General features: G+C 36.1%; 1 protein-coding gene across 2 annotated transcripts; it reads left to right on the top strand.

Annotated features, from left to right (window-relative positions):
* Nucleotides 1–2,342: 2,342 nt before the first annotated feature.
* On the top strand, nucleotides 2,343–114,459 carry STT3B (STT3 oligosaccharyltransferase complex catalytic subunit B). 2 transcript variants are annotated; one of them, XM_070575903.1, is made up of 17 exons: nucleotides 2,343–3,524; nucleotides 52,383–52,491; nucleotides 56,919–57,206; nucleotides 78,037–78,102; nucleotides 79,211–79,310; nucleotides 93,146–93,244; nucleotides 95,029–95,175; nucleotides 96,132–96,180; nucleotides 97,588–97,742; nucleotides 99,945–100,156; nucleotides 101,418–101,605; nucleotides 102,327–102,498; nucleotides 103,397–103,570; nucleotides 106,410–106,523; nucleotides 109,650–109,862; nucleotides 110,559–110,623; nucleotides 112,834–114,459. In XM_070575903.1, the coding sequence occupies exons 1-16, from the start codon at nucleotides 3,211–3,213 to the stop codon at nucleotides 110,577–110,579; spliced, it is 2,421 nt and encodes an 806-aa protein (XP_070432004.1). In that variant the 5' UTR covers nucleotides 2,343–3,210; the 3' UTR covers nucleotides 110,580–110,623; nucleotides 112,834–114,459. The 2 variants fall into 2 exon arrangements, with proteins under 2 accessions (XP_070432004.1, XP_070432002.1); XM_070575901.1 differs by lacking the exon at nucleotides 110,559–110,623 and having other exon boundaries at nucleotides 2,348–3,524.
* The last annotated feature ends 282 nt before the right edge of the window (nucleotides 114,460–114,741 follow it).

Raw genomic sequence — 114,741 nt, 5'->3', positions numbered from 1 at the left:
GTCTGGATAATTCTTTCCATTCTTCTTTCCCTGGTCCATCTTATCCTCACCCTAAGTCATCAGCCCTAGTGCTGCTGCCTCAGGGTAATGTTCCCATCTTGTGCAGATCAAATTCCGTGTCTCTCTCTGCCATAGTTTGTGTCACATTGCATTTTGGTACTTAGCAATGTGGTGGTTTAATCAATGCCCAGCACTCTAGGGCTGGCTGGTGAGTTCCGTGAGGGCAGGAACCACGTCTCCCATGTTCCCTACGGCATCTCAGTGCCTGCATAGAGCTTGGAGGCCAAGGACAAAGGAGCAGCTCAACAAATAATTGATGAATCAGTGAATGAGTAAGTGACTGAATGAATGAAGAACAAGACTAACAGGCGTTTTTCCCACTGCTTTCACCCTCACTGCTGCCCTGTGGTTGCATACGTTCCTTAACAATTTTTCAAAGTGTTTTGAGATAAGCTATCTCATTTGATATTAACAACTGACTTTTAGAAAGGGCAACCAATGCAGGTGACTTGTCCAATGATACATGGCTAGTAAGCAACAACGGGACTAAAATCAAGCCTTGTCACTTTTCAGACCAGGACTCTGGTCATTAAACAACCAAAAAGGAAGCAAAAGAAGGGAATGTAGAACTTCATAAGGAGCATCTACACAAAAGACATCAAATAGAAACAGCCAAATAAACTAAAATAAAAACACAAAATAGGGCCGGCCTGCTGGCACAGCAGTTAAGCGTGCACGTTCTGCTTCGTCGGCCCAGGTTTGCAGGTTTGGATCCTGGGTGCGGTCGTGGCACTGCTTGGCAAGCCATGCTGTGGTAGGCGTCCCATGTATAAAGTAGAAGAAGATGGGCATGGATGTTAGCTCAGGGCCCATCTTCCTCAGCAAAAAGAACTTTGGTGCATGGAACATGGGCACAAATACTCTATGGGCTGGCATTTTAGCATACACAGTTTGGGCTCTCAGAAAGAGCACATCACCATTCTCGTACAACAGGGCTCAGTTAATATTCTATCATCATTCTCATTAAAATTTAGATGTTCAATAAATATTGACCACTAAATTATTAGTGGGAAAGTCTATTTCTGGAAACCTTTCCCTTCTTTCCTTAATGAGACTATTTATTTATTCTTGTAAGGAAATGAGAGAAAAGTTATCACTTGGCAGGTTAAAAGAGTAGCTGGATGCCTTAGTTTCAAAGAGCGACCTCAAACTAAGTATACTTGCTCATTTACCTAACTTTTTGAAAAGATCTACTATTTTTTTTCTTTTAAAGATTTTATTTTATTTTTTCCTTTTTCTCCCCAAAGCCCCCCAGTACATAGTTGTATATTCTTCATTGTGGGTCCTTCTAGTTGTGGCATGTGGGACGCTGCCTCAGCGTGGTTTGACGAGCAGTGCCATGTCCGCGCCCAGGATTCGAACCAAGGAAACACTGGGCCGCCTGCAGCGAAGCGCCCGAACTTAACCACTCGGCCACTGGGCCAGCCCCTGAAAAGATCTACTATTGAAACACAATTTCTAAGTGTGTTTAAATTTTCCAAATGTGTTTAATTTTTTGATGACTTAAGAAAATGATTGAGTACCTTTATAATACTACGCGAAGACGTGCTTTTAAGTTCAGATGTTATTTGCCTAACAAAATGGACAATTAACTGTTAATGTACACGAAAAGTTAACCATTTACTGAGTGTTGACTATACTGAAAGCTCTGTGCCCTTCATGGGGCTTATATCAAAGCAATTCTAGTCTTCCAACTGCTCCACTTATGTTTAAACTCATTTTGCCTTGAGTTTAGTCTACTCAGCAGCACTTTCTTTTTGGGGGGGGGGGGACGTGAGGAAGGGGAGGAAGGTATAAACATACGACCTAGACGTGCAAAAATTCTTGTACAGTATCTTCAGTCCGTTATCATTTCCTAGAGAGAATTGGGTAACAGCTGAAAGTCCATACAAAGTTAAATAGTTTCACTCGTTTGATGGAATGTATGCAGCCGTTAACAATGAATTCCTGCATTTGCCCATATTCCCAGTGAACAAACATTATTTTTCCAACTAGGAAAATGCAAGAATTGAAAAAAGCGAGAGAAAGTCGCCCTTCGCCTGACCCACTAAGTCTTCCTCGAGCTAGGGGATTGTCGGCTGGCTCCGATGAGTTTCCAGCGCCGGCAAACTCGTCTTCTCTCGCAGCCTGCGGGGCCGACCGCGGCGCCAACAAGCGCGGCTCGTGCGCTGCGCTGGCCGCGGGGCGTCCCGCGGCGGAGCCCTGCCGGCCAGACCCACGCGCGGAGGGCTGGCGCAGCGCGCCTGCGCGCTCAGTCACGTGGCGGGCGCTCCGCGCAAAGAGGGTTAAAAGTCACGACCGCGGAGAGCCCGCGAGTGCCCGGCCACTCGGCGCTACGCTCCCTGCCTCCCTGAAACTGATTCTGACGGAGGCCGCTCCACTTTTCTCGACCACCTCCCGACCCCTCGGCCCGGCTCAGCTCCATGGAGCGAGCGGAGCCGCCTAGCACCCTTCCTCGCCGACAACACAGGCGCGCGAAACCGCGTCTTTCAACTGACAATGAAGCCATAGCCGCGCAGCACGGCCGCTCCGGGCGAAGGGGCGCGAGGCCGGGAGGGGGAGGGGGAGAACGGGTGGGCCAAGCCCCGCCCCAGCTCTTCCCCCTATTGGCGGGCACCGCGGGCCTAGGCCCGCCCCCTAACGGACCTGTCGCATTGTGACAGGTGGAAGAGCCAGTTCCTGTTGGGTCGGGGGCGGAGCCAGAGGTAGCCTGAGCTCCGCCCGGACTCCAGGGGGCTCCTCCTCCCGCTCCTCACGGCGGGGCGGGCGGCGGGTGTGAGGGGGAATGTCATTGCTGCTCCGAGCTGTGGTGCCGCCTCCGTCGGCTGCTTCTCCTTCTCTGGCGCCCTCGTCCCGTCGGCTTTCGCCGCTGCCGCAGCTGCGCTGGGGACACGGATGGCTAGTGGGGCGCAAGGGCCATCCGAGTTGAGAGAGCGGCGGTCGCGGCCGCTGCTGAGGCGGAGACTCCCCGCCGCCGCCTCCACCCGCTGTCCCCCGGCCTCGCGGCGCTGAGGGCGGGAGCGCGCGGCGCTCTTCCCTCCTCCTCCTTTTTCTTCCTCCTCCTCCTCCTCTCCTCCGGGTCCCCGCCCAGCACCCCTCGCACCAGGCGGCGGCGGCGGCGAGGAGCGAGACCCGCCGCCGGGGCACAACATGGCGGAGCCCTCGGCCCCGGAGAGCAAGCACAAGTCGTCCCTCAACTCGTCCCCGTGGAGCGGCCTCATGGCCCTGGGGAACAGCCGGCACGGCCACCACGGGCCCGGGGCCCAGTGCGCGCACAAGGCGGCGGGCGGCGTGGCGCCGCCAAAGCCGGCCCCCGCGGGGCTGTCCGGGGGCTTGTCGCAGCCGGCCGGCTGGCAGTCGCTGCTCTCCTTCACCATCCTCTTCCTGGCCTGGCTGGCCGGCTTCAGCTCGCGCCTCTTCGCCGTCATTCGCTTCGAAAGCATCATTCACGAGTTCGACCCTTGGTGAGTGTCCGCCGCCCCTCCCCCGCCGCGGGCACGGGGACGGGGACCGGGACCGGCGCCTCTGCCGCCGCCGCTCTCCCCGGACTTGGCCCCGAGCCCCGCTCGCGCCCCGGCGGAGCGCGCGGCTCCCGGAGCTCCGGGCGCGCCCCCTGCCTGGGGGCGAAGTTTCCCCCGAGCAGCCGGAGGCGGGGCGTCGGGGTCCCCGAGTGGGACCGCGACGCCCGGCCGGGCGAGGGTGACGACCCCCACGAGGGCGAACGGAGCCTCTCGCCGTGGGCTCGGGTCGCAGGGTCCGGAGTGGCCACGCCGGGAGCCGCAGGTCGCTCCTCGCCGACTCGCTGCGGACTCCCGCCCACCCAGCCGGCCGCCCGCGGCGTTCGCGTTCCTGCGTTTTGCGGGCGCGTTTCTGTGGTTGGGCTGGATCGGCCCGGGGCGCGCTGTTGCCGTCGGAGGGGAGCCCAGAGGTGCGGGAGCCCTGCGTGCCAGCCTCGCAGTCGTACGCCTTTCCCGTGTCTCCTTTTGCTCTCATTATACGAGAAGGGAAAAAGAGAGGGAGCGAGGTGTTGTGGCAAAGGAAATGGTATCCCTGAAAGTGATCTGAAAGCTGGGGACTCTTATTTATTTAACATTAGATATTTTCAAGAGTGGCTTTTTCCAAGGCCCTTAAGTGCACTCAGCGCCTCACTGTTCCACAGTTATCTCGGGTCGCTTTCTAGAGCAAGATCGTTAGTCTGTTAGCCCAACTGTCACCCTCGGTAGGTTATGCACGAGATCCGAAAGCATTGCATTAGTTCCTTTATTGGTCTCTGCAGGAAGGTTTGTGGATGAGAACAAACGGCCCTACGGTGACGAGGAGCCAAGCCCTGGATTATACTACCGAAGTTGCACATGTGTCAGGAACTGACCTGGATGTTTTTGGGAATTACTCCATTAAGAGCACTAGCTACTTTAGACGGCAGACTGGGCTATGAGTTATCCAGATAGGAAGATTGCTTTTATTTTTTTTTCCAACTTGTCCAATCTGAGTTTGGTTTTTTTTTTTCATTTTTTTCTGCTTGATCGTATGCCTTTTAAACTAACTCAATTCATCTTGCTGGCCTATCAGCCTTGAGTTAATCTTGCTTATAATTAGACTTAAGTAGACTTGAGGATATTTATCATTTGAAATATAGAAAGAGAATCTTCTTGAGAGTTACTAAATATATAGGTATTAAATATTTTGGGGAGTGAGTTACCATATATTCAAATGTTGGATTAAAGTTATGTTATGAATAGAAAAACTGGTAGTGCCTCGTCTATGGAACACCAGGGGGGCCCACTCATGGAGAATTCAGTTTAGGTAGTCAGTTAGCTACTGTGACATTCTTCCGTGAAACGTTTTAATTCCACTTTAGAGGTTTTCATTTTTTCCTAACACTTTTTAAAAAATAACTTTTATGTTACTTGGAATCACAGAAGAGAATAAATTACCGTGAAGCTTTGTTAGCTAGTTACAGTATTCTTATTCTTAGCTTAGAAACACTTATGCAAATTAGGTAAAAATGAAATTGGAACCAGAAAATGAAAACTGCTAATATTTTACTGAACAACATGAAAAGAGAAAGTTCTGTCTTTTCACATTACAACAGCAGAAGTGTATGGCTGGGCAAACATTACGGGTAACAAAAATTGTGAATAATGTTCCCAGAGAGTATCATCTTTACAAACGGAAGGCCGAATACTGTTTAGTAGTGATGTTGAGGCTGAAATTAAGGATTGTAGAAAAATTCAAAACTGAATGATGAGACAGTTTTGTCATTTTTCCTTATTTTGAAGGAAGATTAGAAATCTACCTCAAGTCAGCCAAAGAGTACTACTAAAATTGAGTATCGTAATCATGAAAAGTCTTACTGGGTTGCTTCACAAATAATATTCCTTTTTTTTTTTTTTCAAGTGTTCCAAAGAATGAAAAGTTGATTTCTTTCTCTAGTTTCGAGAATACACTTAGAGAGCATAAACCTTTTTTATCCGCATGAAAATGTCTATAAAAACACATTTCAGAAACATTTTCCTTTAGCTAAATGCATAACATTTGAATTATAATTTGTATACACTAATCTAAATGTATATGCACCTCTTCGTTCTTAAAGACCTGCTTAATTTAGGTGTTCTGCTTACTGATAGTTTTAATATTTACATTTTAATATATTTGTGATTAAATGTTTCTGTTCATAATGTTAGATAATTCTGATTAGTACTAAACAGCCTTTTATCATAAAGGAATTGTCCCTATCTCTTATTGTGAACAGAGATTTGCCAATATAAATCTAATGTCTAGTTCAGGTGACTTAATGAGAGAAGTAGGTTTCAGACAAGAAAAAATCCCTTATTTGCTCATTTTTTATTTCTTTTCATATTTGTTGAAGATCTTCAGTAGTTAGGCATTGCATTCTTAATCCATTCTTGTTGAAAAATTTTAAAAAGGAGCTTAGGTGTAGATTTGCCTGTCATTATTACTTTGGATTTTTGAAGTAGTTTTCCTTCAAAGCTACTAATAGTACCAGCACTTTGACTGATCTACCATCTAACACCCTAGTGTTGGACTAGTTTGGGAGTCTCTCAGATTACTGTTTTAACATGTAGCAATGACATGAGCCTTTAATAATACTTAAATGTTCCTCTCAGGTTCTGTGTCCACAAACCAATTTATTCTGACCTTCCCCCATCTCTTTTTTTCATGTTTCTGTTACTAGCTTCATTTCTGAAGTCTTTTTAGTGAAAAGTTTACTTTCTTTGTTTGATTGTGAGTTATATCTATAAATTTTACGTTAGTTCTTAGGTTGTATAAGACTTTAGTTAGCTGCCAAAGGTGACTCATTGTCACAAAGTTATACTTGTTTTTTAAATTTGTCACTCAAGTTATTTTATAAAACTTACCAGTTATAAGGGGTGGTATATGATGTTGAATATGTTTATTCAATTTTAAAGTATGCTGCACTTTTTTAGAATTTAGAACCATTTTTGGTGATGATCTCCTTACCACTTCACTGTAGTAATTTCCTCTCTTATCAGTTGAGTTGATCACACATGAGGAAGCAGTTTGAGAACATGTTGTCTGTAATTGAGATACATTTGGTTGACCAACTAATTTAATAGCACCTAATTTTGTCTTTTTATCTGGAGCAAAATGTAGTTTGTTTATTTTTGTTGTAACTATTAATACTTTTACATTATATTAACCAAGTACCTTTTCTGTAATCATTCTCTTATTAAATTGTAGCTTTTCCTACAGAGGCAATGTAAAAGCTCTCTGTGTGAGGAGAGCTGCCCTTTTCTCTGCCTGCACGGGTGGTAGTGGGTTCTCCTTAGGGCCCTAGAGAGAGAATTCTCTGAGCCTTGAGTTTTGGCTGCATTTAGCTGATGCCTTTTTGCAGGTTAGAAAGCTGCAGTTTGGAGTTGAAACTTGAAATGCACCTTTTCATAGAAACTGTGGTATAAATAGGTTAATTAGTACAAACATGTTTTCAAAGGACTGATAAACCTTTGGAACATAAGCTGTTTGTAAGTTGGGGACTACTTCCTGTACTTTGAGGTGTCCATGTTTTTCTTCACTTTGCAGATGACTAAAAGAGGCTATTGACCTCAGTTCTGAAGAAGACAAAATGGGTAACAAAACCAGTTTTAGAGCACAAACATCCCCAAATCTTAAAAAGTCACTTTGTGGAATCGTTAGCAACAGCAGTCCAGCTGCACTTCAGAACAGGTATACTGTCACTGATTTCATTGTAATTTAAAATTTTTCTGGCCTTGAGCTTTTGAGATCATTCTAAATTATAAGAACACTTAGGGAGGAGGTGCAGGGAGTGCCTTGAGTTGCTGGATTGGATCTGCTCCCATTTGGGGTAAGTGCGGTGGCTCCTATAGGTAGTAATCATGGGTTTCATGAAGCATATGATAGGTCCTGGAGTAGGATCTGTCAGCAAAGATTCTGGAACTTTTTCTTTCTCTTTAGGGTTTTCATGTTTTGAGGGCTAACTTGGGTAAGACTGCACCACCCCGTACAGTATAGGCTCTGACCCAGTATTATTAATGTGGGGAAACTTACTGGCCTGTGTATACTTAATCTTTCTCTTATTTTTACGTTCTCAATAAGTTTTGAGTGCTTCAGGATATGAGAAAGTGTTAAAAGTTCTCTTCATGGTAATGTCTTAGTGTTCATCAATGCATACATGCTCTCAGAAATAATGGAAAGATTAATATTCTCAAGTGACTGAATCATATTTTTTCTGTTTGTTTACTTTGAAAACTTAAAGACAAAACTGCAGTTAACCTGAATTATAAAGCACTCCACAATTCAACAGATCTGTATATTACTAAATTGTTATATTATGAAAAATTTCAAACATACAGAAAAGTTGAAAGAATTTTATAGTGAACACTCATACTCAACACCTAGGTTCTACAGGTAGTATTTTATTTTACTTTATCACATCTTTCTATTTGTCCATTTCTGCTTTTTTTTTTTTTTTAAAGATTGGCCCTGAGCTAACAACATCTGTTGTCAGTCTTTTTTTTTTTCCTTCTTCTTCTCCCCAAAGCCCCTCAGTGTAGTTGTATATTCTAGTTGTAGGTCCTTCTAGTTCTGCTATACAGAACGCTGACTCAGCATGGCTTGATGAGTGGTGCTAGGTCCACGCCCAGGATCTGAACCAGTGAAACCCTGGGCTGCCAAAGCTGAGCATTCGAACTTTCGTGGGGCTAGCCCCACGTTACTGCTTTTAAGTCCTGCTTGTACACACTGATAGGGCATTGTTCACTGTCATATGAAGAACGTTATCTTTGTTCCCCAACTTCATGATAAAGAGGATCTCTTATTTCTGGATAGCGTTTGTTACTATAATACTTGAACATAATGAGTATAAATACTGTTTCTGTATCATCCTCAATTGGACTGCAGGTTAAAACTAGATTCAATCATTCTAGGTTTTGGATAGAAACTTAGCTGAGTACATCATAAGTCAGTGCATTAGCCTATGCCTGTTAAATGGCTTCACTTGGCTGAATCTGATGTCTCAGAAGAAACTCGGAAGATATTAGAAGGGTATTGATTTTTTTTTTAAGTCTTAATTTATGTGAAACTCCTAAGTTCTTTTGAATTATTAGAAGCCTTTTATTGGTCAGCCTGTTGCTTACTCTGAGTCTTATTCGTGCTCTTTCTTTGCCATGTTTTATCCAGATGTAATGCTTAATTTATGTATGATTGCAAAATGGCTTCTGTCAATCCCTGCAATAAATAGGAAAAAAGGAGAGCATTTTCAAATAATATAGGACCCACGAATATGATGTATGGGCCAAATTAATACTATTAACAGGGAAAAAAATATAAATGGTTAACCTAATACTCCTCTTCACTCCTTTATTTGCTTTACCTGATTCTGGTGGATATTTTTTGTTTTTAAGCTGTTTATCTTTTCTGAGAAGGTTTCTTTGTCCTCACTTCACCTACGTCAGACCATGACTAATTTCCAGGGATTTGGAAGTTGATAGAAAGTGGCAATATCATAGGATTAAAAAAAAAAAAGTGTGTGTTAGGTGAGGGTAAGGGTTGGAAGAGAGAAAGGCAACTGGCAGAGGCTCTCATATTTGCAGTAAATGTAGGTTAACTGGCATTTGTAGACTTCCCAGGAAACCTAACCACTGTTTGGAATTTTAATTCTTTGGAAAAATACTTTTTTTTTTGGTGAGGAAGATTCACCCTGAGCTAACATCTGTGCCAGTCTTCCTCCATTTTGTATGTGGGTTGCCACCTCAGCATGGCTGACAATGGTGTAGGTCCTCACCCAGGATCCGAACCTGTGAACCTGGGCCACTGACGTGGAGCACTCAGATCTTAACCACTATGCCACTGGGTCGGCCCTGGAAAAATGCTTTTATAGTTTCAAATGAAACCCATCTAAACATATTTTGGAATATACCCTGTACATAAGTTGGTGAATGCCTTTACATTTGTCAAGTGTGTACTATTTTTAAATAAATAAATTTCTGTAGAATTATGACTGGTACACGAATTAAATTGACCATATCATCTGTGACCATTTTTTTTTTCTTTCTGTGGAACTTAGTGTTGCAGAGTAACTGTAATATATGTTTTAAATGGCAGTAGACACTTAGTTTTAATAGTGTCTTATAACTATTTTAGATTTTAGAATTGAGATAAGGTAATATCTTTTATTTCTGTAGATAAAATATATTTCAATTCAGTATTCCCCACAAGGTTTGAATAATACAAGTCTGCCTGTCGCCAAAATCTGTCCTTCTTACTGCATCGTCTGCCTCCAAGGCAGGCTTAAATGAAAGTGTCCTCCATTTAATTTATGTTTTTTAATCAGCTGCTCCGATTTAAGTCTTAACATATTGGCCTCTCAAAATTCCTGGGCACAATCTGTGCTCTAGCTAACTTAAACTCACTATTTGGATGATGGCTAATTACTTTGTTTGTTTTGATGTAGGGAAGAGAGAAGAGTTGATGATGGCTTGAAGTTTTTAAACCTAAATGACTAGGGAATTCTCAGAGATGGGGCTTTTAAGGGAATAGCTGAATGAGAGGAAAAGATGATGGAATCCAAGTGAATGTTGTTTTCATTTAGATTTATTTTGTCTGTAAAAAGTTCATAGTAATGAGGTTGGAAGTATTAAACCATTCCAGTTAAGGGAATTGCGAGGTGGAAGCTAAACTTTCAGAGTAGGCCCAGAGTTCTGTAGCCTGAAGGACTTTTTAGAGTATATGTTGGCTTGTCTTTTTTTTAACATATTTTTTTGTTGAGGGGGGCTGGTGAGGAAGACTGGCCCTGAGCCAACATCTGTTGCCAATCTTCCTCTTTTTACTTGAGGAAAATTGTCTCTGAGCTAACATCTGTGCCAGTTGTCCTCCGGGATGCTGCCACAGCATGGCTTGACGAGCGGTGTGTAGGTCCACGCCCAGCATCCGAACCTTGTGAACCTGGGCCGCTAAAGCAGAATGCGGAATCTTAACCACTACGCCACTGGGCCAGCCCCTGATGAGAACTTTTTTTTTTTTTTAAAGACATTTTTTTTTTATTTTTATTTTTTCCTTTTTCTCCCCAAAGCCCCCCGGTACATAGTTGTGTATTCTTCGTTGTGGGTTCCTCTAGTTGTGGCATGTGGGATGCTGCCTCAGCGTGGTCTGACGAGCAGTGCCATGTCCGCGCCCAGGATTCGAACCGCGAAACACTGGGCCGCCTGCAGCAGAGCGCGCGAACTTAACCACTCGGCCATGGGGCCAGCCCCCCCTGATGAGAACTTTTAAGATTTACTCTCTTACCGGTTCATGCCTAGTCTTAAGACACCAATAAATCCTGTAAAGTAAAATATACTATATTTAAGAAGGTTTTATTATTAAATTATTATACCATCTTACTTGTGTAATCCACAGGGAAAGTAATGGTGTACAGAATTATTGGAAGGCAGCACTCTTGTAGTTTTTGAGATATTTTTTGAAAATGTCTGAAATATTTACATAGCAAGAGAAAAGAGATGTGTTCTACAAAGTCTTATTATTGGTGAGAAGGTTTTCAGTTTCACTCTAAAGAAATTTTCTTTTATGGTGAAATACAACACATTCTGAAAAGTATATAAACCTAATGTACAGTGTAATGACTAATTATAAAATAAACACCCATGTGACTGTCACCCAGATCAAGAAATAGAACATTGCTGCCACCTCAGAAGCCTTGGTGTGTGCTTTCTCAGTACCCCCTCCTCCCACTTTTATAGTAATTACATCCTTGCATTTCCTCATAGGTGGTATAGTTCTGTGGGCATTCCTGAATAATAGAATTTAGTTTTGCCTATTTTAAAACTTTAGATAAATGCACTTGTGGCTTTTGTGTCTTGCTTTTTTTGCTCAGCATTGTTTTTAAGAGTCATCTTTATTGATCAAAGGGTTGTATGTGGGTAATAAGGTTTAGCAATAATTTGTTTAGGAAGGCTTCTTCCCACCGGAGGAGGTTGCCTGCTCTTTTGCAGTAGGAAGGGGAAGGCATCCTTTTCTTCACTTGAGATCAAAAATTATATCAAGATTTAACTTTTGATCTGGAGTCAACCTTGTCTCCAGATAACCTTAACAACTTTTTTAAAGGTGCTAAGTGGCAAGATGGATTCAGTGATTCAATAAGCACTGAAACCATGAGGAAGAGGGGGCAGGGGAGGAGACATCTCTGTCTTTCAAGAGACAAATGATAATCAAATAATCAGATAAATGCAAAATTACTGGTTTTTGAACTATGGCTTTTGCCAACTTGTTCATTTTAAAGTATATGTATTAAAATATACATAAGGAAGGGAGCAGTTGTAGTTAGTTCTTGAAAGAAAGAAGGAAAAAGAATGTTGGAAGGCAATCTGAACTGAAGGAATTTAGGAAAACCATAAGAATGGACTGTTTAATGTGTTGGTATTTTTGTAGAGGATTGTTGACCCTGGGTTGTGTGTGATTTTGTTTGTGTAGATATCATGGGATCTTGAATAGCTTGCATTTCTTCTACGTATGTTTTCCATGTTGCTTTCTTCTTCCGGTCTTCCATGGCTACCACTTTTATTCTTTCCCACGTCTTTATTTCCCTTATTGATTTAGTAGCTGTCTTGTTCTTCAGGAAGAATGGCAGAAGTATGATAATAGTAGGATCCTTTCAGAAATTGTCTTCAGGGGATAAAAGTTTTATTCAAAGGATGGTAGAGAAATGGTCATGAATCTATATGTAGGACCTTGAAATCTATTGGGGTATGAGAATTTGGTGGTGGTAGCAAAAGACTGAGGATGTTGGAAATGTGATTCCAGCTTATAAACTTTTCTTTTAATTAGAAAGCAGTTCTTGAGTGAAACAATAAACATGAATGCTCTTCAGTGCATTTCTGTTTATTGGTCAGAATAATTTTGAACTAATTTGGTATTTTCCTGCTGTGCATTAGTATGGAACCCATGCTACTTGAATGGATAACAGTTGATTTCTTTTGTAAACAAATAAAAGACTCTTATCATAGTTAGTTGATTGCTAGTTGAAGAGTTTCAATCTAGGACTGCCTTTCTTTTTCTTTTTTTTTTTTTGAAGATTAGCCCTGAGCTAACATCCACTGCCAATCCTCCTCTTTTTGCTGAGGAAGACTGGCCCTGAGCTAACATCCATGCCCATCTTCCTCTACTTTATACATGGGACGCCTACCACAGCATGACTTGCCAAAGCGTGCCATGTCTGCACACGGAACCCGAACCGGCAAACCCCAGGCCGCCAAAGCGGAATGTGCAAACTTAACCACTGCGCCACCAGGCCGGCCCCTAGGACTGCCTTTCTCCAGACTCCCAATTTAGTCACCCAGTATTTCTACAGAATTCAAACTTAAAATTTAAACTAAGTCTCGTAAGGAAGGTATACATACTTATTGTCCCTTCTCCCCCAAATCCCGTGTAATACATGCCAGAGAGAAATATAAATGACTTTGAATTAGGCTCTATTTGGATATGATCCAGCTTAATGATTTAAGTTAACACCTTTAGTAGTCTTGTGTGAATTCTCCAGGGAAGTAGAGATACTTTTCTGAAATGTATTAACTGTTAGGAAACATTCGTGCATACTTCTAATATAGCTTATCTACCTTATGGGAGAGGTTTGGGTGCAGGTTTTATTAAACCTGTTTAAAGCAAACCAGTTAAATTTTGTTTAGGACTGTTCATTTAATTAAATAGGCCAGAGCCATTTTGAAGAAGATTTTAACACCTGTTGTGAAAAACACTCAAGGAGACTTAAGTTGTTATTTGCCTAAATTGGTAAGATATATTATGGTGATATGGTGCTCATTTCTCCCACTAAGGAATAATAATATTAATAATAACTTATTGTTACTATGGAGAGACAGAAAAGAAGATCCTTTAGGGTAAGAATATCTTTTCCAGTCTTCTTAGAATATCCTACGCTGTACTGGGAATATAATATTCAATTTATTATTAACATGGATCTTTTATCCTTAATGATAACCATGTTTTATGTTTTGTTGATGATAGTACAGGAAGTCTCTGTTGTGTAATACCTTGATAAACCTTGGATTTGACTGTGATGTCAGTAAAATCATATGTGTAGTTGTGATAATGTGATTTATAATAAATATACATTTGGTTTTCATCTGTTTCTGGCACAGAACTTCTAAAACCCTTATGATTTCCTAAGTGAAGAGAGTGATGCAGGGGTCATTTGTTATGTTAATGAGGTGACTTGGAAAGCCCCTAGGTAACTAAGGATAGGGGTTGGTTGCCGGTGGACCCAACCTTGTGATTAGATGGCTGGAACTTTCAGTCCTACCATCTGACCTCTGATCTAGTAAGTAAAATGTTTGTGAGTTCTGTGAGTTGCTCTAGCAAATTAGTCAAACCCAAGGAGGGGTCATTTACACCTCTTATCTATAACCAGTTGATTTGAAGCATAGGTGACAACCTGGACTTGAAATTGGCATCTGAAGTTGAGAAGGGGGTCAGTCTCTCTAAGAGCTTTTAACCAGTGGGAGCTGACCCGTCAGATCCCAGGTTGATGGTGTCAGATTTGAGTTGAATTGTAGGACACCCAGCTGGTGTTAGAGAATTGCTTGGTGGTGTGGAGACCTGCCCTCACAATAGAGTTATTGGTGAACCTCTTGCTCCCAAAAAAGGTGTCATTTGAATCTTATAGAAGAAGGAAAGTCGATAATGAAGAAAGGATGATGCTTACAGATGTAGTAATTTATATGATTGCCATTAGCACTTGGGAGATGGCTGGGTGAACGGATATCTTCGGAAGAACTTTGAGGGAGATTTTAGTTCCATGAGTATTTCTTCCAAGTACAAATAACTCTGAGAGAGTTTTGTCTGAAGTTTTTTGGTTTTTTCTAAATTTTTTTTTTAAAGATTTTATTTTTCTCCTTTTTCTCCCCAAAGCCCCCGGTACATAGTTGTATATTTTGTTGTGGGTCCTGCTAGTTGTGGCATGTGGGACGCTGCCTCAGCGTGGTCTGATGAGCAGTGCCATGTCCGCGCCCAGGATTCGAACCAACGAAATACTGGGCCGCCTGCAGCGGAGCGTGCGAACTTAACCACTCGGCCACGGGGCCAGCCCCTTGTCTGAAGTTTTAACTCACTTTTTAAGGAACATTGAATAAGAAAAGACAGACTAGTTAATATCCAAAAACCATATGAATGATAAAACTTTCAATGCTGTTAACTTTTGAGATGGTAAATGAAAAAAGACCAATGTCAGCAATAGAAGTAAAATTTACAGGATGGCATTTTGTTTGAACATGAGAAATATATCTTGATATGGAGGAATAGTAAGAATAGAAATGATCATTGTACACATAGGCATTAATTAGAATATGCTAAATTCACGAAAATGATGAGTTTGGGTGGGGTTAGATTAATGATCCATTTGGTTTCTTGGCTCTAAATTTAACTTTATGATTATAGCTAATTAATATGGAGATTAGGCAACACTTTAGGAAGCCATCACAGCTCTCACTGATCTCATTTAAACTTTACCATAAGAGGTTAAGGGATACTAAATAAAAATACTCATTAGGGATGAAGTTGCTTGTCTCCATTAAAGTGTCTCTGCAGTGGAAATAGCTTTGTCTGTCTAATTACTGGGAGGGTCATTGAATATCTTGAGAGTTAAATAAGCCAAGACATGAAGTCTTTATCTTCTTTTATTATGGATTGAACTCTAACAAAATGACTGGTCAGCTCTTTAATTATACTATTATTTTATGTAATAGTAGCAGTATTCTTGTGAGTCCTAAAACCGATATGTGGTAATGATCTCACAAGGTGTTTTTGCTTAAAAACTTGCTTAAAAATGCTATGTGCTTTTTTTTTTAAATAACAAGTCTTTATCCATCAGTGTCCCTTTAAAAAAAGTCTCTTATTGTCAGCAGGGTTTGTTGAATATATTGACAATTAAAAACATTGCATGTGTACCTTTTTTTAAGATTGGCACCTGCACTAACATCTATTGCCAATCTTTTTTTTTTCTTCTTCTCCCCAAAGCCCCCCAGTACATAGTTGTGTATTCTAGTTGTAGATCCCTCTGGTTGTGCTATGTGGGATGCCGCCTCAACGTGGCTTGATGAGCAGTGCCATGTCCGCACCCAGGATCCAAACCAGCAAAACCCTGGGCCGCTGAAGCGGAGCCCATGAACTTAACCACTTGGCTGTGGGGCTGGCCCCGCATATGTTCTTAATTTTAAAAATTCAATAAACTTGCTCTATAGAAGTTTAATTTCAATCCTAAAATCATTTTTACTTTAGACCATAGCTAAAGAAAAGTTTTATTTTAATATGCTAAGCAGCTTCCTGGCATTTGAAGGAACAGGATTATGAACCAATGTGCAGTAGATTAAATAAATCTAATCTTAAAATTGTGTAAAGGCCACTGATTTGTTCAAAGTAGAAAAATGAGCTTGAGGAGCAACCAAAATCTTTTAGATAAAGATATGTTTTGAAGGTTGTTAAAATAAGTCAGTTCATTAGAAAGAGAAATCTTTTCTCCTACGATACTTTATTTTGGTTGTTAAGATAATTTACCACATTTAAATAAAATGTCTAATATAAACAGCATTTAAAACAAAACAAAAGGTTTTCCTTTTGAAATAAAAATCATTCTGGAGGGGCCAGCCCTGTAGCCAAGTGGTTAAGTTCGCACGCTCTGTGTCGGCGGCCCAGGGTCTCGCCAGTTCAAATCCTGGGTGCAGACATGGCACCGCTCATCAAGCCATGCTGAGGAGGCATCCCATATGCCACAGCTAGAAGGCTCACAACTGAAAATACACAACTATGTACCGGGGGGCTTTGGTGAGAAAAAGGAAAATTAAAATCTTAAAAAAAAAAAATCAATCTGGACTTTTAAAGAGTTTGTGTAATAAGTATTTGTTATACCTGGATATGAATTGCAACACAATATAGTTATATTAAGCAATTTTACAAATCAAACTATATTTAAAATGCAACTTACATATAAAAGAATGTATATATCCGTATATGTAATTATCAACATAGTGATAAACACCTGTGAAACCCCTACGCAACTATAGAACTAGAACATTACCAATTTCACATCTATCCACATTCCTTCTCCAGTCCATCCTGGTTTTTCCTCTTAGCACTAGGAAACCATTATCCTGAGTTTTGTTCAACATTCACTTTGCCACATGAAAAAAACCCAAATCTCTTATGTATGTACCTCTAGACAATATGTTGCTTTGTTCAGAGTTTTGAAAAAATAGTATTATCCTATATAAAATCTTTGACTTGCATTTATATCTTTGCTAGTTGACAGGCATTTGGGTTGCCAGCTTTTTGCTTTTATAAACATTAAATACTATATTTTCTGATGCATATTTATACATTTGCTAGGATATATACCTGGGAATTTTGTCATAATATTTCAGTTATTTATAAAAATACGATACGCCACCCCAAATTTAGTGATAAAACAGCATTTCCTTATTTCACAATTCTGTGGGTTGAGTAGGGGGGTCGTCTGCTTCATCGTGTCACCTGTGGAGCTGGGCTGATTATAGTCAGCTGGGGCTAGAATGGCTTGGATGCTGGGCTCTAAGGTCATCTGGAGTCTTGATTGGGTTCTCTGCCGGGGTTTTTGGCCCTTTATGTGGCTGCTTGGGCTGCCTCACTGCATGGTAGCTGGGTTCTGAGAAAGAGCATTCCAAGAGAGAGGAAGCTGCCAGGCCGATTAAGGGCTAGGCTTGGAATGGTCAGGGTCACTTCCAGTATATCTTATTGTTCAAAAGAGACACAGGCTTATCTCAGAGTCAAGGGAAAAGATGGATATACAGGCAGGGACAGAATTGTTTAGGGCCATGTTTGAAGACTAGCTACTACAGTGTATTTATCATTTTTATCTCCTGTTCTATGAAATACCTGTTCATGTGTTTGGTCAATTTTGGGGATTTCTTTTGGTGAGGAAGATTGAGCTAACATCTGTTGCCAATCTTCCTCTTTTTGCTTGAGGAAGATTGTTGCTGAGCTAATATCTCTGCCAATCTTCATCTGTTTTGTATGTGGGACACCACTGCAGCATGGCTTAATGAGTGATGTGTAGATCTGTGCCCAGGATCTGAACCCACGACCCCAGGCCACTGAAGTGGAGCGTGCGAGCTGAACCAGTCCGTCACTGGGCCAGTCCCATTTTGGTCAATTTTTTTATTGGATGATTTTGTTTTTGTGGGAGGTAGAGATACTAAGTCTGGGTTAAATTTCTTGCACATACTATTGCAGTTTGTAGCCTATTGGTCCTTAAGCAATTCTGTGAGGTAGATATTTTATTACCCCCATTTTAGAGATGAGAAGAGGAAGTACTGCTTAGTATGTTAAGAGAGTAGGCCTTGAAGTGAGACGGCTTAAGGTGATGTTTTTGATGTAAGGAATAGCGTGTGCAAACATATACAATTATGAAATGGCATGATGCTTCCATCAATCTACTTGTTACACCCCTCTCCCTCGAAAAGATTGAGGCTTGGAAAATTTGCATGTTTTTTATTCATTTATGGTCAATTATGTTTTAGATAAAATGTGTGTGTGTGTATATATATGTGTATATATATAAAATATTCATTGGAGATCTCGTTTCTGTAATATATGACTGTGTGCCTCACTCAAATATATATTGCACACACGTGTGTGTATGCTATGTAGAGAGGGAGAATATATGGAAGCATATGCACCTGTCCCTTTTGCTTAGGTTTTTTAGATTTCATTCTGTATTGGACTTATTTGAGCAAAGAGTATCATTGGATAGTTTTAATTTATAAATACACTATTTTATATGTGATCCTAGAATTTTTTTCACATTTTTTGAGCTACATTAAAACACTTACATCAACCTCCTATTTTGATATAATATTTTGTTGCCAGCTTCTCACTGTTCTTTCCTTTTTTCCATTAGTTCATTAAATGTCCTTTGTAAAGCAGAACAAACCCTCCTTTTTCAAATGAGTACTTAGGAAAATTGATAGCTGTCACTGACAATTAAGGCAGAATTTAAGAGATAGGACTGAAATATGTATCTGGTTTTCAATTAATATATGTTTGGAAGGAGTTTTTCTCTGTGTGTTCTTATGAGTTCTAGTATCTTTTTGATTTGTAATGCATCTCACTTTAAGTGGAAACATAGAGAAGCTGTAAGAAGTCTGTAAGACATTTTCAGCTTTTGAACACTCCTTGGTTTTTTTCTGTGTGTTGGTCAAAAATAGAGAAATAGGTGGTTTGTCCATCTGATACATACAGTGTGCTCTCTGCTTATGGAAGATCTTGAATAAAAATGGCCCACTCATCAGTTGTAAGAGCAGGAAGGTTAGTGAGAGTTGTCTTAAGACCCAGTTGCAGCTGCTTGTGCATAATGAGTAGTGATGAGTTGGTGATGTGGTAGTGTCAATCTTTGTACTTGTGGGTCTTTTCAAACTTCAGAATTGACCTAGTCAAAGTAAAATAGTGAAAAATCACTTGTTTATTCTGTATCATTAGTAATCCTTTGAAATTTTATTGTTTTGCTCTTGTTGCTTGCTTAAACACTGATAAGAATCTCTGTAGTAATACTAGGCTTGAACATATCCTCATATGAGTTTCCATAGTTATAAAATTGGCTGTGGATTTAATATGATTATCTAGACAGTGTCCATATGTATCACGTGGTAGGATTGGATTTAGATTGTTAGTTTTAGTGGTCCAACTTTTTTTTTCCTGCCATGTGTACTTATTTTGTATGTCAGTCTAGCATGCTTTTTTTGGTTTTTGATCCTGCCACTAGATGGCGGGAATAATAAAAGGTAGATTGAGAAACCAATTTTAGCTGGTTGCCCTAGCTGCTTTGTACTTTTCCTTTGCCTTGGTTGTTCTCTGTTCCCATTAGTGCTGAATTTTGGATATGTATGAAGTCTCCCAACTAGTGGGGCTTATGTAGATCTGGTACCTTGTGTAGCCTGAGAGTGACAGGGTAAAGGAAAAGAGAAAGAATAGAAAATCTTTAATCCTGGCTGTAATCGTTGGTGTTCTCACACTTTGCTTTTCATTTCTATTTTCCCTTTGTGGAATTCTGTTCCTTTCTTTTATTTCTTGATTCTCTTACGCTTACATTGGCATCTATAATTGGTCATTTCTGTTGGTGGCGCTAGTTGCCTTCTCATTTACTAGGTGAATACGTGTTAATCTGACCAATTTTATAAAATCTTACACAACACTTTGCACACAAACTCTTAGAGTTGTAATTGACTCTGTAAATCTTTTCATGTAATGAATTATTTTTGAAAGAACCTGGACCTGTGTGTTGATAGCCGATAGCCTTCGAAGAATAGAGTGGTGGACAGAGTCTATGATGGTGGGATGTAGCTTCCATGATTATGATACATTATATAAGACTTTATCTTACTAGCAGACTCACGCCAGAGACTCTCTTTGCTGGCGTTAATGAAGTAAGCAACCATGTTGGAGAAGCCCATGTGGCAAGGAACTTGCAGGCAGCCTCTTATGAGGCTCCTTCCTACAGCCAACAAGAAACCAGGGCTCTCAGACATAGCCTCAAAGAAATGAATTCTGCCAGCAACCAAAGTGAGCTTGGAAGTGAATTCTTTCCCTAATTGAATCTCCAAATGAGAACCCAACCCAGGTAATGCCTTGATTGCAGCCTTTTGAGACCCTAAGCAGAGGATCCAGTTAAGCTGTGCCTGGACTCCTGACCCCTGAAACCGTGAGATAATGAATGTTGTTTTAAGCCATTGAGTTTGTTATAATTTGTTATGCAGCAGTAGAAAACTAATACAAATACCCTTGATAGATCTTTCCCATCTCTGAATATTATCTATTTGCCAGGTGCTGTGGGTATCGTGGTGTGAGCCCAAATAGATATGGATTCTAGTCTGATGGGGAAGATAGACTTGAAACAATTGAGAATGACAGGAGCTATGAAGGCAAATGATACCATGAGAGCAGCTAATAGACTTAAACACAAATATCTCTTTAGGACTTATTCAACTTTTTAAAACTTACTCTTCCTAGGTTGCCTTCTCATTTTTTGCTTTTGAGCATATTCTTGCCATCACAAAACTTAATCTAGCTTTATTTTCTATTAGAGTTATGAAAATGATCCATGTGCATTTTTTAGCTCTTGCACATGCTCTTTCTTCTTTCTAGAACACTTCTATTCCTTCCTGCCTTTTTGCTCAATAATTCATCTAGGTTTAAGTTAGATGTCAATTGTGGAAGCTTTCCATGACAGCTTTGTGAGAACAGGTCTGTCCTGTTTACTAGTGTCTCCAGTAACTAGCATAGTGCTGGTAGGGCTTTAAAAAAAAAAGGAGAAAGAAAAACAAAAAAACCTTGATATGGAGGAAGTAGAACTCTTATACATTGCTGGTGGGAGTGTAAATGTTACATCTACTTCCGAGAACTGTTTAATATTTTTAAATACATGTGTACTGGATAACCTAGGAGTGCAACTGCTAAGTATTTACCCAAAGAAATGAAAACACAAGTCCTCAAAAAAAGACTTCTACAAGAATGCTTGTTTATATTTTATAAGAACAAGAATGGTATAGGCTTGTTAATTGTTGCCTCAATTGGAAACAACCCATATGTGCTTCAATAGGAGAATGAATTGTAGTAATCGTAAAATGGAATACTGCTCCGCAGTAAAAAAGGAACAGACTGCTGCTACATGAATAAATCTCAAATATTATGTTGAGTGAAAGAAGCCAGACACCTATAGAAAGTAGAATTTATGATCCATTTATGTGAAATCTGATAATAAACAAAAGGAATCTATTGTCAAAGAATTCTGAAAGTGTTTGGGAGGGAGAAGTGCCTGGAAAGGTACATGTGGGAACTTGCTGGGATGATGGTTTTGGGTGATAGTTATGGTTGATAGTATGTATACAATTGTCGAAATTCAACAAATCAAGCATGTAAAATTGGTGTATTTTAATGCATGTAAATTATACTTAATATTTTAAAAATTAAGAAAAATATGTCTTTTAGTATCCCATGTGTTCCCTTCTCTGCTTGATTATATTGGCTTTTTGCTGGTCCCTCCTGCAAGATTGTCAGAGATCATTAGCTTCATGAGGTCAGGGACCAAGTTTGTCTTTGGTTCTTAGTTCGAATTTGTACTTATATGCATAATGCCCAGGCTTATTGGCTCTGGGTCGAAAGTTATTTGTGAACTACAGTTTATTCATAAGTTGGTATCCATATTTTATGGTTGGATTTTCAAGAAAAATATTTGCGTTATTACAACATCTTATATTCAGTGTTTTTCTTTATGTAGCTTCTAGCTTTTTGAGTTCTAGGATGCACAAAAGACATCTGTTTAAGTGTTGGTAATCTCACTCCAACTACAGCTTTGCCAGCCACAATTTGAGATAGCACAGTGCTATATTTGTATACCAAAATTTAAAAATCAGATCTTTTTTATAATTATGAAGTTTATTTTATTCCTCTTAAACAAGTGAAAATTAAATATTAATCCTCTTTTCTTCCAACTCTCTTCTTGCATCTTGCCTTAACTTTTTGAGATAGGGCAAAGAAAAGAGAACATATTTTTTTACTTTTTTGATGCAAAAAGCCTTAAGCACCACATTAATTTGAAAAAGAACCAGGTGGTTACATAGCACTTTGCCTAACCAGTTCTATGCCTTGCGGTAGTGGTATTTTTTTTCCTTGATGAAAATAATATTAAATTTTAAATGATTTAACAATTGGGTCAGAAACTTGAAAAATAAGTATAGTCTCGATTTCCCAAAACTTCCTTGGTAGATCACAGATGTAGTTTTTTCTGAACTATCGAGGAAGGTAACATAGTAGATTTTTCAGAGCTAGAAATCTAGAAATGCCTTTCTATTGTAACTTATATGTTGGAGGTCTTCTAAACATAAATTCAAAATTCTGCAAATTTTTATGCACATTCTTCTGGTGAGAGAATCTGTATTTTCAACAGATTCTCAGAAATCCTCACCCCAAAAGATTAAAAACCTTGCCTCTCCCTCTGCTTTTTATGAGATTTTTTTTATTGTCAGTTGATGAGTTTGCCAGCTTTTCAGAAATGTAACCAACTTGAAGGTTGGCAAGAAATTGCTTTGTATTGAGTGTTTACCTATTCTGAACACTGTGAAAGTGTATTTAATGTGTCTGGTTCCCTTCGTTCCTTTGTTGTTGTTTTTATTGTTTTTCTGACCTTTTTGGTTGCAGAACTGAATCATAATTACTGGGTTTCACTGGCTGACCTCTTTGCTTCTGTGTTCTAAACCATCCCAGACATGGGTGTAAGAATGGTGAAGAAAAAAATACCTCTTCAGTAAACCTGAGTTTTGTTATGGAGTCTCTGGTCAGAAATACTCTTCTCAATTATAATACAGTTTTGTGGGGGAAAATAAATACTACTTAGCAAGACATTTAGGAATGTCAAAATCTGAAACTATGTGGCTTCATGCATATCGTGTCACCTGTTAACTTATTCTGCCCTCACTCTCCTGTTTGTAATCTTGTTGCTCTTAGCCTTGAGGTGGTACCTAGCTATAAAAACCTATAAAAAGATAAAATAGCTTGATTCTTCTAAACAAATCAGTTATTTGGATAAGCTTCATATTTTAAAAAATTCATGTTAGAGTCACTGTGTTTTTATATTTGTACTCTATTTTAGTTTAAAGACGCTGTCATATTGATATACTTTCAATCAAAATTTAATTTGAGGAAATATTTTTTATCCTTTCTGTTGAGAGTTATGTCTCTCCTATTTGGCTTTGATTGCTGGGAAATGAAGTCAGATTTAAAGTTTAAACTCACAGGCCCTTATGACCTACATTTTCCTATGTTTTTATCTATTCTTGAATTTTTGTGTCTGTACTTCTCTTGTTCTTTATCCTTCTATGCTACCTTTACCTTTATTTTATTATGTGTTTTTGTGGAAGAAGAAAGTGATAAATTAAGACATCTTATAGATCTTAGAATTTTTTAAAGCATTGATTTTTGGGGAGGGGATAGGCTTTGATTCTGTATTTGAACTATGATAGAGCAAATGCTTTTAATACTAATGGTACCTTCAACATTCAAGTCATTTAACAAATATTTATTGTGATAACTATGTGCCAGACACAGTACCAACTATTTGGAATATATACAGGGACTCTGTTGTAATGGAGCTTATTTTCTGGCAGGCAAGCACATAAACAAAAAGATCAAGATAATTTTAGTTAGTGAATAAAGCCTATGAAAAAAATAAAGTAATACGGTAGTTAGGATCTGGGCTATTGCTGTGGGGCTACCACTATAGATAGGGAAGTGAAAGAGGCCTTTTCAGGGTATTTGAGCTAAGACAAGAACGACAAGGAGTTAACTACCCCTAGCCTTGTGAAGATCTGAATTAAGAGCATTCCTCTAAGCAGGAACAAGCTTGGAATGTTGAAGGGACAAAAATAAGGCCCCTATAGCCAGGATTTGGTGAGAAAAGTGGTATGGATAGTGTTAGGGTAGGGCCAGATCAAGTGCTGAGATTGGTAATTGTGGGAGTTAAACCCTTATTCAGATTAATTTTTAAAAAAAGAATAAATAGAACAGAAATTCATTTGGCTGCAGCAGATGTTTTTCATTTCTGTATACAATACTGAGTGGTTTTGTGAGTGATAAAGATTGATGAAAGACTCATTGATGATGAGGCCAGAATGTAAAGAGGGACCCAAATAACATTGTCTAAAGTATATGGCATGTTTGCACCATGAAAAGTCAATTAAACCAATACAGTATTTTTGTTACCTTCTACCTGAATAGTATATTTCTATAGAAAGAATAATTTACCTTAGAGTGGGAGTTAAAACATTTTACACAACTCATAACCGCACACTACCATTGAATCACTTTATTCAGGGGACATTCATGGAAAAATGTGTAAATTGGATCGTATAGAAAGTGTTCAGAGGCACTTTAACAAACATTTATTGAACTTACTATATGCCAGGCACAGTGCTTGGTGCTAGGGATGGGAAGATCGATTCATTCATCTTTGCCTAGAGACCAAATCATGTGAGGCAGACTCCTGGCTTTGCTATTCATTAATTGAGTGACCTTGAGCAAGTTACTTAACCTCTGTGTGTGTTGTCTGCAAATTGAAAATGACAGTAATACCCATCTCAATAGGTTGTCATGAAGATTAAATGAACTAATACACATAAAGGTACTTAGAACAGTATATGATTCATAATAAGCCCCATTAAATGTTCACCTTTTTTTTGTTGTTGTTATTCACTTACAACAAAGTCTAATAGGTAAATTAATGCTCTTTAGTATATTGGGTTTGAAAGAGGTAAAATGTAAAGTGCAAGATCCAGTAGAGGTATTAAGGAGAGAGTGTCCACTCTTACTGAAAAAGATAAGATAGTTAAGGCTTAGGAGGAGGTGTCTTTTGAGTTAGGTCTTGGAAGGTAGGTGTGGAAGGATGTGGAAGGATTTGCTCTTCAGGCAGCAAGAACAGCTTGTACAAAGGTATAGAAGTATGAAAAAACGTAAACAGTACATGTTTAGGGAAGAACCAGAAGTTTAGGAATATCCAGTGACAAAGAAGTAGAGAGGAGCCATTTCAGGGTGAGGATGGGGAAGAGAGTCTTAAAAATATTAGGACTTTATCCTCTAGATTTTGGGAAACAGTTGCAGGATTAGTGTAGTTAACAGTTCATTTCAGAGAGAAAATTGTTTGTTGTGTGGGGGATGGATTGGGAGATAATTAGGGAATACTGGAATCTAGGAAGTCAGTAAGGAGGCAAGTGAAATAGTCTGGATAAAATATGAAGAGAGCTTTAATTAGGGGAATTTCACAGCTGGGTTTAGGGAATGAGGAATCTAAGAGGATTCCCAGATACCAGTGATAATGGTAACGTTTTAACTAAGATAGAGAGCAACTTTAATAGTGGAAGGCACAGTAAATAATGAGTTCCATTTTGGGTATGTTGAGTGTAATGTGCCTGTGGAGACATCTAAGTAGATATTCAAGTAGGCTGTTCAATATATGGATTTAGAATTTAGGAAAAGGAATGTGTACTTGGGAATCACACGTAGTCAAAGTTCAGAGAATGGACAAAGGAAAAGAGGAGAGTAAAAAGAACAATGAAGACCAAGCCTTGACACCAGTATTTGGAGCATTAGTGGCTATGTACATGTATATGGTACTTGAAGATTTTTTTCATCCAAGAGATTTAGGGGCATGGGCACTTGTAAGAGAATCAGTTTTCAGATTCTCAGCTTCTTTGTGTGTTTTTTCTTAAAACTGGGGTCGAAACATCATACTGATTCTTTTTTCCCATCTATCACTGCACAGTCATCCATATTCCATTTTACAAAAGGAAGGCTTACCACTCGCCTGTCCCTATATGTTGCCCTCAGGTATAAAAACCTCTGGGTTCTAAGTGAAGGTACGGTTTGCAGTGCTGGTGTGCAGATACTGTTCTGTTCTTGATAGAGAACAAGTAAGATGTTATTGGGAGAACTCCACGATTCTTTCTGAAAATTTGACTTGTCAGAAATTTATTTCCTGGATCATAATCTGTTGAGATCAAACATAGTAAAGTTATCTTGAAAGTACTGACTAATATATGTCCTGAGATACTTAGGAGAGTAAGTCCAAAAAATTATGTTAAGACTATCCTAATTTTAAGGCATGCAGAAGAGCAGAAAAGTCAGCATCAAATGAAAAGAGGAAAAAATGAACAGAGGTCACTTTCAGGGACAGAAATTACAGTACAAACCTTGAGATGCTTGGCTTTCGTGAGATGTATCTCATTTGAAATTTTGATGTTCAGATGGTCTCTCTTAGGACAGAGCCAAGCTTTTATGTAACTTAGCATAGATTTTCTTATTCTGATGAAACTGATCATGGTTAAACAGGGTTCTTTAGGAAGCAGTGTAGAACTCTGAAATTAGAAAAATAGATCTTTTCCCTAAAGCTGATATCTTTTTTAAAAGACAGTGCTTTTTCTTATGTTTTCATACTACAGTTTTTGCTACTATATTTGACAAAATAGAATCATTTTCTCTTAGGGAAGTCCTAGAGTAATGCTAGAGAAAAAAGAGACTAATTGAAATAGATTTTTTTTTTTCTTTTTTGAGGCAGATTAGCCCTGAGCTGACATCTGCCAATCCTCCTCTTTTTGCTGAGGAAGACTGGCCCTGAGCTAACATCCATGCCTATCTTCCTCTACTTTATATGTAGGATGCCTACCACAGCATGGCCTGCCAAGTGGTGCCATGTCCGCACCCGAGATCCGAACCGCAAACCCCGGGCCGCCGGAGCGGAACGTGCGCACTTAATCTCTGCGCCACCAGGCTGCCCCCTGAAATAGGTTTTAGAAGTATGTAATGGAGAAGGTGAGCTCCCATTGCTTCACTTAGGGTGGAGACTCTACTTTTAGATAGTGTAATAATATATTGTTTGAATAATCTAAGAGTGAAAACCAGCCAAAAGGAGCCACAAATTATCCACCCCTACAAATTTTTGGCATTTTTTTCCTCAAAAAGAGAGGGAGAATGACTTCTTAAGACAGACAAAATAAGTCTTATGTAGACTTTTTCTCATTTCTGAAATGGGTACATGAATAATTTTCTCTCTTAGATAACAAGACTGCTTAAAGATTTAAGGAAAAACGGGATGAAGAATAAAATGTGATTTTTAAATTCAGTAAAGGAAGAAAAACAACCATACTTGAAATTCAGAAATTGTGGAATTAGAAAATACTTGGTAACAGGGGTAAGAGGAAGAGATTCAGATCTAATTGTTAAACTTTAGATCTCGTAAGTAATTTGTTCAAATCAAAATGCTAATAGATGATTATGGTGATAATTAGTAATGAAAGTTGTATATCTCTTGGAAGATGTTTCAATAATGGACAATAGAATTAACCTTTTAACATGTCTGTCTGTGTGTCTTGCATTCTTTCTTTTCATGAGAACTGAGACTTCGCTTTCTACTACATAAGTTTTTGATCCATGTTTAACATGTATGTTGCTAAAATGAACTGGCTTTCTTAATAGAAATTCCTAGTTCCCTGTTTTATATCTTGTAAACAGAATTTTGAAAGCATGAAGGAAAAGTTCCGTGTGAAAAAAAGCATACTTTCCCATCCTTTTTCCTTTCTTTTTGATACATTGAATATGCAAATGATAGCAGACATTATTTCTATATTATCATTAGACATTCTCCCACAATATTTCATTTGTGTGGTAAGTTTGTCTATGATGGGGTAAAACAAGCCTGTATTGGGTGGAAGAGAAAGGAGGGCTTGCAAGTCTTTTGGAAAATAAATTGTACTCATGCTTACATGTAAAATGACTTTGAGGGAGTAAAGATTAGAAATTATAGCTTACGGGAAGAGTTTGGTTATCTGGAAACTGATAGTAGTTGGATTGGTTAATATATGAAGTATAAGAGCTGCTAAGAAGAGGAGAAATTTGAGGCAAAGATGGGGACCACTTGTTTTCCATCTCCTATTGAGAGTAACAACTTGTTGGAGGATTTGCTAAAAAAGATTTTTACAGGTTGTGTGTAATGCTTATAAGGTGGTGATGATGGTTGTTTTTGGTCAAGCAGTATTTAGTAATGTTTTCTGGCCATGATTTTTTCCTTTTCTTTGCCTAGGCTTTTTGGTTTCATCTTTTTAATTGTGTGTGTGTGTTTTTTTTAAACAATCACTCTGTGATTAAAAAAAAAAAAAGAATGAGGCATAATCTATTAACAGCTTGTTGTGTACCTTGCTAGAATTTCTTCCCAGGATATACACAATCTTTGAAATATTATGTAAATATCCATGCATACATAACCTTTAAGTTTTTGGCATAAATAAGATCACATTATACAGACTAATAAATTTTGTTTCGTCTACAAAATAGCACGACATATATGGTAGCCCGTGGTACTGTTAACCAGTACCTGGTTTCCCTCTCTTCTGTGCATATGAGTAGGGCCATGTGACTAGTACTGGCCAAATGAATTGAGAGTTTAAATAAAATATGTATCTCTTCCCAGCTGAGAATTTGTTCTGCTCAATCCTCCAAAGTTCTCTTGTCTCTCTGGCAAGAATGACCGGCAACACTCAAGGTAGTGGCTATTCTGGCCAAGATTGTTTAAAAAGTACAGTAGTCCCCCCTTATCCTCAGGGGGATACATTCTGAGAGCCCCAGCGGATGGCTGAAACCACAGATTGTACTACATATACCATGTTTTTGCACTATATATACACACCTATGATAAAGTTTAATTAATAAATTAGGCACAGTGAGAGATTATATAAACTAACGTTTATGTTGTTTAATAACATTTATATTGTACTATGTATACGATGTTTCTTCCTATACATACATACCTATGGTAGTTTAATTTATAAATTAGGCACGGTAACAGATTAACAACAATAACTAATAATAAAATAGAATTACAACAACATACTGTAATAAAAGTTACCATACATCTTACCAACCTCAGCGTATGATTTTTTTCTTTCCTTATTAAGTTAAAAACGTTTACCCTTTGACTTAAAGGAAGCACTTTACAGCTTCTCTTTGGCATATCTAATTGCCAGCATCACTACTCTTGTGGTTTGGGGCCATTATTAAGTAAAATAAGGGTTACTTGAACACAAGCACTGCAATGCAGTGACAGTCGATCTGATAACCAAGATGGCTACTAAGAGACTAATGGGCAGGTAGCATACGGCGTGGATATGCTGGACAAAAGGATGATTCAGTCCCACGTGGGACAGAGCAGGACAGCTCCACATTTCATCACACTATTCAGAACAGCATGCAATTTAAAACTTATGAATTATTTCTGGAATTTTCCATTTAATATTTTCAGACCACAGTTGACTGCAGATAACAGAAACGACGGAAAGCAAAATGGCATATGGGGGGGAACTACTGTAATATCTGTACCAAAAAGTTGAAATCTGAAATGGTATAATCAGAGATATATTGGACTTCTTTATCCTTTTGTTTCCAGAATAACTTAAGAAAGGGCATTAGCTTCAAGGTTCAAAGTTGCATCTTAAAACATCTTAGGAGAACTATGCTAATAGTTTTTGCTTGTATGATTTTAAACATATGCCAGTGTTTTTCAAACACTTGTTTTAGCTTTTGAACTGTTTCTTTAAATAAGAGTTTACACAAGAGCCTAATATATAAACAGATAAATGTGGATTAAATAGGATGGTACCCTTTTCTCTTCAAAAGTATATGCCCCACTCCTGTCAGAAAGGTAGTCTTAGAGGGGCTTTTTGGAATCCTTGAGGTAGAGGGAACTGTTTGAAATCTACTTTTAAGGTTTACAATGCCCAGAAGGTGATGCAAATGATTACTGGAATTTATTGTTCTATTGCTGTTGGGAATCATCTTGTGATCATGCTCAAGAATGCGGGCACCAGAGTCAAAGCTGCCTAGTTCAAATCCCATCTTGACCACTTAATGGCTATATGACTTTGGATAAGTTATTTAACATCTTTGTGCCTTAATTAGTCTAATCATCTGTAGATTGGGCATAATATCTTACCTCAGAGGTTTGTGTGTGATGATTAAATGAAAACTATTCTTATCACAGTACCTAACAATTGTTAACAATTTTTTTAAAATAGTAATTGTAAATAAATGGTGTTCAGAATGTATCTCTTTACCACTCTGCCTCTTGGACATCTTTCTCTTCCTTAAACGTGCTGAACTCTCCCATCTCAAGTTCTTTGCACTTGTTAGTTTCTGTACCTAGGAAGAGCTCTTTCTCCTCTTTGAATGCTGGCTACTCCCATCCCTAAAGGTCTCACAGATGTGATAAGACTTTATTTGTACCTTTACTTAAAGCAGTCTTTACCCCTTCTTCCTTTATTTTTTTCCCATTTCATTCTTTATTTCATCCCTTTAATGTCTTCCAGAGCTCTTGTTTCAATCTTTAATTACCTGGTTTGTGTTTATTGTACTTAAACTCTGGGAAAACAGAGACTTTGCCTGTCTTTTTCACTGCTCTGTTCCTAGTGCCTAACAGAAACCTGATAGATATTAGTTGTTCAAGAATTCTTTTTAAATAAATGGTTATTGCTCTTTTTTTTATTTTTTAAAGATTGGCACCTGAGCTAACAACTGTTGCCAATTTTCCTTTTTTTTTAAACATTGGCACCTGGGCTAACAACTGTTGCCAATCTTTTTTTTTTTTTTTCCTGCTTTATCTCCCCAACCCCTGCCCCGTACACAGTTGTATATCTTAGTTGCAGGTCCTTCTAGTCGTGGGATGTAGGATGCCACCTCAACGTGGCCTGAGAGCGGTGCCATGTCCGCATCCAGGATCCGAACCCTGGGCTGCCGCATTGGAGCGCACGAAGTTAGCCACTCGGCCATGGAACCAGCCCCGGTTATTACTTTTTAAAAATGAAAACCATATTAATACCCGATGTAGAAAGGCCACCCTTAGTAACGCATGTTATTGTAATGTCTTGATAGGCAAGAGTTTTGGGGAGGCTTTGAAAGACATACTGTCCAATTGACATGTTTATCCATAGGAGACAACCCTAAGCTCTCACTTGGAGTCTGTGTATCCTTATTTTTGATAGAAACTTAAGTTCAGTTAACCTGGTATCTCAACTCAAAGCAAAGTAAAACACTAGGGTGATCCAAGGCTTCAGCCTTAAGGAGACTGTTGAGATGTGGTATAGTGGGTGCAGTATTCCACCACCTCTCTTCCCTTCTGCCCTACCTCTTCTTTGCTACTTATATTTGCTGTTCTTCATCACCATCATTGGTCCAAGCTACTTGCCTCTCCTTTGTTCCCTCCTTCCTGTTTCTGATTGATCTTCTGTTTGTTAGATTTTATTTGCAAAGGCTAGCCTTGTGTTGTCTTTGAAAATTAGACTTGTGAACTGAACGTTTGTGGGATGTGGGACATGTTATTGTTACACTCCTCTTTAACTGCCGAAAGTTTTTTCTGTTGTTTCCTGCTTAGTTCCTAGTTTGAATCCATTCTGTAAAGCCTGGCCTCTAAATTTCTGAGGTTTTTACTGTGTTGATCTAAGTGTGTTGATCTTGGATCTGATAAGAATGTAACATAGAAGTGAAAAGTGTAGGAATTATTATAGCAAGCACCTATTTTGAGGCAATCATTGTAATGCCAGTGTTATGAAAATGCAAGATATACCCCTCCCCCAGGAAGATGTCAAATAGCAAACTTCAGTTAAAGGTTTAACAATGTTTGTATGCATTTGGTAGATAGTTTTAGAGAAGTAACATGGTTTAGGGAAAAGAAGGGCAGAACTGGCCCTTGGGAAACTCGTGTTTAACTTTCTGCACTGCCATTAGTCCATGTCTTTGGTCTAGAACTTTCTCTTTTACTTCTGTAGCTATGAATGAAGTGAAACCTTTATTTCTCAGCTTTTCTAGCTCAGATTCTACACATATCATATATTAAGTTTCAAAAGCTAGCTACAGGGGTCTTAGGTGCCTTCAGGTTCGTCGTAGCATTAAGGCTAACAGTATACTGTTCTTCCACTTAATTTATTCTTAGGCATTTTCCAATTATATTAATATTTTTTTCTAATACAGTGCGATATTTTTATAGAGAACTGGAAATGTTAAACATACAAAACCCTTTCCCACCTCAAAGGTTTCTTCTTGAAGATAAAAAAGCCTTAGGTTAATTTCAGGGCTGAGGCATAGTTTTTTTTTAACCTTTACAATTAAGGGTGTATTGTGGTATTTTACTTCAGCATATAATCATAAGATTTCATTGTTGTTGTTTTGAGTGTACACTTAGGTATTTCAGTATAATATAAGATGAAATAACAAATCTAAGAGCAAATATATCAAGTGGTTAGTTCTTCAACAAGATCCATAGAAGGAAAATGCAGAGGCAGCTCTTAGTGGCTTTCCCTCCTTGTTCATAAAGGCAATCTTAGTTTATAAATGGGTTGGTACTTAGTGTTTGTTTTCCTAAGGAAACAGTATATTATATGTTGGATAAGCCTTAAACCAGCTCGTAAAGTTCTATTTAGGCTGTAATTTTTGAATAAGGTGTTGCACTAATATCTCTACTAGAACTCGAAGTATAACCTTTTTTTTTTTTTTTTTGAGGAAGATTAGCCCGGAGCTAACTACTGCCAATCCTCCTCTTTTTGCTGAGGAAGCCTGGCCCTGAGCTAACATCCATGCCCATCTTCCTCTACTTTATATGTGGGATGCCTACCACAGCATGGCGTGCCAAGTGGTGCCATGTCAGCACCTGGGATCCGAACTGGCGAACCCTGGGCCACCAAGAAGTGGAACGTGCGTGCTTAACCGCTGCGCCACCGGGCCGGCCCCACCATTTTTCCATAAATGGAATTCCATCATTTAATCTCATCTTGCTACTTTAGGAAGTAGTCTCTTCTCCCTAAATCAAGCACATAGACCCTTCTTAACTTTTGAAGGGTTTGTTGGGATGAAGAAGAAATAAACTATGGGATTTATAAGGATTAAAAAAAAAAAAAACAGGTGTGTGGCTTCCAGAAGCAAGTTCTTTATTCCTGTCTTTTCATTTGTTTCCTGTAGATATAGGGAAAGGCAGTTATAAAATGTAGTGTCTTTAAATTGCCAAAGGATACTTTAGGTCTTACTAATATACATTGCAGAAGAAAACAAAACTTATAAATATATTGTAGCTTCTTTGTAAAGATGAGTCTCTAAGACCTCTTTTAATTTGTAATATGGCTATTTCATTTCCTTTATCAAATTTAAAATGCACATTTTACTCTTTCTTTCCCAGTTTCTCCTTACATCTTTAAACAGTAAGTTTGCTTGTTACTGGGAAGTAGTAAAATTATTTATATGTCCCTTTCAGGAATGAAGAACGTTCATAGAATAATTTTATCTGTCTTAATAAGTCGTTCTCCTACACATTATTGGAATTGCAGGGTGGCTGTAGAGATTAGATTGAGAGCATTTGGGAGGGACATTCACTTATTTTTTTAAAAACTTCTATGAAAGTGTCAACCAAAAGTAGAGAAGACCATAATGAACTTCATATATCTACCATCTGTATTTAATAAGTATCATTTTTTTGTCACACTTGTTTCAAAACAAACCATTTTATTGAAGTTAAAATACTGAAAGTTGCTTTGGCAAGGTTAATACCAGGAAGGATATATATATATATAACCTGATAGTGTTCTCAGATGGTTTTAAGATAGATGTTATTTTACTACTTGTGTTTCTTTTTTATTTCAGTTTATTTCAGTGACTGTTAACCTTTAATACATCATTTCTCAGTTCACCTAGTTTTACTTGGGGAAAATTGTAATTTGTATGTATGAGCGCGAGTATTGTGTGAAATTTTCCATAATTTAAGTTTACATATATATGTATTATGTTACTTATATATAATTGTATGTCATATCTATGTACATAAATTTTATTACAATTACATATGTACATTGTGTGCATGTAACTATACATATATATACACGTATGTGCACACATATGGTATCATGGAAAATTCAGACATACGAAAGTGGAGCTAATACTATAATGAACCTCCATGTATATATATCACCTAGCTTCAACAGTTATCAATTTATGGTCCATCTTGACCCATCTATAACACCCTCCCCCAGCTATTTAAATGTTTTTAAAAAATATGTTGGACATGTTAAGATTGAAAGACTGCTTTTATGCACAGTTGCTTGAGTTTAATGAAGAAAGAAATAGAAGAGAAAAATTTAAGTGTTACTACTCGTTGCTGGTGCACCAAAAAGGAGAATTAACTAAACAGTAATTGAGCCTTGTGAATGAAATGCCAGAAACTATATGATACCTCCAAGGATGCAAAAATGACTAAGGAAATATGTTCCATTTTTGAGGTGAACTAGAGTAGAGATTGCAACGTGATATTTTCAAAGCAAATTAAAGTGGACTGGGGAGAGGAGGATGGACTATTAGAGAAGGCTTCTTCAAGAATGAATTTCAGGTTTGAGAGGATTGCATGAAGAAGGGAGAATAAAATGCATGGCTGTGGTGGGTTTCTCTGTAGATGGAAAAAGAGTTGAGAAAGACCATGCTAAAATTGCTCAGTAAAGAGGTGAAACTAAAGATTGATAGGTATATTTGTTTCTCCGTTAGTTTCTGTAATGGAAAAGAGTAGTCAGTCCAAATGCCTTTTATATTTGTTTTGGATTTGATTTTTTTTTCTATTTATTAACTTTTTTGCCTGTTTGGTTTTTTTTTATATATATATAATTAACATAGAATAATGTATTAGTTTTAGGTGTACAACATAATGATTTGATATATCTAGATATTGCAAAATGATTACCACTGTTTGTTTAGTTAACTTCCATCACCACACCTAATTACAAATTTTTTTTTCTTGCATGAGGACTTTTAAGATCTACTCTCTTAGCAACTTTCAAATACACAATACAGTACTGTGATGCTGTACATTACATCCCCAGGGCTTATTTATCTTATAACTGGAAGTTTGTACCTTTTGACCACCTTACCCATTTTGCCCACCCTCTCACTCCCCACCTTTGGCAACCACCAATCTGTTTTCTGTATCTGAGTTTGGTTTTTTTCTATCCCACATATAAGTGAGATCATAGCAGTGTTTGTCTTTCTCTGTCTGACATATTTCACTTAGGATAATGCCTTCAAGGTCCATCCTTGTTGTCTCAGATGGTAGGATGTTCTTCTTCCCTGTTGCTGAATAGTATTCGTGTGTGTGTGTGTGTGTGTGTGTGTGTGTGTGTTACCATATTTGTTTCACTAGTCATTCGTCGATGGACGCTTAGGCTGTTTTCATGTCTTGGCCATGCTGCAATGAACATGGGAATGGAGATATCTTTTCAAGATGGTGATTTTGTTTCTTATGATAAATACCCAGAAGTGGAATTGCTGGATCATAATGGTATTTCATTTTTAACTTTTTGAGGAACCTCCATACTGTTTTCCAAAGTGGCTGCTCCAGTTAACATTCCCACCAACAAGGGTTCCACTTTCTCCACATCCTTACCAACATTTGTTATTTCTTTTTTTTGATAATAGCCATTCTAACAGGTGTGAAGTGATATCTCATGTGGTTTTGATTTGCGTTTTCCTGATGATTAGTGTTGTTGAGCATCTTTTCATGTATCTGTTGCCATTTGTATGTCTTCTTTGGAAAAATGTCTATTCAGTTTGGATTGGGTTTCTGATACTCAAACTGATGTATTCTGGGAATTCACATAAATGGAAATAATAAGATTATATCTGTTGTAGTAACAGCTGAATCTGTAACAGTGTAATATATTATAAATTTAGATTTGAGTGCTTCTGGTTTAATTTTCATATGTATATAATAATTTATATAATTTGTTCATGAGAATTTAATAATTTGTGTAGTGAGAAATACAAGCAATTATTATGTGTAGTTAATCTTGAATCACAATTTTCTCTTAGGCTCCAAACAAATTTCTGCATCATATAATCGAACAATGTCTTTAAAAGTTAGGAAAACTTTTAAAAAAATTATTAGTTTGACACTTATGTTTCTGAGTCAAAAATTTTTACAGTTTATGAACAGATGACATGGTTAGCATCATTGCAACTATGATATATAACCTCAAACTCAAAATTCTATGTTTACTGAAAGAATCTAATTGTTCTTATCGATTGACTTTATGAGTAAATGTTACAGATTTGTACTTAAATTTCTATTTTAAAAAGTACTTTTGTCTGTTATTTTTCATGAAGATTTTATTTGAATAAAGGTTCCATGCCTTTAAGTTTGAAATTCAGTGGTTTTACTCCATATTGGATTTTGTATTCTGTATCTTAAATAGATATTTCAGTTAAGTTTTACTTTGAATGAAATTAATATTTCTCTGTGTTTTCTGCTAATCAAAAAGATTGGCAGTTAATAAGAGATGATAATAGGATAGAATGAGATGGGAACAAACTATTACCTCTTATGACAGAGCTTTAAAACCCTGAAGTTTGTCAAGTAGGCTTTGAAACATCTCTCTTTTTAACGTAGTCACAGGCATGTTTATTGACTTTCAAATTTTAAAGTGTGAAGGAATCTAGTGATAAATTATTGGAATTATTAAGCATTTGCAAGGTTTCTGGTTACAAAATCAGTGTAAAAGTAGCAAGAAATTCCTGTCATAACGTCAAACAGAATTTTTAAAAGATAAATGAAAATGTCATTAAAGAGGGGAATAAATCTAATAAGCAAAGATATGCAAGACCTCAAAAGGGAAATTATATGTTTTCTGGAGAGACATTAAAGACCTAAATGAATGAGGTAAACTATATTTATGGATTGGATGAGTCAGTATTGTAAAGAGATTAATTCTTCCCAAATTGACATGTGGAGTTAATGGACCTTCAATCAAAGCTTTCCATTTTTTTGGTGGAATTGACTAGCTTTTTAAAAATTTTACATAGAAATGCAAAGAAACAAGATAAAAAGCACAGTTAAAAAAGTTCTCCCAGATATCAAGATTTAATTTAAAGCTCTAGTAATAAATGTTGCATATTATTGCAAGGATAGACATAAAGACCACTTAAACAGAATAGAATCCAGAAACAGATCTGCACATTAGTGAACTCTTTTTTTTTCTTTTTTTTAGAGATTGGCACCTGAGCTAACAGCTGTTGCCAATCTTTTTTTTTTTTTTTCCCTTCTCCCCAAAGCTCCCCAGTACATTTGCATATTCTAGTTGTGAGTGCCTCTGGTTGTGCTATGTGGGAAGCCGCCTCAGCATGGCCTGACGAGGGGTGCCATGTCTGTGCCTGGGATCCAAACCAGTGAAATCCCAGGCCACTGAAGTGGAGCACACGAACTTAACCACTCGGCCATGGGGCCGGCCCCATGGTAAGCTCTTAATATAGGATAGAGGTGGAACAGTAGTGCAATGGAGAAAAGATAATTGTTTCAATAAATGATGGGGGAACAATTATTTATAAGGAGGAAATAAAAATAAAATTGAACGTCTATTTCTCACCATAAAAAATAATCAATTCCTGGTATATTGCTGGGCCAGTGAGTCCGTCTCTGCATTCAGGGCCTGCATGAGTGTCGGGCCTGTGTTGGTGGAGTGTGTGGGGCCTCTGCAGTGGGGTGACTGGGTCCACTTCAGTGGGTTGAGGGGCACACCCATGGGAGGACCCTGTTCACAGGGTGTGTGGCCCTGCAGGCAGTGGGGCTTGTCAGCTGCAGAAGACTTGTGCTTCTCAAACAGCCACATAGGGAATCAGCCCCTCCTTCCAAAGCCTGAACAATCGGTTGCTCCCATGCCTGGGGCTGGGCCCACCCAGCTGCACTACTGAGAGCTGACAGCAAACTTACAGGTGGGAGGCCTACAGCAGTTGTAAGCCCCTGAGCCTACCAAACGGCCACACTGGGAGCCTGCTCACTCAACAAAAGAACTGCAACAGGAATGTGCTATTAGACCTTGCATCCAGCTGTTCTAGGGCTCCCCATGCCTGATAAAGTAACTGAAAGGTCCATAGCAACCACATACAGCTGAGCATTAGAACCAGCCAGCCATGGGGACAGCCTAGCCTCCTTGGGCACTTGCAGCAAGAGCAACTCTGCCATCAAAGAAGGACACACATAGCCCACACAGGGGACACTCCTGGAACATTTGGGACTGGTGACAACAGGGAACCTCACTGCTAGACCTCATAAGGCATCTCTTACGTAACAAGAGTCTTTACATCTCCCTCCAAGATCAGGAGATGTAGCTGACCTACCTAATACATAGATACAAGCACAGAGAAAGAGGCAAAATGAGGAGACAGCGGATATGTTTCAAGAAAGAGAACAGGACAAAACCCTAGAAAAACGACTAAGCGAAACAGAGATAAACAGTCTACCTGACAAGAGTTCAAACTAAAAGTCCTAAGGATGCTCACTGATCTTGGGAGAAGAATGGAGGAACTCAGAATTTCAGCAAAGAATTGGAAAATATAAAAAAGAACCAATCAGAGATGAAGAATACAATACCAGAAATGAAAAACTCACTAGAAGGATTCAGTAGTAGAGTAGATGATACAGAAGAACAGATCAGAGATCTGGATGAAAGACTAGAGGAAATCACCCAAGCTGAAGAGATAAAAGGAAAAAGAATTTAAAAGAATGAGGACAGTCTCAGGGACTTCTGGGACAACATCAAGTGCACTAATATCCATATTATTGGAGAAGAGAGAAGGAGAAGAGAGAGACAAAGGGGCAGAGAATCTATTTGAAGACATAATAGCTGAAAACTTTCCTAACTTAAGAAACAGACATCCAGGTACAGGAAGCACAGAGAGCACCAAACAAGATAAACCCAAAGAGGCCCACATCAAGACATGTTATAATTAAATGTGAAGAATTGGGGATAAAGAGAGAATCCTAAAAGCCACAAGAGAAAGGCAACAATTTACATACAAAGGAAACCCCATAAGGCTATCAGCAGAAACCTTATAGGCTAGAAGGGAGAGACACGATATATTTAAAGCGCGGAAAGGAAAAAAAACCTACAGCCAAGAATACTCTACCCTGCAAAGTTATCATTCAGAATAGAAGGAGAGATAAAGAGTTTCACAGACAAGTGAAAACTAAAGGAATTTATCACCAAGAAACCAGCCTTGCAAGAAATACTAAAGGGACTTAAGTGGAAAAGGGAAGACCACAAATAGGAATAAGAAAATTCTTTTTTTAAAAAAAGCAATAAAGTTACTGGTGAAGGCAAACATACAGTAAAGGTAGCAGATAAGCCACCTATGAAGCTAATATAAAGGTCAAAAGAGAAAGTACTAAGATTATGTGTTAGTGATAAGAGGGTGACGTATACACACGGACAAAAAGAGAGGTTAGATATGATGTCAATAACATAAAATGTGGGAGGAGGGGCGTAGAAGAGTAGAGTTTTTAGCAAGAGGTCAAACTAAAGAGACCATCAACTTAATATAGATTGCTACATACGTAGCTTATTGTATATGAACCTTACGGTAATCACAAACCAGAAACCTATAATAAATACACAAAAAATTAAGAGAAAGAAACCCAAACATAATACTAAAGAAAGCTGTCAAACCACAAGGGAAGAGAGCAAAAGAAGAAGAAAGAGAGAAAGAACTACTAAGACACCCATTAAAAACGTAACAAAATGGCAATAAATGCATTCTTTTCAGTAGCTACTTTAAATGTCAATGGACTAAATACTCCAATTAAAAGACATAGGGTCAGGAGCTGGCCTGGTGGCATAGTGGTTAAGTTTGCATTCTTCGCTTTGGTGGCCCAGGGTTCGTGGGTTCGGATCATGGGCATGAGCCTAGCACCACTTGTCAAGCCATGCTGTGGTGGCATCTCACATAAAATAGAGGAAGATTGGCACAGATGTTAGCAACAGTCTTCCTTAAGCAAAAAGAGGAAGATTGGCAACAGATGTTAGCTCAAGGCCAATCTTCCTCACACACACACACACACACACACACACACACACACACACACGGCATAGGGTGACCGATTAGATGAACAAACAAGACTCATATATATATATATATATGCTGCATACAAGAGGCACACTTCAGACCTAAAGATGCTCACAAACTGAAAGTGAAGGAATGGAAAAAGATACTCCATGCAATTGGCAATGAAAAGAAGGCTGGGGTAGCGATACTTATATCAGACAAAAAATACTTTAAAACAAGAACTGTAACGAGACAGCGAAGGGCACTGCATGATGATAAAGGGAACAATCCAACAAGAGAATTTAACAGTTGTAAATATCTATGTACCCGACATAGTAGAACCTAAATATATAAAGCAATTATTAACAGACATAAAAGGAGAAATAGACAGCAAAACAATAATAGTAGGGGACTTTAACACTCGACTTACACCAATGGATAGATCATCCAAACAGATCAATAAGAAAACGTTGGACTTAAACAACACGTTAGACCAGATGGACTTAGTAGATATATATATAAACGTTCCATCCAAAAACTGCAGAACACACATTCTTTTCAAATGCACATGGGACATTCTTCAGGATAGATCGCATATTAGGCCACAGAACAAGTCTCAATAAATGTAAGAAGCTTGAAATAATACCAAGCATCTTTTCTGACAACAGAAGTATGAAACTGGAGATCAACTATGTGAAGAAAATTGGAAAAACCACAAATTAGTGGAGATTAAACATGATGCTACTGAACAACAATTGGGTCAATGAAGAAATCAAAGGAGAAATCAAAAAATATTTGGAGACAAGTGAAAATGAAAGTATGACATGCCAAAATTTATGGGATACAGCAAAAGTGATTCTAAGAGGGAAGTTTGTAGCATTATAGGCCGACCTCAACAAACAAGAAAAATCTCAAATAAACAATCTAACAGCGCACCTAAAGGAACTGGAGAAAGAAGAACATGCAAAGCCCAAAATCAGTATTATTTCCAAAAAGGAAATAATAAAAATCAGAGCAGAAATAAATGAAATAGAGACTAAGAAAAATAGAAAAAATCAATGAAACTAAGAGGTGATTCTTTGAAAAGATAAAATTGACAACCTTTAGCTAAATTCACCAAGGAAAAAAAAGAGAAGGTTCAAATAAATAAAACCAGAAATGAAAGAGAAGAAATTACAACAGACACCTCAGAAATACAAAAGATTATAAGAGAATACTACGAAAAGCTATATGCCAACAAATTGGATAATCTAGAAGAAATGGATAAATTCTTAGAGTCATACAACTTTCCAAAACTGAATCAGGAAGAAATATAGAATTTGAATAGACCCATCACCAGTAAAGAAACCAAAAGAATAATCAAAAACCTCCCCAAAAATAAAAGTCCAAGGCCAGACAACTTCTCTGGTGAATTCTACCAAACTTTCAGAGAAGACTTAATACCTATCGTTCTCAAGCTCTTTCAAAAAACTGAAGAGGAGGGAAAGCCTCCTAACTCATTCTACAGAACCAACATTATCCCGATACCAAAACCAGACAAAGACAACAAAAAAGATCATCAATATCACTGTCTTCCACCTCCACATCTTGTCCCATTGGAAGATCTTATGGGACCCCTGTCATATATGCAGTCCATTGTTGACTAAAACGTTATGTGGCGTTGTTGAAAACAATGTGTACATTATTTTCCATCTCCTTTTACTGAGGAGACAGCCTTTCCGTGGTCCCACCTTTAAGTACGATAAATACTTTGTTTCTGGCATTTGGGGATTCCCCTTTTAAAATTAAGCTCAGATATCTGTTTTTGGAGAGTGGATAGCATTTTTAGCATTAGCTTAGTTTTCCATGTTGCTGGCAAATAAAGTTGCTGTTTTAACTTTATGTTCTGATTTTAAAATCCTTTTCCTTCAGACAGAAATTTGAGCATATTATTCCATTGCCTTATAGCATTCACTCATTCCACTTGATTCGATATTCCTTTGAAGAAAATCTGTTTACTTTCTATGAATGACTTTAAGTTGTAACTTTATCCTTAGCATTTTCAAATTTATTGAGATTTGTATGAGGTTTTTTGTGTTTTTTCCCAATCTTCTGTGGCACCTACTGATTTTTTTAAGATAAATGTGAAAAATTTATCTTTAGACTTTAAAATTTTTTCATAATACTTTTTCCCAGCTTTATTGAGGTATAATTGACAAATAAAATTGTATATATTTGTTGTCCGCAGCCACAAAGGGCAAGGAATGACAGGTACCGCCAAGGCTACTTGGTTGTTTAAGCAATCAAAGTTTATTGATAAAGGGAAACAGAATGAGGAGCAGGGATGAAGGGGGACAACAAATCGGTACTTACAACATCCACACCACAATCAGCTGGGAAAGTTCCAGTAGGTTGTACGGCGGAGCTGCTGATTGTCCGGGTTTGAGGCATAGCGCCCTTTCTTCAGTGAAACTTCCAATTGTTCTATGCCTGTGACTCCTTTTTATCCTAAGGTTTCTCTAGATTCTGACTCAGGGTTTTAGACATTTGGATACTTTGAGTTATTTCTTCTTGCTCCCGCGGACGGGCTGCTTCTATCTTTTTTTGTTCCCATGGATGGGATGTTTGTAAAGTCCAGTCAGGTGCCTGTCAGGGTGGCCAGCCCAGACAAGGAACATGATGCAGGACATGTTCTTTGTAACTCGTGCCTTAGAGTCAGGGCCGAAGTGACCATCTTTGGCCCCGATCCCAGACACATTCCTTCGTGTAGGGCCCAGGCCCAGTGTCCTTGGAAGGCGGGCAGGTCAACGAACTCTGTACAATATTTAAAGTGTACTACGAGATGATTCAATATATATGTACATTGTGAAATGATCACTACAATCAATTTAATTAACACATCATAGCCTCACATAGTTTTTTTTTGGTGAGAACTCTTAAAATCTACTCTTGTAGCAAATTTCAAGCATATAATACAGTATTATTAATTATAATCACCATGCTGTATGTTAGATCCTTAGAACTTATTTGTGTTGTAAGTGAAAGTTTGTACCCTTTGACCAGCATTTCCCCATTTGTCCCATCCCATCCCCTGCTGGCAGCTACTCTGTTTCTGAGTTAAACTTTTTTTTTTTCTTAGCATTCCACATATAAGTTATACTATGCAGTAAATTTCTTTCTCTATCTGGCTTATTTCACCTAACACAATGCCCTCCAGGTTCATCCATGTTATCACAAATGGCAAGATTTCCTACTGTTTTGTGTCCAAATAATATTCCATTATATATATATATGTATGTTTTACATTTCTCTTTGTCTGTTCATCCATTGACACACTTAGGTTGTTTCCATGTCTTGGCTATTATTGAATAATGCTGCAGTGAACATGGGATTGCAGATTCTTTTCCAGATACTGATTTTGTTTCCTTTGGATATCTGCCCAAAAATAGGATTGCTAGATCATGTGTTAGTTCTGTTTCAATTTCTTGAGGAACCTCCATACTGTTTTCCTTAATAGCTATACTAATTTACTTTCCCACCAACAGTATACAGAGTTCCCTTTTTTCTACATCATGACAACATTTGTTACCTCTTGTCTTTTTGATAATAGCTGTCCTAACAGATGTGAGGTTTATCTCTTTTGTGGTTTTGATTTGTATTTCCCTGATGATGAGTGATGTTTTCATCTACCTTTTGGCCATGTGTATATCTTTGGGAAAATGTGTATTCAGGTTCTTCGGCTGTTTTTTAATCAGGTAACTTGGGTTTTTTGCTGTTAAGTGATATGGTTCCTTATATATTTTAGATATTAACCCCTCATTAGGTATATGGTTTCCAGATTTTTATCTCATTCCATAGGTTGCCTTTTCAAATTGTTTATTGTTTCCTTTGCTGTACACAAGCTTTTTAGTTTGATATAGTCCCACTTGCTTATTTTTTTTCCTTTTTTTTTTTTGCCTGTTTTGGTGTCATATCTTAAAAAAATCATTGTCAAGGCCAATGTCAGGGAGCTTTTTTCTCTGTTTTCTTCTAGGAGTTTTATGGTTTCAGGTCTTATATTTAAGTATATAATCCATTTTGCGTTAATTTTTGTGTATCCACTTTTCCCAACACCATTTATTGTTGAGACTATCCTTTTCCCACTGTGTGTTTTTGGCACCCTGTCAAGATTTAGTTGACCATGTATATGTGAGTTTATTTCTGTGCTCTGTATTCTGTTCCAATGATCTTTCACTTCCTTCATTAAATTTATTCCTGAGTATTTTTTTGACTTTGATACTATTGTAAATAGGATTGCTTTCTTTATTTGTCTTTCAGATAGTTCATGTTTAGTGTATAGAAATGCAACTGATTTTTGAATATTGATTTTTTATCCTGCAGCTTTACTGAATCTGTTTATTACTTTTAACAGTTATTTGATAGAGTCTTTAATGATTTATGTATATAAGATCATGTCATCTGCAGAAGGAGACAGTTTTACTTCTTCCTTCCAAATTTGGATGCCTTTTATTTCTTTTTCTTCCTTAAGTGCCCAGGCTAGAACTTCCAGTACTATGTTGAATAGAACTGGTGAGAGTGGGCATCCTTGTCTTGTTCCTGGTCTTAGGAAAAAAGCTTTCATCTTTTCACCATTGAGTATGATGTTAGCTGTGGGTTTGTCATATATGGCCTTTATTGTGTTGAGGTACATTCCTTCTATACCTAATTTTTGAGTATGTATCATGAAAGTATGTTGAATTTTGTCAGGTGCCTTTTCTGCATCTATTGAGATGATCATATGATTTTTATCCTTCATTCTGTTAATGTGGTGTATTACATTTATTGATTTTTATATGTTGAACCATCCTTGATTCCCAGGGATAAATCCCTGTTGATCATGATGTGTATGATCCTTTTAATGTGCTATTGAATTTGGTTTGCTAGTATTTTCTTGAGGATTTTTGCATCTGTATTCATCAGGGACATTGCTCTGTAATTTTCTTTTCTTGTAGTGTCCTTGTCTGTCTTTAGTATCAGGGTAATGTTGGCCTAATAAAATAAGTTTGGAAGTGTTCCCTCTTCAGTTTTTTGGAAGAATTTGGAAAGGATTGGCATTCTTTTTTTTAAACATTTAGTAGAATTCACCAATGAAGCCTTCTGGTCCTGGGCTTTTCTTTGTTGAGAGGTTTTTGATTACTGATTCAATGTCCTTACTTGTTATTCATCTGTTCAGATTTTCTTTTTCTTCCTGGTTCAGTCTTGGGGTAGGTTGTATGCTTCTAAACATTTGTCCATTTCTTCTAGGTTATCCAATTTGTTGTGTGTAATTGTTCATAGCAGTCTCTTATGATCCATTGTGTTTCTGTGGTATCAGTTGTAATGTTTCCTCTTTCATTTCTAATTTTATTTATCTGAGTTTTCTCTCTTTTTTCTTAGTTTAGCTTAAGATTTGTCAATTTTGATTATCTTTTTTTTTAAAAAAACAGTTCTTAGTTTTGGTGATATTTTCTATTGTTTTCTAGACTGTTTCATTTGTGTCTGCTCTGATCTTTATTATTTTCTTCCTTCTGCTAACTTTGGAGACAGTTTATTCTTTTTTTTCTAGTTACTTGGGCTTTCAAGTTAGGTTGTTTATTTGAGATCTGCTTTTTATTAATGTAGACATTTCTTGCTATGAACTTCCCTTTTAGAACTACTTTTGCTTCATTCTGTAAGTTTTGGTATATTGTTTCCATTTGTGTTTCTCAAGATATTTTTTGATTTTCCATTTTTTTCTTCTTTGACCCATTGATTGTTCAGAAATATGTTGTTTAATTTCCACATATTTGTGAATTTTTCAGCTTTCTTATTAATTTCTAGTTTCATACCATTGTAGTTGGAAAAGATACTTAAATTCGTTAAGACTTGTTTTGTGACCTAACATATGACCTATCCTGGTTAATATTCCATGTGCACTTGAGAAGAATGTGTGTTCTGCTAGTGTTTGATGGAATGTTCTGTATATCTGTTAGATCCATTTGGTCTAAAGTGTAGTTCAAGTGCAACATTTCCTTAGATTTTCTCTCTGTGTGATGAATCCATTTTTGAAAGGGTATTGAAGTCACCTACTATTGTTGCATTTCTATTTCTGACTGTAGATTTGTTAATGTTTGCTTAATATATTTAGGTGCTCTGGTTTGGGGTGCATATATATTTATAATTGTTATATCCTCTTGATGAATTGCCCCTTTATCATTATATAATGAATGACCTTTTGTCTGTGTTACAGTTTTTGACTTATAGTTTATTTTGTCTGATGTAAGTATAGCTCCTGCTCTCTCTTCCTTTCCATTTGTGCAGAATATCTTTTTCCATCCCTTCACTTTCAGCCTATCTATGTCCTTAAAACGAAGTGAGTCTTTTTGAGGCAGCGTATATTTGAGTCTCGTATTTTTAATATTTTCCCCACCCTATGTCTTTCGATTGGAGAATTTAATTCATTTACGTTTATGGTAATTATTGATAGATAAAGACTTATTACTGCCATCTTGTTAATTGTTTTCTAGCTGTTCTGTAGTTCCTTTATTCCTTTCTTCTCTTGTTGTCTTCCTTTATGATTTCATGATTTTCCTTAGTGGTGGTCTTAGATTCTTTTCTCGTTATCTTTTGTGTATCTACTATAGGTTTTTGCTTTATGGCTACCCTGAGGTTTACATAAAACATCTTGTAGTTACAGCAGTCAACTTTAAGCTGATAATTTAACTTTGATCACATGCAAAATCTCTACTCATTTTGTCTCCCTCATTTTATTTTATGAATGTCACAATTTGTGTCTTTTCACATTATGTATTTTAACAAGTTGTTGTAGCTATCAATATTTTTAGTATTTTTGTCTTTCAAACTTTATGCTAGAGTTTAGTGATTTAGACACCATTATAGTACTAGAATATTCTTATTTTGATTATATACTTATCTCACCAGTGAGTTTTATCTTTTCGTATGTTTTTATGTTACTAATTATTGTCCTTTCATTTCAGCTTGAAGAACTCCCTTTAGCATTTCTTCTAAGGCAGATCCAGTAGTGATGAACTCCTTCAGAATTTCTTTTGTCTGTGAAAGTCCTGCCTGAAGGATAGCTTTGCTGAGTAAAGTATTCTTGGTTGGCAGTTTTTTTGCTTTCACCACTTTGGATATATCATACTACTCTATTCTGGTCTGAAAGATTTCTGCTGATAGCCTTATGCAGGTTTCTGTGTATGAGATAATTTCTTTTGATGCTTTCAGAATTCTCTCTTTGTCTTTGATTGTTGGTGGTTTTATTATAGTGTCTCTCAGTGAAGTTCTATATGGGTTGAATATGTATTGGAACCTATGAGCTTTCATGTACATGAATGTCCATCCATATCTCTCCCCAGATTTGGGAAATTTTCAACCATTTTTTCTTTAAATGAGCTTTCTGACCCTTTCTTTCTTGTCCTTCTGTGGCTCTCATAATGCAAATATTGTTCCCCTTGATGATGTCGCATAATTAATATAGACTTTTTCACTCTTTTTTTTCTTCTCTACCTTGATAATTTCAAACGACCTGTTTTCTATTTCACAGATTCTTCTGCTTGTTCAAGTCTGCTATTGATGTTCTCTCCTGTACTTTTCATTTCATCATTGTATTCATCAGCTCCAATATTTCCCTTTGGTTCTTTTTTATGGGTTTCTATATCTGATGAACTCCTCCTTTTGTTCATATATTGTTTCCCTGATTTTTTTGAGTTGTCTACCTGGGTTCTCTTGTAGCTTGCTGAGCTTCCTTAAAAGAATTATTTTGAAATCTTCGTCAAGCAGTTCATAGATCTATATCTTTATGGTCAGTTGTTGAAAATAATTGTGTTCCTTTGGTGGTTGTGTCGTGTTTTGTTGATTTTCCATGTTTCTGTTGGCCTTGCGTTCATGTTGCCCCATTCAATGGACTGGTTTTGGTGGGGAAAGACCTCCACCTGCAGGTAGGTGTGAGGGTGCCGGCTGGATAGGCTGTGGCAGTTCTTGCCCCAGGGAAGACCAAGAGGTGTAGTCTCTGTGCAGCGTAAGTAGCTGAGTTTAGTGTTGGTGAAGATTGTAGGAGTCCTCCAAGCCCAAGGCAGCAAGCATCTACAGGACTAGTGAGGGCTGTTGGGGACCTCCTGATCTCTTTTTTTCTCCCATGGGGAATTGTTGTGGCCAACGGGGATCCCCTTGGCACTGGGTTCACCTCATGGACACCCTCTTAGTGGTGGTGGTAATGGTAGGTGCCCATAGATTGGCCATGGAGCTGGGACTGGACTTGCAAAACAGCTATGAAGCCAGGGTCTGGAGTTTAGACACACATAGGGTGGCTGCAGAGCCAGAGTTGGAAGTGCAAGTACTCACAGAGCAACAGTGGTTCTGGGGTCCAAAGTATTTGTGGGATTAGGAGGAGCATGGCAGCCCTGGTCCTGGGGCAGTGCAACAGCAACTCCTTCTTTTGGGGGGTGCAGCAATGTCTCCTTCTGCAAGGGATCTTTGGAAGTGATGGCTTTTGGTTACCTCAGTGGCAGAAGCTGCTGTTGTCCTCTGTGAAACAGGCCACTGGGGTCTGCACTGATAAACACTACAAGGTCCTCCTCTGTGAAAGCTTCAGGGAATCTGCGGCTGTCATGGGGGCTGTCGAGGTCCTCCACAGAGCGGGCCACTGGGGTCTGCGGTGGCATCCAATATATGGCTGATAATGATAGCCTCCACCCTTCTTTGTTCCTAGCTGTCTCCAGATGTCTCAGCTAAGCCTATCTCCCTAGTGATCCTTTCTGTGTGGTTATTCCCCATTCTTTTGCTCTGTTGTGCTTCTATAGGATCTTAATTGTACTCGAGCCCTCCCAAGGATATTTTCCTTTATGGATTGCTGTCTGTTCCTTGTTTTTTCTTGGGAGAGACTGGGATATTCTACTATGCCATCTTGCTGATGTCACTCCTCAGAATACTTTCTATCTTGTTCTAATTTGCTTTTCATTTTTGAGCTTTTTGCTATTTAGCTTATCTTTTATTTTATCTTGATAATCACTTTTGACATTCAACAACTTAAATAGTTCTTTTATCATAGGTTGTACTGTTTACTCATCATAGCTACCTTGTGACATAGATATATTGTTATCCCTGTTTTACAGATGAAGAGACTAGATCACAGAGAACATAAGTCATTTGCCCAATCAAGGTTGCATATTTAGTTAGTATGGAACTAAGATATTCAAACACTGGCAGTATGATTCTAACATATACTCTTAACCTCTAGGTTATACTTCCTTTCAGGCTGCTTTGGCTTGTCTTAGCCCTCTGAAGATACTCTTATTTCTGTTTCCTGTGGTATTAGTTCCTTCATTTGTTTATTTTGATGCTTAGCTTTCATGTTACTTACTTTTCTCAAATGTTTGATTTTTGGGTGTGTACTTATTTATTTATTTATTTTTTTCGAGGAAGATTAGCCCTGAGCTAACATCTGCTGCCAATCCTCCTCTTTTTGCTGAGGAAGACTGGCCCTGAGTTAACATCCATGCCCATCTTCCTCTACTTTATATGTGGCATGCCTACCACAGCATGGGCTGCCAAGTGGTGCCTTGTCCGCACCCAGGATCCAAACTGGGGAACCCTGGGCCGCCTAAGTGCGACTTGAGTACTTAACTGCTGCGCCACCGGGTCGGTCCCTTTATTTTTGTATTTGATCGAGTCTGTCTAAAAATGCTAGTGTTTGTATCTAGTGATTGTGGTAGGGAGAGTCATGACTTGCTGCTGGGAAGGATATATCAAACTGATTTTGGATATGAGGATATCCTGTTCATCTTCTTTCTGTCCAGCATTATTCTGCCTTTTGATTCATCTACATGTAGTGCAGATACCTCTGATGCTCATCACTTCCTTACTTGGCAATGGTAGGGGAACGGGATCCACCTGCGTGGCTCTTCCTAATGCTATTAGTCTGAGGATTGCTGCAGGATTCTCTCCTGTCCCCCATAACTGCTTCATACTTAACATGGAATATCCCTGAAATTGCCCCCTCGCCGCCTGCCACCCCCCCCCCCCCCCCGCCCCGTAGTTTGTAGTTTACTTCTGGTTGCAGTTTGGGCTGTAGTTTCTTCTCATTTATCTCTTGTCTTTCATTGATTAAATTTTTCATTCCTTTAGGTCATATTCTTGTTTTACAATGTTGTTATGGTTTATTCTCTTATAGTTTTAGTGCTGTTATAATTTATTCTTTTTTTTAGAATTATTATATTGAGGCCATGTTGGTTTATAACATTGTGTAAATTTTGGGTGTACACTATTATATTTCAGTTTCTGTATAGACTGCATTATGTTCACCACCAATAGTCTAGTTTTCATCTGTCACCATATATATGTACCCCTTTATCCTTTTTGCCCCCACCCCCACCCCCTTCCCCCTTCCCCTCTGGTAACCACTAGTCTGTTCTCCTTATCTGTGTGTTTATCTTCCACATATGAGTGAAATCCTATGGTATTTGTCTTTATCTGACGTATTTCGCTTAGCATAATACCCTCAAGGTCTATCCATGTTATTGCAAATGGCATGATTTTGTCTTTTTTATGGCTAAATAGTATTCCATCATACAGACACACGCACACGCACCCCTTCTTTATCCATTCATCCGTTCATGGGCACTTGGGTTGCTTCCACATCTTGGCTGATATGAATAATGCTGCGATGAACATAGGAGTGCATAAATCTTTTTGAATTATTGATTTCAAGTTCTTTGGATAAATACCCAGTAATGGAATAGCTGGATCACATGGTATTTCTATTTTTAATTTTTTGAGAAATCTCCATACTGTGTTTCATAGTGATTGCACCAGTTTGCATTCCTATCAGCAGTGTTCAAGGGTTCCCTTTTCTCTACATCTTCTCCAACACTTGTTATTTCTTGTTTTGTTAATTACAGCCATTCTGACAGGCATGAGGTGATATCTCACATAGTTTTGATTTGCATTTCCCTAATAATTAGTGATGTTGAACATCTTTTCATGTGCCTGTTGGCCATCTGTATATCTTCTTCAAAAAAATGTCTGTTCATCTCCTCTGCACATTTTTTGATCAGGTTGTTCATTTTTTTTTGTTGAGTTGTATGAATTCTTTATATGTTTTGGAAATTAATCTCTTGTCAGATATATAATTTGCAAATATTTTCTCCCAGTTGATAGGTTGTCTTTTCATTTTGTTGGTGGTTTCCTTTGCCATGCAGAAGCTTTTTAGTCTGATGTAGTCTCACTTGTTAATTTTTTCTTTTGTTTCTCTTGCCTGAGTAGACATGGTATTGAAAAGATACTGCTAAGACCGATGTCAAGGAGCATACTGCCTATATTTTCTTCTAGGAGTTTTATGGTTTCAGATCTTACATTCAAGTCTTTAGTACATTTTGAATTAGTTTTTGTGTATGGTGTAAGATAATGGTCTACTTACTTTCTTTGCATGTGGCTGTCCAGTTTTCCCAACACCGTTTATTGAAGAGACTTTCCTTTCTCCATTGTATGTTCTTGGCTCCTTTGTCGAAGATTAGTTGTCCATAGATGTGTGGCTTTGTTTCTGGGCTCTCAATTCTTTTCCATTGATCTATGTGTCTGTTTTTGTGCCAGTACTGTGCTGTTTTGATTACTCTAACTTTGTAGTATATTTTGAAGTCAGGGAGTATGATGCCTTTATTCTTTATTCCTGTAATTTTTAGGGTTGTAGGTTTGGAGGTGATTGTGTTGAATATGGTCCTTTCATTTTGATGCTATCTTCTGTCAGTGGTTCTTAATCTTTTCACAGCCATTGACTTCTTTGATCATTTGATGAATTCTATGTATGGTCACCTTTTTTTTTTTTTAAAGATTTTATTTTTTCCTTTTTCTCCCCAAAGCCCCCCGGTACATAGTTGTGTATTCTTCGTTATGGGTTCTTCTAGTTGTGGCATGTGGGACGCTGCCTCAGCGTGGTCTGATGAGCAGTGCCATGTCCGCGCTCAGGATTCGAACTAAGGAAACACTGGGCCGCCTGCAGCGGAGCGCGCGAACTTAACCACTCGGCCACGGGGCCAGCCCCTTGGTCACCTTTTTTTATATGCAAATACATAGCGATGAACCACCTGTATCTCAAGCAATGGCCAAATGTTAATTTGAGGATTATTAGTTTTGTGGGTGGGTGTGGTTTCTCACAGGGAAGGGGTTTTGTTTTTTGTTACGTTAGAGGTATAAGCCTGTTCCTTGGAGAATAATTTGTTATTCAAGTTTGAGGAAAATTGCTGTAAAAGATATATTTAGCCATAGAGTTAAATAGAGAGACATTCATTTTTAAAATATTAGAAAGATGGAGCTATTTCTTTCTAGTAAACAAAGTTTTATAACATTTCTTTTTTTCCTGTTTTTCCTAGGTTTAACTATAGATCAACACATCATCTTGCGTCTCATGGGTTCTATGAATTTTTAAATTGGTTTGATGAAAGAGCATGGTATCCACTAGGAAGAATAGTAGGTGGTACTGTAAGTATATTTGAAGTTATTTATGTTAATCATTAATTTTTATGGTTATTTGAGTGAATTATTAATTGCCAAGATAATGGAGATTCTTGAAAGCTTTGTATAGTTAACTAATACATTTTTCTTTGGCTGATTATCCAGTATTTAATTTACTAAATCTCTTTTCTTGACACTTCCCGCCCCTCCCACAAACCTGTTTTTGTGTTATCTCACACTAGCCACTATCTCTGACAAGTGGTGGGGGCTGAGAGGGGGATCTCTTGTCATAGTATATCTTAAGTTCAGGTTATGTGTTTCTGTTTTGTTCTATAGCGACTTTATTGAGAAAACATGTTTTGGAAGGAAATAGGAATTTGGAAGAATTAGATAATCCTAATTTTCAAGTCCCAAATCTGTTGTAAATTACTCCAGGTAATTGAGTATTGATAACAATTTATGAGGAGTTATTATATCCATAAGATAACGTAAGGGAAAATATTTTTAGGATTTGGGATGTAAGGAGAATATTGAAGAGAAAGTGAAAGACAGACACCTATTTGGGAAACATTTATGCTTAGTATTTTTTTTCTCAATCAATTTTGTCAGAGGTTTATCAGTTTTATTAGATTTCTTAACCCAAAGAAACTTAGACTTTGTTGATTACCTCTATTTAATGTTTGTCTTCTATTGTATTAATTTCAATTTATTTCCTTCCTTCCACTTTCTTGTTTATTTGGATGTTTTTTTCTGACTTCCTGATACAGTTTGCCCAATAATTTTCAACCTTTCTTTGTTATCACTGTTTTCATTTTCAAGTTATAAATTTCCCACTAATCACTGTTTTAGCTACATTGCATTGGGTTTTATTTATTTATTTATTTATTTAATTTATTCAACCTGAGCTAGCATCTGTGCCAATCTTCCTTTATTTTGTATGCGGATTGCCACCACAGCATGGCCGCAAAGTGGTGTAGGTCCGCACCCTGGGACCAAACGTGGACCACCAAAGCAGAGCATGCCGAACTTAACCAGAAGGCCATGGGGCTGGCCCCTGCAGAAGTTTTCACATGTAGTATTTTCATTATCATTCAAGTCACAATGTATTTTAATTTCCCCTGATTTCTGGATTATTTAGAATTGTATTTTACGTTTAAACATAAGAGGATTTCCCAGTTATCTTTTTTTTGCTTTATATTTCAAATATATTGTGGTTAGAGAACAAATTCTATAATGTCAATACTTTGAAATTTGAGACTGGATTTTTGTGGTCTAGGATATAGACAAATTTTATAAATGTTCTCTATGTGTTTGGAAAGAATATGTTCTCTGTGGTAGTAAGATGTTCTGTTTCTAATCTGGGCATCTTCTTATCTTTGATGCAAATAGAGATAAAGATACAAGGAAAGTAGTCATGATGCTCTCCAGGGCAAATCAGAAAGATATTGAATAGTAAGAAATGTGGTAGATGGCTGTTATCTGCACTTCTTGTGGTGCTAATATTGTCATATACCTTATTGTATTAATATTTGATGACTATCGTTTGTTTGCTAGTGTGTTTATAACTTTTTATCTTGACTTCATCCTCAGTGGAGGCTTGTTTCTGAGGCTTCTGGTGTCCTGGTGTTTGAGACCATCCCTATAATAATCTTTCTCGTTTGCATTTGTTTCTATTCAAAGCTTTGTAAATAAGACAGGAGTTCTTTATTGTTTCCCTTGATGAATGGGTAGAATTTGTCTAGTCTAGTTTCATAAATAGCTAGCCCTGGTGGTCTAGTGATTAAGGTTCAGCACTGTCATCGCCACAGCCTGGATTCATTTCCTGATCAGGGAAACCACACCACCCATCTGTCAGTTGTCATATTGTGGTGGCTGCATGTTGCCGTGATGCTGAAAGCTGTGCCACTAGGATTTCAAATAGCGGAAGGGTCATCCATGGTCATCCATGGATAGGTTTCAGCGGAACTTCCAGACTAAGACAGACTAGGAAGAAGGACCCACTTCCAAAAACTGGCAATGAAAACCCTACGAATAGCTGCAGAGCATTGTCTGATACAGTGCTGGAAGATGAGAGGATGGTGCAAAAAGACTAGGCAGGGTTCTACTCTGCTGTCCACAGGGTTAGCCAGGAGTCGGAATTGACTGGATGGCACTACCAACAACAGAGTTTTGTAAACGGGCCCTGGTTTTGTGCTGGGAATTAGGCCGTTTCTCTGATCACTGTGTTAAATCATAATCCCCTATCTAAAGTCCCTAAGGTGTATATCAAGCCTGATGTGGTTTTTTTTTCCCCTCCCTTTTGGGCTCCAATGGCATCAGTTCCTACTTTGAATTTCCCCTTTATTTTTGGCATCTGGAGGGTTCCCTGTCTTCTGAGCTTAAGTAATGCCTTTGTTGTTGGGTGATTTTCTTTTGTTTGGTTAGGCTTTTTTGGTCTTTTGATCCAATACTTCTGTGTATTTTGGCTATACTTTGTAAGTCAGCTCAGTCTGCCATATTGTCATGGATGTATTGACTTACCTTTAGAGGTATTTTCAAAGTCATATCCTTTTGTTTTGAATATGGCTGACAAAATCCAACACTGGGACCTGGTATTATCGTATGTGAAATAGAACAAAATTTTAATTTTTAACACTAGTGATAATTCCCACACTTTTTTCCACCTTCCTTTATTCCATTCTGCTTCCATGAATACAAAAGGTATTTAGCATCCATTTTGTGCTAATGATTGTCCTGGATGCTGATGAAATTTTTCCTGCTATTTTGGATCTTATATTCTTGTGACAGTGTTTAGTTAATAGACAAATAAAAAAGGTAAAATAAATAGTATGTGAAATGTTGATAAGTGCTATGGAGGAAAAGAAAGGGAGTAGGTTGAAGACCATGAGGAGTTTGCAATTTTAAATAGTACAGCTTGGAAAGAAATTTATAGCATTCTTTATAGTTTCAATGATGGAGAAAGAAAAGAATCTTTTAGGATTTAGCTAAGGATGGAAATGTAAATACAGTAGGACCCCCTTATCCACAATTTCACTTTTCACAGTTTCAGTTGGCTGTGGTCAACTGCAGTCTGAATATATTAAATGGAAAATTCCAGAAATAATTCCTAAGTTTTAAATTGCATCCTGGTCTGAATAGCATGATGAAATCTCACATTGTCCTTCTCCGTCCCACCTTGGATGTGAATCATTCCTTTGTACAGCATATCCACACTGTATACGCTACCTGTCCATTAGTCACTTAGTAGCCTATTCAGTTATCAGATCACCTGTCGCTGTATTGCACTGCCTGTGTTTGAGTAACACTTATTTTGCTTAATAAATGGCCTCAAAGCTCAAGAGTAGTGATGCTAGCAGTTTGGATATGCCAGTGAGAAGCCATAAAGTAGATTCCTTTAAGTACAAGGGTGAAAGTTCGTGACTTAATAAGGAAAGAAAAGAAATTGTATGCTGATTTGCTAAACATTGTAGCTGAGGTTGCTAAGATCTACAATAACTTTTATTATGTTGTTATAATTGTTCTGTTTTATTATTGTTAATCTCTTAGTGTGCCTGATTTATAAATTAAACTTTATCAAAGGTATGTATGTATAGGAAAAAACATAGTCTATATGGGGTTCAGTACAATCCTAGGTTTCAGGTATCCACTCACGATGTTGGAACATATCCCCTGTGGATAAGGGGGGACTATCATACATGTTTTAATCACTGATGAATAGCTCAGAAATAATGTCCTATTTACTGTTCTTTGAATCCTCTTAATAAAGCTTTCATATTCCACTTTTAGAGAGTGAGGGTGAGGAGTACAACTATTTATTGGCCTCTTCTAGATTATTATTTCCCTTCCATCCTTAAATACTTTAGGTGGTTTAAAAACATTCAACCTTCCAGGAGTTCCAAAATATTATCTTTGAATTCACCAAATGACTAGTCTTTCTTTTCCTAGCTAGAGTTGTTTACTTTCCAAATCTTGGCTTTGAAAGGGAAAAATCATTTATAAATACCACTTAAATAATATTGCATATAACTTTTCTTCATCTTCTCTCCTTTTCTCATTCTCTTATACATACACAAATTATCAGCAAAATTGGAGCATGTTAAAACACCAAACTTAAGTGTAAGTTAGACTAGGACTCTGTTTTATAGTGAAAAAACAGTTAATGGGATCAATAAGAAAGTTACCTATGGTTTTCCATTGTTAAACATTTTCAATTTTGATCATTCATTCTATCTGATCTTTTATTTAAATATCTATCTCTCCATATCTGTGCTTTTTCTTGGTATCCAATCCAAAAGAACATTTAATTTTGTAGTGTGTGAGGAAGGCAAACTGTTTTGAGATCTTATTCTCAAACTTACAGTAAACAACATGTAATAATACAGAAAAGAACTTATGTTCATGTTTTCCTGCCTCACTGTATATGTAATTAAAATTTTCGATGTTTTTCTTCCTAGGTTTACCCAGGGTTGATGATAACAGCTGGCCTTATCCATTGGATTTTAAATACATTGAACATAACAGTTCACATAAGAGATGTATGTGTGTTCCTTGCACCAACTTTTAGCGGCCTTACATCTATATCTACTTTTCTGCTTACCAGAGAACTTTGGAACCAAGGAGCAGGACTTTTAGCTGCTTGTTTTATTGCTATTGTACCAGGTTACATTTCTCGGTCAGTAGCTGGATCCTTTGATAACGAAGGCATTGCTATTTTTGCACTTCAGTTCACATACTACCTTTGGGTAAGTAACACTTAATGTTTTGCTGCTATTAATATGCATGAACTTTCTCCTAAAATGCTATTGGTTGTACTCATTTATCTTTTATCAATTATAGTTGCATTCAGAGCTCTCTGTTACTATTCATAATAAATTTAATAATGAATAACATTTAAAAATGGTACTGTTCTCTCTATTATATATATATGTATGTACGTGTATATATATAATTTTGACAACAATCTTGTTACACCTATTTTACAGGCAATGATAATATCCTTACTTTATAAGTCATAGTTCCAAAAAACAAGGTATTGGTTTTTTTTTGTTTCTTTTTTGGAGAGGAAGGGGATCAGAAAGACTTTGGAAAGTTGAAATGTGGTTCAGTGGCTTGAGATTTTGAATTCTGTTTGTGAAACTGGCATTATTTTGCTGTTGCCAAGTTTTCTCCTCCCAATCTATATACCTTTTATTTCCTTTTCTTGTCTTATTGCATTAGCTAGTACTTCCAGTACAGTGTTGATAGGGGACAGGCTTGCCTTGTTCCTGATCTTAGTGGGAAGGCTTTAGGTTTCTCACCATTAAGTATGGTGTTAGCTGTAGATTTTTTGTAGATATTATTTATCAAGTTAAGGAAGTTCTGCTATATTTCCAGTTTGCTAGGAGATTGTATCGTGAATCGATGTTGAATTTCGTCAAATCCTTTTTCTGCGTCTATTCATACAGTTACGTGATCTTTTCCCATTGACCTTTTGATGTGATGAATTATGTTAATTAATTTTCAAATGTTGAACCAGCCTTTCGTACCTGCGATAAATCTTACTTGGTTGTGATATATAATTTCTATAATACATTGTTGGATTTGATTTGCTAATATTTTGTTGAGTTTTGCATCTGTGTTTATAAGAGATTATTGATCTGTAGTTTTCTTATGTCTTGTTTGGTTTTGGTATTAGGATAATTCTGGCCCTATAGAATGAGTTAGGAAGTATTCCCTTTGCTTTTATTTTCTTAAAGAGATTGTAGAGAATTGGTATAATTTCTTCCTTAAATGTTTGGTAGAAGTCACCAGTGAACTTGAACTGGTGCTTTCTGCTTTGGAAGTTATTATTACTTCAATCTCTTTAATAAATACAGGCTTATTCAGATTGTCTATTTCTTTACATGTGAATTTTGGCAGATTTTGTCTTTCAAGGAATTGGTCCATTTCATTTAGGTTATCAAATTTGTGGGCATAGAATTGTTTATAGTATCTCTTTATTACCCTTTTAATTAATGCCCATGGGATTTGTAGTAATGTCCCTTCTTTCATTTCTAATATTTCTAATTTGTGTCCTCTTTTTCTTAGCCTGTTTAGAGGCTTATTGATTTTGTTGATCTTTCAAAGAACCAATTTTTGGTTTCATTGATTTTTCTCTGTTGATTTCTTGTTTCAGTTTCATTGATTTCTGCTGTAGTTCATATTTCTTTTTTCCTACTTCCTTTGGATTTAAATTGCCCTTCTTTTTCTGGATCTTTCTTTTCTGCTATATGCATTTAGTGCTATGAATTTCCCTATAAGCACTGCTTTCTCTGTATCCTACAAATTTTGAAAAGTTGTGTTTTCATTTTTACTTAGTTAACAGTATTTTAAATTTCTCTTGTGCTTTCTTCTTTGACCCATGTGTTACTTAGAATTATGTTGTTTAATCTCCATGTATTTTGAGATTTTCCAAGTTATCTTTCTGTTACTGATTTTTAGATTAATTCCATTGTGGGCTGAAAACACACATTATGTGATTTCTGTTCTTTTAAGTTTGTTAAGGTGTGTTTTGTGGCCCAGAATATGATTTATCTTGGGACTGTTCCCTGTGATCTTGAGAACAAGGTGTATTCTGCTATTCTTAGATGAAGCAGTCTATAGATGTCCATTATATCCACCTGATTGATGATGTTGTTGAGTTCAACTACATCCTTACTGATTTTCTGTCTGCTGGATCTGTCCATTTCTGAGAGAGGGGTTTTGAAGTTTCCAATTGTGATAGTGGATTCTTCCAATTCTCCTCACAGTTCTATCAGTTTTTTCCTTAGATAGTTTGGCACTCTGTTGTTAGGCACATATACTTTAAGAATTATGTCTTCTTGGAGAATTAATCTGTTTATCATTATGTAATGCCTTTCTTTATCCCTGATACCTTTCATTGCTTTGAAGTCTGCTCTGTCTGAAATTAATATAACTACTGCTTTCTTTTGATTAGTGTTAGCGTGGTATATTTTTTGTCATCTATTTGTTTATTTTTATTTTATTTTTTATTTTTATTTATTTATTTATTTTTGAGGAAGATTAGCCCTGAGCTACTATCCCTTGCCAATCCTCCTCTTTTTGCTGAGGAAGACTGGCCCTGACTAACATCTGTGCCCATCTTCCTCTGTTTTATACATGGGACACCTGCCACAGCATGGCTTGATAAGCAGTATGTAGATCCGCACCTGGGATCTGAACCAGCAAACCCCAGGCCACTGAGGCAGAGTGCACGAATTTAAGACCTGTGCAACTGGGCCGGCCCCATCCTCTATTTATTTTTAATCTGTATTTGTCTTTATGCTTTTTAAGAAACACAAAAGTGGTCTTGTCTATAGTTTTGTATTCTTTATTTTCTTCTAACATATGAATCTGAACCATTGCAGGAGTGTGTTAGCTGGCACCTTAATTACCTTTTAACATTTTTTAAAATTTAACCTTTAAAAATTGAGATAAAATTCACGTGAAATAAAATTCACCACTTTAACCTTTTTAAAGTGTACAATTCAATTGTTTTTAGTATCTTCTATTTTTAGTATATGTGCTGCCAAAGCAAGCACAAGTATCTTCTATTATTTACAGACATTTCTCCCTAAAGAAATCCTGTACCTCCCAATTCCCACCCTCCCTCCATTGATTTAATTTCTGTCTCTGTAGACTTACCTATTCTGGACATTTCATATAAATAAAACCCACGTAAGATCCCACATAAAATATATGAATTTTTATGTATGATTTCTTTAGCTTTACATAATCATTCATGTCTTTGACATGTATCAATACTTCATTCCGTTTTATGGCCGAATAATCCATTGTATGGATATGTCATATTTTTTAATCCTTCATCAGTTGATGGACATTTGAGTTGTTTTTGTGTATTAGCTATTATGAATAATGCTACTCACATTTGTGTACAAGTTTTGGTGTTTACATATGTTTTCATTTCTCTTTAGTATATACCTAAGAATGGAATTATTGGTTCACGTGGTAACTCTGTGATTAACCTTTTTGAGGAACTGCCAGACTCTTTTCCCACAGTGTTTGCACCATTTTACATTCCCACCAGCAGTGTATGAGGGTTTTGATTTCTCTAAATCCTCACCAATACTTGTTTTTTTCTGTTTTTGTTGTTACTTTTCTGTTGCCTACTGGTGTGAAGTGGTGTCTCATATGAGTTTTTTTTAATTGTTGTAAAATATACATAACATAAAATTAACCGTCTTTAACCATTTGTAAGTGTAGAGTTCAGTTCTACCCATTACACAATAACTCCCCATTCTTCCCTGCCCCAGCCCCTGGCAACCACCATTCTACTTTCTGTCTCTGTGATTTTGAGTACTCTAAGTATCTCATGTGAGTGGAATTATATAGTTTTTATCTTTTTGTGACTGGCTTATTCACTTGATATAAAGTTCTCAAGGTTCATCCATATTGTAACATATGTCAGAATTTCCTTCCTTTTTAAGGCTGAATAATATTCTTTGATATTTATATACCATATTTTGTTTATCCATTCATCCTTTGATGGACACTGGGTTGCTTTCATGTTTTAGCTGTTGTGAATAATGTTGCTGTGCACATAGATGTACAAATATCTCTTCGAGACCCTGCTTTTAATTCTTTTGTGTATATACCCAAAAGTGAAATTGCCAGATTGTGTGGTAATTCCATTTTCAGTTCTTTGAGGAACCACCATACGTTTTTCCATAGCTGCTGTACCATTTTACATTCACATCAACAGTACACAAGGGTTCCAGTTTCTCTATGTCCTCACCAATACTTGTTATTGTTTTTTTTTTTGGATAGTAGCTTTCTTAATGGTTGTGAAGTGGTATCTCTTGTAGTTTTAATTTGCATTTCCCTAACGATCTGTGATGTTGAGCATCTTTTCATGTGGTTAATGGCCATTTGTATATCTTTGGAGAAATGTTTATGTAAGTCCTTTCCCCATTTTTGAATCTGGTTGTTTTTTGTTGATGAGTTTTAGGAGTTCTCTATGTAATAGATGATAATCCTTTATATAATCCTCTGTAATGTATAATAATCTTCTATATAATCCTTTGAAGATACATAATTTGCAAATTTTTCCCCATTCTGTGCATTGCTTTTTTTTTACTGCTGATACTGTCTTTTGATGCACAAAATTTTTAATTTTTCATGAAGTCAAATTTGTTTATTTTTTCATTTATTGCTGTGCCTTTGGTGTCATAGTCAAGAAATCATTGCCAAATCTAATATCATGAAGCTTTTGCCCTGTTTCTTCTGAGATATTTAGGTCTTTTTGTATAAGGCATTAGGGAAGGGTCCAACTTCATTATTTTGCACATGGATATCCAAGTTTTCCAGTACCAGTTGTTGAAAAGACTGTCCTTTCCCCATTGAATGGTCTTGGCACCCTGGTCAAAAAGCATTTGACCATATATACAAAAGTTTATTTCTGGGGGTTCTATTATGTTCCTTTGGTCTATCTGTAAGTATGTCTTTATACATTTGTAGTAAGTTTAAAATCAGGAACTGTGTGTCCTTCAGTTTTGTTTTTCTTTTTCAAGATCCTTTTGGTTATTAGGGGTCCCTTGAGATTCCATTTGAATTTTAGGATGGGTTGTTTTTACTTCTGCAAAAAACAACACTGGGATTTTGATACAGATTGCTTTGACTCTGTAGATTACTTTGGGTATTGTCATCTTAGCAATACTGTCTTCTAATCCATGAATGAACATGGGATGTGTTTCTATTTATTTATGTCTTCTTTAATTTCTTTCAGTGATGTTTTATAGTTTTCATTGTACAGGTCTTTTACTTCATTAGTTAATCCATAAGTATTTTATTCTTTTTGATACTACTATTACTTGGGATCTTTTGGTAATTTCCTTTTCAGATTGTTCATTATTAGTTTATAGAAATGCAGCTGATTTTTGTGTGTTGACTTTGTATCCTTTTACTTAGCTGAGTTCATTTATTGGCTCTAACTTTTTTTTTTTTTTTTGGTGGGGAAGATTGGCCTTGAGCTAACATCTGTTGCCAATCTTCCTCTATTTTGTGTGTGAGATGCTGCCACAGCATGGCTTGATGACTGGTGTGTGGGTCCATGCCCAGGATCCAAACTGGCGAACCCTGGGCTACCAAAGCGAAGCGTGTGAACTTAACCACTATGCCACCAGCCTGGCCCAGCTCTTAATATTTTATGTGTGTGTGGAATCTAGTGTTTTCTCCATATAAGGTCATATTACTTGCAAACAGTGATAGTTTTACTTCTTCCTTTCCAATTTGGATGCCTTTTATATTTTTTCTTGCCTAATTGCTCTGGATAGAACTTCAAGTACTATGATGAATAGAAGTGGAGAAAGTGGGCATTCTTGTCTTGTTCCTAATCTTAGAGGAAAATCTTTCACCATTGAGTGTGTTTGCTGTTTTTCATATATGGTTTTTATTATATATTATATATTGACATATATGTTATTAAATATGTAATGTGTGTTTTATATTATAGATTAGTACATAATATATTGTGTATTAATATTATTTGTATACTTATTAAACATGATATTTCTCTGTTGGATGCAGGTATTCCTGCAGTAGACAGGAAAGGCTCATGAGTACAGTATTCCTCAAGTTCTTGCATGTTTAAACCCGTTTTTTTATAGCCTCATACTTGAGAGTTTGGCTGGATATAAAGTTCTAGATCATATGTCCTTTGCTTGAATTTTTTCAAATTGTTGTACCACCATCATTTTATTTTGCTTGTTACTGTTAAGAACCTAATTGATTAGCAGACATTTGGATCTATTCAAAACATCTGTGAAACATTTGCTCCACGCCATAAGGTTCTTGACTTTTGGTCCTGTCCAAAATGTCCATAAGACATTTGGACATCCAAAACATCCATGAGCATATTTCGTCCAAGCCAGATGGTTTTGGACAGGACCAAATATCAGGGACCTTTGGGCATGGACCAATTGTCCTGCAAGGGCCTAATTTTATGTTTTTCGTAAGAAATCTGGTCTTTTTTTCCTGAAGTAATAGAGGATTTTTTCCTACAGCATTAAAGTCTAATAAATTTCTTAGAATATGTCCCAAAGTTAACCCTTCTGGTAATGATGGCCCCTTTCAACATGTAGATTGATTATTTTTTATTCCTGGAAAGTTGTCTTTGGTTAGTTTTAAATATTAGTTTGTTTCACTGTTTCATTTTCCTTGGATCTTCTTCCTAACTTGTACATCACTTTCTTTATGACCCTTTCTTTTTCTTTCTCTTAGCTGTTTTCCTTCCTCTCCTTTTAATATGCTGCTGAATTCTGTTTGCTAGTATTTTGTTGAGAATTTCTGCATCAGTGTTTGTAGGTGATATTGCTCAGTAGGTTTTTTTGTAGCATTTTTGTCTGGCTTTGGTATCAGGTTAATGCTGGCTTCATAGAATGAGTTAGGAAGTCTTACGTCCTCGTCAGTTTTTTAGAATAGTTTGAGAAGGATTAGTGTTAGTTCTTTTAATGTTTTGTATAATTTACCAGTGAAGCCGTCAGGTCTAGGACTTTTCTTTGTTGGGAGATTTTTTGATTACCAATCCAATCTGCTTACTATTCCTAGGTCTATTCAGATTTTCTATTTCTGTGTGATTTAGTATTGATAGGTTTTATATATTTATAGGAATTTGTCCTTTTCATGTGGGTAACCCAATTTGTTGGCAATACAGTTATTCATAGTACTCTCTATAATCCTAATTTCTGCTGAATTAGTAGGAATGTTCCCGTTTTCATTTCTCATTTAGTAATTTGAATCTTCTCTCTTTTTTTCTTAGGCCAACCAGCTAAAGGTTTGTTGCTTTTGTTAATCCAAAAAAGAAAAACCAAGTTTTTCTTTGGGTTTCATTGCTTGGTTGGGGTTTCATTGATTTTTCTTTATTATTTCTCTATTCTCTGTTTTATCTCTTTATTATGTCCTTCCTTCTGCTAGTTTAGGTTCAGTTTGTTCTTCTTTTTCCAGTCTCTTAAGTTGTAAAGTTAGGTTGTTAATTTGAGATCTGCTTTTTTTTTTTAAATGTATTTGTTTATAGTTGTAAATTTCCCCCTTAGCACTGTCCCTTTAGTTTTGGTATGTTATGTTTTCATTTTCATTCATCTCTAAATTTTTTCTTATTTTCCTGTGATTTCTTCTTTGATACATTGGTTGTTTAATTTCCACAAATTTGTGTATTTTCTAATTTCACTTCTGTTTTTTATTTCTAACCTCATTCCCTTGTGATCAGAGAAAATACTTTGTATAGTATCTTTAAATCTATTAATAGAGACTTAATTTGTAGCCTAACATATGGTGTATCCTGGAAAATGTCCTATGTGCATTTGAGAAAAATGTGTATGCTGCTGTAATGTTGGGTAGAGTGTTCTGTATGTCTCTTAGAGCTAGTTGGTCTATTGTGGTCCTCCATTTCTTTGCATATCTTCTCTCTGGTTCTATCAGTTATTGAGAGTGGGATATTGAAGTCTCTAATTATTATTGTAGAACTATCTGTTTCTCCTTTCGTTTCTGTCAGTTTTTGCTTCATATAATTTGATGGCCTGTCATTAAGTGTGTAAATGTTAATTGTTATACTTGCTGTGCTGAAACATTTATTAATATATATTGTCCTTTTTTGTCTTAGCCTTTTTTGATTTAAAGTCTGTTTTGTCTGATAATAGTATAGTCACCCTTGTTCTCTTTTGGTTACTATTTGCATGGGATGTCTTTTTCTATCCTTGCACTTTATTTGTGTCTTTAGATCTGAAGTGAGTGTCTTGTAGACACCATATAGTTGAACCATGTGTTTTTATCCATTATGCCAATCTGTCTTTTGATTAGAAAGTTTAATCTGTTTATATTTAAAGTGATTATTAATAAGGAGGGTCTTGTTTCTGTCATTTTGCTATTTGTTTTCTGTATGCCTTGTAGCTTTTCTGTCCCTCATTTCCTTCATTGCTGTCATCTTTTAGTTGATATTTTTTGTTGGGAAATATTATAAATTCCTTTCTCATTTCCCTTTGTATATATTCTATAGCTATTTTGTTTGTGGCTTCCATGGAGGTTACGTTTGAACATCCTAAAATTATAATACTCTTATTTGAATTTATACTAGCTCGTCTTCAATAATATGCAAAAAACCTGCTTCTTAAAGCTCCATTCCTACCCCTTTTGGTTGCTGATGTTACTAAATTACATCTTTATACATTGTATGGGTGCAAAAACATAAACTAATAATTCTTTTAAATGTGTTAGTCTCTTAAATTATGTAGAAGACAAAATTTGGAATTACAAACCAAAGTTATAGTAATACTAGCTTTTACTAGCTTTTAGACTATTTTTTATTTTTACTATTATTTTGTTTGCCTATTTGGGGTCCTTTGCATTTCCATATGAATTTTGGGGTCAACTTGTCCATTACAACATTATTTTTCTTTGTGACATAATTTTTTTTATTAGCTCAACAGATAGTTTTGTAGAATACAGTATGGATCAGGTGCTGTTTTATATGTTTGATCATATAGGGTTAAATGAAGCTGATGACCTAGTAGGAGAAATTATGGATGTCATAATGCTTTTAAGGATTGTAGAGTGACAGAATGATAAAGCATCCTCACTAAGGACTGAGAGATTATGTAGTGAGTTTTTCATGTGTTCTGTTTTTTAAAGCAAGACATTTAACATAAACTAGGTTTAAAGTGGAAGCAGCTCTAGTATTTGAAATCAGAATACTTGGGTTTGAGTTCTGGCATAAAAAAAGTTATTTTCTGACTCATGGCAAGGTGTTTGATGCTTCTTATCTCATTCAGTTTTCTTATAAATAAAATATAAAAAATGTTTTGGCTACAGAGTTGTAATAGATAATTAACATTTATTTAAAGTTGGATCATTACCAATTGAAAATAAAAATAATAACAGTTCTAACTACTCTGAAAAGTTGTTAGCAAAGTGAAGTTATGAACTTGAAAACACTTTATCCTGTGTAATCTCTAAAATGTAAATTAAGTTGTCTACTGATTCCTCATCTGGTGTTTATTTTTAAGACACTGCTTAATCTCTTTCGTTTAGTTGTTAAACCAACTGTTTAACCTCTTTTAAAAGATATATATTTTTAAAATTTAAAAGATTAAGTATGGGGCCGGCCCCGTGGCACAACAGTTAAGTTTGCACGTTCTGCTTCCCAGCAACCCAGGGTTCACCAGTTCGGATCCCAGGTGTGGACATGGCATCGCTTGGCAAAAGCCAGGCAGTGGTAGGCATCGCATATATAAAGTAGAGGAAGATGGGCACGGATGTTAGCTCAGGGCCAGTCTTTCCTTGGCAAAAAGAGGAGGATCGGCAGCAGTTAGCTCAGGGCTAATCTTCCTCAAAAAAAAAAAAAAAAAAAGATTAAGTACTCTGGGTCGCAGCATTATTTTCAAAGCACTGTCGATGGACATTTTTAAATACGCTTTTGGATTCATGTTCTATAGAGATTCTACCTTTTTTCGTCAGAATCGAGTGGTTAAGAGTACAGTCTTTGGAGCCAAACTGCCATGGTTTGTTTTCCTCTTTGAATTCCAGCTCTGTCCTTGTGGGTTGTTTAAACCACTCTATGTCTATTTCGTCAACTGTAAAATGGAAGTAATAATAGTACCTACCTCATATGATTTAAACAAGTTTATATATTTACATAAATATATATGTAAATAAAATAAATTTATATCAAGTTATAGAACATTGTGGGAACACAGAAGGTGATGAGAACATGTTTGTTGTTACTTCTGTTGTTACTGTTCACCAAAAACAAAGCTAATGCAGATGAGATAGTACTTGGAACAGTGCTTATCAGATTGCCTCCTATAGATTTTTTTTTCAAGTTGGGAAGAACTGACATCTTAACAATATTTAGTCTTCCTGTCATAAACATGGACTATCTCTCCGTTTATTCAGCTTTTTTTTTAATTTCTTTTAACAGAGTTTGGTAGTTTTCCACATATGAATTCTATACATACTCTGTTAGATTTATACCTATGTATGTATGTATTGCTGTGGTAATAGGCATTGTGTTCTAAATGGTACTGTATATTTTATTTTAAATTCCAATTGTTTTTTGCTAGTATATAGGGACTCAGTTGAATTTTGTATCCTACAGCATTGCTTATTATCAGCCATTAGTTCCAGTAGTTTTTTTTTTTTAATTCTTTGGGATTTTCTACATAGACTGTCACGTCATCTGCAAACAAAAACAACCTTCTCTTCCCAATCCGTATACTGTTTCTTTTTCTTTTATTATTGCATCAGCTAGTACTTCCAGTTCAATGTTGAAAAGGAGTATTGAGAGGGGACATCCTTGCCTTGTTCCTGATCTTAGTGGGAAAGCTTTATTTTCTCACCGTTAAGTATGATGTTAGCTGTAGACTTTTTGTAGGTATTCTTTATCAAGTTGAGGTAGTTCCCCTCTGTTGCTGCTTTGCTTAGAGATTTTATCTTGACTGGGTGTTGGATTTTCTCAAATGCTTTTTCTGCATCTATTGATAAAATTATATGATCTTTTTCCTTTAACTTTTTGATGTGTTGGATTACATTGTTTTTCAAATGTTGAACCACCCTTGAATACCTGGTTATATTCCACCTAGTCGTGGTGTGTAAGTCTTTGTATTCATTATTGGATTCAGTTTGCTAATATTTTGTTGAGAATTTGAATGTTTGGCAGAATTCACCAGTGAAACCATCTGGGCCTGGTGTTTTCTGTTTTGGAAGTTATTAATTATTGATTCAATTTCTTTGATAAAAATGGCCTATTCAGATTATCTATTTTAGGGTTTAAAGTTTCAATTCTAATTTGCTATGCTTTTTTTGTGTATGGTTTGACCCATTGTTCAAACATCATATAACTCCATTGTAACTAATTCTACCTTTAGGTTAAGTTTAGGGACAAACTTAGCAAAGGAGAAAGAAATGATTTTAATTCTGTCAGAACAAGTGTCATCTTTCCTACCCAGGCCTTTACCATATTCCCTCAGAATAGGAAGATCTGAGCTAAACTAAACTTTTCCTTTGTCCTATTAATTAGGTAGTAGTAAACCTTCTGTGCTTTGTACTCATTAAGCAGTAGTAAGCTACTAAACAAATATAACCAAATTAAGGACAATTACAAAGCTGGAGCAGAAAGGCTTGTGAGATACACAGGTGTGACTCATGGCCATACCAAGTTTGATCTGTCCAGTGTTTTTTGTGGATAGGTACCAGCTTATTCTTGCTTTGAAGAAAGGTTATAATGAAAGTGAAATGAAGGCTCACCTTTTAAGATTCTTTTTGTTGCCCACTAGGTAAAATCTAAACTAGCATTTTCTAACTGCCAGCCTATAGGACTTTTTTGTTCTAAAACTTTTATTGGGTCTTTGATCATGCTTACTAATTTTTGTTGCAAAAGTATTATAATTAGGGCCTGGCCCTGTGGCCGAGTGGTTAAGTTCACGTGCTCCTCTGCAGGCGGCCCAGTGTTTCATTGGTTCGAATCCTGGGCGCGGACGTGGCACTGCTCATCAGACACGCTGAGGCAGCATCCCACATGCCACAATTAGAAGGACCCACAACGAAGAATATACAACTATGTACCGGGGGGCTTTGGGGAGAAAAAGGAAAAAAATAAAATCTTTAAAAAACAAAATTAGAGTTAAATTACAGAAAATTGAGTAAATACAAAAAAATTACTCGTAGTTCTAGCACCTTTAACTAGACATTTTGATATATTTTCTATCTGTATTCATTTTCCCACACATGTTACTATTTCCTCCTATGCATAGTTGGTAATTGTTTGCTAAGTACAATTCTGTATCCTGCCTGTTTTATTTAATGTATCTTTGCTTGAGTAAAGAAGAAGGCAAGAGATCTCTCTACCCTGCCTGGCAGCTGGTTAATTCTAAAGATGCTTGTCTTTACCTTTCCCTTTTCTAGTAAGCCATCCCATTTTGTAGGATCTCTTAGAAAGGAGTTGCCTTCCTGACAGGTTAATCTTTTTTTTATTTTTTGGTTTTCCTCTTTTTTCTTTTTAAAACAGCTTTACTTAGGTATAATTTATGTACAATAGAATTCACCTATTTTAAGTTTTATGAGTTTTAGTAAATTTGTAAATTTCTGTAACCATCATGGCAATTCAATTTTAGATCATTTCCATCGCTCCCAAAAGTTCTTTCGCTTCTGTTTGCAGTCAAGCCCCACTTGTCTACCCATCTCTAGACCCAGGCAACCACTCATATGCTTTCTATTTCTAGAAATTTCATGTAAATAACATCATATAATATATATTCTTTTGTGTTTATCTTCTTTTGCTTACCATGTTTTAGTGGTTTATTCATGTTGTGGCGTGTGTCAGTAGTTTACTTCTTTTTATTGTTGAGTAAGATTCCACTGTGTGGATATATACCACATTTTGTTTAACTGTGTATCAGTTGGTAGACATTTGGATTTCCAGATTTTGGTTATTATGAGTAATGCTGCTATGAATATTAGGTACAGGTGTTTGCGTGGACATATGTTTTCATTTTTTCTAGGTAGTAAATAGCCAGGAATAGAATTCCTGGGTTGTGTATTTGGTATAACTCCTTAAAAAGCTACCAAACTGATAATCAACAACAACTACAGCAAAGTAGCAGGGTATAAAATTAACGTGCATAAATCAGTAGCATTTCTATACACTAACAATGAACTAACAGAAAAAGAACTCAAGAACTCAATCCCATTCACAATCACAACGAAAAGAATAAAATACCTTGGGATAAACTTAACCAAGGAAGTGAAGGATCTATACAATGAAAACTACAAGACTTTCTTGAAAGAAATTGACGATGACATAAAGAGATGGAAAGACATTCCTTGCACATGGATTGGAAGAATAAACATAGTTAAAATGTCCATACTGCCTAAAGCAATATACAGATTCAATGCTATCCCAATCAGAATCCCAAGAACATTCTTCACAGATATTGAACAAACAATCCGAAAATTCATATGGGGCAACAAAAGACCGCGAATTGCTAAAGCAATCCTGAGCAAGAAAAACAAAGCCGGCGGAATCACAATCCCAGATTTCAAAACATACTACAAAGCTACAGTGATCAAAACAGCATGGTACTGGTACAAAAACAGGTCCACAGATCAATGGAACAGAATTGAAAGCCCAGAGATAAAACCACACATCTATGGACAGCTAATCTTCGACAAAGGAGCAGAGGGCCTACAATGGAGAAAAGAAAGTCTCTTCAACAAATGGTGCTGGGAAAACTGGACAGCCACATGCAAAAGATTGAAAATTGACCATTCTTTTTCACCACACACCAAAATAAACTCAAAATGGATCAAAGACCTAAAGATTAGGCCTGAGACAATAAGTCTTTTGGAAGAGAATATAGGCAGTACACTCTTTGACATCAGTTTCAAAAGAATCTTTTCGGACACTGTAACTCCTCAGTTGAGGGAAACAATAGAAAGAATAAACAAATGGGACTTCATCAGACTAAAGAGCTTCTTCAAGGCAAGGGAAAACAGGATTGAAACAAAAAAACAGCTCACTAATTGGGAAAAAATATTCACAAGCCACTTATCCGACAAAGGGTTAATCTCCATAATATACAAAGAACTCACACGGCTTAACAGCAAAAAAACAAACAACCCGATCAAAAAATGGGCAGAGGACATGAACAGACATTTCTCAAAAGAAGATATGAATATGGCCAATAGACACATGAAAAGATGTTCATCATCGCTAATCATCAGGGAAATGCAAATCACAACTACACTAAGATATCACCTTACACCCGTTAGATTGGCAAAAACATCCAAAACCAAGAGTGACAAATGTTGGAGAGGTTGTGGAGAAAAAGGAACCCTCATACACTGTTGGTGGGAATGCAAACTGGTACAACCACTATGGAAAACAGTATGGAGATTTCTCAAAAAGTTAAAAATAGAAATACCCTATGACCCAGCCATCCCATTACTGGGTATCTATCCTAGGAACCTGAAATCAGAAATCTCAAGAGTCCGTTGCACCCCTATGTTCATCGCAGCATTATTTACAATAGCCAAGACGTGGAACCAGCCTACATGCCCAGAAACTGATGATTGGATAAAGAAGATGTGGTATATATACACAATGGAATACTACTCAGCCATAAAAAAAGACAAAATTGGCCCATTCACAACAACGTGGATGGACCTCGAGGGTATTATGTTAAGCGAAATAAGCCAGTCAGACAAAGACGAACTCTATATGACTCCACTCATAGGTGGAATTTAGTATATTGATATGGAGATCTGATCGGTGGTTACCAGGGAAAAGGGGGGGTGGGAGGAGGGCACAGAGGGGGAAGTGGTGTACCCACAACATGACTAACAAAAATGTACAACTGAAATCTCACAAGGTTGTAATCTATCATAACATTAAAAAAAAAAAAAAAAAAAAAGCTACCAAACTGTTTTCCGAAAGTTTGTTTCCAAATTTTTCATTCTAACCAGCATTATATGAGGGTTCCAGTTTTTCCACACTCTTGAAAACATTGGTTTCATAAGTTTCTGATTAAAGCCATTCTAGGGGGATAGTCTAGTAATATCTCATTGTGATTTTAATTTGCATTTCCCTAATCACTAATGATGTTGAACATCTTTTTTCATGAGCTTATTGGCCATTCATATTCTCTTCTTTGGTGAATATTTACTAAAATCTTTAATTCATTATTAGGAGGGAAAGTGGTCTGTCTTGTAATGGAGTAGTAAGATTTCCTTTTTTTGTTCTGGATATAGGTCCTTTGTTGGATATGTGTTTTGCATATATTTTCTCCCAGTCTGGCTTCTCTTTTCAATTTCTTAATAATCCTTTGAAGAACAAAAGTTTAAAATTTTGATGAAGTCTGATTTGTTATTTTTTTTCCTTTTATGGATTGTACTTTTGGTGTCATATCTAAGAAACTGTTACCTAACTCAAGGCCACAAATATGTTCTCCTATCTGTTTTACTCATGAAGTTTTATAATTTAGCTATTACATTTGTCTATGATCCATTTAGAGTGGATTTTTTAATATGATATGAGGTAAGGGTCTAAGCCTCCCACTCCCCTTTTTTGGACACATGGGTATTCAGTTGTTGTTCAGGCATTATTTGTAGAAAAGACAATCCTTTCCCGCTGAATTGATATCTTTGTTGAAAATTAATTGACCGTAAGTTACGGGTTTATTTCTGGACGACTGTCTTCTGGTCCATTGATCTATATGTCTATTCTTACACCATTGGCACACTGTCTTGATTAATGTAGCTTCATAGTACATTTTACAGTTGGGAAGTACTGTAGATTGGTGTTTTTTTTAAGATTTTATTTTTCCTTTTTCTCCCCAAAGCCCCCTGGTATGTAGTTGTGGGTCCTTCTAGTTGTGGCATGTGGGATGCCACCTTAGCATGGCTTGATGAGCAGTGCCGTGTCCACGCCCAGGATTCGAACTGGCAAAATCCTGGGCCTCTGAAGCAGAGCGCACAAACTTAACCACTCAGCCATGGTGCTGGCACCCATAGATTTTTATGTATTGATCATGTATCCTGTGACCTTGCTGAACTTGCATGTTAAATTTTTTTTTTAAGATTCCTTGGCATTTTACAAGATCATGTTATCTGAAAATAAACAGATTTGCTTCTTCCTTTGCAATCTGTATACTTTTAAATTTTTTTCTTGCCTGATTGCACTGGCTAGAACCTCTAACAGTATTCAGTAGAAGCAATGAGAATGGACATCCTTTCTTTCCTGATCTTAAGGGGAAAGCATGTTAGTTGTAGGGTTTTTGTAGATGCCCTTTATCATAGCTTAAGGAAGTTTTCTGTTTTCAGTTTGAGAGTTTTAACATCTTGAATGTGTAGTAGATTTTGTCAAATGCTCTTTTTGTGTCTATTGAGATGATCATATGGCTTTGTCCTTTATTACATTAATTCAGAGTTTCTCTACCTAGGTACTGTTGACATTTTGGGCCAGGCAATTCCTTGTTGTGGGTGATGTTTTGTGTATTGTAAAATGTTTTAGCAGCATCCCTTGCTTCTATACACTAGATGCTAGGAGAACACTTTCCCTATTCCCCAGTTGTGACAACCGAAAATGTCTCCAGGCATTGCCAAATGTCCCTTTGGGGTGCAAAATCACCCTCAGTTGGGAACCACTACATTAATTTACTTTCAGATGTTAAAACAGCTTTGAATTCATGGAATAAGTTCTATGTGTTCATGGTGTATAATCTGTTCTTTATACATTGCTGGTTTGTATTGCTTATATTTTGTTAAGAATTTTTGCATCTATATCCATGAAGGTTATTGACCTATAGTTTTCTTTTCTTGTGGTGTCTTTGTCTAGGTATGGTATCAGGGTTATACCAGGCTCCTAAAATAAGCTAGGAGAGTGTTTCTTCCTCCTCCTCTGTTTTCTGAAAAGATTGGCATTGTTTCTCCCTTAACTGTTGGGTACTTTTCACCAGTACCCTGGGAAGATTTTTAATTACTAATTCAATTTTTATTGACATAGTTCTCCTCTGATTTTGTTTCTTCATGAGTGGTTGGGTAAAGTACATCTTTTCTGAAATTTTTCCATTTCATCTAAATGATCTAAATTGGTGGCACAAATTGTTTATAATACTCTCTTCTAATTCTTTTAATTTCTGTACATCTGTAGTGATGTCACCTTTCTTATTCCTAATATTGGTCATTTGCATCTTCTCTTTTTTCTTGGTCAGTCTAGCCAAAGTTTATCCAATTTTTCTTTCATTGATTTTTCTCTATATTTGTTTTCTATTTCATTGATTTCTTTTTTTTTTTTTTTTTCCTGCTTTATCTCCCCAGATCCCCCCCAGTACATAGTTGTATATCTTAATTGCAGGTCCTTCTAGTTGTGGCGTGTGGGATGCTGCCTCAATGTGGCCTGACAAGCGGTGCCATGTCCATGCCCAGGATCCAAACTGGCGAAACCCTGGGGCCCCTGAAGCGGAGCATGTGAACTTAACCACTCGGCCATGGGGCCACCCCTGATTTCTTGATCTTTATTATTTTATTCTACTTTGTATTTGGTTTGCTCTTTTCTAGCTTCTTGAGGTTGAAGCTTAAGTTATTTTAGCGATTTCTACTTTTCTAATGAGATTTAACGCTATACTGTAATCATTGCTTTAGCTGTATTTTATATATTTTGATATGTTTTCATTGTCGTGTAAAGATTTTTTCTAATTCATGATTTCTTCTTTGACCCATGAGTCTTTGGAAGTGTGTTGTTTGATTTCCAAATATTTGAGAATTCCCCGGCATTCTTTCTCTTGTTGAATTTAGTTCTATCGTTGTTGAAGAATTCTAATTCAAGCATTGCAATATCATCATGTCAAAGACTTGAGTTCAAAAACCACCCATCCACACTCACCACCTGTTGGCCTTTCTTCTCCCCACTGATGGCTAGTACCTCAAGCTAGGAAACTAGAAGTTCTCCTCAGCTTCTTTTTCTCTATTTCTCTCTAGTTCCAGTAGCTCACCAAAAAATAGTGATTTGGGCCTTGAACATAACGTCTCCTTTCTATCTATAGTCCTGCTATAAATTTGGACCTCAACACTCACTTAGTCTATTATACCAGCCTCTTAATTTGTATTTCTGTTACCAAGGGCATTCAGGATTTATAAGGACCTTTTGGCACTCATTGTCTATATTCGCCATATGGTCTCTGTCATATTGTGCTTTGACTATAGTTCTCGCTTTTGTGTCTTATCTCTCCAGTTGGAGCAGGACTGAATTATAACTTGTGTCCAACATAGGCTAGCAAAATTTTTTGTATATTATTAAATACTGAGGAATATGTTTGATTCACAATATATATTCTTTTCTCATTCTCAGGCCATACAGTTGCCTAATTTAGAGTCTGAGGAAATTTCAGGGTATGAACTGTATTTAGTGGTTATAAATATATATTGATTTTTTTTTGTAATAGATTGTAGCAGTCTGGGTCCAATCAATCACAGTAGGTTAAATAAGGGGAATTTTACTATGACAGAAGAGTGACTAAGATAGAAGGAACCTCTGTATGATACCGTAGGGCTGATGGAGAGTACCCAAGGAAGGACAAACTTGGAAAGGATTCAGATCTCTTTGGAGAGGGTGTGGTTCAACCCACCAGCAGCAGAGAAGTTTGATGGTTTGGCGAGGCTAGAGCTGGTTTGGAGCTGCCAGACAAGCAATAGACTACCCTCTGGAGTGTAGGTGTGTTCGGGGTGGGTTGCTGGTGACCTGTAGCATGGTGTGCAGTGGGAGTCTGGGTAACAGCAGGGGACAGGAGGCTTTCTTTTTTTTTTTTCCCCTCCCCAAAGCCCCCCAGTACGTAGTTGTATATTCTTCGTTGTGGGTTCTTCTAGTTGTCGCACGTGGGACGCCGCCTCAGCATGGTTTGATGAGCAGTGCCATGTCCACACCCAGGATTCGAATCAACGAAACACTGGGCCACAGGAGGCTTTCTGAGTGTGTATGGGGCTTCTAGTTACTATGTCAAGAGGTCTGCAGAAAGGTCATTACTAGATCAAGGCTACAAAGTCACGGAAGGACTGTGTTCCGGGCCCATGGCTGAGGTTAGCCCCCCCATATGTCCTCACACCCATACCACCAACCCCAGCCTACACCTGAAATGATTGGGGAGCCTCTTCTGCAGTGTTCCTCCAGCACCCTCTGCTGAGAAAACTTAATATCATACTACTTTAAAGGAGAAATACTTAAAGGAATTCTCTTATCACAGAACATATATTGAAGGGTGCATTTGGAGCTAAGAGGCAATAAAATGATAACTGACACAAATATAGCTGAATGGTCATTGTAAGCTTTCCCTGCCAGCATTTTTCTTCTCTACCTCCAGTTTGCTGGACAGCCTGTCGTTTGTATTCTCAATCTCTTGGTTGAATGATTTCTTATTTGCTCTATTGCTCCACCTACTGTAGCCTTTTGTGCCCCTGTCCTTGGGATTCCGTTTTGTTTCTAATCCAGCTTATTCTCTGAGAACACTCTGTCTTCTAGTCCCCTCACTTAGAATTAGATTGCCTTTCTGACATTCTTTTCTTTTCCATTTCCTTAGGACGCACTCCCCTTTCTAAAAATTATCTTTTGATCTCTCTGTCTTTTGATCTCTCTATGATTTTGGCAGCACCACTTGGTTCCAGCTCACTTCTTCAATCTCTCTGGAGATTGGATATTAGAGGAATAATCTCTAATCTGCTATGGAAATTTTTCTCACTTTAAAAATTTTCAGTATTTTCATATACTCCCTTCCCTGTTCACATTTTAGCATAGGACCCACCTTGTTATTTTACCCAGTCAAAGGTAAACCTTAGCCCTTCTGTTCAAAATCAAGATGGTTTTAGGGGAAAGGGAAGTGAATTTTGTCTCACACATATGCTATGATGTTGAATTCAAAGCAGTTTTCACTAGTCTGATAAAAGTCAGCCTGATACATCTTTAAGTGCTATAAACTAGGAATATTTCTTTTTCCTTCCTCTTTCCCTCCCTTCCTTCCACTGTTTTTTTTGTTTTGTTATGTTTTGTTTTTACAACTCCTCCAAAGATTGGATGTCACCTATAGTTTGTTTTAATGTACCAGTAGAGGCCCATTTTAAAAGTAAAGAATTCCTTTCAGCTATATAGAATACTGTTAAATTTGAACTTCCTTTCAGGACATGGAGGTAACTCTTTTAATACAGAATTTCTTGTAATGGGACTTATGTCTTTCATTTCTTTAGGATACTCACTTGATTCATCTTAAAGATGACCCTTTGCTCTTGGCACAAGTATTTAGAGCTTCGTTTCTGAAACTTAAAATTCAGTTTTCTGAAATTGCTAATATATTTTTCTTTTTCAGATGACCATATAAACTCTTATCTGGGAATTATTTATTTGATTAGGTTCTTTTAAGACAGAGATTTGTCAACTTTTGGATCCTTATTTATTGCAAGTTGTCTTTCCAGTTCAGAGTAATTGAAAATTTTACTGATGTTAGGCCTTCTAGAAATTATTTTAGGAATATAAATTGCTTAAACATATTGATTATGGTATCTGAAAATTTGTAGATGATGAACAGTTTTCAAAAATGGATGTTTATAATTAGAATTATGTGTGAGATAGAGATGATCACATATTCAAATGATGAAAAATCGTGGATTAAGGTAATGTTATGTCTAAGCAAACCAAGCATATGAAAATGTAGATTTACTGAACAAATTTATTCTTTAGTTAAAATCTCAGTTTGTTGATATTAATCATTTTAAGATAGAAAATATAACAAATGGAAAAATAATTTGTTCCTTTTAAGATGATTCTTTTTATTGAAAACTACATAATTAAAAAAATAAAAGCTATTCCTAAAATGTCTAACTACTGCCAGGTGTTATAAATGCATATATTAAGTGTATCTGAATAAACTCAGTACTTTTCTTTTTTTATAAACTTGGCTTTTTGTAGTACCAGTTTACTGAACTAACTTTTTTTTATTCAGCAGGAGCATTTATAAACATTTTTATTATATCAGTTGCTTGTTTTTTTGTTTTTGTTTTGTTTTTTAGGTAAAATCTGTAAAAACTGGGTCAGTTTTTTGGACAATGTGCTGCTGCTTATCGTATTTCTATATGGTAAGATTTCACATTTGAAACTACATGAAATCTGACAAGTCTTCGACAGACCCACTCCTCTTCATCGTTCTCTTCTCATCTAGGGCTAGTTCTCTGCTTCCTTTCTACTGAAATCTCTAGGATCTTAATTTTGTTTAGTGTATATAGTCTTTCATTACTGCCATCCTCTTACCCCCATCCCTGGGGTATGGACTTTATCTTTAGTGGGGAAGGCTAATTCTCAGTCCCTCAAATGCAATATTTGCAGCAAATGAAGCAATTTTTCTTTTCAAGTATACTTTGCCTAAATAGTAGTCATATCCTCTAGGTTAACCTCTAAACTACCTACATAATTTTTTCAACAGATTACTTAAGATTAGGGTTCAGTATTATCTCTTCATTCTTCTTTCTTTTCCACACCATAGCATATATAGTATCTTTAGAATATATTATCTTTAGAGTCTTTATTAGTTTACACCAGAACATACTCAATTATTCTGATTAAATTGGATTATTCTAACTTTGTCATACAGGCTAAACATTAAAATGGGATCTTGGTTTGTAATCCATTAGGAAGAAGCAATTTATTCCTAAGGTAGCACCTTTTGTTTTGAGGATCTCAAAGTATATCCAGATCATTTGAATATTCCTTTTGTTTGGGTTGTTGACTGATGTTAACATTCACTGTTCTTATTCTCAGTAAAGTTTCTTGTAGTGTATTGATCATCAGAAATGGGGAAAGTAAAAGCTTTTTTCTTTTAAAAACTCATGACCTGTATCCCAAAATCCTTATCTCCGTGACAGTCTTTTTACTGCTAATTTAGTAGTGTTCTGATATTCTTATAATGTTCTCAACATTCTTATTAAGTTGAATTTAATTTGACCATTTCTCCGGTGAATGTAAAAAAGCGTACTGGATTTATGAGATTGTGTTATTTTAATTGTCAATCAGTATAAGGAGAAATAGGTTATTTGTAGGTTATATAAATCCACTTTTAAGCTCTTAAAATTGCTAAAAATCCTAGTGTTATTTGCTGATTATATATTTAGATTGTCATGACAAATAAAACTTAACTATTTTAAAGAGCAAACATGTAAATTATTTAACTTAGCATTTCTTCACCCATAGGTTTCTGCTTGGGGTGGTTATGTGTTTATTATCAACCTTATTCCACTGCACGTATTTGTGTTGTTACTGATGCAGAGATACAGCAAGAGAGTCTACATAGGTAAGTCATTTGACTTTTGAAATCTGTCTGCTTCTAAGGGGTGTTTCATATACATTCTTTTCATTGAACAGACATTTCTGTTTGGCCGGTGTTACCCATGCGAAGGTAAAAATAATTTTATATTTATTTTGCTTTTTGTATTAATAAGGAGAGTCAGGCATTTTTGCCTAAGTGCATTGTTGTCAACTTCTCCTTCATGAGTTTTTTTGTTTTTATAGAAATTCATCTAGATTTAATGTTTGTTGGCCATTTTTTAAAATTTTGGGTGAATGAGTGTTTCCATCATAAAAATCATTCATGTATACATATTATTCAAATTCAGCTTATTCACTGTAACAGATTGAGCATTCTCAAAGTAAACAGTTTATAATAAAAACTTTTGAAAGCCCTTTCTATACAACATACAACAGACTGTCTTAATCCGTTCAGGCTACTATAACAAAGTAACATAGACTAGGTAGCTTATAAACAACAGAAATTTATTTCTTACAGTTCTGGAGGCTGGATCCAGAGTCCAAGATCAAGGCACGAAAATAGTCATGTTCTTGTGAGGGCTCTTTTCTTGGTTCATAGCTGGTACCTTCTTGCTTTGTCCTCACGTGGTGGAAGAGATGAGTTAGCTCTCTGGGACTTCTTTTAAAAAGGTATCAATCCCTGGAGCCCTTGTGACTGTTCACTTCCCAAAGCCACCTCCTAATACCGTCACCTTGGACACTAGGTTTTCAACAGAAGAATTTTCGGGCGACACAAACATTCAGACTATAGCATAGACTGCGTCTTTTCTCTACAAAAATTTTTATTTTCTCTACAGGTTTTAAAACACATCTTTTGAATAAGATGCCTAGTGAAAGATGGTATGTCTCAAATCTTAGAGCTCATTTTCCTTGAGACAGAAGTTTTATGGGTTAAATTAATCAGAGAGAAGTTATGATCTGAAACCAAGGTCTTAGTAAAATAATAAAATTCTATTATAGTAATTTGTTGGAAAACAGTAACACAAAGGTAAAGCTTATTTACCTGATTAAAAAACATAGTAGGGGCCAGCCCAGTGGCACAGCAGTTAAATTTGCACACTCTGGTTTGGTGGCTCATGGTAGCTGGTTCAGATCCCAGGCACGGACCTATGCACCTCTTATCAAGACATGCTGTGGCAGGTGTCCCACATATAAAATAGAGGAAGATGGGCAGAGATGTTAGCTCAGGGCCAGCCTTCCTCAGCAAAACAGGAGGATTGCTGGTGGATGTTAGCTCAGAGTTACTCTTCCTCAAAAAAACAAAAAAGTTTGTCAGTTCCTCAAAAGCTTAGATCACAGAGTTACCATATGACCTAGCAATTCCACTCCTAAATGTACCCAAGAAAACTGAAAATATATATTCACACAAAAACTTGTAATGTTCATAGCAGCATTCGTTATTCATAATAGCCAAAAAGTGAAGACAATCCAAATGTCCATCAGCTGATGAATTGATAAGTAAAGTATGGTGTATCTGTAAAATGCAATCTTTTTTAGCCATAAAAAGAAATGAAGTACTGGTACATGCTACATCATGAGCCTTGAAAACATTATGCTAAGTTAAGCCAAACGCAAAAGGCCATATATTGTAAGATTCTTTTTGTATGAAATGTCCAGAATAGGCAAATCCATAGAGACAGAAAGTAGATTTAGTTCTTGCTAGGAGCTTGGGAAATGGAGGAGTGACTGCTAATGGGTATGGAATTTCTTTTTGGGGTGAGGAAATGTTCTGGAATTACGTACTTGGATTAGTGGTGATAGTTATACAATTTTGTAAATATAATAAAAATCACTCAAAGGTACATTTTAAAAGGGTGACTTTTATAGAGTATAATTTATATCAATTTAAAACAAAAAACAGTAAATTCATAGTATGTTAATTACATTTATAGCCATTTCAGCATACATTATAACAATCACCATTGAAATAATTAATATATATCAAATTCTTATTATACACCACAAACTATCCTACATGTTCTCTACATGTATTTAGCTCATTTAGTCTTCATCACCACACTGTGAGGATATGTACTGTTACTATCCTTATTTTACAGATGAGGAAACAAGAGAAGACGTAATAATTTGTTCAAGATCATGTAGCTAGTAGTAGAGCTGAAGCCTGAACTTAGGATGTTTTTTGGCTCCACAGCCCCTGATGCTAAAAAGTCACTACAACTGTGTGCCTACCATATAAATAAATACTGTATTGTTGAAATACATCAACCTATGATATCTCCCTACCCTGAAAACACTATAAACAGTCATTGGGATCCAGAAAGGGAATGATAGATTAAACTATAATTTTCTGCTTTTTGTTTTGGAAATATATAAGGAAAAATCTTGTTAAGTTGTTATCAAGGAGGAACTAAAAGGTTGTTTAATTAAAAAGATTTGGGGTCCTGAAAATTTAATGACCAGAGAAATAGAGTGGGGAGAAGATTGAGGGATAGACTTGTGAAATGCCCATGAATCAGGACAAGAAAGAAGAGAGCCAAGCAGAAGTCAGAAGTACCCAGATAAATGTGTTATTAAATAGGTCAAAAGGAAGTATTTTCTACACAAAAGTTTAAAACATGAGCAGTGTCCAACTCCCCTTGAGTGTTAAGACTAAGATCTAGTAGGATGAGAATTGAGAAAAGAAAAAGATTGTGAATAGGATTTCTCTGGTCACTTTAGAGAAGCATGCAATTAATACTGCTTTGGCTGGCTCTTGAGAATGTTTCTTCTTTTTAGAGGAAAGAAAAATAAAATGGTTTAGGGATGTTATATATGTGTATGAAATTAGATTAGTAAATGTCTCAGATAATTTCATAGTGTTGAAATTCTCTAGCCTACGTTTGCTGTTTCTTTTCTCTTTTACTCCATTCATGTAACTAAGGGTATTTTGGGGTGATTTTTATGTTCTTTCATAGAGTTGACTGTTAAATGGATGGAAAGTGGTGTTATAAAACAGTTATTTCTCTTCTTCATCCCAAATGTATCAGTATTTAAGTTAGGTTTAACCTAACTTGATGGTCCTGAAAAATATAGAAGCATTATAAAGTGTTTGTATATACAGTTTGTCCTCTGATTTTAGCACATAACATCCTTTGTCTATAGTTCTCCCTTGTGAGCAGAAATACTTAAAGAAATAAGGATTGATAAATGGCAAACTCATAATCATATAAACCAAAAGTTTGGGTTCTAAGTATCAAATTAAATTAAGTAAAAATGAATCATTTGAAATAATTATGAAAAATTGTTTTCCCTTTGAGTAAATTTTTTGCACACGTCCTTAGAATCAGTTGATAAGCCAGCCAAAACTGTCAAAGTTTGTTCACATGTGGAAAAGGAGGCACATGGAAGGTAATGTGGATGTATAGGGTAGGAGTAGCATGGGAGGGGAGGGCAGAGTATAAGAAAAGCTGAGATGTAAGGAGGTAAGAAAAGCCCCTCGATGAAATTTGGGTTGGAAGAATTGTATAAAGTTAAATGATTTTGTGGAGATAAATTTTGGACTTGTTAAATTTTACTATATTGGGCAGTGAACTGCTTAAAATTGTTACAAATAGGATTTTGATATTTAACAAGAAGAAAGAACACCTAAATGTTATTTTGCATTTATAGAAAGACTGGTTTACAGGTATCACATATCACTGATGGGATATAAAATGATTTAACCTTTCTAATTTGATAAAAGTTTATCATACTTTATGTCATAAGGAAATTATTAAAGATGTGAAGACATGTTTAGGGATGTTCTCTGTGGTATAACTTGTAATTGTGAAAATAGCATAAATGTCCAATAGAGAAATTATAATTTATAAACTTAAATTGTAGTGTTGTCATATCATGAAATATTATGATGCCATTAAATATAATCTTTTTAATATTTGATGATTTGGGAAAATGGTAATAAAAAGAGGACAGCAAGAATTACTAATGACTTTTTTTTCTTCATGCTTTTCTCTGCTTTCCAAATTTTCTACAATGGACATTATTAAATTCATAATAAATGAGACTTTTTCATTTACAGAAATATGACTTTTACCTCTTATGTTTAAAAGGGTCTCAGACTAAATTAGAAAAATAATTTAAGAAGAAGGAAGAAATTAGTTTCTAGTGTTGATAAATGATTTTTAAATGTCCTTGAAGCAGTTTGTTTGTGGTATTGTCTGTGTTTTCTTTAGTGAGTTAATTTGAGTTAGGAGAGTAACAATAACTTTTCATGTTATATCTAAAATGTATTTTTATGGTAATATTTGCTGGGAACCATCTTTGAAAGAGTAAAGTGTTGTAGACACACCACATACTTTAGTTTTATACAAGTTATTCTAGGATTGTACAGAATGTGAAAAAAGACAGTCCTACTATTGAGTGAATTAAAAGTAAAGCCATAAACTTTTAGGAGTCATATTTTATACTTGGCAGCTTTAAACAGAACATATCTAATGCTAGATTAACTTAGACAACAACAAACTTAAAATAAAAATTGTATGTAAAAATTTGAGCATACAAAAGCTGCAAGCGCTAGAATTTATTTTGTCTAAGTCTACCATATTATTTTTGTGGAAAGTGAAGCAAATTGGTTCACTAGAGAATTAAGTGTTTAATAGATACTAAGTTTTGTACTAGACATTAGGAGACACAGATGATTAAAAGATGACCTTCCTCTAAGGAACTTAATATATTGTACAATGTAATTCATTATTGCAATGTAATTATAGCATGTAAACAAAATGGAAATGGGAAGAAGTTTGTGAAAATCAGTTTTGCCTGAGTTTGAGGGAGGTCTTGTTAGGCATTCCAACTAACCTTGTCCTTCTGAAAGTTTTGGAGATAGATCTTGATCCTGAGAGGAGAAAATAATACAGAAACAAATTTACAGAGGATTTGTGATGATATAACCATAAATGAGAGGTGCCATAACATAGAGGGTAAGAGTACACGCTGCGGAGCCAAATGAACAGCATTCCATTTCTGGCCTTCTCACTTAACTGGTGGTACAACTTTGGGCAAATGACTTAATTTCTTTATGCTTTAATGTCTTCATGGGTCAAATGGAGATAATAATAATTCCTACCTCGCAGAGTTTGAAGGATAAATGAGTTAATATATGGGGCTAACAGGGCTAACACAAAGTACTATTTAAGTGTTTGCCTCTTGTTGATGTTAAAATTATGAAGGAATAGCCGACAAGAAGAAAGAGTTCCAGAGGACTGAGAGAGGTGATTATAAAGACTGAGAAGTAAAACCCCAAAATGAGTCTAAACATTGTTCTTTTTTTTTTCAACTGAAAATAAACTTTTATTACAGCTGTTTTTTGATTATGAGAAATATAGTGGAGAAATAACACTGATGTGTTATATAAAGTACAAAATAGCAACTAAAACAAAACTCCTAATAGAGTAATGTGCTTTTATTTATAATTTTAAAATTTAAGACAATAAATGTATATAATTGGAAAAGTGAAATTTTACTACAAGGTTTATAAGCAAAATCAGCAGCTCCTGTCTCCACCTTTTCCTTAGCTGGCTCACTCCCTAAATTCTCATCTCCAGAGACAACCACTTTCAGTTCCTTCAATTATTTCTTCTGGTTTTTACCACTAATACACTTTTAAAGTGTTCTGGTCACCAGTTCCAAACTTGTTGGGGAGGTTTTTCCACACCACCAAACAATTCTCTGACACCAGCTGGGTGTCCTACCATTCAACTCAGTTCTGACACCATCTGCCTGTAGATAGCATCAGATGCCAAAGGTTAAGGGCTCAGTCCCACAAAGACTACCCTCCACTTCAGATGCCATTCGCACGTCCAGGTTGCCACCTGTGCTCCTGACCAAATGGCTGTAAATCAGAGGTTCCCACAACCCCCTCCTTGGGTTCAATTAATTTGCTAGAGTAGCTCACGGAACTCAGAGAAACATTTTACTTAGTGTATTATTGGTTTATCATAGAAGGGTGTAATTCACTAACAGCCAGATGGAGGAGATACATTGAGCAAAGTGTGGGGAAAGGGCATGGAGCTTCCGTGCCCTCTCCCCAAATCTCCACATGTTCGATCTCCACATGTTCAACCTGGAAGTTCTCCAAACTCCATCCTTTTAGGGTTTTATGGAGGCTTTATTATATAGTCATGATTGATTAAGTCATTGCCCATTGGTGATTGAACTCAATCTCCAGCCCCTCTTCCCTCTCCAGAGGTCAGAGGATGGGGCTGAAAGTTCCAACACTAATCATGTAGTTGGTTCCCCTGGCAAGCAACCCCCATCCTTAGGTGAGATCCAAGAGTCACCTCAGTAACATAACAAAAGACTCCTTTATTATTCTCATCACTTAAGAAATTCCAAGGGTTTTAGGAGCTCTGTGCCAGGAACAGTGGGTGAAGACCAAATGCATATTTCTTCTTATAAATCACAGCATCACAACTTTAGACTCCTATTGCTTGATTTTTTTTCCCCCAATTTTAGATGCCATCTATTGATCTTCTATTATCCCTACCCTTTTAATATTTACCTGCCATTCATCAGTTTCTGCTTTCCTACCTCTGCTCCTAAACGCATTCTTTTTTAGAAAATAAAATCTGATGCCTGTCTATATAATAGGAAAGACTACCAAATTTTTTAAAATGTATAGTATTATATTCTTTGTTTTGGTAGTGTCCCTTGAAAAACATCAGAAAAGGCTTTAATTTTGTAGCCTTAAGATCAGAAATGAGTCCCATTTGTTCACATGAAGTTTAATAGGTAAAACTGTATATTATTTATGTCATTGGCTCTTTATTATCTATACTAGTACTTAATCTTTATTAACATGGCCCATTCAAGGTCTTAGGAAGTGTATGCTGCAAAGAGGAGTTAGGAGTATTGTGAAATAACAAAGACTAGCAACAGCATACTGAGATACACACATGGGTTAATTGATTAAATAGAAGAGAGGCTACATTGTTGGTGTTACACGTAACTTGTAATGCTTTACAGGGTTATTTACCCAAGAAATTAGAGTTACCTGCATTTCACAATAAATAAATGAGAACTCAAGTGTGAAAAAAAAATTACACCTAAATATAGCCTAGAATTAGTTTTTTCTCAAATGAGATCTATAAATCAGGTAAGAATTCAAAAAGCATCATAAGAGTTAAGCTTCTTACTATAGACGTGTATTTTTTAAAAATTGCTAGTGATATTTTATGGGGTAGAAATGTACAAAGTAGTGTCTTTGCCTTTTGTGGTGATATGCAGTTGTAGATAATAGAACATCTTTAAAACCTATTAATTAGTAACTTTTTGTTAATTATAAAATAACTCTTAGAAGGGATTCAGTATGTAATTAAAGTCATTTTGAGAGTTTAGATCTAAGATATTGAAAGCAATAAAGGGCTATACAATTTTATATTTATGGCAGATAAAGTTTTACTAAAATAAGAGATTACTCTTATAGCCTGTAGACAAAATAGATTTTTATAAGGATTGAATATACCCATATAACACTAAAGCATGATTTTCCCATGCTACCTAGAATGTTCAATTTATCAGTGCTGCACTATCTTGAGTTAATTGTTTTTTTTTTCTTCTTTATTGTACTTTCAGGGTACATGAACCAAGAGATGACAGGCAAACAGAGACTACCATAATTTTCTCTCCTACCCCCGCATTTTTGTACCAACTTTTTATTTTAAAGTTAAAAATTGCAACATTAGTTACGCAAAGTGAGTTTTTCAGCTGAGTACCCTGTAGTAGGCATTGAAGCTAGTTATTGGACGAAAAGGATAGGGAATTTTCTTTAGGCTGGTTTATAATACTTAAGGATTCCTTTTACAACTTTGTCAGTGTGTATTTTAGGGGAAAAATTTTTACCTCAAGCGCACACTTGAAGGGAAAAGGCTGTTGCTTCTGCCACCCGCATTGTTAGTATGACTCAATGGTTTGCAAAGGATTAGTCTTGTACTATCTTCTTGTATTAAGACCCAGGATATTTAGAACAAGGGTCTTACCTATGATTTAACAGTAAGCAATAGCTTGATCAAAAAGGCTTTTTCAGTGAATAGAAATAAGGATCTTCATGTTCTACAGACTAAACAGAAACATTAAATCATTTGGTACTCTTACCTAGAAGAATAAACCTGAGTGAGATTTCCTTTAAGGATCTATTCTCATTGAGAACTGTGTCTACTTCATGGTCTAGAATATTTGCTTCTATGTAGTAGAAGTTAACAGATACTTGGCGTTAAATTAGTTAAATGAATTTAGAAGCTGACTTAACAGAAGTAGCTGACATTAAGAAAAAGAAATATTAAGAAGGATCTAAACCATTAATTTTTTAGTGGTAACATGATTTGTGATTCTGTGTGGTTTAAATCCTTTTTATTTTTTGCTTGTTTTACTCTTAGTTTGTGAATGAATTAAGCTTCCTGATACTTGTCTATTACTGCTTCTTGACATAGTAGGTTTAGTAACTATTTAGCTCCAAAAACTGCCAAAGAGCATTATCTAATACTTTTTAAGTTATGTAAAAATTGTATATATTTCATAAGTTCTTCATACAGTCTTTAAACACATGCACACCATATACTTTGATGTTATCTCCTTAACTTTTGCCAAAACTTAAATGAATTGCTTCTATGTGATAGAACTAAAACTCAAACCCAGATGTATTTCTTTGTTGTTTTTTTTTCTGCTATACTATCCTTGACTTCATTTTAGGTATCAATACAGAATATATTTGCTATTTTTAAAAGTTGTGATTAAGTATCTCTCTACTCAGGTGTTTTCAACAAGGCATTTCTTGCTGCTTTTACAAATCACGCTTGTAAAATATTGGTTTCAGTGACTCATTCCCTACGTGTTTTACACTGAGCAGCATCCTTGGAAAATAAAAATTATTTTTCTCCTCATGGGCATCTGTTAACTTAATTGTTACATTTCCTTCTCCTTGTCAAAATCCACGATTTTTTATTTTTGTTTTTAAGCTTTAATTCATGTGAGTTTCTTACCGTTCTTCACCCTGCTTATTTACCAAGGTTCACAGTAACTAGCTAGTAAAGTATCTTTATTAATCAGACTTCAACCATCTTAGAAGCCATAAGCCTTTAATCATGTTTGTTAGTAATAATGCAAAATTGGTTGGATTTTGGAATATTTCACTACTATTTTTCTTTTGGTTAATACTACTTTGGTTAAAAGAGAAGGAGAGTGACAGAGGAATATTTTGTTAATAACCCTTTCCATTAAATATCAGCCAGGAGATAAAGCAACTTAGAAATGCTAAGGTGATTTAATGGTGGATCAAAGTTAATGGGAATAGAATATTCACAAAACCTTTTCTAACTTTAAGTAAAACGAAGTACAACAGTAATTTAAAAGTATAGAGTGCTGTCAACGTAAGTTGCCATGCTTTGTCAGGGTGAAGGTGCTTAAGATTACTCGGGGAACTGCAGCAGAAACTTCTTAAAGACTTAAAATTTCAGTGGAACTTGAGTAAGACTTTTCAGTGCTTTTTTTTCTTATTTGTGTACCTTAAGTCAAGGGCAGTGGTTTATTTCTTCTCTGTGTCAAACTGGTCCCACCCCATACCCTTGGATAAAAGAAAAATAAAATACTTTGAGTGAGAAAATACTTAGGCTATGTTTAGAAGGTTACTATTTGTTCCGAATCTAAGAGATTTTCTTTGGTTAAAACAAACAGAATAATAGCTTTTGATTATATCTTTCTAATGGTAATTTTTCAAACACATTAGAAGTATGATCTGTAGTAGTGAATGCCAGTAGCTGTGCTTCCACAGGATGGCAGTGTAGTAACATTTTCATGATGTAATAAATGATTTACAATATTATTGATGGTGTGCATTTTTTTAGAGCTCACTAGTTTGATGGAAAGCTTTATTCTGGTTTAAAAGGCTAAGAAAAGTAGGTTAACATGGGTGGTTAGAAAGTTGTAATAAATGTGGATGGTAGTTTAGTCACGTATCCCGGAGAGTCTGTAGGAAGAATTGGTGGGGAATGATTGCTGTGGGTTTGTGTTGTTGAAGTCTTCTGAGAACATTAGAGAATGGTACAGGTGTTGTCAACTGCCTCTTCAATGCTTGTGTCAAGAAGAGGCGATCTCTCCCGCCTTTAAGTTTTTATAGAGCCAGGGTTTTTTTCCACCCATGTCACGTGTCCTTGCATCATTGTAGTGTGGTTATTTGTGTAAATCCTTGATTTTCCCAGTTAGATATCTAACTTTTAGAGGATGGGATTGATCTTAATTAGATTTTGTATTTTTAGAGTGTCTTGACCATAGTAGACATAAAGTTAATATTTGAATGAATCAACTAAAGAGGTAATTTTTAAACACACTGTTAGATGCTATAGTACAAAGCCTAGAGAAAGCATATTTTCATTTTGCAGTAGAGATTGTCTTTATTTTTGAGAATTGAGCGTTACTTCACTATTTCTTTCTACTCAAATATATCTAATTTCTACCTTCTTTGTTTTAAAACATAGGTTTGTAAATGGAATTTAAATTGAGGCATAGAGATGTATATCTAATTTTACAGATTTAAGGAGAAGAGCAGCATTAAGCAAGATGAGTTTGTGATATTTTATATTATCTGGCAAACAATCCTGAATTTTATTTAATGGAAATACTTATCTGTATATTGAAGAATGCATGAGATAGAACATATATCCACCTATGTAAACGTCTCAGGATCAGTGATCCAAAATATGTAAAAATAGAGGAGACTTAAATCCAGTTCTCTTAAAAGAAAATGATTATTTTTGCGTTATGGCATATATACATTTATCAGTTTTGTATCATGGGTGCATAAATGAGGCTAGTTTGGATAGAGGTATAAATGAGGCTAGTTTGGATAGAGGAATATTTCAGAGGTAAAATATTCTTGAGAACTTGCCTGTTTCTATTAGTTCAGCTTTATTTGACATAACCTATGTTTACGAAGTAATACAAATTAAAGTCCCACCTGGCCATTTATGTTTCCTGAGATTGAGTTTCTTTTTCTTGAACTTATCTCCATCACTCCTACTGTTAACTTGAACTCTAGCGCAAAGCTTTCTATATAAAGTGTTTTCTTTTTTACTGATTACAATAAATGTCTCTGCAAAGTTGCATAAATCCACTGAATTGAGAATATTATCAGATTTCTTCTTCTCTTTTTGAATATGTCTGGAAATGAACTTGAGCAAATCCCTGAGAGGGAACTTCATCGAAAGTTCTCAAGCATGTGATTGCTGAAATTTTTACATTGCCAAGCACAACATAGTTCCATTTGAAGAGAGAGAATAGGAACATGAATGTGTATGTGTGCCCACTTACCTTCCTGTGATTATTCTGGAAAATGTGACTTAGAGGGAAGTAAATGGGCTGGAGACTTTTGCTTTTTACTATATAATATAGAAAATGTAATATATATAGTTTTTTAAAACAAAAAACCTATTACCTTTGCAATTAAGAACAAACCAGTAATTCATAGAGACAGATGCAGATTTGTGTTTGCCTTGGGCTGGAATGGGGGGAATAGAGAACAATTGCTGAATGAGTCTGGGGTTGTCTTTTGAGGAGATGAAAATGTTTTGGGACTAGAGAGATGTGGTAGTTGCACAATGTTGTGAATGTACTAAATACCCCTGAGTTCTTTGCTTTAAAATGATTATATGTGAATTTCACCTCAATTTTTAAAAAGGCTTTACTTTTTTGTTCAACATGTGCCATTAGTCCAAATTCTGTGACAGTGTTATAACATTCAGTGTTCATTTGTGTTTATAAGAAAGAGAAATCCAGCCTCAGAGGTGATTGAGGTATTTGGATGTAAGGGGACTTAGCTATAATTAAAACACATATATGACATAGGTTTTCTCAGGCCTGACCTGTCTAGTTGTGCCTCTGTGTGTTCAATATTTGTCTAAGGTTTGATTTCTCAGTTCTGGGTGTCTAAAAGGCCTGTTGATCATAGAATCTTAGGTTACTATTGTTAGCAGGGATCTACAAATCTTCTTGTACAAACCCCTCATTCTGTAGTGAGGAACCTGAAACTTTTCTTGTTAAGTAGTTGTTCAAGATCACATAATGCCTTGTTCCCATTTTTTTCTGGTTCTGCCTCTGACTCTGTCAGGATGTCTACACAAGACTGATTTTTAAAAGAAACATGTTATTAGAAAACTCATCAACCAAACTGGTTGATGGTTCAAGTCGTGACATAGAAATTCTTATTTACTTAACTTTTATTGTATTTGTGTTTGAGTACCTCACTGAGGGTAATTCCATTCCAACATTAATATGTCTGGAAAGTACTGTATTGGATGGATTGCTTTTGTAGTCTCCTTCAGACAACCAGTTCTCCATTAGCTTGAGGTCATTGGAAATGTTATTCATGTATATTGGTTCTTCCTATTAAATTTACTTGAGCTTCTTATCCTTTTCCTAACACTCTACTGATCATCTCTTATCAGACAGCTTGAGGGGCAACTTAACATTTGAACCATTGCACCATAATTTACCTTGTATAGATGGGTTTCTTTTAACAGCAAATAAACATTCTTTCTCAGCTAAGCTGGGTAAAGAGAAGAGGTGTATGCTGTATGCTGTGCTATACAGTGTGTAGCATGCATATAGGTATGCTATAACAGTTCTCTTCCTAAGTATACCCCCAGTCTTTTTTCCTAATAGAGTAATTTATTTGCCAACAACTAAATATTGACTATGCTTTATATGAGTTTTATCAATGAAATAATTTTCACATTAACTTATTTCAGATGGGTTTTATCATCTTTGCTAAATAATTTTTAGTTATAGTAATTCCAAGTACAACTTTCTCTGTATTCAGCTTGTCTGATAGTGATCTGTGAACACCTAAATGCAGAACAAGTCTGTTTCACAAATTGTAACCATCCCCATTTGCCTATACATTTAGGTTGATACAAGCCAAGAATACTATAGTATACTCAACGCCAAGAGCAAATAGATTTCCTTTATTAGACCCTAATAAGTTCAGTAACTAGTCTGTTTTGTGGCGTGACTTCTGTGTACTTAGTCCTTTTCTTCTTTAAACACAGAAAACTTAGTGGATGGACTTTTTTTTTTTTTTTTTTTTACTGGTAAGTACTCTACAAAGAGTATTAGGACACTATAAAAAGGGTGTGAAACGCTTGAGCTTTTGAGACAATAGCAGCTATTCATATATGATGATCATAAGTATTCATTAGGTCATGCATACTTTGGTTTAATGCCAACAGGAATGCTGTTTACTTATTTATATATTACATAGCTTCTTGGGTCATGACAATGATTATTAATGATAGATTGAAAAAAACTTGATTCCATTTTGGGGAGAGGAAAGTAGCACCAGTCTCTTAAACTCTTCTAAATGATATTTTGTAAAATAAAGTACTTAAAATAATATATATTTTTTAAATTGACAGAAAGAAAACCAATGTTACCTCAGTAAAAAAATTAAAGGGCCAGCCTAGTGGCGTAGGGTTAAGTTTGTGCACTCTACTTCGGTGGCCTGGGGTTTGCAGGTTCGGATCCTGGGCGGCTCATCAAGCCATGCTGTGGCGGTATCCCACATACAAAATAGAGGAAGATTGGCACAGATGTTGGCTCAGAAACAATCTTCCTCACCAAAAAATAAGAAGAATTTTTTTTAAATGGCAGAATTTTTGTGATTTATAATGTATGATTAACCATCAAATATGTATCAAATAGAACAGTCAGTTCAAGATTCTGTTCTTAAAATAAGTTCACTTAAAACTTCACTAAAAATATGTTATCTATATATTTATGTTTAAAGTACTTAATGGTAGTAGTAAATTATCCTTGTTTTCTCTTTTGTCTTTATAGCATATAGCACTTTCTACATTGTGGGTTTAATATTATCCATGCAGATACCATTTGTGGGATTCCAGCCAATCAGAACAAGTGAACATATGGCAGCTGCAGGTATGAAAAAATATTTATTTTCCTTCTTCTAAAGAATATATGAATGTGTGACTGGCCAGTCTTCAAGGGAATGAAGTGTTTTTTTGGTTTTAATTTTCATCTTACTGGTTCTAAAACATCATCACTATAAAATAAGAATATCATAGAGTTTTATTTAGAGTTTCTGATATTGTGTTCCCAAAAGTGTCTATCTTCCCAGCCACTGCTGTTTTGAAAAGGAGAACATGCATTTTTGGCACAATCCGTGTTATTTGCAAATACTAAGTAACATTTACTTTGTATAAACAAACACTAAACAGTGGTGTATCTGTACACTGAGTTATGTACCACTGAGTTTCCATTTCAGCAAATTTAAATGGAACATTTCATTTTTATGTCCCTTACATCTCACTAAAATATTTTATTTATATTCACTAACTGGAATTAATGGCTTTTATGTTGTTAAAAAGTCATATCCTTTCCTTCCATGTAAGCAGAGTACTTCGCCATTATTAATCTGGGTCACAATTAACAAGATAATGGGAGATCTTAGAGATTCTCAACGCAAGCTCCATGACCTGTAGGAAGTCCATTGGTATTATTTTATTTGTAATGTTTTATGAATATCAGTATATTTAACTTTCTGAGATGATGTTCTGTAGCTTTTATCAGATTCTCAGAATCTTGAACTCCCTCCCCCGAGAAAGTTAAGAACCCCCCACCTTACTGTTACATAGCACTTTAAAATCTGTGAAATACTTTTACTTACATTTATAATTTGATGTTAGGGGCCAGCCCCATGGCCTAGTAGTTAAGTTCAGCATGTTCTACTTCAGTGTCTTGGGTTTAGTTCCCAGGAGTGACAGCAACCCACATACAAAATAGAGGAAGATACGCACAGATGTTAGCTCAGGGCGCATCTTCCTCAGCAAAAAAAATATATATATATATAAAATTTGATGTTATAAAATTACCGAGTAGTAATTTGAGAGTGAGAGAAATGTGTATTCAGTTTTGAGTATAGTCATGTATAGCAATGTTTGTGTAGACACACAGTCACTTGACTCTATGCGTATGTGTTGTTATATTTCTTAAAATCTAAATCTTTAATGATGCTTATTTAACCATTCTAAAATGAACTTTTAAAAATAACCCTTATGACTGAATTTTTTTAAGCAAAAAGTCAGTTTTCCAGATGGGATAGGATACTCATTTCTTTGTTTAGTTTTAAACGTAGTGCTTTTGTGTTGTGTTCTGTACACTTTGACAATTACTTTTCACTATTACTACTTTAATTTTATTTATCTTAGCACTCACCCTTATATTTACTAATTTAGCATCTTGTATAATAGGTGTGTAATTAAGGTCACATTCCTCACTCAATTATAAACAGTAACTATATATCAAGATTCTCCTGATCCAAGTAATATGTATCCTTCAGTAAATCTCAGGATTGTTTTTTAATGACGTTTGTATTCCTCTCCCCTCCAGAAAACATCACTAAAATCTGGAAAAGGGAGGAGTTTAATGTGCTAAATAGGCTCCAGTTATTGATTGAAGTGGGATTTTTCTTGCCTGGTCCATGTATGGGAAGTCTGATCATTTCAGAAAAAATGTGTAACAGAATTTTTTGGATTTATTAATTGGTTAACTATCATTTGACAAGGAAAATGTCGGTTAGATGAAATGACTAGTCGTGGATATGACTGGTACAGGGTATTAAGAAGCTCTTCCAAATTAACGTTTTTAAATGTCCTTGGCAAAGTGCTTTGTTGATTATTTATTTGACCCTTTTCTTTAATTAGGTGTCTTTGCATTGCTGCAAGCTTATGCTTTCTTGCAGTATCTGAGAGACCGACTAACAAAACAAGAGTTCCAGACCCTTTTCTTTTTGGGTGTATCACTAGCTGCAGGTGCTGTCTTCCTTAGTGTCATCTATTTGACTTATACAGGTAGGTGTCATCACCTGTAAGATGTGAATCTTGTCTCCAGATTATTCAAAATGGTAATTCTTGTGCAAATTTTGTACATGTTCCATTTACCCTAGCAGGTCAAATACTATGGTTGTATTCTTTACAAAAAATATAAAAATAATAGTCATAGGTTCTTAAATCTGAATAGCACTACAAATTGTGATTTCTTTTTATTTTAACAGTATCTTAATTTTTCTGCTTCAGAATCTGATAAATTCACTTTCAAGCACCCTCTTGATAGATGAATAGGCCCAAACTGTATAAAATTAAAAGCTTCCAGTGTTAACCTATTGCATGCTTGCTCTCTCGTGTGCATACACTCTTTCTCTCTCTCTCCTACTTTTAAACCATCAACCAAATCAGTTTCAATCTGCTTCTGTGTTCTGACTGTTAGTCTGTTATCCTGACTTCACTTCACTTATCCTGACTTCTAGTCCCTAGAAACAAGTCAAATTCTTCCTAAAGGTATTCCATCTGTCAAATTAATGTACCAGCCTAGCTCATAAAATTATGAAGAATTAATTGACAGGAGTAAAAGGGCATGAATGTTTAAAATCATCTTTGTAATTTATCCAAATTTGGCATACTGGATTTGATAATTTAGACACCTCCCCCCTTTTTAAATTATCCAATGCTGTGTTAATGTCTTTGCTTTATTTTAGTAGTCAACTAGAAGTTTAAGAGAGAACTGGAAAACTTTCTACAGTTTTATCTATCAACTTATGTTTCTCTGGAAATATAATCTCTGTGGATATTTGGATTTTTTGATCACTGATTTTATCTGACAGCCAGCTTTGTGAAATATGTTGTCACCTACAAAAGAAAACTGAAATTCTCTGAATATTAGTTTAAATTAATCAATAATAATCAGTAAGCATAAAACCAATGTAACAATAAAAAGGCAAATTAATTTCCTTTGCATTTTTCCTTCCAAGGTTACATTGCACCATGGAGTGGCAGGTTTTATTCATTATGGGACACTGGGTAAGTGCAGTTATTTGCCCTCGTATTATATTAAAATGCTCTTTTTTTCTCTTCTTGTCAGCATCTCCGTCAATACTTGAGCAATCTTTCTAAAGTACCTAGTTTATACTAGTTTAGTAAATGTTGAATACCTTATGGTTTTTCTTTGTTACAATGCCTGTTTGGAATGAACCTTTAGTATGATATATAGGTCCTATTTTTGTTCTACATGGACAACTCCTTATTTTAGTTTTGTTTGACAAAACATTTAAGGTAGTGTTTGTGTTATTTTAATGCTTGACTTTTGTTTTTACCAATGTATTCAAAGTTTTCATCTTTTAGTAATACTTAATTTTTAATCACTAAGGATGGGTGTTATATTGTAAAACCATACACTGTAGATATGAAGAAAAAATTTAACTTGTTTTCTAATACCACTCTAAGTTCTTCGGGATTTTTAATCTGTCAAATATGCTAGAAAATATTTGTTTCATTTTTTTGAGTGCTATTATAAAATGAGTTAATTTTTAAAAATGGTTTTAAATTACCTAGTTCAATAAAACTTTTTGTCTCTTAAAATGTTTTCCTAAGGATAAGAAACTATCTGTTGATAATTTACCTCTCTCACCTGTTTCTGCTGTTCTATCTTCTTTGTTACTCCCTATCTGGCCCAATAAAAAAACCCATCACAATTTATTGAATGGGCCTGCCTTTTGATGTGATACCAAAACGGTTTATGTTCAGGTCTAACTAAAGGGCATAAGCAAATTATGTATGAATGACTGAAACTAACATTTAGACACAGACTTCAAGAGATCAGCCTGTGGATCACCAGAGAGTTTGAGGGAAAACCCCAGTTGTAGACAGTTATTCTGATTAGGCTAAATTACTAGGTTAAATTTTTGTCAGTCTTACTTTACTCTTGCTTTCTAAACTTTAATTGACTGCTTTGGAATCTCAGGGCATTTCAGGAATAATTTGTCCTGTCCTTTCCATTTTCCTCACCTGCCTCCGTGCCATCTCCTTTTTAAGAAAAATATTGTGGCAGCATAATATCTTGTTAGATAAGGTATTTCTACTAGTAGTAAGTCCAAAAGGTAATCAAACTCATTGATGCAGATGTAGGAGATGCTAAGTTAAACTGCAGAACAAATTCCTATTTGACCAAAGATTTTTGTATTAAAGGTCAGAGCCAACACTTTTTTATAACTGGCCTTAGATAATTCTCCCAATTTTCAGGAGAGCATATTGGTTTTAGGTTTACCAAGGTGGAGCAGATTTATTTCCAATATAGCAGGTTACATTGGAATGTACTTTTAAGTGATAAGGGGTGGGAAATAGGAACCATATCTGCAATCAAAATTCTTCTAAAAGAAACAACTGTTTTATCATTTTCATTTTAAATAATATTAACTTTTTAAATACCAGGTATGCAAAAATACACATTCCAATTATTGCATCCGTGTCTGAGCATCAACCTACAACTTGGGTGTCTTTCTTCTTTGATCTACATATTCTTGTATGTACCTTCCCAGCAGGCCTGTGGTTCTGCATTAAAAATATCAACGATGAAAGAGTATTTGGTAAGAGATTTTTTAATAAAACTGTGATTTGGAACAATTTATTTTCATTATTGAGATTATCACTTCAAAGTTTTGTTTTTCTTTGCTTGACTCTATGCATATTCAAGATGTTTCCTCTTATTTTGCATAAATGCCTAATCAAGAAAAACTCAGCAATTTTGTATTGTATATACTCTAATTATATATATATATATAGCTTTTAATTTAGTACTTGTATAGAAATTTTTAATTCAATTTATTATGGTTTTTGAGAAGTTAATGTTGTCATTGTCTGTGGCTGAGAATTGGAAATTATAACTTTATTCACCTTATAGTCTTGACTTCACTTTCTAAGTTAGATTTGATTAAGTAGGAAGAAGTTTGCATCCATCGTCCAAATTTCAGTGCAAAGTATATTTTGTAATGAAATAAGAATCACCTTTAAGTAAACACCCTTTCACTGAGAGATTTGTGTATATTTCCAACTAACAAGACTTAGAAATACGAACTATTTTAAAGCCAAGTGTTTAGGATCTGACATTCAAAATATAAATGGACAATATAAGCAGATACCAACAACTTCTACATGATTCAATTATCACAAGAAGTATGCTGTGGCTGTTTTGCATGTGATAAAACCTGAAACTGAAAAAAGTTGTGTAACATGCACCGGGTCACACAAGCAAACAATTTGTAGTACCAGGACTTGAACTTGTACAAATATGGGGCCTGGACCATTAGGGACACTCAAAGTATTATTCCAGAGTAAAGTCAGGAGAGAAAATAAAGTCCCTGCATGGGTCCTAACTGAAGGACTCATTCTCCTCTGGTTTATATAGATCAGTGGACTCTGGATAAGGCCATGTTAGTACTGCATCATTCAAAAAGATTTGGCTTAAACACACTGTCCACCTAATGGCTCAGCAATCCTAATTCTAGGTGAATACCCAAAAAGAAATGAATGCGTATGTCCAACAAAGGACATATTTAAGAATGCACCTAGCAACTTCATCCATAATAGCTCTGAATTAGAAACATTCCAAAGGTTATCAGCAGAATAGATAAATATAAATTTTGATGTATTTGTACAATAGCAATTAATAAAAGAATAGCGTGGATAAATAAAAGAAGCCAGTACAAAAGAGAACACTTTGTGTAATTTCATTTGTATGAAAGTTCAAGAATAAGGAAAACTAAATTAATGCTTTAGAAGTCCAAATAGTGTTTACCTTTTTTATAGGGGGGAGAACAGTTATTGACTGGGAAGAGGAGGTATAAAAATGTTCTGTATTTTGATATGGGTAGTAAATACATAGATGTGTGCATATATAAAAATTCATTGAGCTATACACAAGAATATGGTATAATGTATTTTGTGGTCAGGAAAAAAAGTTTTTGATTAGCTTCAAATGAGATAGGAGTTCAAATGACACATTGACTTTGTAAAGTCATATAGCCTTCAACCAGAAATGGTAGCGCCTTTTCCTGTGGTTAGCATAGTGTCTGGAAGGCTTTGGCTGTTTGAAATTACTTTCAGTTCTTTTTTAAAAAGCAGCCCCAAGGGTGTAGTAGTTCAGCACTCTCCACTTTGGCAACCTGGGTTTGGTTCCCAGGTGCAGACCTACACCACTCCTGGCCATGCTGGGGCAGTGACCCACATACAAAATAGGGGAAGATTGGCAACAGATATGAGCTCAGGGCGAATCTTCCTCAGCAAAAAAAAAAAGGCTCTTGGCAGTAACTACAGTTTCCTCCTTTGGTTAATAAATTATATTCTTCTCATCTCATTCTTACTTTAATGCGGGTTTTATGCCAGATATTGGCATTGTCTTTTCATAGACTTTGATTCTGTAAACTTACTGTGCCTAATGATATAATTTGCCAAATATGTTTTCATCCATCAGCTATGGATTTTCTAATATGTGATGCTGTTGACAAATAATGAATTCTTATTCCTCATAATAACTACAATTAAATTTGAATCATGATACATTTCTCTAAACAACAGTTTGTGTGTAGTGATTATTTAGTTTACGTAGTCAACACTAGTTATAATTTCTATATGACTATTAAATCAGTTGGTCAGTATTATTAATTTAAAACAGCTCTTTTTTGAGACTTTTGTCTGTTTTTAGATTTGGTTTATAATATGTTAAATTTTTAGTTCAGTTGCCTGTGAACGTTTTCTTTTCTGAAGTGTTATAAGAGAACTTGTCTTTGCAGTTGCTTTGTATGCAATCAGCGCTGTCTACTTTGCTGGAGTGATGGTGCGGCTGATGTTGACTTTGACTCCAGTCGTCTGTATGCTGTCTGCAATTGCCTTCTCAAATGTTTTTGAGCACTATTTGGGGGATGACATGAAAAGGGAAAACCCACCTGTGGAGGACAGCAGTGATGAGGATGACAAAAGAAACCCAGGAAATTTGTATGATAAGGTGGGAAATCTGAAGTAAGGCCTTTAAAAATTTTATGTACTTTATTTTTTCCTCCACAATAAGAACCATACATATTAATAAATGTGTTTAAAGAAAGATTTAGACAAACTGTGACATTTCTAGTTGGTCTATACTATTTGCCTCAAATTTGAAGTTGGGTCTTTTAGCTCAGAGTAAGAAAGTAGAATATAATCAGAGAAGGAATTCTCATTTGTTTTTGGTCAAGTTTTATGTAAAACCCCTGTAATTACATAAAACTTAGCACTATAGCCATTCTGAAACCATGTGCCCAAGTGCTTATCCTTGAGGTCCATATTCAGTGTAAACTTTTTCAGTATTTGGTTGATTGAATAGTAAAATAAAGGGAATAAAGTGCCTTTAAAAATGAAGCCTCCAATTTGTTAGCAAAAGGGGGCTAGCCGATAGAATGTAATTCGCTTTTAACCTGCAACAGCAGGATTATATTTGGTGAAACACAGAAAAGACTTGAAAGAATTAGAGCACTTGTCTTGAAAGACATATTAAATTTTACTATTTAACTGGGTTTTTAAATACCAGTAAGCAATGAAACTTCCTAGTTTAAGTATTAACTTTGAAATTCTTTCTTTCCTTACTATAGGTCCAATATAATTCATACAGATTTGTGTTAATAAAGCACATACTTTCTGTTGTGTCTGTAGTAGTTATTTGTTTTGTGGTTTCTTAACTAGCCTTGCAGTTTAGAACGTATGACTCTATTCTCTTCTCTCTTCCAGTTTTTGGTAGGCTTTTTTGTTGTTTTCAAAAATGTAATCTTAACAGGTCTATTGGTTTTGGGGTTTGGAAATTGGAAGACTGATTCTGATAATGCAATTTTTTCCTATGCTAAAGTCCTACATGGGTCTGGTTTATAGCTGGACATTGCCATTTTCAGGATGAGGAATTCAGATTTTATAAGAAAAGACTGCCACAATGAGGGCATTTGGTTATCTCCGTTGTATTTACATAAAACAAAAGGACAACTGGGTGTGAAAGCAGCTTCTTACTGCAGATATTTTGCTCTGTGACTAGCTCCTGGATTGGATATAGTCCCAGGAAGCCTTCTCAGTCACATTTGACTTTAGAATCTACCTTGATAAATTTTAGAAAACATTGTATCACTGACACAAGAATACTCAAAGAATAAATTGATAGATTAACATTCTCCCAACTTTTCACCTTGAGTGTCTTAATGAAGCAAGTTAAATGATGAATTTATCTAACCAGTTTTTTATATCTTCAGGCAGGTAAAGTGAGGAAACATGTAACTGAACAGGAAAAAACTGAAGAGGGATTAGGTCCTAATATAAAAAGCATTGTCACCATGTTGATGCTGATGCTATTGATGATGTTTGCAGTCCACTGTACCTGGGTCACAAGCAATGCCTACTCCAGTCCAAGTGTAGTCTTGGCCTCTTACAATCATGATGGGTAAGAAAATAACTTGGTTACAAAAGGATTTTATAGCTGTTCTTTTTTTCTGTCTCAAAACATACAATTCAAAGATAGGTGTTTTTGAGGCTCTGCATATGAATCTACCATGTTTTTCTTATGGCCTCTTCCTCGCCCAGCCCCTTTGGTTGAAGTGGGTAATAATCATTGTATTTCATGCTCTTTTCCAGAATATCTTTACATCATAACATATACATCATTTTTTCTCGAAGTGTGGTCCTTGGACACAGGGCATCATCATTACCAGGAAACTTGTTAGAAATGCAAATTGTAGACACTCCACCTAAACCTATTGAATCAGGAACTTGAGGTTGGGGCTCAGCAATCTGTGGTTTAATAAGCCCTGCAGGTGATGGAGCTAAAATTTAAGAACAGCTCATTTATATATTGCCTCTCCACTCTCCCACCCCAGCTTCTGCTTTAACTTGGGTGTTTGTTTGACTTACAGAATATCAGGCCCCACCCCAGAACTGCTAAACCAGAATTTGCTTTTTTATAAGATAACCAGGTGATTTGTGTGCATATTAAACTTTAAGAAGCATTAGTCTAGCTCTTCATTGATCCCCGACCCCATCGTTGAGGCTTTTAACTACCATCCTTAAAATGTGAAATTATTCAATGCTTTAGCACCTCAAGATTTTAAGTTACCCTCTTCACATTTAGAAGCTATCATTTAAAAGACTATTGTGATTCTTTTCAGCACCAGGAATATCTTAGATGATTTTAGAGAAGCTTACTTTTGGCTAAGGCAAAATACAGATGAACATGCCCGAGTGATGTCTTGGTGGGATTATGGCTATCAGATAGCTGGAATGGCTAATAGAACTACTTTGGTGGATAATAACACCTGGAATAACAGCCACATAGCACTGGTAAGAATTTGATAAACAAAAGATCAAAAATTATAAATCTTTTACTATTTAGGAATCAGGTTTCACTTGTGATTAAGTAAGAAAAATGTGGATAAAACTCCTCTTTGCTTGCTGAATTCTCAAAATGCATCTTTACACGTTTATTCAATCAAGTGAGTTCAAGCTATGCTTATTTATTTTGTTTTTAAGAATGGTATTTATTTATTTATCATTCAGAATTGTAGGCTGATTTCTGGCAGATCTTGTGATTTTTATTTAGCTCTCTGGAGAATTAGGCAAAATTGGAAACTTTTAGAATACTGTGTTTGACTTGTATTTTCCATTTTATAAATTAAGATAACTATTTGGAAATATGTAAAGCAAATGCACTGTATTTTATAGATATGCAGATTATGTTCACCTTAACTATTAAATGACTAGTTTGCATAAATTAAGGTAATCACCTCAATGTTCTTTAAAGATTTAAATAGATAACTAGAGTTAACCAAATGAATTCTATTTGTATTAGTGTTGTAGGTAATCTGTCTGGTAGACTGAGGAGAATATATTTGTGCTAGCCAGATCACTGATCATCTCTGGCCTGAAGTTGGAGAAATTCTACTTCTTTTAATCCTGCTGCTTTTGTATTAAGAGGTTAATTTCATGAAACTTAATTATTAGCAAAATATTAGATGTATTCTGATTTTGACATTTCTGCTATAACTGGTTGTAGTAAGTAGGATGCTTAAAAATTTCAGTGAATTTGTTGAATTCATAGCAAATCATTTCTCTGAAAAGAATCCCATGTTAAATCAGAGTCTTGAGATGCATTCCGTCTTAAGGTAAAAATGTACATTCATTTTTGGTTTTAGTGTATTGTGGGACTAAGTACACATATTCTCATTTTTTTATTCTGTAGGTGGGAAAAGCTATGTCTTCAAATGAAACAGCAGCCTATAAAATCATGAGGAGTCTGGATGTAGATTATGTTTTGGTTATTTTTGGAGGGGTTATTGGCTATTCTGGTGATGACATCAACAAGTTTCTCTGGATGGTTAGGATAGCTGAAGGGGAACATCCAAAAGACATTCGGGTAAGAAACTAGATCGTTCCAGGTGTGTGAGAGACAGCTCGCAGTGTCTAAGTAACTCTCTTATCTTGCTAATTGCATTGTATTCATTTTCATCATCCTGTCTCCTACATTAGTCCCTCACTCTGACTTTCCTATTTATTAAAGATACTATAAGCATTTTCCCAGGTTTAAAACTTTTGAAACTCATACCTGATACTTCTGTTCTCCCCTATGAAGCAATCGTTTGTCAAGACTCTTGCTTTTACTCCTTCACAGCCTCTCACTTCAGCCCTTTCTTTCCATTCCCATTGCTTCCACTCTAGTACTGACCCTTACGATCATAAACCTGAAACAGGACAGTAACCTTGAAATTGCTATCTTTGCCTTAGTCTTGTTCCCTCTCCCAGTCTAACATGACGTTGATCATGGCACTTTACAGCCTGAAAAACTTGAATAGATTAAGGAAAAGGGCCTTGAAACCAGACAGACGAGTTAAAACCAAAACCCTCCCACTGTCAGCTTGGTGCTATGGACCAAGTTATTTTTGGCCAGTCAGCATTATGTGCTTTGAGCACTAGGTCTTATTCTAGGTTCCGGGTTTTAATGATGAGTAAGGCAGCCTCAGATTATCACTAATGGGGATGCCAGGAATAGTTTATTTGTAGTGCTGTTATAAGAATTTGTAGTAATATAGATGAAGCTTCAGCTTACTGGCTGGTACGAAATAACCTCTGTAATGAAGCATTGGTATAAAATCCAAACTTCTTAGCTCGGAATGCAAACCCCTTAATACTTTGCTTTCCTTTGCTGGCCTTTTGTCTCTCTTATTTACAACTTTTTTCCACTCTGTCAGTCTGCTCTAGCCAGTGAAGCTCGCCTTGTTTCTTCCTTGACTCATCTGACATGTGTGTTTACACTCTAATCTTTCTTGGAATACCTTCTTAGCACAGATTTGTCCCCTCTCCAGAAGCCCTTCTCTGGTGCGTCCATGTCTGCACTCATCATCGAATCGTACACAACTTGTTTTGTAGGTAGATTGTGTAGTCTTTCTCCCACTCAGTTGCGAGCTCATTGAGGATGGACACCCAGCTTTCTAGTTTACATGATGAAGACACAAAAGATGAAAGATTCACTGCTGATCCAGAATAAAAGAACCTTTTAGGAAAATGTATGCATATGTGTTGTGTGACAGGGACAAAGTAGCGTAGAGCCCAGATTTTCTGTTCAGATGTAAATGCTGTGACATTTTCCCTTAACTGTGATTAATGAACATTATTTCCTTGTATTAAATTAATCTTAGTATTCCCAGTATATGATTTTCATTTGTGGCTTTGTTTTAGCAGTGTTAAAATTGTAACATGTAATAGATCCAAATATATGCTTTGAACATTTATATGATTAGAAACCCTAAATGTCTGTACTTTTTCAAATCACTGTTTTTAAACTTGGTGAATAGGTAATATATTTGCATGGTTCAAAAAATGAAATATAAATATATGGGGGCCAGCCCGGTGTTGTTGTCGTTAAGTTTATACACTCTGCTTCGGCAACCTGGGGTTTACAAAATACAGGAAGATGGGCACCAATGTTAGCTCAGAGCCAATCTTCGTCACCGAAAAAAAAAAATTTAATTAATTAAAAAAATAAATAAATATACAGTAGAAGTTTCCCCCCTCCTCCTAAGAAAAGAAAAAAGGCCATGGTACTCATCATTTTCTTCAGATTCTTATTCAAGCAGATAACTAGTAGCAAAAGAAACATCCTTTTATTGCATTTTTCACTAGATTATATATCTTGGAGATCTTTCCATATTAGAATATAGAGAGTCTTCTTCATTTTTTTTTTTTTTTTACAACTGCACAGTGTGTTCCATTTTGTGTGCAAAATGATTTATTTAACTTGTCCCTACTGATGGATGTTTAGGTTGTTTCCAGTTTTAGTCTCTGCAGTAAATAACTTTCTATACTGATTATTTTGCCCATGTACAAGTATCTCTGTAGGATAAATTCCCAGACAAAGAATTTCTATCTATAGTGTCAAATTGGCCCTCTTTAGAGGTTAGTTTATAAAGTTGATGAGATCACAATAAAAATTACTACAAAAAAAAGGAGGGGGCGGCTGGCCCCGTGGCCGAGTGGTTAAGTTGCTCCGCTTCGGTGGCCCAGGGTTTTGCCAGTTCGGATCCTGGGTGTAGACATGGCACTGCTCATCAGGCCATGCTGAGGCGGCGTCAACAACTAGAAGGACCCACAACTAAAAATATACAACTGTGTACGGGGGGCACTTTGGGGAGAAAAAAGAAAAATAAAATCTAAAAAAAAAAAATTACTACAGAACTTTTCTAAATAGTCCCCTCTCCAACTAAAGAATTGATTTTAGAGTTCATATGGAAAAATAAAGAATAACATTTAAGAAAACTCTGAAAAGGAGTAATGGAGGTGAAGATGTAGCAATTGGAGAGAGCCAGTCTGCTTGGTATTAGATGATGGTGTTGATATTATTCTTTTTTAATTATTGAGGTTTTCTAACATGATTTAAAACCTGGTAGGATTAACTGCCCTCGCTGACTCCCAACAAAAGACTGCTGTTCTTTTCTATCTTAGGCACTCGTGTTTATTTTTATAAATGATTTCAGGCTCAACTTTAAAAAACATTCATAATGGTTTTATGGGCTTTTTTAGGTATCACATTAAGTTTATAAGTTAATCTTCTGATTCCATATTTTTTTTGAGATGTAACTAAATAGGTCTTTATGAAGATACCTCAAAGCTGGTTCTTATGCGGGAATGAAAAGGGGCACCTGTAGCTTTGAATGTGTTAAATTGAACTGACACAGAAACTTCTGGTTTCTTTCTTGTAGGAAAGTGACTATTTCACCCCACAAGGAGAATTCCGTGTAGACAAAGCAGGATCCCCAACTTTGTTGAATTGCCTTATGTATAAAATGTCATACTACAGATTTGGAGAAATGCAGGTTAGTTACATCAGTTTTTTTAATAATCTATTCAAAAAACTTTTGTAAAAGTAGTTTTGTTTGCCTCTAGAAAACAAGATAATGATGTTCTGGTTGCACTCTAAAGAAAAATGTGCTTATCTAAAGATTCCCCCTGCCTAGTTAAATTTAGATATCTGAAACGTCTATGTGAAAAATTAGGAAAAAAATTTTAGATCAAAGATTTTTTTCCAAAATATTAATTAACACTAGGCTCAAATCCAACCTTTGCCTGCCGTGCCACCTTTGACTTCATGCTTTTGGAAGACGTTATTCTCCAGGGGAGAGGTTTTCCCAGCTAGGAAATAGTGTGATCTTAAGTAGGTTACTTTGCTGCTTGGTAGGGAAAAGCCTGAAATTAAAGAGTTGAGTTATATAGTCACTTCAGATATTCACTCTTTCCCTATTCTCCATCACTACAGATAGCTAGGACTATCTGGGTCAGAGTTTCCTAGAAAATTAGAATGATGTGGTACAGAAGCTTAAGGGTCCACAAGATGAGTGAATGTGCAAAGAGGCATTTTGGCAAAAAGAACAGACAGTGGGCTTACTATCATAGTACCTGGGATTTGGATCTGCTCTGTCAAGCCATGTAACCCTTGGACAAGTCACATCCTCCATAGACTTGTTTTTTTCTCTTTATATAATAGGGGCTGGACTGATGACTTGAATTCTAAGGTTCTTTATAGCTCTTAGATTGTGTGACTATAATACTAAATTATGCCTTCATACTAAGATTCAGTGAAAACTGCCTGATTGCATATTGCCTGCTGGTTAAGTTGATACTAGAAGGCAGAGGAAAACTTGCTTGTTTAATTTTATGTAAATACCAGGGATCAAGATAATGTTTCATCATTATTCATTTGTAATTACTCTGTAGATGGCTTTAAAAAAATACACAATAATTTTTACTAGTAGATTTAGGTTTTTGTTTGTGTTTTGATTTTTTTGAAAGCCACTGCCCAGTCTCTAAACTCATGCTAAGAAAGAAGTACTTAAACCATAATAATTAGGTACCTCAGAAAATGGGTCAAGGGTTTGTTTCTCTGTTCACTAATGATAGCATCGAAAGACCTTTTTTCCTGTTTTTTATAGGAGTTTTAAGCCATGCTTCTAGTATGTATTTATTTTGATGCCTTCCCTACTCAAGACTAATATATGTTTAAAACATGAAGTATAACTTTTATTGTACAGATATGCAAGAACGAGTTATTCCCTCATTGGAGTAGATTAGGTTTTTATTTTTGTTTTGAAGTTGAATTCAATTAAGTTCTGCTTGTGTGTTAACATAAACTTAGTCTGAGAATTTCTTAAAGTCTTCTCCCCTCTCCTCCTTTTTTCCTTTTATCCTGGTGGAGGATGCAGGAACAGATTTCCTCTGCTATCCAAAAGTAGAGCATTGCTGTGACAGCTTTTGTAAGCCAAAATGGTGTAAAGCAAAGATGCAGTTACCACTTAGGTGGGAAAATTTTTTGAACATTCCCAGACCCAAAAAATAACCTACCAAATCATACCAAATAACACATAAAACCTAAAATAACACTGACATATAGCAAAAGCAGGAATGACCTGGTAAATACACAGCCTAAGTGAAGTAGAAATAATGTACGTACGGTGTAGTTTCACACTCTAGAATCAGGAAGACAGCAAGCACCCTGGAAGGCCGAGAGGTGGTGGTGGCGGTGGTGGTGTCTGAGGCTGAGTAGTCAGAGGATGGGGTGGTGGGAGGTACAGGGGACTAGGGTGTAGGAGAGAGAGGAGGAGGGGCATCTGTTAGTACGTTATTGTTGTCTGACTCCATCAGAGCAGGCAGGTCACTAATGTCTACACCTTCTTCTATATCTGCCTGCCTTCATGTTGAAGGTCCAGGTTAGTCATCTCTGTAACTGAAGTGGAAGGCTTGAAATACGACAGTATGCTTAAGTTACTTAGTCTCTATAACTTGCTGCGAAAAAACTGCTGAACCCCATTTTCACTTTTTGCTTTTCCATGAAAGCAAAAATCCTCTTCAGGTTTCTTTCGGTTGGTATAGGTCTTCCATAAAAGCAAAGTGGCGTAAAGAGAACTTTTGGATAGCTGGGGAAACCTGTAATTTTAAAAATAAATAAAGGGGCCGGCCCCGTGGCTGAGTGGTTAAGTTCCCGCGCTCCACTGCAGCAGCCCAGGGTTTTGCCAGTTTGAATCCTGGGTGCAGACATGGCACCGCTCATCAGGCCATGCTGAGGTGGCATCCCACATGCCACAACTAGAAGGACCTACAGCTAGAAATACACAACTATGTACCAGGGGGCTTTGGGAGAAAAAGGAAAAATAAAAGAAATCTTTTAAAAAAATAAATAAATAAATAGGGGCTGGCCTCGTGGCCAAGTGGTTAAGTTCGTGCACTCCGCTGCAGGCGGCCCAGTGTTTCGTTGGTTCAAATCCTGGGCTCGGACATGGCACTGCTCATCAGACACGCTGAGGCAGCATCCCACATGCCACAACTAGCAGGACCCACAACGAAGAATATACAACTATGTACTGGGAGGCTTTGGGGAGAAAAAGGAAAAAAATAAAATCTTTAAATAAATAAATAAATAAATAAATAAAAACTTTAGCAATGAACGCTATAGAGTAAAAGATATGGAAACAATGGAGGAGAGTTCTCAACCACCAATCTAAGAAACTGTTTCCCTAAAGAAACGGTATTTGGGCTGAGACCAAAGGATAGAAAGGAGCAAGCGTGCAAAAGAGCCAAATGAAGAACTTTCAGGCTCAGAGAATAGATAGTGCAAGGCCCTGAGGCAGAAAAGAAGTCGCTTCTGTGTGTTCTCTCTCTGTACTTATAAAAAGGGCTTTGATGGATTTTGGTTTGCTGTGTTGGTTTTTTAACGCTTGCAGGCTGCTCATAAACTTTAAGGGTTCGGTGAAATTCTAATTGTGATGTATTTAGTTTCTCTCTTCCTGATTTCTTCCTATATCTAGTTAACAGCATATGAGAATTGTTATGGTATATTACTCTGATTCTGTTTTCCTAGTTTAAAGAGAATTTTACTCTGATGATAACATTTACTTCCTTCTAATACTTAATGATATGGCTAACATCCAATACTAATGTCACTTTTGCAGCTGGATTTTCGTACACCCCCAGGTTTTGACCGAACACGTAATGCTGAGATTGGAAACAAGGACATTAAATTCAAGCATTTGGAGGAGGCCTTTACATCAGAACACTGGCTTGTAAGGATATATAAAGTGAAAGCACCTGATAACAGGGAGACACTAGACCACAAACCTCGAGTCACCAACATTTTCCCAAAACAGAAGTATTTGTCAAAGAAGGTGGGTGCCAGGTGAAGTCAATGTCTATAAAAGGGTAACTCAAGGTTGGTTGGTTTGTCTGAAAAATAATTACTAAAATTTGCTAATAAATTTCCATTTACCAGATCTGTAAAGATGATGGCTTTTATACAAAGTAAATATCAAGCTGTCCTGCTAGGGGCATTCTTTTCAAGCTGAGCACTCAGATATCCCAAGCAGCAACTTTTTCTGGATAGCATATAGTAGTTATTGGTGAACCAAGTTGAGATTTCCTGGCTTTAGTTTGCACCTTCCCATTAATAAGACTTATTCATAAAGTAAGATGTGACTGTGGCCATCACTTTCTGTGAAAAGTAAAAATGCCAAATACTGAAGTAATGCCATTGTGATTGAAAAATGCCATTCCTCATCTTTTGGTCAAAGCAAATGTATACTACATTTTCATGTTCCATTCTTAGTATGATGTTACTGTATTATTCATTGAATAAAGAATAGGTTTGAATAAAAAAAATCATTTATCTTAAGATAATTATTTTTAAATGTAATTATCATGACAGAGCTTGTAGGCAGGAATTATGATGATGAGACTGTTGCAGTCCTTTTGTATAAATATTTAATAAGATGTGAAGTATTTTATTGGAAGTCATTATTGCTCACTTAAGCCAAATAGATCTAATCTTTGCTATAAAAGACTACTAAAAATGAATATTTATATAGGTTGCCCTCTGTGGAAGATGAAAAATAATGAGCAGTCAGATGAAATATTAAGGTTGTATTACAAGGTACTACCATTAAAATACTAATAATTATTAGAACAATTTCAGTCTTAAGTCTTGAGAGATGCTTGTTTACATTGCTTGGATTAGTTATTTTAAATCATTGAAGCAATTGTCTTATCTATTTGCATTACTTAAAGTATACTTCAAGTATATTCAGAATACAGATTATTTCAGTTTGTACTATAAAAGTGCTGAATATTAGCTGTATGATATGTAAATATAAACTTTTTAAATGAATACTTTCTGTGCCAGATATGAAATTCCCGTATCTAGACTGATGTATTGAAATATGTAGAGCTGACACTCTTTCTGTGGGTCATATCAGATTCACTTACCAGTCTTTATATCAAATGACAGATCAAATGATCTGGTTTCTCACAGGCCATATAGTGGGAGAAACTGGTGAGTCACATCAGTGCAGGAGTCAAAGCAAATGCTGCTAATCGCAAGGCAGTTACTCCTAAGATATCTAAGCCCAGTGAACGTCTACCTTTTCTGAAAAACAATGCCATTGAACTTACTGATTATAGTGAGTTTTCTTACTGACCTCTTTTGTCTTCCCATCATTTCCCTAAAATAAATAAGCGAATGGATAATTAAAATGAGTCTATCTTGAATGCCCACAATATATATTCTAGTAGCCAACAACATGGATTTTGAATTTCTGGTTTACATGGCTTTATAATCTCTCTTTTGTACTAGCACCAGAGGAATGCTTTTTGTTTGTTTATTTGGTTTCCTCTCCCTACCCTGGTTTTTAGTTTAGCAAGTGAGGGGGTATGAGACAGCAGGCATTCTGGGAGTTTTTCCTGCCACTGCAAAGAAGACATGACTAAAGCCCTAGGAATTGTAGTCCAGAGCTGCCAAAATTGGCTCACTGCCCGTAGAGAAAAACACCCTTAGAGACTAGTAACATACTTGTATAGACCTGGGGCATTTTACAATATCTCATAGAAAAATTTTCATGTTAGAAATCTGTAGGTAATGATGATAAAGACACTAACTCCTTGATCTCGTTTGAATTTTTAAAAATTGTGTCCTCTGAAATTTTTTACTTTTTGCCTTAATAAAATAAGTTAATAATAAGGTAACATATATTGTGGACAAGTTAGCAGTAACTAATTTTTGTAACTTTAAGAAGGATTGCATTTTGCCTTGTATTCTTGTCCCTGTTAGAAAAAATTATAAAGTGCTTTAAACTGAACATCATAAATAAATGTGCACGATGGAGCATTTATTCTAAGATTCTGAAACCTCCTCCAAGAGTTGTATTTAAATGTGAAAATTGAATTGAGTGGTCAATCTCCTGAATCTTCAGCCTCTGCTAACCCAGTGCTTTGATGGTGCATTAAATTGCTTGTTTCCAAAAAATACTTCCTTTCTTCACTATATGTCGGATTGGCAGACACATTGTGTCTGTATGATTTATCTTGTAGGATTCTAACATAGCAAACATTTTTGCAGCAATTTCTACCACTGCATTTGTAGTAATTTTGCTTCTTATACTAGAAAACATCTGTTGAAAGTATTTTAGTGGGATCCTGAACTGTTAAGAAAAATGTGTTATTTTTAAAAGATCTATGAAACTCAAGGAATGTTGGGCTTTTTTCTTGATGTTTGGTTTTTGTTTTGTTTTTCATTTTTAGATACTTATTTTCCTACCTAAATTGGAGAATGTGCCAAGTAATTTTATTTCTCTTTCATGTGTGTAGAATAGGTACAATCATCTTCATTTTACAGATGAGAAAACTGGGACCCCCAAAGTTACCAATTTGTTATTTCTGACATACAGCTAATTCTTGGAAGCTAAACTAGGAGCAGCATTAATATTTTCTTATTTCTTAGTCTAATGTTATTTTCTATCATGCCTGGACATGTGAGTAATTATTCCAGCTAAGCATTTATTGATTGAGAGGGGAGGTGGGGGTTCATTCACCTAATGGTGCAGAATATATGATACGCATTTGAGGAATGCTTTGGTAGTTCTTTGACCTTAAAGCTAGGGATCTAGTCCAGTTCATTTTGGATCTCTTCGTGTCCTCTCCGTAGAAGAGTTAGTGATGCTCATTGACTATTCAAGGAGTCCAGCCATAGGAAGAGCTAAGGGCTTATTAAGACAGTCTTTATCAATCACAGTGCAGTAAACTGTGTGTGTTTATATTTTTTTAATTTGTAGGAAACCACTAACAACATGTGTTCTCTTTTCTTTTTAGACTACAAAAAGGAAGCGTGGCTACATTAAAAATAAGCTAGTTTTTAAGAAAGGCAAGAAAATATCTAAGAAGACTGTTTAAATACACTGTTCTGGTTCCTGACTTGAAGCAGTTGTCCTTGTGAGAACCAGTCTTTGCCTTTAGCTCATGTCATGTTTCACAGCGACAGAGGGTACAGAACCATCACTGGTCCAGGTTAATGTACAAAATTTTCTGGCGATGCCTGATTTAAAAAATAAAATTGGCTTATTGAGAACAGCTGTTTTCAATTTGTAATGTGAAGCAAGACAGAGCACTGCTGTAAATGTCTAACAGCAGATTTTTTTTATTGGTACATATTATCCTTCAAATCTGAGAATTTGGACTAATTGCACCAAAGAACCCTCTAATTTGGTCCCTGGCACATGCATACTTGTCAATGTTTTTGTTCTTTTACAAGACCTGCATTTTATTTGAACTACCCAAATAGCAATATGTAAAATACAAATGACAAATGTGATGCGAGCTTCTTGAACCAGTAAACTAGTACAGGTCTGAGAAAGAGGTATTAGAAAAGTAACTATACTTCCTTGAACTATATTTATTTTCATGTTTCTCCAATGCAAAGAATGTTTCATCAAATGTACATTTTCTGTTGCTTACCATTTGCTCTAAGAAGAAGCTGCTGTTTCAGAGATAGACCTCTGAGTAACTAATCGATTCAAGTAGTTATGTTGACACATTATTGCTGCTGTCAGCAGTTGTTTTCACCAGGTACTTACAGAGCAGATCTCATATGTTCTTCATTCAAGGGCTAAATTTATATCCTTTGGCAATCATGGCAACTGCACAGAACGTTGCTTACTAGAATGAAGTTTGGTATCTTAGTACTGAGGTTAGCACTATGTTTACATGCAAAAGATTAAGGAAAAAACCCTTAAAGTGGACAGGTATCCAAAGTTCATTTTCTGTGACTCTTCAAAATGACAAAGGATTTGTAAACTTCGCCTGCATTTCTCTCATTTTATAACAGTTTCATCCGTCACAATGATTGTCCTCCACTCCATATTTTTTTAATCCCTTAAGCATTTGATGAAACACTCTTTAATGCTATATGCATTTTCTTACTTTCATTAAAAATGTGACAATTGTCAAAAAATGCACTAAAATATAAATGGAGATTGAACATGTTCACTTTCCAGCTTATAGGCAACTTTATATAGACTTGAAAATTTTCTCCAGTTGTTTAGTAAAAGTGAAAGAGAGTTTTCCTGCCACAGGATATGACTTTTTTTTATATAAACAAGCATAACTTACACCACTGCTTTTGGTGGAAAAGTGCAGAATAGTATGTACCTTTTATGAAGAAAAGTGTAATTTACGATATTCAGTGAGAATGTTACTGCTGATTTTCTTTTCCAAAGTGTAGAATATTCTTTGATTTATAAAATTCCTTTTTGACCCAGATGATGGTTCTTTTACAGACCAATAAAATGGCTGAACATTTTCACAAATAAAGTGTAACTAAATCTGGATTTCTGATACCTTGTTATTTGGGGGATTTTATTTTACTTTGTTGCTTTAAAATTCAATGCAGAGAAGTTGTTGACTGTAGGGGAAATAAAGTTAATTCAAATTTTGTGTTAATTGTTGTCTTTTATGAATCTTTTATTTTTGAAAGGAGTTACAGAGTACTGAATGTATACTTCCTTCTTTGTTCACTCTTACAAAGGTTTTAGAGAATATGTGTAGAAAAGAAGTGCTAGATTAGTTCAACTTAGACCTACTATTTTATTTTGCCTTCTCTCTACCCCAGAATGAAATCTCATTTTGACTTTTTATGGGTGAGTGAGGGAGAAGACACCTAGCCAAATAGGAATTTTATCTCCATTTAAATGAGGATAGTACTCTAACAAAAGCCCTGTTCCG

Source organism: Equus przewalskii, chromosome 15, assembly GCF_037783145.1.
Source record: "Equus przewalskii isolate Varuska chromosome 15, EquPr2, whole genome shotgun sequence".
Taxonomy (NCBI): domain Eukaryota; kingdom Metazoa; phylum Chordata; class Mammalia; order Perissodactyla; family Equidae; genus Equus; species Equus przewalskii.
Note: the sequence above shows the minus strand (reverse complement) of the source record. Positions and strands in the feature narration are given on the sequence as shown.

What these genes read in the sequence shown, in the direction of transcription:
- STT3B (XM_070575901.1), top strand. Translation starts at nt 3,211, where the DNA reads ATGGCGGAGCCCTCGGCCCCGGAGAGCAAGCACAAGTCGTCCCTCAAC. An exon ending in ATTCACGAGTTCGACCCTTG is followed by an intron (nt 3,525 to 52,382) that starts GTGAGTGTCCGC and finishes TGTTTTTCCTAG; the next exon opens with GTTTAACTATAGATCAACAC. An exon ending in AGTTCACATACTACCTTTGG is followed by an intron (nt 57,207 to 78,036) that starts GTAAGTAACACT and finishes TTTGTTTTTTAG; the next exon opens with GTAAAATCTGTAAAAACTGG.